Source organism: Eumetopias jubatus, unplaced genomic scaffold, assembly GCF_037043125.1.
Source record: "Eumetopias jubatus isolate StellerSeaLion01/CBP00866 unplaced genomic scaffold, mEumJub1_p1.0 scaffold_8, whole genome shotgun sequence".
Lineage (NCBI taxonomy): Eukaryota > Metazoa > Chordata > Mammalia > Carnivora > Otariidae > Eumetopias > Eumetopias jubatus.
Genome location: NW_028274814.1, coordinates 101487670 through 101631848, shown reverse-complemented (window position 1 = coordinate 101631848; position 144179 = coordinate 101487670). Strand labels below are relative to the sequence as shown.

Sequence of the window (144179 nt, the reverse complement as noted above, 5' to 3'; positions counted from 1 at the left end):
CAGACCAGTTAGAAAGCTGTAACAATTGCCTAAGAGAGATGGTGCCCTGGGCCATGATATTGACAGAGATGACCAAGAGCAATAGATATAGTTAAGGTATATTTTGGCAGACTTGGTCACTATTAGATATTGTAGGTGGGGAAGAAGCATGTTTGAAGAATGTCACTTCAGTTTCTGGCTTGAATAAGGGAAATGATGATGAAATGGGGAAACATGAAGGGAAGAGTGTCACAGTCTTTGTGATTAATTCCCCCAATTCATTCCTTCAAATTGATTAATCTAAGCCAGTTGTCCTAAATAGGTCATGCTCCTCCCCACTGTGGGCTCTCAGGAAATGTCAGGTGGGAAACTCTTGGGTTTTCCTAGTGACTGAAAGGTATTTTTCATTCAGGGTCTTATAATGGTGAACATCCTGAAGTGCACGGGACAGTCTCACAAAACAAAGGTTTGAAATGTCTTCCCTGAAGCACCAATAAAACCCTGTTGAGAAATCCTGGCCTAGGACTATTATGATAATCCCATTCTACTCACCAATGATTAGGTCATGAATAGATGTATGACTCTGCCCTGACAAGTAGGACAAATATTCTTCCCTAGTCATAAGACAGAGAAATGGAAAGAAACAGTCCTTTTTCCTCCAAACACTGTCTGGATGTGATGCCTGGAATGTCTGCAGCAGACACGATAGAGGCCAATCGGAGGACATCCAAGGAGGATGAAAGAACAAAATAAGGGGGAAAAGGAAACCTTACAATATCACTGAGCTGCTGAATCAAAAAAATCCTTGTTCCCCCTCATCCCCAAACTGGATATTAGATAATATATTCCCTTACAGTTTAAGTCAGCTTGAGATGAATTTTTTATTACTTGAATAAGAATGCATCCTAAATAACAGAAGAAGGAAACAGGTCTAGGAGACTAAAAAAATACAAGTCCCGGGGCGCCTGGGTGGCTCAGTTGGTTGGGCGACTGCCTTCGTCTCAGGTCATGATCCTGGAGTCCCGGGATCAAGTCCCGCATTGGGCTCCCTGCTCAGCAGGGAGCCTGCTTCTCCCTCTGACCCTCCCCCCTCTCATGTACTCTCTCTCTCTCTCTCTCATTCTTGCTCTCTCAAATAAATAAATAAATAAATAAATAAATAAATAAATAAATAAATCTTTAAAAAAAATACAAGTCCCATTTTGTGTAAGAGCTGGATTTTTGAATCTAGACCTCTCAATATGTGGCTTTCAAGTACATAAGCAAGACTGGATCTACTCTGGGAATCTATACTGGGAGACTGGAAGTAATGAGTATATATATTGTGGGAACTGCAGTGAACAAGACCTTCACAGTTTGCACCATGGAAGATAGTACACCTGAAATTACTGAGCACTTTGATGAATTATTCTGGCCTTTTCTGAGAGTGTAGGCAATACAACTCCTCATCTCAAAGTCATGAAGTGTATATACTTATTTATGATATCTTCTGGTTGTTTCATGGATACTTAGTCACTTCTCCCTAACTAAATTATAATCCCCTAGAATTATTTATTCCATATCTACCATAGCATCAAATAAAATGCAAAGCCCTCAAGAGGTACTAACAAGTGTTCACTGAATTATAATTATTCTAAAACACATTTCATTTTTACAATTCTTGGTTAAAAATCAATTTTGTGGACTACATTATATGTGTTAACCCAAAGGCTACAAAACAGAAACCCACAAATATGTATTTGGGTGACATAATGTTTCAAAAATTTTTGATTATGTAGTTGGCAATATTTGAAAATTAGGAGATTTCGCACTAAAACCTGAAATTCTAGCTTCACTTGAAGATGTTATAGCACGTTTTCCTACCTATCAACTACAAGCTGGAACTGAGAAGAGGGCACTGCCCTCCATCTTCCAGGCTCCAATAGCCAGCTTCACTGGCATTTTTTTTTTAAGATTTTTATTTATTTATTTGTCAGAGGGAGAGAGAGCAAGCACACAAGCAGAGGGAGTGGCAGGCAGAGGGAGAAGCTGGCTCCCCACTGAGCAAGGAGCCTGATGTGGGACTCAATCCCAGGACTTTGGGATCATGTCTTGAGCCGAAGGCAGATGCTTAACCAACTGAGCCACCCAGGCATCCCAAGCTTCACTGGCATTTTGAATGACTGCCCCTTAATCTCTTTGGGATCAGGGCTTACTTCTGTACAATCAGTGGGTGAGCCAAGTGACCTGGTGTTAACATTATGTGATCCTAAAGTCTATCATTTATAATGATACAGCAAATTTCTGAAACTTCAGTTTGTTTTTCCTTTCCTGTACACCCCTCCTCGGTATTTATATATCATACCGGCTGACCCACGTTTTACTCGATATGTACTGCCTGGTGAAAAAGGAATAGTCAAAGTTGTTTTATTCAGCCTCCCTGTGGTTTGGTTAAAGATAAACGTACAGAGAAAGCGACCACTTTCTGAAAGGTAGGACGTGCAGAGAAGGGAATCCCAGGCAATATTTGGGAAGATAGATGGCGGGGGAGGGGGCCTTCATCAGCCACTACTGGCAAGTGATAGAGCGGCGGAGCACAAAATTGGAACTTGTAGAAGTCAGCTCCACTGAGAGACGTCACTCCAGTGGCTAAGTGGGGGGTGGAACCCTCGCAGGACAGTGTGGTCTCAGGACCCTCGGGGTCACAGAAAGATCGGGGGTGACTGAGTGCAGCAGAGCTCCCAGGTATCAGAGTGGGGAAGCCGGCTGCAGAGACAGAGCGGAGGAGTGGGCTTTCAGCTCGGGGTTGCCATAAACCATGATCCGTGGCAGTCAGGCCACTGCTCTTCCAGCAGGGACACAACAAATGGCAGATCCAGGAAGACTCCCCTTCCTCCCCACCCCCCCCCCCGCCCGGGAGGAGTGGCACAGGAGCACACCACAGGGATCTGCTGGGTTTGGAGACTCCACACGGGGTTGTGAGCCAGAGATAGAAACGCTCGGTCAGGGCACCTGGGTGGCTCAGATGGTTAAGCGTCTGCCTTCGGCTCAGGTCATGATCCCAGGGTCCTGGGATCGAGTCCTGCATCGGGCTCCCTGCTCCTTGGGAGCCTGCTTCTCCCTCTGCTTCTCTCTCTCTCTCTCTCCCTCTCTCTCTCTCTCCTCCTCTGCCTCTCATGAATAAATAATAAAAATAAAATCTTTAAAAAAAAAAAAGAAACGCTCGGTCACAGGTGGGGTGAGCACAGAGTGCGGCTGGAGGCGGGGGAGACGGGAGTGACTGACTGCTTTTCTCTAGGGGCGCACTGAGGAGTGGTGCCCGGAGTTCTCGGCTCCTTCGGGGAGGAGATTGGGGGGGACGCCATTTTCACTCTCATCCTCCAAAGCTGAACGGACAGCTTGCAGGGAACAAAAGCTCTCCAGAGCAAACCCGAGCAGATTACTTAGCCCGGCCCCCGGCAAGGGCAGGGCAATTCTGCCTCCGCAAAGACATTTGGGAACCACAGCAACAGGCCCCTCCCTGAGAAGATCAGCAAGAACAGCAAGCCAAGACCAAGTTTACTGATCAATGAGAACAGCAGAACTCCAGCGCTAGGGGAATACAGCGCTAGGGGAATACAGAAGGACATAAAATTCATGGCTTTTTCCCCATGATTCTTTAGTCTTTCAAAGTTAATTTTTTTAATTTTCTTTTTTTTCTTTTTCTATTGTTTTTGAATTTTTCTTTTTCTATTTTTCAACCAACATCTTATCAATCCCTTTTTTAAAAATCTTTTTTATTTTTCATTTTTAGAGTCATACTCTATCCCTTCATAGTAGTTACCCATATTTTTGGTATATATATATAAGTTCTCTCTTTAAAATTTTGGGATACAGTTTCTTCTGACAGACCAAAATATAACCTAAATCTCTAGTGTATGGCTTTGTTCTAGTCTCCTGCCTGATCACATTCTCTCCCCATTTTTTTTTAAATCCTCTTCTTTCTTTTTCCAACCAACTTCTTATCAATTCCTTTTATAAAATCTTTTGTAATTTTCATCTTTACATTCATATTCCATCCCTTCATTGTATTTACCCTTACTTTTGTACACACATAAGTTTTTCTTTCTTGGAAATTTTGGGAGGCAGTTTCATCTAACAGACCAAAATTCGCCCCAAATCTAGTGTACGGCACTTATCTATTCACCAGCCTGATCATATTTGATCATATCCTTTTTTTCTTTTTCTTTTTCTTTTCTTATTTTCTTTCTTTCCTTTTCTTTCCCCCAGTTTCGGGTCTCTTCTGATTTTTTTAGTGTATAATTTTCTCGGGTCTTGTTACCCTGTTCTCTCATTCATCTATTCTCCACTGGACAACAGGACAAGACAGAAAAACTCACCTCAAAAAAAAAGAACAAGAGGCAGTACCGACTGCCAGGGGCCTAATCAATATGGACATAGTAAGATGTCGGAACTAGGGTTCAGATAGACGATTACAAAGATACTAGCTAGGCTTGAAAAAAGCATGGAAATACTAGAGAAACCCTTTCTGGAGAAATAAAAGAACTAAAATCTAACCAAGTTGAAATCAAAAAGGCTATTAATGAGGTGCAATAAACAATGGAGGCTCTAACTGCTAGGATAAATGAGGCAGAAGAGAGAATTAGTGATATAGAAGACCAAATGATGGAGGATAAAGAAGCTGAGAAAAAGAGATAAACAACTACTGGATCACGAGGGCAGAATTCGAGAGATAAGTGATACCATAAGATGAAACAATATTAGAATAATTGGGACCCCAGAAGAAGAAAAAACAGAGAGTGGGGCAGAAGGTATATTAGAGCAAGTTATAGCAGAGAACTTTGCTAATTTGGGGAAGGAAACAGGCATCAAAATCCAGGAGGCACAGAGAACCCCCCTCAAAATCAATAAAAATAGGTCAACACCCTGATATCTAATAGTAAAACTTACAAGTCTCAGAGACAAAGAGAAAATCCTGAAAGCAGCTCAGGACAAGAGGTCTGTAACCCACCATGGTAGAAACATTAGATTGGCAACAGACCTATCCACAGAGACCTGGCAGGCCAGAAAGGACTGGCATGATATACTCAGAGCACTAAAAGAGAAAAATATGCAGCCAAGAATACTATATCCAGCTAGGCTGTCATTGAAAATAGAAGGAGAGAGAAAAAAAAAAAAAAAAGCTTCCAGGACAAACAAAAACTAAAGGAATTTGCAAACACAAAACCAGCCCTACAAGAAATAGTGAAAGGGGCCCTCTAAGCAAAGAGAGAGCCTAAAAGTAACATAGACCAGAAAGGAACACAGACAATATACAGTAACAGTCACCTTACAGGCAATACGATGGCACTAAATTCATATCTTTCAATAGTCACCCTGAATGTAAATGGGCTAAATGCCCCAATCAAACAACAGAGGGTATCAGATGGGATAAAAAAAACAAGACCCATCAATATGCTGTCTGCAAGAGACTCATTTTAGATGCAAAGACACCTCCAGATTGAAAGTGAGGGGGTGGAAAACCATTTACCATGCTAATGGACATCAAAAGAAGCTGGGGTGGCAATCCTTATATCAGACAAATTAGACTTTAAACCAAAGACTATAATAAGAAATGAGGAAGGACATTATATCATACTTAAAGGGTCTATCCAACAAGAAGATCTAACAATTGTAAATATCTATGCCCCTAACATGGGAGAAGCCAATTATATAAGCCAATTAATAACAAAATAAAAAGAAACACATCGACAACAATACAGTAATAGTAGGGGACTTTAACAGCCCCCTCACTGAAACGGACAGATCATCTAAGCAAAAGATCAACAAGGAAATAAAGACTTTAAATGACACACTGGACCAGATGGACTTCACAGATATATTCAGAACATTCCATCCGAAAGCAACAGAATACACATTCTTCTCTAGTGCCCATGGAACATTCTCCAGAATAGATCACATCTTAGGTCACAAATCAGGTCTCAACTGGTACCAAAAGACTGGGATCATTCCCTGCATATTTTTGGACCACAGTGCTTTGAAACTAGAACTCAATCACAAGAGGAAAGTCGGAAAGAACTCAAATACATGAAGGCTAAAGAGCATCCTACTAAAGAATGAATGGGTCAACCAGGAAATTAAAGAAGAATTAAAAAAATTCATGGAAACCAAAGAAAATGAAAACACAACTGTTCAAAATCTTTGGGATGCAGCAAAGGCGATCCTAAGAGGAAAGCATATAGTAATACAAGCCTTTGTCAAGAAACAAGAAAGGTCTCAAATACACAACCTAACCCTACACCTAAAGGAGCTGGAGAAAGAACAGCAAATAAAGCCTAAACGGAGCAGGAGAAGAGAAAAAATAGAGATCAGAGCAGAAATCAATGAAATAGAAACCAAAAGAACAGTAGAACAGATCAATGAAACTAGGAGCTGGTTCTTTGAAAGAATTAATAAGACTGATAAACCCCTGGCCAGATTTATCAAAAAGAAAAGAGAAATGACCCAAATAAATAACATCATGACTGAAAGAGCAGAGATCACAACCAGCACCAAAGAAATACAAGCAATTATAAGAACATATTATAAGCAACTATATGCCAGCAATTTAGATAATCTGGAAGAAATGGATGCATTCCTAGAGATGTATAAACTACCAAAACTGAACCAGGAAGAAACAGAAAACCTGAACAGACCCATAACCACTAAGGAAATTGAAGCAGCAATCAAAAGTCTCCCAATAAACAAGAGCCCAGAGCCAGAGCCCTTCCCACAGTAATTCTACCAAACATTTAAAGAATTAATACCCATTCTTCTGAAACTGTTCCAAAAAATAGAAATGGAAGGAACACTTCCAAACCCATTTTATGAGGCCAGCATTACTTTGATCCCCAAACCAGACAAAGACCCCATCAAAAAGGAGAATTACAGACCAATATCCCTAATGACCATGGATGCAAAAATTCCCAACAAATACTAGCCAATGGGATCCAACAGTACATTAAAAGGATTATTCACCACGACAAAGTGGGATTTATCCCTGGGCTACAAGGTTGGTTCAACATCCGCAAATCAATCAATGTAATACAATACATTAATAAAAGAAAGAACAAGAACCATATGATCCTCTCGATAGATGCAGAAAAGGCATTTGACAAAGTACAACATCCTTTCTTGATTAAAACTCTTCAGAGTGCAGGGATAGAGGGTACAAACCTCAATATCATAAAAGCCATCCATGAAAAACCCACAGCGAATATCATTCTCAATGGGGAAAAACTGAGAGCTTTCCCCCTAAGGTCAGGAACACGGCAGGGATGTCCACTATCACCACTGCTATCCAACACAGTACTAGAAGTCCTAGCCACGGCAATCAGACAACAAAAAGAAATCAAAGGCATCCAAATCAGCAAAGAAGTCAAACCCTCACTCTTTGCAGATGATATGATACTTTATGTGGAAAACCCAAAAGACTCCACCCCAATATTGCTAGAACTCATATAGGAATTCAGCAAAGTGGCAGGATACAAAATCAATGCACAGAAATCAGTTGTATTTCTATACACTAATAATTAGACAGAAGAAAGAAAAATTAAGAAATCAATCCCATTTAAAATTGCACCCAAAACCATAATATACCTAGGAATAAATCCAACCAAAGAGGCAAAGAATCCATACTCAGAAAACTATAAAATACTCATGAAAGAAATTGAGGAAGACACAAAGAAATGGAAAAATGTTCCATGCTCATGGACTGGAAGAACAAATATTGTGAAGATGTCAATGCTACCTAGAGCAATCTACACATTTAATGCAATCCCTATCAAAATACCATCTACTTTTTTCAAAGAAATGGAACAAATAATCCTAAAATATTTATGGAACCAGAAAAGACCCCGAATAGCCAGAGGAATGTTGAAAAAGAAAACCAAAGCTGGCGGCATCATATTTCCAGACTTCAAGCTCTATTACAAAGCTGTAATCATCAAGACATATGGTACTGGCATAAAAACAGACACATAGATCAATGGAACAGAATAGAGAGCCCAGAAATGGACCCTCAACTCTATGGTCAACTAATCTTTGACAAAGCAGGAAAGCATATCCAATGGAAAAAAGATAGTCTCTTCAACAAATGGTGTTGGGAAAATTGGACAGCCACATGCAGAAGAATGAAACTGGACCATTTCCTTACACCACACACAAAAATAGACTCAAAATGGATGAAACACCTAAATGTGAGACAGGAGTCCATCAAAATCCTAGAGGAGAACACAAGCAGCAACCTCTTCAACCTCAGCGGCAGCAACTTCTTCCTAGAAACATCGCCAAAGGCAAGGGAAGCAAGGACAAAAATGAACTATTGGGACTTCATCAAGATAAAAAGCTTTTGCACAGCAAAGGAAACAGTCAACAAAACCAAAAGACAGCTGACAGAATGGGAGAAGATATTCGCAAATGACATAATCAGATAAAGGGCTAGTATCCAAAATCTACAAAGAACTTATCAAATTCAACACCCAAAGAACAAATAATCCAATCAAGAAATGGGCAGAAGACACAAACAGACATTTTTCCAAAGAAGACATCCAAATGGCCAACAGACACATGAAAAAGTGCTCAACGTCACTCGACATCAGGGAAATCCAAATCAAAACCTCAATGAGATACCACCTCACACCAGTCAGAATGGCTAAAATTAACAAGTCAGGAAACGACAGATGTTGGCGAGGATGTGGAGAAAGGGGTACCCCTCCTACACTGTTGGTGGGAATGCAAGCTGGTGCAGCCACTCTGGAAAACAATATGGAGGTTCCTCAAAAACTTGAAAATAGAGCTACCTTATGACCCAGCAATTACACTACTGGGTATTTACCCCAAAGATACAAATGTAGTGATCTGAAGGGGTACGTGCACCCCAATGTTTATAGCAGCAATGTCCACAGTAGCCAAACTATGGAAAGAGCCAAGATGTCCATCGACAGATGAATGGATAAAGAAGATGTGGTATATATATATCTATATATCTATATATATATAGATATATATAGGAATATTAAGCAGCCATCAAAAAAACTGAAATCTTGCCATTTGCAACAACGTGGATGGAACTAGAGGGTATTATGCTAAGCGAAATAAGTCAAACAGAGAAAGACATGTATCATATGACCTCACTGATATGAGGAATTCTTAATCTCAAGAAACAAACTGAAGGGCGCCTGGGTGGCTCAGTAGGTTAAGCGACTGCCTTCAGCTCAGGTCATGATCCTGGAGTCCCGGGATCAAGTCCCACATCGGGCTCCCTGCTCAGCACGGAGTCTGCTTCTCCCTCTGACCCTCTTCCATCTCGCGCTCTCTGTCTCTCATTCTCTCTCTCTCAAATAAATAAATAAAATCTTTAAAAAAAAAAGAAACAAACTGAAGGTTGCTGGAGTGGTGGGGGTGGGAGGGATGGGGTGGCTGGGTGATAAGACATTAGGGAGGGTATGTGCTATGGCGAGCACTGTGAATTTTGTAAGACTGATGAATCACAGACCTGTAACTCTGAAACAAATAATACATTATATGTTAAGAAAAAAAAGATAGCAGGAAGGGAAAAATGAAGGGGGGGAAATCGGAGGGGGAGACGAACCATGAGAGACTGTGGACTCAGAAACAAACTGAGGGTTCTACAGGGGAGGGGGTGGGGGGATGGGTTAGTCTGATGATGGGTATTAAAGAGGGCATGTATTGAATGGAGCACTGGGTGTTATATGCAAACAATGAATCATGGAACAAACATCAAAAATAAATAAACTAAAAAAAAAAGATAAACCTACAGTTTTCCCTATTTGCCAAAAGAGAGCACCTTCCATTAGTAAGGTGAGAAATCTAAGAAATTGGGCAAACGATGGTGCTGTCTAGTGAAATGACCTAACCAGCAAGAAGAACACTGACCCATCTTTCATCTTAATACTGAAGAAAAGGGTTATAGGTTTAAAAATTTTTTCACTTGTTTGGTGACCCTTTCAAAACAAACAATTATTTACATTTTAAGATAACAGAGGCGCCTGGGTGGCTCAGTGGTTTAAGCATCTGCTTTCAGCTCAGGTCATAATCCTAGGGTCCGGGGATTGAGCCCTGCATCACCACCACCATCACCACCACCACCACCACCACCACCTCCACCACCATCATCATCGTCAGGCTCCCTGCTCAGCAGGAAGCCTGCTTCTCGGCCTCCCGCTCCCCGCCCCCACTTGTCCTCTCTCTCTCTCTCTCTCTGTCAAATAAATAAATAAAATCTTTTTTTAAAAAATTTACTAGATAATAATAGATACTTCTAACTGGATAGCATGAATTTCATTTATGATCTCTTATTTTCTTTTTCAGTGAAAGAGTATTACCTGCCTTTGACCCCATCAAGAAGCTGTAAGAATGCATTTTTCAGCTCTTGTGGCATCCTGCTGTTCTACTGACTGTTGCACTAACCAACAGACCTCCCTCATTTAATCCATTTGAAAGACAAACAAAGAGGTTAGGCATCAGAATTTCAGCTCATCAAAGGTTTAATAAAATAAAATGGAGCCATGGTCAATAGCTTTTAAGCAACAAATGTAAATTTTATACAGGATTACATAGAGCTACCCTCTTCTAAACTCTAGAAACCATGTATCTGAAATACTCTTCTGCAAAACACTGTATTTAAAGGCTTTGTATTGATACCTACTTGATGATATTAATGTAAAAAAGCACGATTTGGTGTCTCCAACTGCGGAGAAAATAGGAAGCTGACTCTCCTGAGAGCACTGAATTTGGCAAATACCCTTTATGTTATTAAACCAAGGCAAGAGATGTAGTAAAGAAGAAATGTAAATTAGTTGCTCAGACGGTCATGGAAAAACCGTAACTGTTATGGTTAGCCTGTAAGGGTGAAAAACAAGATCACCACTCCATTTGTCTTCAAAAATTTTTGTCTCTTGAACATATAATATTCTGATACCTTTACTGCACAAATATAATGCATTCCTTTTTATCCTCACTCAACAATGTGTTTAAAGAGGGTATGCAATTAGAGATAGACAGGCAGCCATAAGTGGTAATGGGGAGAATGATCTTTTATTCATTCAAAGTGTCAAAGAAAAAACGACTTAAGTTTTAAGATTATGTTGATTGGGAAGTCTTTTTCAGCTATAAAGGACCATGTTTAAAATAGGAGAGTACATTTAAAAGTTTTCAAATGTGATTATACAAAGGAACAATTATACAAAACAAGTCTCTACTTCCATATATAGGGAAAGATATCTTTTGCTAAGATATTTGGAAAAGATGCTTTAGGTTCTGCATTGTCAAAGCAGTGCAGCTAGTATGTGGTGTGATTCATGAGAAAACAGTACCCTGAGTAAGGTTTCACTATTCTATATACCACTTATGCTCACCCTTGAAGAGACAACAGAATTTTAATAAAACCTGAATCAATATAATAAGAAATTAGCATTGGCCAAAAGTCTGCCTGTCATTTTTTCAGAAATAGATAGCTTCAGGATGCTTACTTTATGTACATTTTCATAAATTCTATTCATAATCATATTTTCTACTACTTTTGGCCAAAGTTCCAGTATTGTCTTTAATCTTCAAAAATAGAATTTGAATTCCATTATTCCAAATTGATAATTTTAATCTTTTCCACACTTACTAGAAGAATATAAGTATCCACCCAGAGTATAAATAAAGCATATACTATTATATATCACTGATGTAATCTAGAATCTAGGAATGGAGTCCATTATTATAATTTTATTCTGGAACAATTACCATATGGCAAGTATAAGCTATATGTGTTGAAACTGAAAACTTGTCCTATGAATTCTTTGGTTAAGAAATTTCCAAATGTGAAATTGGATGATTTAATAGTATCAAATGTAGATAAGAGATCCCTTAAAACTTCTTAGGGAGTAAGTTCAGAAGTAAGGTTATATAATTTTAAGAAGACAGCAAAGAAGCCCACAAGTGTTTGGTTCTTTGATTGGATAAAAAATTTAAGTCAAATATTTAACAGCTTTCAAACTTATTTTAAAAAACAAAATGGGGAGAAACATTGAAACTGAGAGAATTCCTTGTGTTGGCTTCTTAATACTTTTATTTCTTCACACATTCATTCATTCATTTATTCAATATTTATTGAACCCTTACTACAACTAGCACCAACAGAAGTTTCAAAAATACTACACAAATGGCATTCTCCAAAATTATTACATATATATAACTATATATAACTATATATCTATAAAACACTATTCTTATATTCCTCATATTCCTATGCCTATTCATAAAAAATATAAAACATATATTGATCTAATTAGCCAGCTGGGGAAGTAAGCATGAATAGAGTCTGGCCCAGTACTTCCCCTACCTAGGAGAAAAAGCTTTGGAGCTGCAATCTCCCTGGGGAAGACGCTGTCACATATGCCTTTCTGGGAGGGATTAAGAAAGCCAGAGCAGCTGGGACCCATTTTCAAATATAAAACTGACATGAAAGGCTCTACATGAATGACTAAAACTCTAAGTTGAGATAAGCTGGAAAAGCCTAAAAAAGGGATGCATTAGTCTTAAGTGTTAAACCAAAGAAAATTGATTAGATCACAAAATGGACAGGTTTAACTTATGATCCTATAAGCCCAGGCAAATGAAAAACAAAGATCTGCACCCTTATTTATCAGTCCTTTTGCATATCGTACTCAGAAGATGGTAATAATTAAAGGTTATATAAGAAAGGTCACAGGCTGAACTAAAATAATCAAGACTACAATTTGTGTTGACATCTTTCTCTTTTCAAAATTTTGGACAATTTTCTGTACATGCCATTCTTGAAATGTAAAAGATCAGTAGGTTTTTGCAAATACAAGGTAGTATTTGCCGTTTTGTGTTCCTTTGTCATCTCCTACTGGGAGTGCCCCTTCATTGGTTAAGTGGTACTTTTTCTTGAATATTTTCATAAACAAGAAGAGTTGAATATCAACTTACAACAGGATCTTATGTTATATTCTTAGATATCAAAGTGTATTCGTCCATAGTTTAAATTTGGGTTAAAGTCAGATGAGATTATAGGAGTCCTGGGAGTTTAGAGTGGGATCAAATTAAAGTGAAAATAAAGAGCTAATCCTATTTTATTTCCCATCTCTCTATAAAGAATATCAAATGATGATAGTGATGATTAAGTTTCTAGACATTAGGGAAACATAGCACCTATGCAACCGTGCTGTGATGTTTATGAAGTGTCAGTTTCTAAAATAAATACCGAAAACCTATCAGTTCACACTAGCACTTGCTACCATTACATTGCAGAAGTGTATAGAATTAGTAAAAGATAAAGAGAAACAGTATATTGCTTAATAGTTGACAGCCAGAAACGTTTGCTTCTTAAGATTTTGCTGATTCTCATCAAATACAGGCTTCTACTGAGCCTGGATCCAGATTTCACATGGCAGGAAGACCATAGAGCCATAGATATCATTTCAATATCACAACTTCAGGTTCTGAATTAAAGGCATTTCTAGATTCCACACATTTCATTTACTTAGAAAAATTAATATTACACTGTTGTTCTTTGATGGCAGTGACATACAATTCTCATATTCTCTAAATTTTTCTTTGCCTAAAAAAAACAAACATTCTCATTCATGAAGGAAGTAGAATTACTGGTGTTAGTGTTTCTAGAAAGCCTTCTCTCTTGCCCTTTCTCCTGTGGGTTCCAATAAATTTGAAAAACAGATAAAGCAGACTAAATGGGGATCAAAATAAACTGTGAAATGCATGTGGAACTCTCTGGTATTGGCTGCATTAGAGCAATAGTAAAGATCCCTGATAGTGGTCCCTCTCTTTCCCAAATTTAGACCTTGGGGCCTATCTTAGAGAAGGCCAAATCTATAAAACTCTCTTACCCAAACATTTGCATGGAACACCATGGACTATAACACCCTCTGTGGAATGCCAGAGAGAGGATGTGCACAGTTACTTCACCCACTGAATACCATGAGCCAATGAATGACTTCCTGACCCACTCAACATGTCATTTTCCTTCACATGGAAAGAAACCAGTAATGGGTACAGAGAAAATCAGTATATTTTCCTTTCAACACTGTCTTCCTTTCAGGGTTTAGGGTGCAGTCCCTCTCAAGAAAATAAAATAAGAGATGACTAAGTAGTCCCCCAGAAACTAATTTTATGGAAATGCATTACAATGTTTTCATATTACTCATGTTCTTTTAAAAAAAAAAGAAACCCTATTGTTTTACCATAATACTTTCCAAAATTAATAGATTACACAAGATCATTTGGCCAGTTTCTCTCTTCTCCAGTGAAAGTCACTAACAGTTAGGATGACAAAATCAGCCATCTGTTCTATTGACTTGATAGAAAGTCATCACAGGATGTACAAATTTTATCAATTATATCACCTCACATGTGCTTTTGAATATTTGTCTAATGAGAAACTTGGTTAATGGCAGCTGAGGTGATCCTGAGGGACACTGGTCCATGTCGTCATGTTGGAGGAAGCTCTCTTACAAGGTTATTTCATGCAAGCATTCCCCCACCACATGACAGGCAGTGTTCGAAACACTGGAGCAACAGACAAGGCTCTGTTCTCAGAGACTCTCACTCTGGAAGGTGCTTATAGTCAATAAGTAAAAGAAATTCATAAGTGAGATAGTTTTATGGAGTGATAGGTATAATGGAAGATACTGAAGCTCCTTGATGTGAGAGTTACTGGAGATCAACAACTAGAGATAGGATATGGGGAGGATGTGGATTTAGTGGTCAAGAAAAGCTCTCTGAGGAGAAACCATCTGGTCTGAGACCTAATTTAGAAGGAGCGATACAGACCTGAAAGTGAGTATGTAAAAAGTCATAAGACACAAAGTCTTGGGGTGCCTGTGTGGTTCAGTCTGTTAAGTGTCTGACTCTTGATCTCAAGGTCATGAGTTCAAGCCCCTCACTGAGCTCCACGATGGGCATGGAGCCTACTTAAAAAAAAAAAAAAAGATGCCATCAAAAAAAAATGAGAAGAATCCAACCTATTTCAGGCCAAGAAAATTACTCTATATGATGTTACCATACAGTTCAACAGCTTACTCCTTTGGTAAGCCAGTGGGAAATGGCATATGACTAATGATGAACCCCTGGTGCAGATCCATGATAAGGGATGAATGAATGAACGTATACCCAGTACCTCCTAAATGCAAGGCACTGGTAATGGTTCTTTAATATTCTGCTCACTTTGAACAAATACATCTTTCTTCATGTAGTGAATTTGTATCAAGTTCCTCTATATGCCAGGCACTGTACTCAGCATTCAATTAAAAAATGAACCTGACACAGTACTCCCTGCAGTGTGCTTATGCTCGATGGAGGGCAGTTGACAATTGAACAAGCAATTGTGATTTGGCTCAATCAATGCCATCAAATGAGTAAAACTGAGGTACTAGAGATGCACATGAAGTTGATTTTGGGCTACTGAGGAAGGGGGTCAAGAAAAGCTTCCTAAGACGAAGCGACAATTAAGCAAGATGTTACAGATGTGTAGGGAATAGCCACGCCACGTGGCTGAAAGTAGCCTAGAGAAGAAAAAGAATTACAAGTTCTTCTCCATGTCTGGAGCCACTGAAGGAAACTGTCAAGAGATAAGACTGCAGAATCAGCAATGGCAAATCACACAGAACCCTGTCTGCTGAGCTAAGAAATTTGGACTTTATGTGGCAGCAGCGGAAAATCACTAAAGAGCTTTAAGCGGGGGAATGACAGGATAGATTTGTGAGTTTTTAAAAAATCTCTCTAGCTTCAATGTGGAGATTCCAAGGTGGGGAGGGGAAAAAGCAAGTTGAACACAAAGTAAACATAATCCATTCAAGTAGTTTTGCTATGAAAACTTGAAAACCCCCAGTGAGCTGAATTTCCATCCAAATCTCATAGTGCACTGCTTTAAATGAGCTTAAACTTTACTTACCAACTTCACTCATATTTTTAATACTCAGGTGGTGAGTTTAATCACATAAGGTTGCATTGTATTACTTACTTCATGTATTTTGAAATGTGAGTTTTTCACTGAGTCAGCATGGCCATATCGCTTAGCTCAGGAAAACATGTCAATCTTTATGCCCCTCAAAACTGCCATTAACACGCATGACATCAAATTTTTCTAGGTGATGTGAAATTAAATCATGACTCTTTGCAATGTATTCTAATCAGCTCCTCCATTAACTGTTTTCAAATGCTAATCATCTCAGCTTCAAATGAACAGTTACATCCTCAGCTTGCTCTATGAATTCTATGAATGCATAAACCATAACAAGTTGTAATTATATTACTTTCAGAAGTCATTTACAGCAATTGAACAAACTAAGAAAAATTCCAAGATTCTTGTGTGACAGTGCAATTAAACAATATGAACTGCAAGACTCTACTTCATATTCTAAAATTTAGTTAAGATATATTTTTTGAGAAAAGATCTTTTTGGAATATAGACATTGTTCAGGTTAAGGCTTTATAACTTTAAGTTATGGACCACCAAGCAAAATTATCAGATGATACATTATGTTTTGTTACATACCATATTAAATAAATTTCTCTAGCAGAGAGAAATCTTCTCTTTTAATAGGGAGGTAGGTGTCAAAGTCTACAGCAAAAAGACTACTTGGGAAAAGATAATTCATGCTTTTACAGTACCTACTATGTGCCAGGTGCTAAGCTAGGGACTTTATGTATTTTGACCTATGTCATCTGTTTCATACTGAATACTTGATAGAAGAACCCGTCTTCCTCTGGTCAGAATCCCTCGATTTCAAGTAGTTAGGTGGTTATAAAATAGACTAGCATTATTTCAAGTACCCATTGCTGCATAACATACCACCCCAAAACTTTAGGAGTTGAAAATAACAATCACAATTTATCATCCTTCATGATTCTGTGGGTTGACCAGAAAGTTCTGCTCTGCGGTGATGGCTTGGGCACTAGATTAGCTGTAAGGTTTATTATAGTGGCCTCACTCCCATGGCAAGGAGTTGGTGGTGGCAGCTAGCTGGGAGCTCAGTTGGGAATGTTTGCCAGAGGCCTTGGTTCTTCCCTATGGAGACCTCTCTACATGGTTGCTTGGTTTTCCTTATAGCATAGGAACTGTGTTCCTAGAAGAAACATTCTAAGAGTGAGCATTCTAAGAGTATAAATCTGGCATGCAAACAGTTATTGTGGTAGGTAAAATAATGCCCCCACAAAGATAGCCATGCTCTAATCCCTGAAGCCTATGAATATGTTATTTTCATGGCAAGAGAGACTGCAGATGTAATTAAGGTGAGATGGAAAGATTAGCCTGGATTATCCAGGAGTGTTAATATAATCACAAGAGTCCTTGTAAGAGGGAGGCAGGAGTAAGACAGATTTGAAGATGTTATGCAGATGGCTTTGAAAATGAAGGAAGGGGCCACAAGCCAAGGAATACAGGCAACTCTAGAAGCTGGACAAGGCAAAGGAATAGATTCTTCTCCAGGGCCTCCAGAAGGAACGCAGTCCTGCTGACACTTTAATTTTAGCTCAGTGTGACTTCTGACCTACAGAACTGTAAGATAATAACTTTATTTTAAGCCAGAAAGTTGGTGCAATTTAAAATAGCAATAGGAAATGAATATATTTGTCAAGCTTCTGCTTTGAACCCATTTGTTAACACTCAATGGCTAAAGCCCAGAGTCACTGGATGAAATTCTTGGAGACACGGCTCATTGTAACAGTATACCACCACAGTGACAATCCAACCCAAGTACCAGTTCCTTCAAAATATTTCCTGTGATTTAGGTTTCTGTTGCTGCTATAACAAATTAACGCAAACTCAGTCACTTAAAACAACACAAATTTATGATCTCACAGCTTCTGTAGGGTATAAGCCTGACATGGGTATTAGCAAGGGAAAATCAAAATGTTGGCAGGGCTGCACTTCTTACCAGAAGCTCTGCAGAAGAATCTAATTCCAAGCTCATTCATGTTGTTGGCTGAATTAAGTTCTTTGGGGTTGTAAGACAAGCCTCCATTTCCTTGCAGGTTGTCAACCAGGGGCTGTCCTTCTCTAAAGGCTTCTGGCCAGGCCCAACATGTGACCCCTTAGATCTCAGAACCACAAACAGCACACTTGGAATTCTCTGACTTTTTCTTCTGCTACATGTTACTCCTCCAAAATTAGTCACAGTTGGGTATTTCATAACCAACTCTGCTCCATCATTAAAGGGCAAGGCTTCTGAAAAGCGCAGCAATGCTGTTTTTACAATAACCCTGCCTTCCTTAACAATGAAGAACGACCTGAAAATAAATTGATTCAAAATGACCTCGTGACATCATATAATGGACTGTGTACTCACAGTGGTGGATACCTCTCACATCCCTCTTTACTCTCCAAAGATTTTGCACTTTTTGTTTCTGTTCCAAATCTACTAGTGACCTTTTCATTGCCAAATGCAATGTAATTAGAGCCTCTACGGTGAATGGTGATTATCCTATGTTTTAAAACATGTGTCTCTTACTTATAGATGCATAGAGACTAAGATGAATAGGTAGGTAGAGACAACAACTATACTTTTTAAAAAATCCAAATGCCTTACTGATTCATCTCAAAATATTAATTTTTAAAATTTTGTATTGGACTTGGGGTACCTGGCTGGCTCAGTCTGTAGAGCATACAACTCTCGATCTCAGGGTTGTGAATTCAAGCCCCACATTGGACAAAGGGCCTATACTCAAAAAATAAAATAAAACAAAATGCTATTAAAAAATGTATTGTATTGGACAACCTTGACAAAACAAAGCCATAAGGAAAACAAAGCTTAAGCAGTAAGCTAAGGAATATTGAGATATCCAAACTGAGGAAAATTTTATCCCAATATCTTTGTTAATTGTCATTCAGGAAGGAGAAAAATATATAAATGAACTGGTGTAAGGAAAGAGCACTTTATACTCTCTGAAATCTTCTTATTCATGATGCAAGCTTAAATTCTGTTCCCTAAAGGAAAATTTCATAGTGCTGCCCCTACCACCACCAATGCTAGAGACAGCCTGGGGAGTATTAGAACCGCCTGGGAAGAATTACGTTTGGAAGCTTTTAGCCTAACTTTACACAGTGAGGTGGAAGGGAGCCTCCTTCTGGTCAATTACGTAGAGGAGACTTTTGGTTTTTACCGAGAAAGTTCTTTGCCTATTTTACAGCTGAAACTGCAACCAGCTTCTCTTATTAAAAAAAGATTCGGCAGTATTAATACAAGAAGAGCAAAGAAAATAATCACTCTGAAATACCTCGGGAGAAATATGCCCAAACACATGCACTTCAAAGTGAAGGAAGTTCCGCCCTGTTTCAACTACTAAATAATCATTTTACACAATAGGCAAATTCCAAAGAAAACACAGCCTACACATTAAATATGTTCTCAAATTATCAGTAGACTTAGGACAAAGCCTATAAGCTAAATAATTTGCAAGTGAATTTTTAAATGACCTTTTCTTCATTAAAATATTAATTTAATGTAGTCTAGATGTAGACTTCTAACGTATTTTTTTAAAAACAAGGAATGCTTCACAAATTTGTGTGTCATCCTTGTGCAAGGGCCATGTTCATCTTTAATGTATCGTTTCAATTTTAGTATATGTGCTGCTGAAGCAAGCACTAGACTTTAATATTTATTATAATAAATGTACTATAGGAGCATAAATCCTGATTCATATATTTTAATTTACAAATTCATCAGTTTGATTAATGGACTCATTTTTCTCTCCAATCATGTTAAATTACATCCATAGCCAAATCCCTGAAGTAAATTAGGAGCTCATTTGGGAAACATCCTGCCAAGAGAGTATTTGGTGCACAGTAGGCAGTCAATAAATATTGAAAATGATAAACATTTATTCTACCAAAGCATATATAGCAGTATAGATTTTGAACCACGTGTGAACTCTTCAATTGAAATGTTAACAACAATCCAGTTGGTCCCTCATCCAACACACCTGAGAGCTGCTCTCCCTTCCATTAATTGAAATGCATTCAGGAGAGAGACGTTAATTAATATTAATCAAGCCTACCAGGAAAGTAAGGCAGTGCTATTGCCAATGGGCCCTGAGACCACAGAATAATGATTTTAGAGTCACTGCATTCTTTGTTCCCTTGGCTTATGCTGACATTTAATTGCATGGGATTGGCTTATGCTGACATTTAATTGCATGGGATAATGTAGACATAATCACTGACCAAGAAAAATCAGGGTGGGTGGGGCTCAGGTGTGTCCTTTTCCATACTCTGGGAAGGCTTCCTCAATTCCCATTCACAGAATTGCGAACACTGAATGGGGGTTTGCCCTGCACCAGGTGCTGTACTAGGCACTTCATATACAGAAGTGAAAGGAGATGTGATTCCTGTCCTCAAGAAGCTCATAATCTAGTCCACATAAGTTGAAATTCCTAACTGCAACAAAATATTGTAAGTGCTGAGATAGAAGAAGGAGAACACAAAGGGGGAAGCTGTCAGTGTGGAGTCATGTCTAGGCAAGGAAAGCTAGAAGAAATTCTCCCATTGTACCCGAGCACACCAGTGCCCTGCTGTAAAAGGCATCCAAATGACTCCATCTCCCTGTGAGTGCTATAGGAACTGTTAAGGAAAATCAAATGTAGGAAAAGAAGGCCCTGGGACAACCTGGGAAGGACTCACAGAATCACAGCATAGTTTGCAATAGGCCAGTCCTCAACCAACAGGATTCGCCTAAGAGCAAATACTGGAAGGTACTTTCCTACTGGGTGCCACACGTGGACAAACCTATACATCCTGATATACTGCCTTACACCGTAGATACTTTTTCACCCTGGCTTTCAGTCACCAACCTTAGAAATAAGCCAGGGCTTGGAACCCCGACTCGCCAGGGCCAAAGCCCTCCCTTTTCCCTAGACAGTTCTCCAAAGAGATTTGCATGTCCTGAACAAATAGAATTCCTGGAGGTTTATTTAGAATTCCCAAATTAATCTGAGTTCAAGAGGCCAATGAGCTCCCTCTCTCACCTGAAGGCCATTCCCAGGCAGCTATCACCATTACCAGGTGGACATTTCATCTCCAGCAAGGACTATGTCTCCTACTTCTTCCTTGGCATCCTCCATAACTCCTGCCACAGTGCCTCACAGGTAGCTCATTGGATGATTGATAATAACGAGGATGATAAACAACAAACACAGAAACTCTCCAAAGATGACCAGAATGGTAAAATCCAAAGATTTTGCCATGTGTTAGCAGTTATGTATGGTTAGTGGGCAAGATAACCTATTAAATACATTCTATGGGTTTTATATTCCCATTCTTTCTTCCTCCACAGTATTGTATATAATAGAGGATATGCTATCATGTGTGTTCTTGATTTGTGCTGCGCACGAAGAAAAACAGAGGCTCCTGTTGATGCTAAATAAGGCATTTTATCGGCCTAACATAAGTCACCATATGGAGCAGGTTCTACCTGAGGCCGCCTGGGTGATGTGCAAATCATTGTGAGACCTTATGTCCAATTTATCCAGAGTTCTGATTTACCAAGTAATGTCCCCAAGGTGCTGCCTTATGTGTCCAGCCTGTGTTAGTAAAGCCAGGCATGAGAGCCCTAACCCATGTCCAGGAAGCAGAGGGAAGACTTTGATCTCACTGGGAGGCCACAGTTCTGTTGCTTGCACCCTCTTCTGGACCCATAAAGCTCCTATTTGTTGCAAGAGCATTTATTTGGAAAATTCAGGGACAAAGGGCTTGTTTGCTTTAAGAAAAGCAAAGAACAAGCTCAATAATTTATGGAAGTTTTATTTGATTACTGGGTCAGTGGTTTAATTTTGCGTGTGTTCTCATGAATGTAACCACTGTGTTTTATGTGAAGATCATCTTGTAAACTAAATGTGCTGGCAGAGGAAAATCAGTTTGCAGCACCCAAGACATCAGGGAAATTGGCAGCCGTGGAAAACACCCATAATGCTTTCCTCCCCAGCTTCCCAGCTAACCACCAGCAAAGGAATACCCTTGCTCAAACGCTCTCCTCTGCAGGGGTTAGCTCTTCTGTCGACCAGTTACCTTCTGGCTAAATTTCAGTGTGAAGTAGAACCTGGAAGTAATGAGAGCACTTACCCTAGTGTTATTTTGTTGAAGAAAATATTATCTAACTTAGTAATGTTTCTCATGTCTCATGTACTCCTAATCAATGGCAAGTTAATTAATAACAAAAAGAGAAATTCTGTAGTGTGTGTGTTTTCGCATGCGCGCTCACACGTGCAGAGTTTGACACGCTTTGTTACAAGGGGCCAAGAGCTACACACTAAAGTGTCCTTATAGGAACTTCAGAGCCTTGTATATTTACCTTAATCCTACTAGGGATGGGAGATCCAAGAGTGCAGACAATTCCCATCTGCAGTTGCCTTTATAATGCAAGTGGGTGTCATCATTAAACTCAAGACAGCCTGTTTAGGTTTTGCAAGCAATCCTGGACCCTGTGGTTCTCTAATATGGTTATCAAAGAGTTATGACAGCACTTCATGGCTGCAGCTACCATGTGTGATTAAAACCTACCAGATTCTCTCTCTGTCAAATAAATAAATAAAATATTAAAAAAAAAAAAGGTGGTGCCTGGGTGGCTCAGTCATTAAAACCTACCAGATGACATTGTAGTAGACATATTCCCTTTAATCCCTTTCCTGCATTGCTGAAACCTTGCAGGACATATATTTTTATCCCTATTTTATAGATCAGGAAACTGAACTTCAGGGAAGTTTAAAAGTGGAAAAGATGATATGTGAACCTAAATTAGCCTGACTCCAAGGTCAAGCTTTTTCCACTACATGCATAGCCACTGGCTTTATATACTTCAAGGATTATAGCCAGCCACACAACCTTATTTTCTAAGCCCTGTTTTTCTGAGTGGTTCATACTCTTGAGAGACAAATGCTATACATATGGCTTTCCAGCTAGAAGTAGTCACAGTCATTTACCTACTCTGCTGAGCTAAGGCCTAGAGAGCATCCCTCCAACCACCTGAGATATCAAGAGAATAGGAACAAGGGATGCCTGGGTGGCTCAGTAATTGGGCATCTGCCTTGGGCTCGGGTCATGATCCCGGGGTCCTGGGATCGAGCCCCGCATCAGGCTCCCTGCTCGGCGGGAAGCCTGCTTCTCCCTCTCCCACTCCTCCTGCTTGTGTTCCCTCTCTCGCTGTCTCTGTCAAATAAATAAATAAAATCTTTAAAAAAAGAGAGAGAGAGAGTAGGAAAAGGTTTATGAAACACCATACGAATAAAGCTTCTCTCAGCCACTCCTAAGAAAATCTGATGTGCATCACTCACTTCACAAATATTTACTGAGGGACCCTCTGGGCCAGGCACTGCATTATGTGCTGGACTTACAATGAGTAAGAGATAGTGCCCACTCTCAAAACCCTGGCAGTATCAGGGAGACAGACTAGCAAAAGAACGATTTCTATGTAGAGTGATTAAAAACTACTATTGAAACAAGCATGAGATTATTAGACACGGAACAAGGGCAATCACTTGTTGTGGAGTGTTTAGAACAACTTCCAAGAGACAAATGGCATCCCGGCAGAGTTCTAAAGAACAAATAATTGGTGAGCTTGGCCACTGAAGTGAGGCAGTTAGTTTACCAGGCAGAAAGAAGAGGATACACACAGACCTAAAAGTGAGAGGGAACCTGCATGTTCCAAATCCTGCAAGGTCTCCTGTGCTGCTGGAGGGGGTAAGAATAGAACACAATGACACTAGACAGTTAAAACAGAGCATGAAGTTTCTGGTGAGACATGTGAGGACTCCATCTTAGAGGGAATATATTCCCTGGACAAAAAGTTATGATTTAGATCTCAGCCATCCAAAGAGAGCCTCAGGGAGCTAGAATCGTTGTTCACCTAACCCATCTTAGGAACAAAACACTATTCTTGTAAGATTTTTCCCTTTGTGCTCCTCACTCAGCCCTAAAGAGTGATTACGGTGTTCTTCCCCTTGGCAGTGACATGACTCTCTAGCAGTCTCATGAACACTCATGAGAGAACTGAGGGGAACAAAGCAGGGGAGGACTGGTGCCAAAGAAGGTGTCATTCATTCATTCATTGGTCCATTCATTTGTTCGGTCATTCATTAAACCCAGGCAATACAGCAATAACAGTTTAAAGCAGGGGTTGCCAGTCTACCACCTGTTAAGTCAAATGTAGCCTATCACCTATTTTTGCAAATAAAGTTTTATTGGAACACAGCTATGTGTGTTTATTTATTATACATTGTCTGTGACTGCTTTCACACTAAAAGAGCAGAGCTGGTTTGTTGTAACAGACAGTATGGCCCACAAAGCTGAAAATATTTACTGTCTGGCCCTTTAAAACAAAAGTCTGTTAACCCCTACTTAGTTGATTTAAATACCAACTCTGCCATCTGGGCTCTGAACCTCAGTTTCCTCTTCTCTGAAGCAGAGATGATAATAATGGTGTTACCCAGGTTTTCTGTGAGGATTAGATCATTTTTATGTGCAAAGTACCCAGCACAAAGTAAGCACTGAATAGTTGAATTAGTTGTTGTTGGTATTTATTCCTTTACCAATATTGCAGGAATGGCTAGGAAATTGGACAAGGACTACAAATGGCTGCTGAGCTATTTGAAATGCCTATTATGTGGGCACATAGAGAGTAGGGTATCCAGGTGTGTATTATGCAGGAAAAGTTAAGGCTGGGTATACACATTTGGGAGGTAATCACATATGATATATTTAAAGCCACAGACCTGGATGGAATTATTGGAAAAAGCATATGTGGAAAGTAGAGGAGGGCCAGACACCAAATCCAGTTGAGGTTTGTGATCATAAATTTAAAGTTAGCCTAGTAAGCACTGTTACATTTTCTTCCAGCTACATTCAGTTGTACTGACGCAGTGATGGAATAGGAACAAAGTTGAATTTACTCAAGACTGGAATTCTCCCAGACAAAAACAGGAGTGAGGCAAAGGAGCTGAATATGTATACATGGAAATTATTTAACAACAGCCTGAGAAATTTTAACCAGGTAAAGATGGATGTTGGCCAGTGAGATAACAGTAAAGTCAGTGGACTGGGGTTCCCAATGGTGTCCAAGAATTACTGGAGTGGAGTACTCTCACTTACTTACACTAGAGTAAGTGAACTGGAGAGGTAAGAAGAGATGGTCAAAGAATAAACAGAAATAGCAATGGTGAGAAATTTAGTAAACTAATGGCTAAAATCCATAATGCATGTGGAGCATGATGAGGAGGAAAGTAGATTACTGTAAAAAGGGGGGGCACCCAAAGAACAAATAATCCAATCAAGAAATGGGCAGAAGACATGAACAGACATTTCGCAAAGACATCCAAATGGCCAAAAGACACATAAAAAAGTGCTCAACATCACTCGGCATCAGGGAAATCCAAATCAAAACCATGATGAGATACAACCTCATACCAGCCAGAATGGCTAAAATTAACAAGTCAGGAAACAACAGATGTCAGGGAGGATGCGGAGAAAGGGGAACCCTCCTATGCTGTTGGTGGGAATGCAAGCTGGTGCAGCCACTCTGGAAAACAGTACGGAGGTTCCCCAAAAAGTTGAAAATAGAGCTACCCTATGACCCAGCAATTGCACTACTGGGTATTTACCCCAAAGATACAAATGTAGTGATCCGAAGGAGCACATGCACCCCAATGTTTATAGAGCAATGTCCACAATAGCCGAACTATGGAAAGAGCCTAGATGTCCATCAACAGATGAATGGATAAAGTATATGTGGTATATATATACAGTGGAATATTATGCAGCCATCAAATCTTGCCATTTGCAGTGACATGGATGGAGCTGGAGGGTATTATGCTAAGCAAAATAAGTCAATCAGAGAAAGACAATTATCATATGATCTCACTGATATGGGGAATTTGAGAAACAAGGCAGAGGATCATAGGGGAAGAGAGGAAAAAAATGAAACAAGACAAAACCAGAGAGGGAGACAAACCATAAGAGACTCTTAATCTCAGGAAACAAACTGAGGGTTGCTGGAGTGGAGGGGGTGGGAGGGATGGGGTGGCTGGGTGATGGACATTGGGAAGGGTATGTGCTATGGTGAGCGCTATGAATTGTGTAAGACTGATGAATCACAGACCTGTGCCCCTGAAACAAATAACACATTATATGTTAATAAAAATAAATAAATTTTTAAAAATAAAAAATAGATTAAAAGGGGGGGCAAAGTATATAGACTAATTCCATGTGCTTCAAAATCCAGAGGGATTAAAGAGGAAATGGAAGTAATGGTATAGAAGCAGTCTTAAAGAAAAAGGTGGGCACCTACCCCAAATAACTTTAGTCACAGATAAGCAACTAAGAGAGAAATGCTTACATACTAGAGGCTACATATAAATAATGTAAAGAGAGTACATTACTAAGGTAACATTAGCTGCTATAAGAAATAGATAAAACCCAAATGCTCAGTGGCTTAACTTAATAGAAGTTTACTTCTTGCTCAGTAAACTCAATAGAAATGATCTCTTGGAAGAGGAAGGGCTCTTTCCCATGTAGTTATTCAAATACTCAAGTTGACAGAGATTCTCCCATCCTCAACATGTGGTTTCTCAGGCTGCCATGGGTATTGACATCAAGACAGTAAGAGAGAGGGAGATGAACATTGCATTATGGGCCAGGCCTGGAAGTGGCCAACATCATTTTCTACCATGTAATATGGCTAGGAATGGAGTGTGTATTTTGTGCACAAAAATAAAAGGAAATAAATTTGGTGACTTGCAGTGAAGTCTAGAGAACAGTTTAACCAGGATACTTTTGTGGAAGTTTATCAGAAAAAAAAATCATGGTATATTAAAAAATATCATGGACTCAGAAGATTTGATTTAAAAATTTAGCTTTATTGGGGTACCTGGGTGGCTCAGTCGGTTAAGTGTCTAACTCTTGGTATCTCAGGGTAATGAGATCGAGCCCCACATGGGACTCTGCACTCAGCACAGTCTGCTTGAGAGTTTCTCTTTCCCCCTCTGCCCATCCCCCTGCTCATTCTCTCTCTCTCTCAAAAAATTTAGCTTTATCATATATATGAACTTGAACAAGTTACGTAAACTTACTAATCCTTATTTATAAAATTGTGATAAACAGTAGTTCTCTCGCCTTAAAAGGTACTCAAAAATATCAAAATAGGACACAATGTATTAATAATGTCTTCTAAATTCTGAAGCACTGATTAATGTCAGCTATTATCATTACTAGTGAGAAATAAACTGATACCTGCTCCATTCTTGCTCCTTTAAGTTAACTACACATCCCTGTGCAAACTGGCATTATAATCCTGTAAAAAGTTGCTTCAAATACCTGCATTTTCTATCCAAAATCCTCATACATGCATCCACTTGTCCACCTAAGTTCTGACTTTTGGCAAACCCAACTTCCCACTTCTCCATTTTGGTATTTCATTTTCTGCCTATCTCATAATATTGAGACCCAAGTTCTGGGTTTCCATCTTGTTTTGCCCCTCTGACACATCTACAGGGCAAAATCCCTGCCTGTTAACTCCTATGCCTTCACAGAGGGTGACCCAGCAGCACTGCTCCATTTTCTGTTGACTACCATTGTGCTTCTGAAAGACTCTTACATAGAGCTGCACAGGCTGTGTGCTGCACAACCCTACAGGCCACTGTTCATGTAGTTGACCAAATTATTACAATGTTCTAACAGATAGCAGCAGATATCTGTCTAGACAATATTCCATCAGATAGAAGTTATGTGTCTTGAAGAAAAGGCCCTTTTCCTAATTCACACTAAGGTACCACATGGACTTGTAGTGGTCCCTTATGTGAGGTCTGGTCCTGTCCAAATGTGAAGGAGAATCATGTGACCCGTCCAGTAAGATTAAGCACAAAACTAAAGAAGACTGCACCTAAAAGCCTCAGAACTATGTCAGAGCCTTGTCTCTTGCAAACCATAAGTAAAAAAATATATTTACTGGTTCCTAATGATATAGAAATATTGATTAAAAGAGCAACACAACAGTAAAACAGGTGTTGAAATTTGTTATCCACGTGCCTGTGTTCATTATTACATAAACCTGTATGTAGATCTCCTAATTTAATGGGTTGGTTCTTTAAAAAACAAACAAACAAGAAACCTTTGTTTCAAAGCCAAATCCAAACACTCCATTTCATCACACTTAAAGTAAAAACAATGAACACAAGTGTCCATGCTTTGAAACCACAATCTTTTTATCTTCTGGACCACAATTTACATTGATGAGTCTATATGACTAATGTCCAAAGATCCTCCCTGAGTTGAAAACCACAGGTAAAGTCAGATATAAATATATATAGTGACTAGCAGCCAAAATATCCATAACCTAAGAGGAATGCCCCAAGGTAAATAAATAAGGAATATGCCTCAGCTTCTAGCTATCTCAGTATATGCTAAGGAAATATACCTTTCCACACTATACTAATCCATTTACCTTACATACCCCCTTTCATCTCTGCCTATTCAGTCACACCCATCTTTAAAGACATAGATTGAAATCTACATTCTTCTTAAAAAGACAAATACTGTACAACCCCACTTATATGAGGGATCTAAAGTAGTCAAATTCACAGATTCAGAAAGTAAAATGGTGGTTACTAGGAACTAGGAGGAAGGGAGAAATGGGGAGTTGTTTAACTGTATATTAACTAAATGGCATTTAAGAAAAAAACTTAAAAAAAGAAAAAGAAATAAATTTTTAAAATTCTACCTTCTTCTGAAATCCTTTGTTAGCCATCTCTGCCTGAAATGACCCTGTCCTTTTCCCCAAAATTATTGTCTGTCCTGTTACTTGTTGTCTAGTCATGTATCTACTTGTAATGACTACATTCATCTGAAACTGTATTTTTAATATAACAAGTTTTTATATGTTCAAGCCTTTATGAGACAATGACAATGAAATTATTTTAAAATCAGTGTCTGCATCTTATGTTATATCCTGGTCTGGGCCCAATAAGCACCTGCTGTTTTAACTCAACTGAGTCACAGCAGGACCCACAAGATTTGGAGAACCAAGGCTGAATCAGGATTCAACATAAAGGATAGTGTGAGAAACAGGTAAGAGTAAAAATCATCGGAGAAGGCATTACTAGCAATCAAGTACAATAAGTAGATGGTGGCCACTTTCATTTGGTCATCCTTTTATTCAATAAAAGATTATTGAGTTCCTATGTGGAAGACACCATACTTGCTCTGTAAGATACAGGCTGGTAAAATCTCTGCCCTTAGGAATTTATAATCCAAAGATACAGGCTGGTAAAATCTCTGCCCTTAGGAATTTATAATCCAGCAGTTTCTGATTCCTTCTCCCAAGAAAAGCTGGGGGAGGAATACAGCCATGTTGGCCCTGGATCTCAAGGCTGAAAGCCAGATGTAGCAGAAACCCAAGGAGCACAGAAACACATGCAAGGGAAACAAAGAGAAAAATGAGATGTACATTGGTCATCAGGTACAAGACTAGGGTACAAATGCCAATATATGAGACAAAGACAAAGGTAACGTAAACGTAGTAATGGGGTAAGAATTAAGGATCAAGGCGAGACTAGGATAAAAATTAGAAGGACTTTGGCCATTGTTAGAAACAGGATACCCAGATTTCTCTCTTAATGCATGCATTTCCAATTATAGTAGGTGGGTTCCCAAGGGTTAAAGGCCCAGGATCAGGCAAAGTAGACAAACAGTAAATCTACAAACAATCAAATTAAAAATATTAAGTACCATAGGCACATGCCAACTATTATAAGATGGTGCAAGAGGCCATATAACAACAGAGCAGTTAGCACAACTCTTGATGTCAGAGTACCTTGGTTCAAATCACCACTATGCCAGTTATTTACTATGTAATGTTGGGCAAGATAAGGGTATGCCTCAGTTTTCTCATCTGTAAAATAGGAACGGTAATTATACCTGCTTTACAGGTGGTGTTACAAGGATGAAAGGAGTTAATTCATGTAAAAGGTTGAAGGGAGTGCCTAGCACATAGTAAACTATCTAAAAGTGTTACCTATTATGAGTTAAAAGCATGAATGATCCCTTCCAGATTGTAAGGGCCAGAGAAGACTTTGTATAAGAACTGGCATTTGAGTTCACTCTTGAATGATAGGTACAACTGGAATGCATGGGAAGGGAGCTCAGGGGCAGGTCAAAGTGGCCCAAACCGTGTTTAGAGAAGAGAGAGAGGAAGAGAGAGAGAGAAAGGGAGGGAAGGAGAAAAAGAGAGAGAATGGTTGAAATACAGGGCATGCATCAGAGAATAACAGGAGATAGAACTGGAAAGGTGATTTTCAGCCAGGTAAGATGAATGCCAGGCAAAGCAGTCCAAAGCTTATTCAGAACACAATGCAGAATCACTGTGGTATTCTGAACAGGGGAGGGGTAGAGTAAGAGCAATGACATGAATTTGGAAGCCCTTGACTGCATAGGCTGTGAAGAGACTAAAAGCCACGTGCCCAGGCAAGAAGTGCAAGTGCCCAGGAAAGGTATGAAGGGTCAGAGAGGAGTTAGATACAAAAGGCATCATTCAAGCCCTGCAAAATGTACAGCTGCAGGAAAGTATCTAGAAAAGAGGAATAAATCCCATCTATAAAACACAATCTACTAACATACCAATCACATGTGGTATGCATGTTCCACAGTGACAACAGAGAAGAGGAATCCCTGTTCACAACATTTTTTTTATCTATATGGATTGTTCATTTCTTATTCCTTAAGAAAGAATTCAAATCTCTCCAAAATATTACCTCAACCTGGATCCTCAAGCTTATCTCTCTCCAGCCTCAAAAGCACACCACAGCCAAATTGCGTGATATTCCTAACCAGTAAACAAAACAAAACAAAACAAAACAACAACAAAAGAACCACAGTGTAAATCATAAAGCACCGTGAAAATTTTAGGATTTATTTGTTATTTTCATGTCTTTTGTTTTCTTCATTTTAGGCCTTTGCTCACCCAGTTTTCTCCCCTTGGAAGAGTCTTTTTATTTCCAACTACCAAATTCCTATCTAACTTTGAGGCCCAGCTGAAACACTGCTTTCCTCACGAAGCCATCCTCCATCTCTCCAGCAGGAAATGATCTCCCTCTTGTCTGTTCTCTCAGCACTTGATATATTACTCTTGTATCATTATGATTTCTTTTTTTTTTAAAGATTTTATTTATTTATTTGACAGAGAGAGACATAGTGAGAGAGGGAACACAAGCAGGGGGAGTGGGGGAGGGAGAAGCAGGCTTCCCGTGGAGCAGGGAGCCCGATGCAGGGCTTGATCCCAGGACCCTGGGATCATGACCTGAGCTGAAGGCAGACGCTTAACGACTGAGCCACCCAGGCGCCTGTATCACTATGATTTCATGCAAAATGCAATATACGCTATTTGTGAACATGTCATAACTATGTCATTACTAATCAATTTTTTTTTTTTTTAGAGAGAGGAAGTGTGTGTGAGAGCGGGGGCAGAATGGGGTAGAGGGAGCATGGAGCCCAACATGGGGCTCGATCTCACAACCCTGAGATCATGACCTGAGCCGAAATCAAGAGTCAGAGCCTTTACCCACTGAGCCACCCAGGCGCACCAATTACTAATCAATTTTTAAAAATTGTAATAGTGCTTGAGATTTTACAAACACGTTTCATCTATATATGTACAGAATAAACCAATCCTTTTAACCACTTGTTATAAAAAAAAAGGGAAAATTATTATTATTCTCATTCTTTCCTGGTGATGAAAGAATAAATGAATAACCAAAGGTCACACCACACCAAGGCTTGAGCCCAGACCCAGGGAATTTGCTACCACATGTTATCTCACCCACTAAGCTGCTCTTATACCCTCCCTACAGGAACCTTTGCCCCCCAGGCTGTGCTCATGATGTGCTAGCACCACACCAATGAGTAGATCTCCACTGTGGGCCATCCTCAAAGGCAGAGGCTCTGTCATCTTTACTTTTTTAGTTTCAGGTAATCATTACTCCACCTGCCATGGCATATAGTTCTGCTTTCCCAATATTCTCAGCCTCCAGCCCATTCATTACAGAGCTCCCAGCAGCCAGGACCATCTGATCAGAGCTACATTCAAAATGAAGCCCCCTATTTCCTGGATACAGGAAACATGAAGGAATCATGTTGTCCATCTCAGAAGAGCAGACTGGATCAGACTGCACCAACCACTACTGACGTTATACAGTTTTCTTAGTACAATGCTTAGCAATACAATAGATATTCTGCCCCGCGTCCATTCAGTGCAGGAAGGAGAGAGGTGTCCTCAGAATTTTACATGAATTTGTAATATTCTGAGACTTTCACTTAAGCATCTTGCTTTCCCCATCACTCAGTTAGAATAGATAGTTTTTCATTTTTCATTTGCTAGCTTCTGAGCTAGACCAAAAGGGACAATCTAGCAAAAGGGGGAAATGATTGAGTGGTACAAGGCGCTAATTCATGAAGTATAACGTTTCTCTCTGCCAAATCCTTTCCCTTGTCAAATTTTTGCCAGAATCAATAGGTTATTTTTGGAATTGTTAAACATAGTACTGAATCAAGCAAATTATGCTACAAATAATATCTCAAGTACATTTCAGAGAAAGAAAATAATAGATGATTAAATGCCTCTAAGCAGTCTTCCTAGGATAATGTTTGCTAATGAATTATATGACGTGTATATTTAGGAAACAATTTTTCCCTTCAGAGGAATGCTCCTTTATTGATTCAGGAAAAAAATACAAATGATGCCCCCACAAATAGTCAAGTTCTTGGTTTTCAAGTAAGTGTTTTCATTTAAATAACAAAGGTACAAGGAGAATAATATTCAATAATCTAATTTCATATTTTGAGGACTTTCCTCACTCTGATTTTCTTAGATCTTTACAGAAATCCAATGCTTTATTGCATCTTTACTTAAATCTTTATTGCTTTTTCTGGTTATAACAATAATGCATGTTAGCATAAAAATTCAAATATTTCAGAAAAGCATTACAGAGAAAGCGAAGAATCCTGCAATTACTCAGAATTGTTACACTTCTAAAGTCTCTAACTATAGTTTCAAATTTTCTCAATCTGTAACCCTCTCCTGACCTCTTGAGATCAGCCCAGTTCCTCCTTGCATGTTATATTTAGCCCTTCCCTCTCCAGTTCATGTGCAAACATCCCCCATAATTTAAAAAAAAAAAATCCTTTCACCCTTCAGTATCTTTTAGCCTTACAATTGTCTCTCACTTCTTTCTCATCTGAACATCACAAGAGTAAGTTTTATTCATTTCTCAGATCACTATGATCTGGTTTCTTTCCCTTCTAGTCAGCTAAAGCCATGAGGTTCTAATGTCCAGGTATAATAAACACATTTGTTATCTCAGAAATCCTCTCTCCAACTTCAACACTGCTAATCTCTCCCTCCTTAAAATACGTATCTCATTGGTTTGATTACATTTCTCTGTCCTGATCCTCTTTCTGCTTCTCTGGTAATGCTTAATTGACCTGCTTTATTTTTCCATCTTCCTCTGCTTGTCATTCTAATGGTGATGCTTTGTCTTTGGTCCGTTTTCCTTCTGGCTCTACATGAGTTGTCTCATCTGAGTTATCTAATTGATCTCAAGGTTTTCACAACTACCTATTACAGACCGCTAACTCCCAAATCTTATTCATCTCCAGCCCCTCATGTATGTACCTGTGTTTCCCAAAGGCACCTTTAAATTGACATTGTCCAGAGTGGATTCCTCATTGCCTGCCCCTTTTACCAATGCAAGAGACCCCCACCTGCTGTTATCCATGTGTCAGCTATTGACACCATCATCCACCTGCTCACCCAAGCAAGACCCTGGGCAGTCATTTCTCACTTTTTCTTCATTTTCCTTACAGACCTAACCATCCAAACATATTTTGAGTCTGTTCCCTTTTCTCTAATTTAGGCTCTATCTCTCTTTTATACCATTTCACAATACTAATCTTCTAGATCCCAGTCTTGGCCCCTCAGGTACGTTCCACACAGCTTTCAATATAAATTTTAGAAAATTAAAATCTGATCCTATTATTTCCTAGACTAAATGACCAACAATTCCCCTCAGCTTTCAGATAAAAATCCAAGCTCTTTAGTATGGCATTAAGGTCTTTTATAACATGGCTTCTATAATTTTTCTACTACCATCTCACAATTTATGATCCAACAACTCTAAACTACTTATGATTCCCTGCATACATTATGCCCTTGTCTTTATGTATGCTATTCCCTCTTGTTTTTCTGTTTATCCTCACTTGCCTTCTAATTCTTACTCATTCATTTCTTTCTTTAGGAGAACAAAAATAAAAGTTAGCATTTACTGTTTCTGAAGCTCAAAGGACATGCAGACTGGTTTTCTGTTCTGAGTAATAGTCAATTCGACTTCTGCAGAGCAACCTCCTGCTGGGACAGAGGAGAACTAAGAAAGGTAGACAAAATATTTTTAAAGATTTGTTTGAAGGCATATGAGAGATTCCGAAACAGTGAGTGTTTAAGGGACAAATATCCAAGAAAGAAGGGAAGTATGGAAAGGCGAGCTCAATTTTCCCCTCGAAGCATTTTCTGGCAGGAATATAAGTTAGTACAGCCACTTTAGAAAACCATTTGGGAGTATCTACTAAAGCTGAACTGCTCATACCCTATAGCCAAGCAATTCTACCCTTAGGTGCCGGCCTCACAGAAATGTGGAGCAAAAGCCATGTAGAAGAATGTGCATGGCAACATTATCCATGATAGCTCCAAACTGGAAACTGATATTTCCATCAAATATTAGAATGAATGATTTACATTATACTTATACAATGGAATGCTATACAGCACTGAAAATTAATGAACAATTTTTGTTATACACAGCAACATGAATGCATTTTCTAAAAAAACTTTGTATGAAAATGCCACAAACAAGAGGACATACTATAAAAGTTCATTTATCTGAAGTACAAAAATAGATAAAACAAATGCATGATGTTAGAAATCCAGATAGTGGTTTTCTTTGTGGAGAAAGATTGGATGCTGGTAATATTCTAATACTTGATCTGATTAGTACTTACCTGGAGGTATTCACTGTATAATCATTTCTCCAGGTGTACATTTGTAATTCATGCAAAGTTCGGTGTATATGTTATACTTCAATAAAACAAAATGCCTTTTAAAAAAAGGAAAACAGGCTTCTCAAAAGATGGTGGAGGAGTAGGGGACCCTATTTCAACTGGTCCCCGGAATTGAGCTGGATATCTACCAGACCACTCTGAGCACCCAGGAAACCAGCCTGAGATGTAAGAAGATCTGGATCTCTACAAACAGAATATCATAGGCGGTTGGTTTCGAGGTACAAAGCGGGGAGCCGTGATTCCACGGGCAGATATCAGAGGATAAACGGCAGCGGGAGGGTGCCTGGCCGTGGGGATCCTACACCGCTGGTGAGGGACAGCCTTGAGCACTGGGGACGGGGCACAGAGTAGCAGACCGGTAGTGGCAGGGAAAGGACTTTAGGGCAGATCCCCGGGGCCAAAACCCAGAGCGGCGAGGTTGCGCGTCTGATCTGGGGGCAGCTGGCAGTTTTAGAAGCACAAAGGGCAGAGGCGTGCTCTGACCTGGAAGCAGGACTGGTGGCGCTGCAGAGGGGTGCACAACCCAGGCTACTACAGTTCATAGCAGCACAGACAGAAATGGAGATAGTGTGGCCTGGAGAGCTCACTGAAGAACAGACGGCAATCTCTCTGCTCTGAGGCAGAGGGTTGGAAACGGTCTCTTCTGCTCTGACTCACGGAAGAGACGTGGAAAACCGCAAGGGAAAGTCACCAGAGAACAAAAGCCCCAAAAACTGATTCCCACTGAGACCATCCCCCACCACAGGGGGGCAAGGCAACTCCACCCAAACAGGGTTGCCTGAGTAACAGCGTGGCAGGCCCCTCCCCCAGAAGACAGGCTGGGAAAACAAGAGGCCAGCAACCCTAAGGTCCAAAGAAAACAGGTGCATCTTGCTTGGGTTCTGATCAATAATTTGGACTCTATATATTCCCTCAAACACCCATCAACAGAATGACTAGGAGGAGGAGCCCCCAAAATAGAAAAGACTCAGAGATTATGACTTATGCTGCAGATTTACAAATGAATGCAGATATAACCAAGATGTCGGAGATGGAATTCAGGCTAGCAATTGTGAAGACAACGGCTAGAATGGAGAAATCAATTAATGGCAACATAGAGTCTCTAAGGGCAGAAATGAAAGCTGAATTGGCAGACCTTAAAAATGCTATCAATGAGATCCAATCCAATCTAGATAATCTAACAGCTAGGGTAACTGAGGCAGAAGAACGAATAAGCGACCTGGAAGACAATATAATAGATAGAAAGGGAAAAGAGGAGGCCAGGGAAAAACAACTCAGAATCCATGAAAATAGAATCAGAGAAATAAGTGACACCATGAAGCGTTCCAATGTCAGTATAATTGGAATCCCGGAAGGAGTGGAGAGAGAGAGAGGACTAGAAGATGTATTTGAGCAAATCGTAGCTCAGAACTTCCCTAATCTGGGGAATGAAACAAACATTTGCATCCTAGAGGCAGAGAGGACCCCTCCCAAGATCAAGGAAAACAGGCCAACACCCCGGCATGTAATAGTAAAACGTGCAAATCTTAGAACCAAGGAAACCATCTTAAGGGCAGTTAGGGGGAAGAGATTCCTTATGTACAGAGGGAGGAACATCAGAATAACGTCAGACCTATCCACAGAGACCTGGCAAGACATATTCACGGTACTAAACGAGAAGAACATGCAGCCAAGAATACTTTATCCGGCAAGGCTTTCATTTAGAATGGATGGAGAGATGCAGAGCTTCCATGACCGGCAGAAACTGAAAGAATATGTGACCACTAAGCCAGTCCTGCAAGAAATATTAAGGGGGGTTCTATAAAAGAAGAAAGACCCCAAGAGTGATATACAACAGAAATTTACGGGGACAATCTATAAAAACAACGTCTTCACAGGCAACATGATGACAATTAATTCATATCTTTCAATAATTACTCTCAACGTGAATGGCCTAAATGCTCCCATAAAACAGCATAGGGTTGCAGACTGCATAAAAAGACAGGACTCATCCATGTGCTGCCTACAAGAGACTCATTTTGAATCTAAAGACACATCCAGACTGAAAGGGAAGGGATGGAGATCCATCTTCCATGCCTGCGGACTTCAAAAGAAAGCTGGGTAGCAATTCTTATATCAGACAAATTAGATTTTAAACTAAAGTCTGTAATTAGAGACACAGAAGGACACTATGTCATTCTTAAAGGGTCTATCCAACAAGAAGATCTAACAATTGTAAATATCTATGCCCCCAACATGGGAGCAGCCATCTACATAAGCCAACTGTTAACCAAAATAGTCATTATTGATAACAATACGTTAATTGTAGGAGACCTCAATACTCCACTCTTAGCAATGGACAGATCATCTAAGCAGAAAATCAACAAGGAAACAAGAGCTTTGAATGATACACTGGATCAGATGGACCTCGTAGATATTTACAGAACATTCCACCCTAAAACAACAGAATACTCATTCTTCTCGAGCACACATGGAACTTTCTTCAGAATAGACGACATACTGGGTCACAAATCAGGTCTCAACCAATACCAAAAGACTGAGATGATTCCCTGCATATTCTCAGACCACAATGCTTTAAAACTGGAACTCAATCACAAGAAAAAAATTTGGCAGAAATTCAAACATTTGGAAGCTAAAGACCACTCTGCTCAAGAATGTTTGGGTCAACCAGGACATCAAAGAAGAACTTAAACAATTCATGGAAATCAATGAGAAGGAAAACACATCAGTCCAAAACCTATGGGATACTGCAAAGGCGGTCCTAAGGAGGAAATACACAGCCATCCAAGCCTCATTCAAAAAAAAATAGAAAAATCCCGAATTCACCAACTAACTCTACACCTTAAAGAACTAGAGAAAAAGCAACAAACGATGCCTAAGCCATGCATTAGAAGAGAAATAATTAAAATTAAAGCAGAGACCAATGAATTAGAAACCAGAAACACAGTAGATCAGATCAACGAAACTAGAAGTTGGTTCTTTGAAAGGATTAATAAGATTGACAAACCACTGGCCAGACTTATCCAAAAGAAAAGAGAAAGGACCCAAATTAATAAAATTATGAATGAAAGGGGAGAGATCACGACTAACACCAAGGAAATAGAAACAATTATCAGAAATTATTATCAACAACTATATGCCAATAAAATGAGCAATCTGGATGAAATGGAGGCCTTTCTGGAAACCTATAAGCTGCCAAGACTGAAACAGCAAGAAATTGACAACCTGAATAGGCCAATAACCAGTAACGAGATTGAAGCAGTGATTAAAAACCTCTGGGCACCTGGGTGGCTCAGTTGGTTAAGCGACTGCCTTCGGCTCAGGTCATGATCCCGGAGTCCCAGGATCGAGTCCCGCATCCGGCTCCCTGCTCAGCAGGGAGTCTGCTTCTCCCTCTGACCTTCCCCCGTCTCATGCTCTCTCTCTCTATCTCATTCTCTCTCTCAAATAAATAAATAAAATCTTAAAAAAAATTAAAAAATAAAAATAAAAACCTCCCAAAAAACAAGAGTCCAGGGCCTGATGGATTCCCTGGGGAATTCTACCAAACATTCAAAGAAGAAATAATACCTATTCTACTGAAGCTGTTTCAAAAAATAGAAATAGAAGGAAAACTTCCAAACTCATTCTATGAGGCCAGCATTACCTTAATCCCCAAACCAGGCAAAGACCCCATCAAAAAGGAGAATTTCAGACCGATATCCCTGATGAATATGGATTCCAAAATCCTCAACAAAATCCTAGCTAATAGGATCCAACAATACATTAAAAGGATCATCCACCAAGACCAAGTGGGATTTATCCCCGGGAGGCAAGGGCGGTTCAACATTCGCAAATCAATCAATATGATAGAATACATTAATAAGAGGAGGGAGAAGAACCATATGGTCCTCTCAATTGATGCAGAAAAACATCTGACAAAATATAACATCCTTTCCTCATTAAAACTCTTCAGAGTACAGGGATAGAAGGAACATTCCTCAAGTTCATAAAATCCATCTACAAAAAACCCACAGCGAATATCATCCTCAATGGGGAAAAACTGAGAGTCTTTCCCTTAAGATCAGGCACACATCAAGGATACCCACTCTTGCCACTATTGTTCAACATAGTACTAGAAGTCCTAGCAACAGCAATCAAACAACAAAAAGAAATAAAAGGCATTCAAACTGGCAAAGAAGAAGTCAAACTCTCTCTTTTCATAGACGACATGATACTTTATGTGGAAAACCCAAAAGACTCCACCCCCAAATTACTAGAACTCATACAGCAATTCAGTAATGTGACAGGATACAAAATCAATGCACAGAAATCAGTTGCTTTCTTATACACTAGCAACACAACTGTGGAAAGAGAAATTAGAGAAATGATTCCATTTACAATAGCACCAAAAACCATAAGATACCTCGGAATAAACCTAATCAAAGAGGTAAAGGATCTATACTCTAGGAACTACAGAACACTCATGAAAGAAATTGAAGAAGACACAAAAAGATGGAAAAATATTCCATGTTCATGGATCGGAAGAATAAACATTGTTAAAATGTCTATGCTACCCAGAGCAATCTATACCTTCAATGCCATCCCGATCAAAATTCCAATGTCATTTTTCAAAGTGCTGGAACAAACAATCCTAAAATTTGTATGGAATCAGAAAAGACCCCAAATCGCCAAGGAAATGTTGAAAAATAAAAACAAAGCTGGGGGCATCATGTTGCCCGATTTCAAGCTATTTACAAAGCAGTGATCACCAAGACAGCATGGTACTGGCACAAAAACAGACATATAGACCAATAGAACAGAATAGAGAATCCAGATATGGACCCTCAACTCTATGGTCAAATAATCTTTGACAAAGCAGGAAAAAACATGCAATGGAAAAAAGAAAGTCTCTTCAATAAGTGGTGCTGGGAAAATTGGACAGGCACATGCAGAAGAATGAAACTCGACCATTCTCTAACACCATTCACAAAGATAAACTCAAAGTGGATGAAAGACCTCAATGTGAGACAGGAATCCATCATAATCCTAGAGGAGAACATAGGCAGTAACGTCTTTGACATCAGCCACAGCAACTTCTTTCAAAATACATCTCCAAAATCTAGTGAAACAAAAGCAAAAATGAACTTTTGGGACTTCATCAAGATAAAAAGCTTCTGCACAGCAAAGGAAACGGTCAACAAAACAAAGAGGCAACCCACAGAATGGGAGAAGATATTTGCAAATGACACTACAGATAAAGGGCTGGTATCCAAGATCTATAAATAACTTCTCAAACTCAACACCCAAAAAACAAATAATCAAGTCAAAAAGTGGGCAGAAGATATGAAAAGACACTTCTCTGAAGAAGACATACAAATGACTAACAGACACATGAAAAAATGTTCATCATCATTAGCCATCAGGGAAATTCAAATCAAAACCACATTGAGATACCACCTTACACCAGTTAGAATGGCAAAAATGGACAGGGAAAGAAACAACAAATGTTGGAGAGGTTGTGGAGAAAGGGGAACCCTCTTACACTGTTGGTGGGAATGCAAGTTGGTACAGCTACTTTGGAAAACAGTGTGGAGTTTCCTCAAAAACTTAAAAATAGAGCTACCCTATGACCCAGCAATTGCACTCCTGGGTATTTACGCCAAAGACACAGATGTAGTGAAAAGAAGGGCCATATGCACCCCAGTGTTCATAGCAGCAATGTCCGCAATAGCCAAACTGTGGAAAGAGCCAAGATGCCCTTCAACAGATGAATGGATAAAGAAGATGTGGTCCGTATATACAATGGAATATTACTCAGCCACCAGAAAGGATGAATACCCAACTTTTACATCAACATGGATGGAACTGGAGGAGATCATGCTAAGTGAAGTAAGTCAAGCAGAGAAAGTCAATTATCATATGGTTTCACTTATTTGTGGAACCTAAGGAATAGCATGGAGGACACTAGGAGAAGGAAGGGGAAAATGAGGGGGTGGGGAATTGGAAGGAGAGATGAACCATGAGAGATTATGGACTCCAAGAAACAAACAGGGTTTTAGAGGGGAGGGGGGAGGGGGGATTGGTTAGCCCGGTTATGGGCATTAGGGAGGGCACGTACTGCATGGAGCACTGGGTGTTATACGAAAACAATGGATCGTGGATCACCACATCAAAAACTAATGATGTATTGTATGGTGACTAACATAACATAATAAAATTTTTAAAAATAAATAAATAAATAAAAATAAAATAAATAAAAAAAGGAAAACAGGACATCTGTATCTAAATTGAAAATAGTATTATGTACAGTTGAAAAGGGGATAGAAATATAAAGCTAGGTTTTAGAGAAGCAATTTTGAGAAATTGTGTATCTCACCGTTAAAGCCTATTACCAATAAATTACTGGAGAACTATCAACCACAGGTAAGTATCCAAGACATACATATTATTTACTACCACAAAGAATTCATGCAGAAATTTTATTCAGACACAATAAGAAAGCTTCTCTTTCCATAAAATATGCTTTATTTTTCAAAGAAAGCCAAAATCAAAAATAGTTCTCAATTTTTTTCCAGCTGACATCACCTGGGAGTTGCAATTCAATTTCATTTGTTTTAGTGTCTGGTGAATGGTTTGGACTGAGGCTGCTAGAAGGCTTTTCCTGGATTTTGTAAGAGCTGTCTCTTTACAAAATGCTTCACTGTGTATGAGTCCTGAGAAGACATTCCAGGTTTTTCACCTTCGTGTTCTGATCCAGAGAGGGACTACATAGACAATTCTGTGCTTTTCAAAGTGCCAGAAAATATTTGTAAAGAGACAAAGTTAGCTCTTACAAAATCCAGAAAAAGCCTTCTAACAGCTTCCAAGTCTTGGAGGTCAGGAAAGAGTTATACTGAAAGACTTTTGTTTTTAAAAAATAGGAACCAGATCAATTATCAATGTTAGATCAGTGCATTTAGATGGTAAAAACTGGTGTGCAAATGAGCCACTTTCAGCTGGTGGTCCAGCAGGAATAGCAGAAGGGATAGGAGTTGAGAAGACGCAGAATTAGGCATCCACTTTCTGGCTACCTGTTGCCTCCACCCGGAGTTAGACAGTGCAGCTGTCAGTTGCTTTCATTTCTGACCACCATGCTTCCTCACACCCAGGTACCGCACAGGTTCCTTGGGCAGCCATGGCAGGGTGGCCTCAGCTAGTGGCAACAAGCAGAGAGCCCATAGGTGCTTCCCCTCCCAGAAAGGAGCAAGCTGCCCACTCTCTCACTTCCTACAATCAAAATCCAACATACTTATTGATAAATCCATAGGTATATTCTCCCTGACTTCACAGAAATTTTAGCCTAGGTGAGAACTTAGATATTTTTAAAGTCCTTTACTCTATAATTCTGGCAAATGGACCCTTGCTTTGTCCCCCAGACATAAGTCTCTACTTCAGTAAACTACTCATATCCATAGTTCCTATAAAATTGTGGTTTACTCTGGCTTACTCTTGTCAGTGTCCCTCCAGAAACTCTCAGAACCAACATCTAGACCTTATCTTTTTTCAGGTGTTACTGAAACATTTCCTTGAAATGAACTGTTTTTCTGGCTACCTATCTGCCTGACCACCTAGAATTCAAATGAATTGTACATTTTCCACTATTGTGTTTCATCTATCAGTTCAGAATTGTTTGTCATCCTGGATTGTACCCCCACTCCCACTTATATATCAAATGCTCTCTGTCACAGAGACTATGATCAGGAGGCGAAGACTTAGCCTAAGCTCTGGTAATTGCATCTAATGTTTCTATGATGGACAGACATTAAGATGGCTCCAAATTAGCCCTGTCTTCTGGTATTCATAACTTTGTGTAAGTCCCTCCCTTCCGTCTGAGTGGAAACTGTGACTTGCTTTCAAACAGCAGTATTCAACAAAGGGGATGCTCTGTCATGTCTATGATTTTATTACCTAAGATTGTAACTTCCATCTTGCTAGCAGACTCTCCCCATTGACTCTCTCCCTTGCTAGCTTTGGTGAAACAAGCTTCCCTAAGGAGAGACCCACATAGCTAGGAAAAAAGGGTAGCCTCCAGCAAATAGTCAACTAGAAATTGGAACTTTCAGTCCAACAGCCCACAAGGAACTTAATCCTGGCAACCAACAATCATGTGAACTTGGAAGAGGCTCCTTCCTCAGTCCAGCTTCAGATGAGACCCCATCCCTGACCAACAATCTTGATTGCAGTCTTATGAGAGAACCTGAACCAAAAAACCCAGCTAACCCATGCCTAGACTCCTGAGTCAAAGAAACCATGAGACAATAAATGTATGTTTTTTGAAGTCACTAAGTTTGTAGTAATCTGTTACATGGCAATAGAACATTAATACAGTTTCCAATATCTGCTTCACTCCCAAAAGGTCACTGAAATTAAGTGGGTTAGTCCCAAAGCAGTCCCAAATTATCATATTTTTAGTAATAAGCCCCAACTTGATAGGTTTTTAAATGTGAGAAAAGAGCAACATATTTATAGAGATCAATTTTAATGCTACTAAATTCTGCCATTTTTGAGTGTCTGAGGTGAACTGATGAACAGTTAGTGAACTTCTAAACATTTCTTTTATTCCAATTGGCAAAGACTTTGTACATTTTTCATATCCTGTGGCAGACAATATTTTCCAAAGATGGCTGCAACAATATCTTCCATCCTATGTGCTCTCATGCAATGTGACCTCACCACTCCTCCATCAAAGGCAGAGTCTAGTTCCCTCCTCTTGGGTCAGACTTTGTGGCATGTTTGTAATCAATAAAATGTGCAGAAGTGAGGCTTCAGGATTTTTGAGGCTAGGTCAGTAAAGACCATGCAGCTTCGGCCTGTTCTCTTTGCAGTTTTCCTTCACGGCACTTCCTTTCAGCTTGCTCCTTCCCAGAACCCAGCTACCATGTTGTGAGAAGCCAAAGACAAATGAAGAGGCCATGATGAGGAGCTCCAAATTACAGGGTCAGCTAAGCTTAGCCTTTAAGTCCAGCACCAGAACCATGAGTGAAGAATCTTCTCATGGTTCCCCAACATTTTGGACCACCCCAGCTATGTGAGTCTTCCCAGATGAATTCCCAGACATTGTGGAGCAGAGACAAACTGTGATGGTCAGTTTTATATGTCAAACTTGGCTAGGCGATAGTACCCAGTTATTCAGTCAAACACAAATTGAGGTGTTGCTACGAAGGTAATTTTGTAGTCGTGATTAACATCTACAATGAGTTGGCTTTATGTAAAAGACATTATCTGGGGTAATCTGGGTTAGCCTGATCCAATCAGTTGAAAGGCTTTAAGAACAGAACTGATTCCCTGAGGAAGAAGAAATCCCACCTGTGGACTGCAGTAGCAGCCCCTGTCCAAGATTTTCAAGCCTGCCCTTCTTGAGAGCCTGCCCTGCAGATTTCAGACTAGCCTAATTAGCCCCCACAATCATATAAGCCAATTCTTTGCAGTAAGTTTCTTAATACACATATATCCTGCTCGTGCTGTTTCTCTAGTGGAGTCCTGATACATAAACCATCTGGCTATGCCCTGTCTGAATTCTTTACCCATAGGAAACATAGCTTAATAAAATGGTTGCCTTTTTTATCACTAAGATTTAATTATTTTTTATGCAGCAATAGACAACCAGAACTCTTCCTGTTATTTAACCAACTTCCATAGAATTCCCTAAATCAGAAGAAAAGGCTGATTGTATGTACTTTGCAGCTCTCTCATACGTTAGGCAAAATATAGAGAAAGTAGGCTACTGTTCTTGAATCTGAACACATTGTTGTTCATTATATCATTGAGATTGAAATTTAAAAGATACCTTTCTATCTTTAGTCAAGACTATATTAAAAATATACAAGACAAAAACCATTCTTAGAGAAAGCAACTAAATTTGTAACCTGGATTTTGCCTTGTTATATCAATGTGCCAGTCACATAAATAATAATGATATAACATTGATAATGATAAACTAGCTCTACCTTGTTTTACAGAACTATTCTGTAAAACCTTCCCTTCCTTATCCCCAACTTTTCTGAGAATGCCTTAAAGCTTCAATCAAATGAGCATAAACATGTTTTTTTTTTCTACTTCCACCTGGTGCCCACGAGATTTCCCCACGCATTAGCACCCTTTTGAGGATGGTGCCCTAGCACACAGCCAGCACCTGCTGTCCATGGTGCTGATTTATGTGCCAGCAGCACTGTCTCCTAATGACACAAAGCACCGCCTCATGCCACTGATGAATTCATTGAGCCTAGATACAAAGCGAGAGACTCAGACTTGGATTTTGCCAGGTGCTGCCATGAAAGGCTGTGAGTGTTCCCATGGTGTTAGGAGCAGGGTGTGGCTGAAACTTCAAGTGTTACCAATGTATCAGTGCCCTAAATGTATTAAAGTTTTATATTCTCTGTACCCACCTTATTCATCCCTCCATTTTTTGTACCATGCTCTTTTTTAACGGGCACCAATGCAATGCTGCTTACTCTCTTGACATAGAAATCACCAAGTTTTTTTTGTGAAAATAGATTTTTCCATTTTTATCTTTGGCCCTCAGTTTCCTAGAGATAAATTGATAAGCATCACACTGAAAAGCAAATTTCAAAAGCAGAGAGCATGGTGTACTCAAAATTGGTCATTTCTGATTACCAAGCTTGCTTGTTAATTCTCTTTCCTCTTAGAATAAACTCATTCTAAAAAAAAAAAAAAATTTTAGAACTTCTTTCAAACAGACCCTGAGTGAACCCGCCCTAATGTGTTTAATTCTAAAGTAAATAGCACTCAGGTTTTAGCTGGAAATGCCTGTGATATCACATTCCTTTAAGAATTTAGTTTAGTTGAAGGAAAGTTACGTGAGTTCTTTTTTCATTTTGACAAGTGAAAAACCCAGAACACCAATTTTAATTAAAACATCTTATTTGGGCGTGTTGGCTTACTTGACTTTACTGATTCTAATCTTGCAAAGAGTATAGTAGTTAAGGGATGGACTTTGGAACAAGACTCTCTGAGTTCATCCCCACTCTGTCAATTACTGGCAGTGAGACCTTGGAAAAGTTACTTAATCACTGTCCGTGCCTCAGTGTTCCTAGCTATAAGATGAAGATATTGATAGTGCATACCCCACAGGATTTTAGTGGAAATTAGTTCACATTAATAACCAGCACTGGCAAAAATGGTGATTGGCATATAGTAAGCACTATATATAGATTTGTTAATATTATTTTTTATTTATTTAAATTCAATTTCATTAACATAGACTGTAGTGTTAGTTTCAGAGGTAGAATTTAGTGATTCATCAGTTGCATACAACACCCACTGCTCATTACTTCAAGTGTCCTCCTTAATGTCCACTGTCTAATTACTCCTGTTAATATTATTAAACAATTGCTTAGCTGCTGTAACTTTACCAATCACCCAGGCAAAGGGCTTCTCATTTAGTGACATTAGATGAGTAAGAATTGATGTGGTCTGGGAATGTGCCAAGGATTTTACTTATTTTAACACTTCTGTGCATTCTGCACAAAGGGAAGGGAGACACATAGAGGAAATTGTGCAAATGTTTGTACTTATTCATAGTAAGGCATTAAACTCTAGTACATGTCACAATTAAAAGAGTGTTTTGCTTGGGAGACAGTTTACAAGCAAATGTGTTTTACTGGCATATAAACATCTTTGTAAGTATAGACATGCATTTTCACCAGCAGCTGGCATAGTCATATGATGCTAATACATTAGATACATATGTAGCCAACATGTGAGTTCCTATGTGTCAAGCTATATTACTTAATTATAGTCCATTGACATAAATGTCAGAATGATCCCTATTTTGACCAAGAGGAATACCTCCAACAAAGACAATCTCTATTCACTGCTAATTTGTGTATTTTCCTTAACTATTAGTTAAAAATACTGAGTTAATGAATTTAATGAATTAACAAAACAAAAAAGGTATAAATGAAAACTTGGATTCTCGCATGCGCGCACACACACACACAAATATGTACACAAATATTCATAGAAGCTTTATTTCTAATAGCCAAAAACTGGAAACAACCAAATTCTCTTTCAGTGACTGAAAAGGTAAACATACTATGGTACATCTAAATCATTAAACACGACTCAGCAATAAAAAGGAATGAACTATTGATACACGCAACAACTTGGATGACTCTCAAGAGAATTGTGCTGAGTGAAAAAGTCAATCTCAAAAAAGATTATATATGATATGATTCCAATAATTATATAAATCTCTTGAAATGAGAAAATTCCAGAGATGGAGAATGGATTAGTAGTTTAGGAAGGAGTTTAAGTGGATGTAGCTATAAAATGGTAGCACAAGGAATCTCTGAGATGAAACTGCTTTGTCTCTTGGCTGTGCTGGTTTCAGACGAATCTACACATATGATAAAATTGCATAAAACTAAGTACACACATATACAAAGGAGTGCATGTAAAGATGACAGCAAAATATGAATAAGATTGATGTATATTATCAGTAGCAATCTCCCACTCGAGTTATTGCATTTTAGTTACATAAGATGTTACCATTAGGAGCAACAGGGTCAAAGGCATATAGGATCTCTATTACTTCTTTTTTTTTTTTTGGATCTCTATTAGTTCTTATAATTACACGTGAATCTATAATTATTTCAGAATAAAAGTTTTACAAAAAAAGAAGGAACACTTAAGAACTTTCATAAGGTATTATAAATACCAATTTTTTTAAAGATTTTATTCATTTATTCGTCAGAAAGAGAGAGAGAACAAGCAAGGGGAGTGGCAGGCAGAGGGAGAAGCCAGCTCCCCACCGAGCAAGGAGCCCGATGTGGAACTTGATCCCAGGACCCGGGGATCATGACCTGAGCCAAAGGCAGACATACATAACCGACTGAGCCACCCAGGTGTCCCTATCTATTTATTTTAGAGAGTGGGAGTGCGAGCATGCTCCCACATGAGTGGGGGGAGGGACAGAGAGAGGGGGAGACAAGCAGACTCCCCCTGAGTGAAAAGCCTGATGCAGGGCTTGATCCCAGGACCCTGAGATCATGACCTGAGCCAAAACCCAGAGTTGGACACTTAAACTACTGAGCCATGCAGGTGCCCTTAAAATACCAATTTAAAAATGAAAAATCTAAATCTAAAAGTAATATGATTTCATTACAAGAAACTTACAATATGTTATTTTTAAAGGAGCAATTACATGATTCCGCTTCAATAAATATTTATTGACAGCCTACTGAGTTCCAGGCACAATAGCAGGCATTTCAGAAAAGAAAATATTATTTGACCTCCAGGGATACTCTTGTGGTAGGTACTACAGTTCCTATTTTACAATGAAGAAACAGACGGAGTAATGTCAAGGAACTTGCCCAAAGCCCCACATTGAGTATATAGCAGGTCTGGCACTTGCACCCAGCCCAGTGCTTTTCCTAGCACTATACCAGATCAGTCTCTGTCATACAGGAATGTCCTAACACTACAAAACAACAGCTATTTAGAATGAATTTAGCAACTTTCATGGTACATTTTGTCTTTAGGTTTTTTTCACAAGAAAGAAGTAACTAACCTCTTGTTGCTACAATCCCTAAATTTTTTTAATTTACTTAAATTTAATTAATTAACATATAGTGTATTATTAGTTTCAAAGGTAGAGTTCGGTGATTCATCAGTCTTACATAACACCCAGTGCTCATTACATCACATCCTTCCTTAATGTCCATCACCCAGTTACCCCATCTCCCTTCCAGCAACCCTCAGTTTGTTTCCTATGCTAGTCCCTAAATTTTACTTTATTTTTCTTTTGTCCTCAGCCACATCTACAAAGAGCATCCTGGTTCTTTCCCTACACTCATTCCATAAAAATACCAAACCTGACTCAACCACTAAATCCTTTTTGCCCACCCCAACTAATGAGCTGCTGAAGAAAGAAGAAAGGAAAACAATAACATTTTTCTTCAAGGAAAGAGGAAGATGGTCCCTCAGGGAGCTTTATAGGCCAATCTATTTAGATCTCAAGTCTGGATCTGATTTCCTGGGTCTAAAATTGCAACTTATGTATCATATTCTTTCAATGTTTGCTACATACCACTTCAAGTTTTTTTCCTTAAATTTGCCATTTTTCTCACAATGCAGCAGCATGTATTGTTTAATATTCATATTTTCCCAAGATATTGCTTCCTAGTAAAAAAAGAAAGGAATCCATTATCTGAATTTTTTTCAAGGTTGCCCTTGAAATATATTTTATTTTGCTGAACCAGCATATAATTTCTATAAATAGCTTTTGTTTATATATCAGTCAACCCCAGGAAATACATAGACCTTTCCAGAGGCAGTTTCAAAGCAGCACAGAGGTACAAGCATTATCATTGTTCCCAGCCTTCCCCACCTCAATAAGGTTCCCTTGGTCTACCAGTTACTCAAACCAGAAACCTGGGAGTCATTCTGGATACTTCTTTTTCCTTCATCCCCACAGTCCATTTATTAATGACATTTGTCCATTCTGCCTGTAATACATGCTGGTTCTTTCCCCTCTGTCCACTTGCATCATCAAACCCAAAGGAAAGTCTAACGCCATCATTGTCAAGGGGACAAAGTATTAAGTGTCTTAACTGATCTTCTTCCTTCCTCTTATCTCCCTTCAGTCCATTCTCCACACGAGGCCTGAAAACTCATGTCACTCATCTAAAACTGCTCAAAGGCTTCCCTTACAATAAAATCCAATTCCCTGAACATGACTGAGGTTTGAGGCTGATCTCAGCTTCTCAAACTCAGCCCAATGTATGGCCAACCACTCTCCTCTTATTTTTTCAGCTACAACCACATCAGTTTCCTCTAGGTTCCTCAAACAAGCTGCGTTCTTCCTCATCAGGCTCTTACCAGCATTGTTTCCTTGTCCTGGCACAGCCTTTCCCCTTTCTTCTCTCAAAACTGGCCACCTCCTCATCAACCTTCAAGTCTCTGCTCAAATGTCACTTTCCCAGAGCATCTTTTGTCACCAGCAAACTTAAAAATGGTTCGCTATCAGCCCCTTGGTTCTCCCTCACAGCATCTTATTATTTTTCCTTAAAGACCTTTCACAATCTGAAACTATATTCTTATTTGTGTTTACTATTTTCTCTCCTATTATATACATTATAATAAGGCAAAGAATGTTTCTGATTTGATCACTTTATAACCATGCCTATCACACTGTAGGCCTTCATAAAAATTGTTGAATGAATGAAAGTACAAATGAAGAAATTGAGGCTCAAATATATACAATATTTGATCAAAGTAGGAGTTAATAATCTTCTAAGTCAGAAATAGAACCATAATTCTCTCTGTTTTCACCCAGCACTTGAGCCACTGTATTATACTTTTCTTTTTTTTTTTTTAGGGGGGGAGGGGCAGAAGGAGAAGGAGAGAGAGAATCTTAAGCGGGCCCCACGCCCAGCAGGAGTCCAACACGGGACTCGATCTCACGACCCTGAGATCATGACCAGAGCCGAAATCAAGAGCCTGACACAACTGACTGAGCCACCGAGGCACCTCTATCATACTTTTCTTAAAGAAGTATAAAGTATTGTGGTTTTTCATGGTATGAAAGTATAAAAACTAAAGACATTCAGAATTCAAAACCCAAACTCCAAAGCTGCTGCATTCCATAACTAATATGAACCATATACCATCACTACTACTGATTCAGCTCTTTTGAATGTAACTATTAATTCTTAATCAGCAATGCTCACAGTTATTTTCAAATTGCAAAAGACCCAGGGAATAGTTGCCGCTTCAATGTATTTTTCACTGACGTGTAACATCAGTACAATGCCTTATTTTACTGTTAAATTCAAAATAATGAATGTTCTAAATGATGAGTTAATATGAGCAACTTTTATCATAATATCATAAGTATTTTTTCTGATCATTCTGTGTACTGTTTCATTTGTACTTAGTAGGCTTCTAGTTATCTTTGTATTTAAATTTGAGCAACTCTGAAAAATAATGAATTTTATATGCTTCAAAAAAATGTCAAAGATTCTGTGCTAAATTGGTTTGAATTGAAGTTTTTCAATTTTATATCACCTATTAATCACAGACTATACAACTTGGAAAAACTAAAAGTCATAATGTTTGCAAGAAGTCATAAAAATGTCTAATGAGCATTTGAATACGACAGACTTCTTTGATTTACAATTTTATAAAATTTCTTGAAAAGTGTTCTCTCTATCATATTGTCTATGGAGAACACTTCCACTTCATTCTGGCTATTTTTACAGTCTCTAGACGTGTATCTATCATTGTCATAATCATTGTTTTATAGTGATGCATATGTGATCTCTAGTGATAGTTATATATATACTTTTGTTCTCTATTCTTATATATTTGATTCATCTTCTTCATTAGATCATAACCCTCTTGTGATGGAAATCACATCTACAGCTATTTCCTTTGACACTTTTCACAAAGCCTCACCAAACACTATGCCCACTGTAGCTACTTAGTAAACATTGGCTCATTGCCTGAAGGAAGCAATTGACAACTCAGTCATAAAGAATTCACAGCGGTGCATAAATTTATCAATTTAATTTTTATGTTCCTGTGAGAGGTGATGTACCAAAATATTTTCTAATCTTAGGTGAGATCCTCTTGGCAATCAGACAAGAAAAGGGAAAAAAATGTCACATTTGTGGCTGGCTAATTTCGTGATAACAGGCTTTTCAGTACGTAAAAATTAAGCTGCATGAATGGAAGTGGAAAAGGATGTGTCTGTTGGTATGGGTTTCTTTAATTTGCTCCTTAACTTATTACCCAGATTTGGAATATTTGATGTCAACTTGGGAGACATATATATTAACACTCCTACTCCATAAGAGGAGAAAAACATTTCCTCAAATAATACAAAAATGCAAAACAGCATTTGTCTGAAGATGAATGGGTTTTGAATCTGGATATTCCTGGGTTCAGATCTTGGATCTGCAACTTACTCATTAGGTGACCTTGCATAGGTCACTTACCCTCGGAGACCTGACTACCTCAACTGCAAAACAGGAATAAAAACGTCTACCCTGGAGCATTCTTATGAGGATTAAATGAATTAGAACCTGTACAATGTCAAGTGCCGCTAGCATGAGCAAATGCTTACCTCATGTTTTTCTTAAATGTTCTTCCATAAGATCTCCCCTTTTGTTACAGATAATGGTTGCTGGCAAGGCAGCTGGTGAGGGGAAGAAATAGGTAAATCTTTTAGATGATCAGATAGTCGCTGCAACAGGTAGCAATCCTCCCCACACCAATTTCTCCTCCTCTCCACTCCACCTCCTCACTACAAGCAAGGTTCAGTAGCAACAGCAGTTTCCTCAAAAAATCAAACTGTAGAGGGCCCTGCACAACATTTATCTGCCTCGTTTTCCTCTTTCCCCATAATACTTTCATTCTCAAATGGAAAATAAGGTTATGACATCTGAGAACTGCCCACCAAAATCTTCAATAACCATTAGAGACTTGTCAGTCACAGAGCTGGTCAACACAGCCCACCAGTCTCTCCCCAGTACAGTCCAGTCCTCACACAGGTCACCAGAACTCTTACCTTACAGTTTAGCTTTGGTGCTGTCTTTCCATGCTGAAAAACATTCTGGCATTCCCCATTTCCTAAAGTTGAACTACTAACTATGGTTCTCATGGCCTTCCATAACTAAAACCCACCTGCCTATCTACTCTTTTCTCTCAATGCATCTTGTCATGAGATCAAGTTGTTCGTAAGTCCCGAACACACCCTAAACCACATGCCTTAATTATTATTGTTCTTTCCACCTGATATGTCCACCTTCCACTTATAACTATTAAAATCTTATCCTTTCTGTAAAATATAATGAACATACCTTACCTTCTTTAGTTTAACCTATCTTAAACTCTCATCCCTTCTTCCTTACCTAAACACCTTCTCACCATTCAACTTCCAAATGTGGGAACTAGTCCCTCTTTGAAGCCCTCTACAACCTCCCCCCCTCCCTAACTTCAGGTAAAACTGATTACCTGACACATATTCTCCCCAGGGTCTCTCTCTCTATCACACTGCTGGTCTCACTGATTCATGTTTCCCCCCTTAGACTCCAGGTCCCTCTGAAATCCCTGATCAAAATAACATCAAGTTTGGAAACTGCTGCTCTACACAGGAAAACTGACTAAAATTACTCATGTTTGCTATATACCCTATGAAAATCCCACCTTCGGGTTACAACTATTAGTTTTTCAAAAGACTGCCCATCATAAATATTGAATAGAAAAAAATCTTAAATACCTTCATCGTTATAGGAGATTGAGGCCAGGAAGAATATAGACCAGCAGAGCAGAAGGCAAGAAAGAGGCCACACACATTTGGAAAAGATTAAAGCTAATACATACTGCACTCAGCAAACTTTTTTGAGTATAGACTATATTCAAAGCTCTGGGCAAAAAGTTATTTTAAGAGCCTAGAGATTATGATGATGTCAGATTTGAGAGACTTTTTTTTTTTTAAATAAAGGCAGACTGCCACATCCAGCACCTCATCTGGATGTGTCTGGAGTCTTGGAAGCTTCACTACCATATGTTCCCCTACAAATGGACGGTGAGAGCTTATTCAGAGGTTCCAGCAAGGAGGCACAGCTACTCCTATACCCTCCACTGGAGAGCAGTCCTCTTTTGGGGAAGGTTGTCCTCTTTGACTGATTGTGCAGCTTTGGGAAGGATGCACACAGAGCAGTGAGGGAGGAAGGGGACACCCACCTAGTCAGTCAGATGGGCCAAATCAACCCTGGTGGTTGATGGAGTGAAAGACATCACAGCCAGACTGCCCTCACACCGGAGAGACGATTTTTGTGGGTTTTTTTGTTTTGTTTTGTTTTTGTTGTTTTTGTTTTTTGGGGTTCTTTTTTTTTTGAGAGAGAGAGAGTGAGAGCGTGACAGGGGGTGGGAGGGGGGGCAGAGGGAGAGGGAGAGAGAGAATTTTAAGCAGGCTCCACATCCAGCATAGAGCCCAATGCAGGGCTCGATCTCACATCCCGAGATCATGACCTGAGCCAAAATCAAGAGTCTGGCGCTTAACTGACTGAGCCACCCAGGTGCCCCCTGAGAGATATTTTTAAACCTAGAATCAATAGGAATTGGCAACTGAATATGAAGTGGAGGGTATGTGAGAGGGAGTAGTCAGAGATGATGACTCAGAAAGCAGGAGGAGGAGAACAGTGGAGTCATTAACCAAGATAAAGGAACAGAGAGGAAAGAGAAAAACATGGCATGGAATGGAGTATGTTGACAGGAGAAGCGGTGTTCCAGACGCCACAGTGGATAGATGGGCAATCAGTAAGACAAGAGCCAGGCAGGGTGAGGTTGGCCTCGATAGGTGAGATGATATGGCGACGAGAGTCTGGGAGAGATGGCAGGCCAGGCATCCTTGCCTTCTGGCTAACAATCCTGACTCACAAGAGTCAGAAAGTTACCATGGCCTAGAGGGACATAGTAATGATGGAATAGGACAATGCAACGCCAGAGTCTGGTGGCAACGCTCCAAATGTTGTCACAATGCAGTAGCGTCCTCCTAAAAACACTTTCCTAGATGCCTTCTCCTGGATGAACTCTCACTGTGGTTCAACTTCATGGAATCACTGCTTGGAGCTTAGGGTATAATCAAAGGCCTTGGGTTTTCACCAAATTGTGCCCTGCAAAGCCCTAAGGACTTCTAGGAGGTGCTACAGGGTCCAAAGAACACTGAAGGGATTGAGTTCTGAGTCCCAGCCCTACTCCAATCAGTGAGATGCCCTCTGAATTTCTTTTACATGTTGGGCTTCTCAAAAACAGGGCCCTACTAAAAAGAATTCCACTGTTAAGAAAATTTTTTTTTAAAAGAGGAAAAATATTTAGAATTCACTTAAGTGTCTCAATCAATAATGAAGTGTAACTTAAGGAATTTGTTATGTATCATAAAGTAATGTGGTTTATAAATTTTCCATAAATTACAGTGGATTTTAAAGTATCCCATTAATAATGTCACTCTCACGAACACTTCCACCTACGTTCTTGAGCAAGAGGAAAAAATAATGATATTATTAGTGTGGTAGGAATTTCACAAAATCCAGCTACACTCATGGGAATGTGTTATTGATATGAAAGTTATCCTTCGTAAGCATTGATGGAAATAAATGTTGACAACTGGTGATCTCCATGATAGCCAAAGTCCTTAATACTTGTAGAAAGTTCAATTCACCCACTCTCAATCCAGAACAAGGGGAGAACAGATGGCTCACTGAAGGCTCAGAGAGCAGGGTCCTTTCTAAGGGCCACAAGTCAGACCTGTGGACACCCTTATACAAAGGAGGTTCATGTAAAGGTTTCATAGTGATAATGAGTCAAACAAGGCTAAAACCTATTCAGAAAAGCCAAACCAGAGCAAGAGCATCATATCTAGCAAGGAGAAAAGAGAGAAGCACATAAGTAGAAGAGAGGGTCAGGGCGGCGAAGAAGGAGATGGACTCAAAGCAAATTCAGGCCCTTAGATGTGTGGGGCGTGGGAATGCCGAGCTACCTTCAACAGCTGGGACAGGCAAATGGATGCTTGAGTCTACCTCAAAGAGCATTTACCTCTTTAAGCCTCAGCAACAATGGCTTTTTAAAACTATGCCTCAATGGGGGTGCCTCAGTGGCTCAGTCAGCTAAGTGTCTGCCCAAAGTCATGATCCCGGGGTCCTGGGATCGAGCCCTACATCAGAGTCCCTGCTCAGTGGGAGCCTGCTTCTCCCTCCCCCCTCTGCTGCTCCCCCTGCTTGTGCTCTCTCTCTGTCAAATAAATAAAATATTTAAGAAAAAAAAAAAACTATGCCTCAACTTACATAAGAATTCACGGAAAGCTTTGAATAAGCGTGAATAAGAGAGAAATACATTTTATAAGATTTGATTGACAGTCTGATTTCACTGTACCCTCAGCCACAACCATCTGTGAAAATATATATACTGGTTATGTTTTCACATGTACTGTCGCAGTCCATCTTCTAGGCATGATGAAATATGCAAAGTAAATAAAGACTTGAAGCAGAGAACAATCTGGGGGGGGGCGGGCGGGAAGGATGCCTGGCCACTGGGAGTTGAAACTGAACTTTGCTGATAAGACACAAATTTAAAAATCAGAAGCAGCATCTTTGGGGAGCAAGTCATTGCATACAATATAAAGAGAGTTCCCTGGCAGTGCAACTGTAAGAGGGCATAGGCAGTGATTAAGCAAAGATGGAGCGAGCAGACAGTTTCAAGCACAGGCAATAACCATAGGAGAGAAGTTCTCTAGAGTACTAAAGAGATAGAACTGGACACAACAGATAGACCAACACTTATTTAATTCCAGGTTTAGAGTAGAGGTTTATTAAGCCTGTTGGTAAGATTCAATGTAGAGACACCAGCACCTGCCTGTTACTTCAAGAAACTCTTGTTCCTCTCTGTCATACCTCCTTCATTCATATGCCTGACAATAAAAATATTATAATAACTTAATTTATTATATTATATATATTATATATAATATATATAATATATTATATTATAATATATAATAACAATTCATGTATAGAATATTTATTACTAGGCATTATGTTAAGCTTCTAAAAGAAATCATTTCATTTAACCCTCATAATAAATAAACCAACTAGTGTCATTAGGAATGACAGTGCCAACGGGTATCTTTATCTCATTCTCTCTCTCTCTCTCTCCATCAGTCAATCTCCATGTTTGATAGGAAAGTTCACTTTTTTGAAATGTACTAGGCAAACTCACTGTATATTCCCTTTCCAATCAGCTTGCCAGCACAAGCCACTTCTAAAAAGAAATTCTGAAACTATCTCTAATTATTACCCCCACAGATAAGAAATTAAGACTGAGAAGTTCAGCAATATGCCCAAGGTCACACAACCAGGGTTCAAATCCAGGTGCTCTGACCACAGAGCACACACTCCTGGTCTCTATATGCCTTACCGGCCTATATAATTGGGCCAGTAGGCCCATTTGTTAGGCTAAAAGCTTCACATGTATAACCCCTGCAGATTTTACCCTTTATATTAATTGCTTCTGCTAATTAAACCTTCTATTATGTGTATCTGCTAAGGCCCTTTAAAGCTACAATATATAAGCACTCTCAGTTGAACCTGGGAGTAGGAGTTGGTTGTAAAGACGCACAAGGAACTGAAAGACCCAGAAAGTTCTTTCAGTAGCCATTTGGTTTGCCCTCATGAGCCTGGTAACTCATTCATCCCCACTCAGACAACAGGCATCCCCTGAAATGCAGTCATAAGCTGTTACTCATTCTTGTGACTCAGCTCCCTTTGTTTCAGCACCTGTTCAGTTGTGTTCTCTCTCCACCAGTGCTACTGTTCTTGCTGTGTCTCATCTTAAAAATTCCCAAAAAAGGGAGGATCCAATTTGGTTGGTAGGTCATGATCCAAAATGGAACCCCCTTATGGTATGTTACAAAACATTTGAGGAAAGCCTCTGATGTGAAAGAGATAAAACAAACAGACGGAGGAAAGCAAATTGGAAAAAGTGTGCAGGGAGAAGGAAACCTCAAACGTATCACTATAGTCACAGAGATAAAGAAAAAAAAATACATCCATGAACCAATAGGGTAGATTTTTTAAAAAGGCTATTTGGAAATAAAAGAGGTCTTGAAAAAATTTTCAAGATGATAGTGGAGTTAGAGTGAATAAGCCAACAGTGGAAATAAAATGAAATACTAAAAAAACATTCAATTAATTTAAAAGAAGGCAGAAAAATATGAAAAATAACCAATGATTAAATGGGATAAATAGAAAGCAAGTGGTATAATGGTCAATTAAAACCCAACCAGAAAGACAAGTACATTAAATGAAAATGGTCTAAACACTCCAATTAAAAGGCAAAGATTATCAATCTGTATTGGGGAAAAAAAGACCCAAATATCTGCTATGTACAATAAGCCACTTTAAATGTAAAAACAGATTATAAGTGAAAGGATGAAAAAGATGGATGATGAAACCCTGCGAAGAACACAAGAAAATACTTTGGTATAATTTCATATATTGATTGGTTCATATATTGATTAAATATACATTGTCAAAATTGACTAAACTGTACACTTGAGTGGGTGTACTTTGTTGTCTATAAATTATATCACCATAAAGTTGATGTTTAAAAATTTAAAAATGATTGTAGAAACTAAAAATACAACAGAAATCCTGAAATAAATAATAAGGAAATCCCTCGGAAAGTAGAAAAATAACAGAAGTAGTCTACAGCAGAACAATGATAGGAAAATCAGAGAATCAATTCACGAGATCCAACTTTATTTTAATAGGTGTGTTCCAGAAGAAAATGCAGAAAGAGGAAATAAAAGTCAACTTCAAAAAATGTTAACCGAACTGAAGGATGTGAGTTTCCAGACTGAATGCCCAATGCAATGGATGAAAACAGACCCACATTAAAGTGCATTCTTGTAAAATTTCAGGCCACTAGGAAGAAGAACAAATATAAAAAATCTTTCAGAGACAACAGGTTTTACCCACAAACCATCAAAAATAATGATGGCATTTCGGCTTCTCAGTAACAACAGCAGAAGCTACTAAACAACAGAGCAATGTCTTTAAAATTGCACAGGAAAATGGCTTGCCTCCTAGAATTTTGCATCCAACAAACTAACACTCCAAACTATATAATTAAGTCTGAAGGTGGAATAAATACATTTTAGAATACGCAAGTCTCAAGAACTTTGCCACCCGTCCTTTCTTTCTCAGGAAGCTACTGAAGGATGTTATCTAATAAAATGGGGGAGCAGATGAAGAACACAACTCAGAACTGAAAAACCAGAGGCTCCCACACAGGAAGAGAGGGATGAAGGAAATCACAGGATAAGATCCGAGGACAGCCAGGCAGCAGGGCTTGAAAGCAAGTCTGGAAAGCCACTTCCTAATTTTAAGTGGGTTAGAAGTCCCTGGGGAAGTTACTCCAAAAGATGAAACTGACAGAATATCTGATGTGTTAATAGGAGATTTAGACAATTGGGTGAGAATTTGGGCTAAAATTTGTGATAAACACATTAAAAGACTGATCATCAACAAAGAAGATAACTATCAATTCCAAGAAAAACCCAATGCTGTCCAAGAAAAATAATTACAGTATACTACGTTTCTCAAGTGTAACCAGCATTTGCATAGAGTTATTTAAGTGCAGAATATAGATCCAATGAAATTTTTTAGTACTATAAAACTTTACTGAGAGGATGGGAGAACGGATGGATAGGAAGTGTGTGTGTGTGTGTGTGTGTGCGTGTGTGTGTGTGTGTGTGTGTGTGATTGGGGTGGGCAAGGAAGGGAGGGAAAGACAGCTAAATCTTCACCTTCCATAGTCGGAAAAGGGGTGGATAACATCTAAAACTGAAAAATTAAGAAATACCAATCCACTGAAGTTATTGGTGCTTTTCATAATGAGCCTTATAGAACTATTTGACTCTCCACACAATCGCAATGTAGTACTTCGATATAAGGAAATTTTTGTTTTAAAAAATATGGAAAAGCCTAAAAGTATTTTTTAACAAAGTTAAAGCAAATTGGGAGAGCGGTAGGTGAAAAGATTTACAGGAGTGGATATCACAGTGATTCTCCCTGAATCCTTCCTCATTCCTCTGGCTGAGTGGACGCATCACATAAAAATATGACTAGCGGTAGTAAAGTGAGGCCCTCACATAACTTGTTATATTATTTGTGAGATTGACATAGTCTTTTCTCTAAAGAGCTCTGCTGGTGTACTGAGAATATTAAGCATGGAACATTTTAACACTATGAAATTAAAAACAAGGGAATAGTATGGAAAGAGAAATAAGAATGAGAGATTACAAAGAGCAAATGAAATCAAATCTTCATTAGAAGATAATTAAGACCAAGCCCCTGAATATCTGTAGCTTCCCCAGGACATTAATGATAGAAATTGGTAGCGTTATTAGTTTTCTCATAGTAAACTAATACTATAGTATGGTATAGTATTAGTTTACTAATACTGGTATCTCTATATAGCTATAGAGAATAGTAACCTATTCTCCCACAATAGGTTACTATCCCCACTTCTATCTTTTGTTGTCCTGAAAACACTCAATATGCTTTGACCATCTGAAATTATCAAAAACTAATCTACACCACTTTATTTTACTAAGATTGCTTGAGCCTAGTTTGGGGAAATATATTACCAGAACTGCCTGTGGCTTAATCTCTCTGTTACTGGTGCTTTGCTCTGCCCTTTGGAAGGCCAAATAATAAATTAAAATAGTCTGTCCTGGCTCAGTCCTGCATTCCTGGAACTTTTCTTTCTGATTTGGCCTCTACTGGACATTCGATCATAAACTTGGGAAAAACTGGGAATACCTGGTTATAACATTAACTCTTTGGGCTCTAAGTTTGTCTACTACTGAACAGAACTGGCTAAAAATCATTAGCCAGAGTCAAGAACATGCCCTCCTTCTCATTATGAGCTGGTCTGTTGATCTCCTGCTTTAGGACTCCCTTTCAGAATTTAAAAAAAATAAAAAAAAATTAAAAGTAGGGCTTGAAAAAGAAAATAGTGTTAATTTTATCCTGACTTTAAAATACAAGAACAAAGAGTTTAATCAAAGAGAACCTGACAATAATTCCCTTTTATTGCCCACTTTATCCATGCTAACCACGTTAGACCCTTTATATATTATCTCTCATCATCAGTATAATTCTTTATAATAGTTATTATATCTGCAAATTACAGGTTGAGCACACCAAGGCTTTAAGCAACAGAGTCTTCCCTAGAGCACTTGACGGGCCACAGAAGCAGTGTGATCAGCTGGAATCCCATCTTCCCATATTTATGATCTTCCACTGTAAGGTGTGTCCTGGTCACAAAATTATACCTATCCCAAAGTTGTTGCAAGAATTAAATAAATAAAAAATAACAATGTGACTAAAGCTCTGAGGCCAGTGCCCTAACTAAACACAGTGTTTAATACATGTTAGCTCTTAATGCAATTATTACTGTCATTAAAGACTTAATAAGATAGGGCGCCTGGGTGGCTCAGTTGGTTAAGCAACTGCCTTCGGCTCAGGTCATGATCCTGGAGTCCCTGGATCGAGTCCCACATTGGGCTCCCTGCTCAGCAGGGAGTCTGCTTCTCTCTCTGACCCTCCCCCTTCTCGTGTTCTCTCTCTCATTCTCTCTCTCTCAAATAAATAAATAAATAAAATCTTTTAAAAAAAAGAGAATACAGGCTCCCTGCATTATGGAACTTGGGGTGGCCTTCACAGAAAAAGAGTCTGTTCAGGAGAAATGTGCCTTTCTCAATTCTGAATAAAAAATCTTTTTAAAAAAAAGATTTAATAAGATAGTAACCTTACCTTCCTTTTCTTTTTATTTCCTCTTGCCCCTTGGCCAAAAGGAAGTAAGAGATGCAATATGCCTTTAAGTAGAAAGGGGTAGGTGGCTCCATGACTTAAAGAGACTTAAGTCATTGCTCTTCCTCCAGGAGGTCTTCTCTGTTGATCTGTACACAGGTCCTGTAGGACACAGCCTGTTCTGAAAGTCATAATCTGGCTCTTTAACCAGAGTTAGTACCCAGTACAAAACCTATCGTCCTGTCTGGTTTAGTCCTTCGGTCAGACCACTATTGAAGGAGTCATACTGCTTCCTGTGAGTTCCAGGGCCACCGTCATAAATAAAGTGATGCTTATTGCTCATTCCCTTCTCTCACCCACGGAGAGTAGCGGTGAGCCCAAGATGAAGTTTGCGTGGATTTCTAACACTCTTCGATTAGCTAACTCATAGTACACTGTTCTACTTGGATAAAACAATGGCCCTACTTCTAGAAGCTGTAGCTTTCGGCTGCGTTAGTGCAATTACTCCCATCAAGAGCCTCTCCTAACGTTGCTTCAACCCTCAACCAATCACGCTTCATGCACTTACCTCACACTTTTCCTTAAGGGCTCCCTCCCACGTTGCTACATATTCGTAACATTCACTTAAATCTCTTCCCTTCATCCTCTCCCAACAAACACCAGCCAGTTACAGGTGAGTTGTCTTTGTTCTGCTCACATGAGCCTGGGTTTTTAATTAAATCTTGACTGCTTTTCTGAGTCAATCCCTTACCTCCCACCTCCAGGCTGTTGGTAGATTCACAGCAGCTGTAAGGCTGCTCATCTCCACCTCCTTCTCCTTCTCACCCCTTTAGACCTCTCTTGGAGTTTCTTCTAACAATAATGTGATAAGTGAGTTCTTCGGTCTCCTCCTCAAGTGTCTGCCCATAGAAAAGATTGAAAAAAAAAAAAAAAAAGGCTCAGAATCTGGGAAACAACATTTCATTAGTTACCACTCTACACAAATACTTGCCTTAATCCTGACAGCGCATAAATGAATATAGATATAATTCTTCTGTTATCAGAAAGGAGCATTACAATAGTGCCTCTCATAAGACCCACATGTGTGTACAATCGTTCGTCCATATATGAATCCATCTAATACAAATACCTTACTTGCCTGCCATGTGATAATCACTGTGGTAATGCCAGAGAGACAAAAGGGAATCAGATGGAAACTGGATCAGAGGAGGGAGGGCCAGACTAGGTAGGACCAAGGAAGCCCGTTAAGACAATAGCGCAATGGTGTAGGAGTTCAGGCAAATAATAAGTTCCCGAAAGAACCCAAACAGTGGCAGTGGAGTTAGGAAGCAGAACAGAGACACAAGATACAAGGAGGGTGTATCAGAAGGATTGCGGACACTTTTTTTCTTTTCTTTACTAACATATAATGTATTATTTGTTTCAGGGGTACAGGTCTGTGATTCATCAGTCTTACACAATTCGCAGCCTTCACCATAGCACATACCCTCCCCAGTGTCCATCACCCGGCCACCCCATCCCTCCCACCCCCCTCTACTCCAGCAACCCTCAGTTTGTTTCCTGAGAGGATGTGGGTATTGTGTGTGTGTGTGTGAAGAACGAGGCGGAAAAGAAACAAAAGTCTAGGATGCCTTCAAGATTTCTGGATGAGACTGGGTGCATGATGTTCTCATTCCCTGTGAGAGAGCTAGGAAAAATCCATTTGGAGGGAAATAATGGGTGCAGTTTTGGACACTAAGATACCTGTGGCATATCAAGGTGCAGATAACTAAGTATTTAGACTAAAGGTAGAAATATAAGTTTGTTGGATTAAATACTTGCCACAAAGTAGAGTTTCATGCTCAATGTCCTCAGTGGGTATCAAAAGCTGTTTTATAAGAATATTCAGGAAGAAAGGCTTGCAAGACAAAATTATCTTTTTCAAGATACACTAAAACATTTCCTTAGGAACATAAACCATATCATATTGGCCTGTCACCAAACTGCTTTCACTAAATTGAATCTTATTCTGATGCCATTGTCTAAATGGAAGGTGTTTATAAGACACAGACCTTGGGAACTCAGGAGTTTTTCTTCTGGAATGATGACATTGAGGATCTGATTCATGTCCTTTGCAGGCCTCCTCACTCACCTCTGAGACAAACTCTTGTTCCACAGTGTTTACCATGATATGCAGCAATGGCAGGATTTCTAAACAATTGGTACCTTCTAGGCATTTTGGACTGCATAACCATGACGAGATTTCAGCCTCTTCTCATTGGTTTCTCAAAAGCTTAAGACTAAATTTGGGACTTAAAGCATATTTCACCTCATTCCTCCTGGGTAATATTTTTTCTCCCTTATTTTTCTTTGTTCCTTCTGTCTTATACTGATTTTGTGCTACTCAGTTGGATTTTCTTCTATCTTTATTAGCAGTTTTAAATCATTCCTGAGACAAGATGTATTTTTTAGAAAGTATTTATTCATTCACTTCCCTTTAGAGTTCATGAATCCTCATAGATGGAAGCCACAGAAGAGAATGAGACGTCCAGAGAGCACACAAAAAGAAGAGAAAAAATGGATCAGTCACATTTTAGGGTGGAAACAAGAGGAGGAATTGGCAAAGGAGACTGGAAAGAAATCATGAGATGACTCTGAGAGAACTGTGCCAGAAAATCCAGAGAAGGAAAACCAACTGCAGAGAGTCAAATGCTGCAGAGAGGTGAACTATAATGAAGTCTGAAAACAGTCCAACGGATTGGATAATTAGATGATGGCCAGAAATGGCAATTTCACTGACTTGGTGGAATCAGTTGCCTGACTCCCAAAGAATGAGTCAAAGCAGAAAATAAGGACAATCCTCCAGTTATGGAATGAATCAGACACAGAAATAAAGGGCACAGCTATAAGGAATATAGATGATATTGTAACTGCATTGTGTAGTGACAGATGGTAGCTACACTTGCCGTGACCATAGCACAATGTATAGAGATGTTGAATCACTATGTTGTACACCTGAAACTGATGTGACACTGTGTGTCAACTATACATACTCAAATTTAAAAAAAAAATTTAAAGATAATTCTCATGAGGCATTTGACTCAGAAGGGAATAGGAGATATTAAGAGACAGCTAGAGGTTGACTTGTGACCAGGGATGAAGTTGTTTTCTATATAGAAAATATTTGGGCATATTAAGACTGCAAGGAAGAACTGAATTAAGGGAATAGGAAAGCATGGAAAAGAGCAATACAAAGCAGTGGGTCAGGTTTGGGTGACTGAAGTTTATGGGCAAAGATGATGTCAAAGATTTCAGGGTCTAGCAGGTAGCAATGAAGGTAATTGGAATATAGGACATTCAAGAAGATTTAAGACTAAGTATTGAATTTATCAACCATGTAGATGCTAAAATCACCCAGGATCACGGCATGACTTGAAAGACTGTGATCCAGCTGCCAAACCCTCAACAAATCTGGAATGAGCTCAACTGGATTATAGCCAGAACAAGCTAGATGGTAGCATGGACAGAAGGCAGTGTCCAAAATGGAAAGGGGTTTTGCTTAAGGGTAAAAAAAGAGATGGTGTGCCAGGGGTAAAGGCAATACTGGGAATAGTCGAATGCTGCCTTGGAACCCATGGGCTCTGGACAATGGGAGGCAGTTTTAAGCAGTCTCCTGTGAGACCTCTGTAGGCAAGGCATTGGAAGAGAGGTCCAGAGAAGGGACTTCTGGTAGGGCAAGAAGGTGGGAGATGAACTGCCACTCTGTTTATTGTTTGAGAAAGATTAAAGATGAGGGTTAGAAGAAAATCACATCCACCCCTTCCCCATTTCCTTGAAAAAGTTGAGATGACTACAACACACACATGTCTCCAAATGATTACCTACCTGCCTGTTTAAGGATGTCCAGTGTGGAAAGCATATCTGAAATGTTAAAGAAATGGAAGCTTCTCTTAACACAAAACAGTAGGTAGCAGCGGCCATAATGTTTACCATGATGTGACCCATTCTATGAAACTTCTATTTATGTGGAAGAGGAAGGAGGGAGAAGGGTAAATAAGATTACCACATCACCAGTGAGTGTCTAATTTGTTGGGGGGTGGGGGGCAGTGGGGAAAACAATGCTTTTAAGGCATTAATAAATTAACAGTTCTAATTAGAGACACAGGGCACCCAATCCTTTCCCTTTAGAACTCACAGGGAATGAATTGCTCTTGAGCTCTACTATCATCCTGGGGGAAGAAACCCTGAACTTGTTTGTATCCTTTCATAAATCAAAGGATATCATATATACTTGACTGTCTTGCTTATAACTTTTATTTTAAAAATTAGTTTCTTTCATGTGTACAGCTAAAGAAAATATCTATTAGTAGCTACAGTCACTTTGATGTTCTAATAATTCTCAGTGAGAATTTTTAAGTGAAATATAGAAGTCCATTAATGTTTCACATGCAGTTCAAACTCTTGGGCTTGGAAAGGGGGGATCCAAGTAATCAGATTTTTTTCTGTAAAGATCATTTTGTATTGCATGTTATCACACTTAAATCTTACAGAGTTTTGACTTAGAGCTTTGAATACTGCACAATCCGGGGAGCAGCCAGATTGACACACTAAATCTTAATGTTTCTAAATTAAAAAGTCAGTAGCTATTTGCCGACTAAAGTTTCAATCTGCTACATGAATTCTTGCATAAAAACTATACCCTCTGGACTTCTCCATTTTTATAGCTCTCTTCCTCATAATGAATAATGTATATTAGATACAGTATCAAGCTCTGCCCTTTTTGCTTCAATTTTTTATATTTATGTAATTTTCTAAGTATATAATTTTCTATAAAGCTAAGAAAGGACTGTTGCAGTGGTTATTTCCATCAGATTAAATGTGCATTATAAAAACAATTATAATATTAAAAATATTGCTGTCTTCCTTTCACCAAAACAACCCACATCCAATTTAGAATCTGGAGCAGCCAAATTGTTCTAATATTGCTATCTTACACATTTGATTTAAAATAGTTATGTTTCACCCATCATTATCATCTGGTTTTTGAAACTATAAGCATCTATTGAATACCCGGTTCAAAGTAGAAGCAACCATTTAAAATGAACTTGCTTCAGGTAGATATTCCTGAAAGTTAAAAAGTGAAAGCTGGGGCGCCTGGGTGGCTCAGTCGTTAAGTGTCTGCCTGCGGCTCAGGTCATGATCCCAGAGTCCTGGGATCTAGCCCCATGTCAGGCTTCCTGCTCCACACTCCCTCTCTCGCTCCCCCTGCTTGTGTTCCCTCTCTCGCTGTGTCCCTCTCTGTCAAATAAATAAATAAAATCTTTAAAAAAAATTTTTTTTAAAGTGAAAGCTATTATGTTCATTGACATTTTCTGCTACCAAAGTGCAGCACTTCAAAACAGAAAACCAAACCACAGAAATAGCACAGTCTACAGAAGAAATCGGACATAAAAGTTTTTATTGTATTTAAATAAGCTTTTTCAGATCCACGATCTCTCACCTGACCAGCCAGTGACTCATACCACCATCACCCCACCCAGCACCTTATCTCAACTTCCTTTTAGATTGGCAGTAAAATGGTTTATTGCATTGCTATGGTGCTAGAAATAAGAATCCACACTCCAAGAATGCTTTTACAATTCTTCCTCATTTTTCTAATACTTTCATGGGAATTTTTATAATTATTTAATCCATACCATTTAACTTAGAATGTGAACTAGAGTTCTAATTTCCTTCCTTCTTTCCCTCCTTACATCCTTTCCTTCTTTCCTTTCTTCTTTCTTTCCAAATATAAGCCAATTACTCTAACACTTTGTACTAAATAATACCTTCTCAGGGAGCCTGGGTGGCACAGCTGGTTAAGCAGCCAGCTCTTGGCTTCAGCTCAGGTCATGATCTCACAGTTGTGAGATTTTGAGCCCCCTCTGAGGCTCTGTGCTCAGCACGGAGTCTGCTTAAGTTTCTCTCTCCCTCGGCCCCTCCTCCCACCTCCCTAAAATAAATAAATAAATAAATAAATCTTTAAAAATAATAATACACTCTTTCCCCATTGATTTTAATGGCAACTTTACCATATACTAAATGCTGGCATTAATAATCGTTGACACTTTCATAGTGCTTATGACAGGCCAGGCATTATTCTAAGTACTTTACACATATTGCTCTTATAGCAACTCTATGTAGTATGGACTAGTTTATCCCTGTTTGGTGGATATGAAATATGAAATATGGAAGGTTTAAGAATTTGCCCAAGGTCACATGCTACAGTGCTCTCTTCGGCTGCATACACTTCGTCCTGAACTCTGTTCTGTCCCATTATCAATCCCTCAGCTGGTAACACACTTATATTTACTGTAGCTTTATAGTACATTGTGACATCTTCTAGGGAATATACCCTTCATTATTCCTTTTCTGTTTTCTTGCTGTTCTCAATCTTTAACATAAATTTCATCATTACCTTGAGAAGTTAAAAAATATACTTTGAACGGAACTGTAAGAAATTTACAAATTTGAGGGAGAACTGATAGCTTTAGAACTGTATCATTCCTTCCAGGAACATGCCAAGACTCCTCATTTACCTGGATCTTCTTTTTATGCCCTGCAATAAAATGTTATGGTTTTCTTCATATAAGTTTCATATACTTCTTGCTAAATTTATTCAGAGGCATTATATTTTTTCCATAGTTTTTCATGATATTCCCTGCCTCTTTCAAGTAAAACATCAGTCAGAAAGTTCCTGATTCATGCATGTTTCCCCCATCTTACTGAATTCTCTTATTCATTTCTAAAAGATTTTTCAGTTAACTCAGTTGGATTTTGAGACAGTTATCTTCTGAAGAGAAAAACAATTGTGCACATTTCTTTCCACTATCTACCTATACTTCTCTTGTTTTCCTGTCGCATTGCTTTGATTACGACCTCCAGAACAATATTAAATAAGGTGTACCATAAGGCGAAGAGTATTAGTTGCCCCAGTATCTATTCTCTCCTTCACCCACAGGAAACCCTAATTTTTACATAAACACATGACTACTCAGAATAAAGGCTACAGTTTCCGGCATTCCTTGCAACAGAGTGTGGCCATGGAACCAATTACGAGTCAATGTCAGCAGACTTATCATGGCGCAACATCCATGAGCATTCTTTAAAAACAGCAAATACCACATTTGTCTCCTTTCTTCTTTACTCACTGTCCTTTTCTCCATCCTCTGCCTTAGATACAGATATGCTGTCTGGAACTTGAGTTGTATTCTTAAAATATGAGAATGAAGACCACACCCTAGGAGTGATAGAATAAATCTGGGGACCCGAAGAGGCCATGGAGTAGACCCACTTTGCCATCCTTAACTGCCCCCTCCCCTGCTCGGACACACTCTCTCTCTCTCTTTCTGTCTCTTTCTCTCTCTCTCAAATAAATAAATAAAATCTTTTAAAAAACAATAGAAATACTACTTGTGTTTCACTACTTAGTATGGTACTTACCATTGGGTTCTTATGTATATTGTTTCTCAATTTAACAAAGTTTCCTTCTAACTCTAATTTATGAAGATTTTAAAATCAGAAATGACTATTACTTTTATCAAACGACTCTTCAGCATTTATTTGGATCAGTACTGTTCAACAGAGCTTTCCACAACGACGGAAATGTTCCCTTCTGTGCTAATTCCACAGCCCCTAGCTATATGTGGCTACTGAGTACTTAAAATGTGGCTAGTGGGAATGAGGAACCAAATATTTAAAATAATATAATTTCAGTTATTCAAATTTCAATTGGAATAGTTATATGTGGCTAATGCATACTATGTTGGACAGAGCAAAGCCAGATGATCATATAGATACTCTCTTTTAATTAATATAAGATACTGAAATAACAGGTATAGTAATACTAAACCATCCCTTATTTCTGGAACAAAATCTACTTGGTTATGCTAGATTTGACTTGCTAATATATTATTAATGTAATCATATGGAGAAAACTGCATTCACCAGGATTCCTAGGGAAAGCACTATATTCGTTCAGAAGAAATGCTTCATAAGTCTCTTGGGGTGGCATATAAGACCTTGAGGGAATGTGCAAATAACAAGGATAATAGAATTTTCTCTCCATAATGAAAGGGTATGCAATTTTGATTCCCAAACAGAAAAACTGAGAGGGACAGAGTGGAGCCTGAGAGGCTGAGTACTGCATGAAGGAAGAAGGAAAGAAAAATAAAACTAGTGACACTATAGAAAAGGAACTGGGAAGAAGAGAAATTTCAGGTAGAAATTTTTCTGTAAGATTCTATATACCAAGCAATATAATTCCTGCTTTGGTCTCCACAAATTTTCAGTAAAGTCCATAAAGATCATTAATGTTGTGAGGTGTGTGTGTGTTTTATTTATTGGATGACTTCACAGATATTCTATTTCTCTGCCCTTCCAGACATGTGGTAGGATTTAATTTCCTCGACCTCTTAAAATTACTTGTGACTTGCACTGACCAATAAATGTGAGTGGAAGTAACATGGGTCATTTCTAGACAGAAGCTTTAGTGCCTATACATGGTTTTCCACATTCCCTTTTCTCTGCCATAGTTGTTGGCCATGTTCCAGAAAATGGAATGTCTGGCATGTATGACCTTGAATGAGGACTATATTCAGCAGAGCTCACAGTCTACCTGTGGTAGACATGGTGTGAATGGGAAACAGATCTCTGTTGTCTTAGACCACTAAATTTTTTACATTGTTACTGCAACATAACCCAGTCTATCCAAACCAATGGAAACTGATAGTATGGAGTCGAGTGTTACTGTATTAAAAACAACAACAACAACTGGGGCACCTGGGTGGCTCAGTCGTTAAGCGTCTGCCTTCAGCTCAGGTCATGATCCCAGGGTCCTGGAATCGAGCCTCCCGTCAGGCTCCCTACTCAGCAGGAAGCCTGCTTCTCCCTCTCCCGCTTCCCCTGCTTGTGCTCCCTCTCTCGCTGTCTCTCTGTCAAATAAATAAATAAAATATTCTTAAAAACCCAACAACAACACTAAAATATTTGGCACTGGATTAAGGAATGGGAGGTAGATAGTGAAGAAAACACTGTTATAGCATGAAAACAGGAAAATCTATTTTGTACAGTGAGAAATCACTTGATGCAAAGTAAAGAAAACAAAGACATATAGCAAATATAAGAATTATGTCCAAAAAAGAATTGTGGTTATACTGGTACATGAAGCTGACTGAAATCAGACAGGTAAGAAGTCATCAATGTTTCTGAGGGATTTGTACTGCAAAAGTACCACCAACCTAGACTAAAAACAGTTTGACTGTTAAGACAACCATAGGTCTCAGTCTTCTATGGAATAGAAAGTGGGCCAATAAAACTGCTTGCCCCAATCAAGGACATAGTCCTTGATGCACACTTCAGATATAACGAAAGGGAAGAAGAGAAGAAGAATCTCTTAGAGGTGGAAGCTAGGAACAATGATGAAGAACGGATGGTCAAGCGAGCCAACACAGGGCTAGCTCAAGGAAAAATCCCTACATCCATAAAAGGGGCACTTTCCTGTTACCCAATCCCTGTATATATTGAATGTATGAGGGGCAGGTAACATTTTAGTTCAGAAGTCTCCGGAAGCTACATGCCTGGATGTAGGCATTATCTCTTCTTGATGAAGAGATTATCACACATTACCCAGAGATCCTGAACTTTGACACCGGTTTTGTTAGGCTATTGAAATTTTGAGTAGTCTCCCTTGGATAGGAAAAAAATGGACTTTGAATGTAGAAAGGAGAGTAAACCAAATAATTGGCAACCAGAAAGGAGTTCTCTAGTAATCATTAGGACTATTTGCAAATATTGCATCTCTTTCTACTTCCAAGATGAAGGTAGGATTGTTCTTACTCAGCTTGTAAAAGTTAGATGCAGACATGTGATTTGCCTTAGTCAATGATACCTAAGTAGAAATTATATATATAAAATCTCTATTATATATAAAATATATATATTTTAAAATAAAAATATATATAAAAAATCTCTCTTACAATGCATTAAGAGCCAGAATATGATTCCCCATGTTTCCTCCCTCTGCTAGCAGTCACTAAATAATTTCCAAATGGTCGACACTCTGAAAGCCTGTATCCTTGTGTGAAGAAGTCCCCAGCTGACCCTCAGTAGAGGAAGCAAGAAATAAGCTTTCATTTTATTTATTTATTTATTTATTTATTTATTTATTTATTTATTTTTAAAGATTTTATTTATTTGACAGAGAGATACAGAGTGAAAGAGGGAACACAAGCAGGGGGGAGTGGGAGAGGGAGAAGCAGGCTCCCCGCTGAGCAAGGAGCCCAATGCAGGGCTCGATCCCAGGACCCTGGGATCATGACCTGAGCTGAAGGCAGACACTTAACGACTGAGACACCCAGGTGCCCCAAGCTTTCATTTTTTTAAACCACTATGAATTTGAGTTATTTGTTACCACAGCAAAACCTGTGTATCCTGACAGATATAATGTGATTGGGTTTTCTGAGTAAACCAGAGTAGGGGGTGAGTTCTGTACTCAATGATGCAGGACCAAATGTAGTCATCCTGTGGAGACAAAGAGACAGATGTCTTCTGGATTTTATTCAGGATGTAGGCATCTATATTCTATATTCATGTATATTCATTGTTTTCTTTTTGTGCTATGATTTTTCAGTTTTTATATAAGTTATGCTGCCTTAAAAATGGGTAGACAAATTTTATGGGTTTTTTTCCCCCTATGATTTGGAATACTGACAGGAACAAAGGAATTATTTGTCCCTTAATTACTCTTTTAAGTTCACCTATGAAACCCTTATGATCAAAAGTATTTCACTTGTAGGTGAAAGATACCCAAATTAAACTAGCTTTAGCAAAGAAGGAGAAGAAAAAGAAAAAAAAAAGAAATTTATTACTTTACATGTAAGAAATACAGCAGTGGTAGCACCAGGGACTCAAGCAATGTTGGGATCTTTCTCTTTTCTTTCTTTTTTTTTTTCTTTTCTTTTCTTTCTTTCTCTCTCTCTTTCTTTCTTTCTTTTTCTTTCTTTCTTTCTTTCTTTTTTTCTTTGATTTCCCTATCTGTATCTGAGTTTTATATCTGTATGGGGGGCCCACCTGTCTTAGTCTCCATCTCTCAGTCAAAGAGTTTCTGACCATGTGTCTGTCCTTTGTCACCATGTCCCTGCCCACATCCTTTTCTCTTCCTCTCCCTCTCTCTCATCTCTCATTGTAGATGGGCTTAATTTGTGTGGGAAGGGGTAGTTGTGACTCTTCCCAGTTATAGATCCAGATGATCCCCGTTAGCAATCCAGAAGAGAACTTATTCCACAGATGCAAATACAAAATTATAGGAAAGAACTCCAATTAACTCTATTTGGGTCACATGTCCCACTTCGAATCAATATATACAAAGATATTTGCAAATATGGTTCAACATGATGGATTAGCTTCTGTGGCCGGAAATCAGTGTACTGTGATTTCCCACTATCATAGTATCATATAATGGAGGTGGGGGAGGATTCATCCCCAAAAGAAGGAGTCGTACTGACCAATATAGGAAAAAAAGAGAGAAAGATACAGGCAAAGACATAATTGTTTGGTAAATAAACTCTTAGATATCTGCTCCCAAAAATATGGGCTTAGCTCTGTAGGGGAATAAATCTTTGGCAATGTTTTTCAATTCCTTCCACAATCATCAGTCTGCCCAGGTTTTCTTAACTGTGCTTGAGTCAATTTTGATAATTTATATATTTTTTAAAAATGTAGATTTTCAATTTTATTGGCAAAAAGTTGAACAGGATTTTCCTTATAATGTCCATCAAAATGTAAGCCAATGGCATAATGCCAAGAGCAAATCTGTAAAAGCTATTCTCTGGAGGGCTAAAACAAAAGTATTTAAGGCTGCAGCTCTCTCTTGGTTTGGCTTAATCCAGGAATAAAATTGAGTGTCTAGAGAATGGATGCATATCCTTTAGGCAATTCTCCATATATATTACTTTTCACAAGTGAGCTTTTGATAGGTACTGGGCAGCAGAAATTTCTAGGTTATAACCTCTGACAAGAACTTGGAGCACAAATTATTTTACAATGCTCAATTTCATATGTTTCATTGGTCAGTCAAAATGGAGAGAATTGACAGTCTTGCATGAAAGTTGAGACATCTAAATAGGATATATGTCTGAAGAGAAAACACAGTGTTGGTCCACAGAATAACTACCTATGGATTGGGCCAAGCTTTCCTCGGAACAAAACCGCTGAACAAAACACAAGACAGAATGACAAATAACATTCTGTGAGGGCTGAGAGAAGCTACCATGCTGCCGTCAGAGGTACAGATAAAGCCGGTGGAAAAGTATCATTCGGGTTTCATCAAGAAAGTCATAGTGGAGATGGGCTTTGTGAGATGAGAAGGACTTCAGTGGGCAGAAGGGATGCAGATGAGCAAGAGAGAACTTCATGAACATGTCTGTGAAATATATTTCTTTATAGAGTTTAGGGAATAGCTGAAGGGACAAAACAAAGGTTGGATGAAAAGAGGAACCAAACTATTGTCCAGCCACTGTAGTGTAAGGAAGTCCAAGCCAAACACTGAATGATGTGGCAAGTGGCCTGAGGTACAACAGGCCCTAGAGGTCCCAGCCCCAGTGGAGCTGCCAGTGGGATTCCGCTACACGAATGACCCTAACTACAGTCCCATGAAGCAGAGGAAGTACAGCCAAGCCCTGACTGAATTCAAACCAACCCTGAGAAATATTATAATGCTGTCGTTTTAAGCCACTGCCTCTGGGTGTGGCCTGTCCCACTAGGGATATACTCAGGTCTGGAACTGCTTGCTTAGCCTCATGCTACCCTTATACTAATGGGAGCGAAGTAATGGGCCACATCCTGACTTTCAACCATCCTTCACAAAGGATATGAATGTTTTTCTTCTTTCAGAAGAAGGACCTCATAAGTGGAGGTATGGAAGAGAAGAAGTTAATCCAGTGCCAGTGTTGTTAACTATACTGTGCCTATTAACATTCACCTTGTATGCACTTTGTTCCGTTTCCCCCACATTATAAAATGCTTTCCTTCATTACGATTTCAATGATGCTTGGCATTACTAGACATTCTAAATCCAAGGTTCTACATTTTTCCCATTAAGATGTACATGATGGCTGACATCTACATGAGTGAACCCTTGCATGAGCTGATCTCATGGGCTCCAAAAGCCCACTGCACTAGCTATACAAGGCTCTTGCCTTCGTTCTTTAGTGCAGCCCAGTTTAGAGGTGTTGACTTTGTGAATATTTGTGAAAATCTAGAATGTAATTTAAGAATATCATGTAGGGCACCTGGGTGGCTCAGTCAGTTAAGCCTCCGACTCTTGATTTCAGCTCAGGTCATGATCTCAGGGTTCTGAGATGGAGCCCTGTGTCAGGCTCCACATTCAAAGGGGAGTCTGCTTGAGATTTTCTCTCTCCTTCTGCCCTTTCCCCCCACTCGCACTCTCTTTCTCTCTCTCAAATAAATAAATCTTTAAAATTAATAATAAAAAAATACCATGGGAAGTTTGTTGGAATAATTTGTTCCTTGATTCAACTTTACCAGACAATGGAAGAAAAAATACCCTAATTCTTTTATTTTATTTTTTTTGTTATATTAGTACATACATACATTACCTCATTAGTTTTTGATGTAGTGTTCCATGATTCATTGTTTGCATATAACACCCAGTGCTCCATTCAATACGTGCCCTCCTTAATACCCCTCACCAGGCTAAGCCATCCCCCCAACCCCCTCCCCTCTAAAACCCTGTTTGTTTCTCAGAGTCCATAGTCTCTCGTGGTTCATCTCTCCCTCTGAAAAATACCTTAATTCTTTAACTTAACTCCATTCCCCTCTGCGTAAACTGCCCTTCCTTCTTTCACCTCTAGATAATTTAGCTTTTGATAGCTACTTGCTCTCTCAAATTCTCTCTCAAAAGGCAGCATCAATTTTCTTTCAACTGATTTTGATAGCCTTTTAAATGTCCTTCTTGAATGAAGACTGCATTTTATCAAATTACTTCTTTCTATGTCTCTCTGGCTCTGAGGACAGGTCCAGTTACCATCTTTACTCTTCCAATTCCAGAATCAGTACACAGCAAATATCAGGCACTTTGTAATTCTTGGCAGAACTAAAATTAAATATGAAAACTAAAAATGTTACCTGTCTCAGAAACTGTAAGCAAGGGACGCCTGGGTGGCTCAGTCGGTTAAGCGTCTGCCTTCGGCTCAGATCATGATCTCAGGGTCCTGAGATCGAGTTCCGCATCGGGCTCCCTGCTCAGTAGGGAGCCTGCTTCTCCCTCTGCCTTCTGCTCCCCCTGCCTGTACTCTCTCTCTGACAAATAAATAAAATCTTAAAAAAAAAAAGATTTAAAAAAACAAACAAAAAAAGAAACTGTAAGCAAACTTAAGTGGAAGAAAATACTCTCATGATTAATTTTCACAGGACCTTTTTAGGAAAGGAATGAACTGTGAATATAATTAATTATAAATTAATTGTAAAAGCAATGGTGGAGAATAATAGAAAAATGAGAACAAGAAATAGCTCAAATAAAAACGTAAGAATCGTGCTTAATTCTCAAACATAATAATGAAGTGACCAATGGATTGCTTTTTTTAGCTTTCTAATATCCTCTGTTCTTTCTAGAACTTGAAATCTAGTTTGTAATTTGACCCTAGAAGCAAATATTATATTCCAGGTCAGTATATTATCCATTAGGGAATCCTTCAACACTAATTTCAAGGCAAGGTCTTAAGTGGCAGGAAAATGGAGAAAAGGAAAACAAAATAACTGACCAGTTAGGACTTTCCTCCTTTTATCTATCCTTACGGCCACAGAGGAAATAGAGATAAATCAGAGATTGGAGACAAACAATGATTATAAAATTCTAGTTAGTATCTCCAGCTAACTCGGGAGCTATCATAGTCACTGAAACAAAAATGGATGTTAATGAAAAGAATAATCAGTGGAATTTCTGAAAGGGAGTACCTCTACCAGTAATCCCAAAGCCTGCCTGACCATAGCACCCAAATTAGTAGCCATAATTCCAGGAAGACGCCCCACTGGTAGAGCAGAACTGCAGTGTTAGACTAAGCTGAGATCTGACATGGATTTTGTCATCCATCTTCTTAATGGCCCTTATTAAAGTATAATTTACATATGATAAACTACACTTATTTTAAGGAGACCATTAAAAGAGTTTTGACAATTGATAACTACCACAATTTGTAATCATCATCACTATCCAGATATAGAACATTTCCTCACCCACAAATGTTCAGTGGCTCTTTGCAGTCAATCCCACCTCATTCCTGGACCTAGGAAACCATTTACCTGCTCTCTCTCCCAGTAGGTTAGTTTTGTATTTTCTAGAATGTCAAGTAAATAGAATCACACAATACGTACTCTTCTTTGGCTTCTTTGCTGGACATATTTTTGAGAGTCTTCCGTGTTGTTGTGTGTTCTTTTCTCTTTATTATTGAGCAATACTCCACTATATGGCTATACCAGAGTTTGTTTATTCACTCACTTACTGATGGACTCTTGAGATGCTTTCAGTTTTGTGCTATTGTGAATAAATTTGCTATGAATTTCTTGAGCAAGGCTTTGTGTTGACATATATTTCTATTTATCTTAGGTAAATTCCTATGCATGGAATTATTAAATGATATGATAGTTGTATGCTTAAACTGCAAAACTGCTTTCCAAAGTGTGTGTACTATTTGACACTCCTTCCAGCAGTGTATGAGTTGCAGATGTTTCACATCTTTGTGGAGCATCTTCAACACTTGATATTGTTAATCTTCCTCATTTTTTTTTAGGCATTCTAGGGGGTATATCTAGTCGTATATCACTGTAGTTTTAGTTTGCATTTCCTGATGACTAATAATGCTGAGCATCTTCTTGTGTGTCTTATTGACCATTTGTATATCTTTTTTTTTTTGCCAATTATCTGTTCAAATCCTTTGCTCATTCTGTTATTGGACTGTTTGTCTTCCTGTTTTTGAGTTGTAAGAGTTTTTTATATATTCTGAATTCAGGTACCTCTTTCATAAATATTGAAAAAAATTTCTCCCAGTCTGTGGTATGCCTTTTATTTCTTCAGTGGTTTCTTTCAAACAATAAAAGGTTTTAATTTGGGTGAAGTCCAATTTATCTTTTTAAAAAGAATTTATGGTTTGTACTATCAAAGAAACGATTGCCTACCCCAAGGTCATACAGATTGTCTCCTATACTTTCTTCGAGTTTTATAGTTTTGGCTTTTACATTTAAGGCTGTGATCCATTTCAAGACAATCTTTTTTTTTAAGGTTTTATTTATTTGTCAGAGAGAGAGAGAGCACAAGCAGGGGGAGTGGCAGAGTGAGAGGGAGAAGCAGGGAGCCCGATGTGGGACTTGATCCCAGGACCCAAAGGTAGACGCTTAACCAACTGAACCACCCAGGCGTCCGCAAGATAATCTTTGTATATAATGTGAAGTACATGCTGAGATACATTTTATTCCTGCAGATATCCTGTTATTTCAACACCACTTGTTGAAAATATTAGCAACGGACTGACTGAATTACCTTGAAGTCAGAATCAAAAATCAGTTTATATTCAATTTGTGTGTATATTATAATTGTATATCTATATAATTACACAATTATATATGTCTGTATAATTATATATTACTATATAATTATATACTTCTATATAGTTATAATTAATTTGTGTACATATATCCAAACTATTCTATTCTATTGACTATTATTATGCTAATATTCATTACCTTAAGTTCTATAACTTTATGGCATCTTGAAATTAGATAGTGTAAGTTTTTAATGTAATTCTTATTTTTCACGTATTCAATATGCTAGATTTTCTGCATTCCATAGAAATTTGATAATAAATTTGCCAATATCTACAAAAGAAAGGCTACAGTAATTTTGATTGGGATTAAAATTGAACCAATAGAACAATTTGGGAAATTTTGAAATTTTAATAGCTCTGATTCCTCCAACCCATGAACCTGATATACATCCCCATTTGTTCAGATCTTCAATTTTCCTTACCAATAAATGGTAATGTTCTAGGTGCAAATATTAAATAAATTTTGTTAAATTTATTTTTACATACTTTATTTTTGTGCTATGTACATAGTATTTGTCTTTTTTTTCCCAGTTTTTCATTGCTCGTATAAAAAATTCAGTAGAGTTTTGTATATTGAATTTGTATCATGCCATCTGGCTAAATTCACTTATTCTAGTAGCTTTTTTGCAGATTCATTAGGATTTTTAAAATATACTATCATGGGGTGCCTGGGTGGCTCAGTCGTTAAGCATCTGCCTTCAGCTCAGGTCATGATCTCAGGGTCCTGATATTGAGCCCCGCATGGGGCTCCCTGCTCAGCGGGAGGCTTCTTCCTCTCCCACTCCCCCTGCTTGTGTTCCCTCTCTTGCTGTCTCTCTCTCTCTTTCAAACAAATAAATAAAATCTTTAAAAAATATATATATACTATCATATCTTCAGCAAATAGAAAGTTTTGCTTCTTTTTCTCCAATCTAATTACCTGTTATTTGTTTTTCTTGCCTGTTGCAACAGTGAAGATCTCCAGGAAAATGGTGAATAAGGTGGTAAAAGCTATTCCCTTGCCTACCCCCAATCTTAGAGGGAAGGCATCCAGTCTTTCACTGGTAAACATGATGTTAGTGGCGGGTTTTTCAGTCTCCCTTTATCAGGATGAAGAAGTGTTCTATTTCTAGTTTCCCCAGGATTTTTAAAAATAGGTAAGTGTTGAATTTTGTAAGTACTTCTACTGTACCTATGGCAATAATAATCTGATTTTCTATCCTTATTATTCTTTTAATATGGTGAATTACATTAATTGATTGTTGAAGGCTAAACCAATCCTGCATGTCTGGGATAAATCTACTTTGGTCATGAAGTGTTATATTATTTATATATTGCTGGGTTGGATTTGCTAATATTTTGTTACGAATTGTTGTCTGTGTTCCTGAGGGATCTGGGCCTTTAATTTCATTATCTTTTGATACCTTTGTTTTCAGGGGAATTCTGGCCTCATAAAATGACGTGGGAAGCCTCCCTTTCTCTTCTATTTTCTGGAAGCTTTTATGTATGACTGGTATTATTCTTTCTTAAATTTTTGGTAGAATTCACTAGGAAGTCCATCTGAGACTAGAGTTTTCTTTGTGGGAAGGCTTTTAATTAAAATTCAAATTGTTTAAAAAATACAATGCTACTCAGATTTTATCTTCCTTTTTTTATTATTTGTGACTTTCACTTGTCTATTTTTGTTTATTTCCATTTTAGCATTTCCATTTCTGTCACTTGTCTATTTTATCTGGTGCACCTGTGTCAGAACTTGTGTAAGATATATACTTAGGCATGAAACTTGAGGCTTTGTTTATCCTAGTGTATCTTTATTTTCTTTTACATTAATTTCTGCTTTTATTGTACTTTTATACTTTATTTTCTTTGGTTTCTTTGGTTTTATTCCATTTTTTTTCTAACTGTATTCTTTCCTTCTTGATTTTCAACCTTTCTTTTTCTTTAAAAAGCATTTATTACTATAAATTTCCCTCTAAATGCCTTTCTTACCCATCCCTCAAGTTTTATTCATTAGTATTTTCATTACCATTGAGTTCTAAGTCTATTTAATCACCATTATTTCTTTTTGACTTAGAGTTACTTAGAAATTCATATATTTAAATGTTTAAGTGCATTATGTTTGCTTTTTTTACATTGTTGTTATTGATTTTATACTAGATTGCATTGTTGACAGAAAATATGAGTTGTATGATACCTGCCCTTTGCAATTTGTTGAGGCTTGCTTTATGGCCTAGCCCATAATCAGGTTGGTTGGTTTGTTCCTTATGTTCTCAAGAAGAATATGCATTCTTTAATCATTGGTTCTAAAAACCAACAGTTCTCTCTGTATCTATTAATCAAGGCTGCTAAATGTATGATTCAAGTCTTCCATATATTCATTAAACTTTTGGTCTATAATTCAAATATTGCATGTGTCCACTTCTTGCGTTATTACATCAATTTGGCTCTCTATATTTTGAGTCTTTATAAATTTGATACTATATTTTACATATTTTAGTGAGTTCTGTAAAGTTAGAATTTCCCGTTGAAATAAGCCTTTTATCATTACTGTGTGACTCTATCTTTAACACTATTTTTTGTCTTATATTCTATGTTAATATTAACACAGACTCCAACATTTTTTGGCCAGTATACCTTTTTAAATTATTTTTATTCTTTTACTTTCAACCTTTCTTAGTCTTTACATTCCAGGTGCATCTCTTATAAACATACAAATGGGTTTTGCATGTTTATATCTAACAGTATCTGTCTTTCAGCTGATGAGTCCAGATTTTCTATAAATCTATAAAATCTATAAATCTATAAATTGTTACCTGGACTTGTTTCTATCATCCTGCTTGTGTTTTTTCCTTTGTTGTATTTTTGTATGTTTCTTTATTCTTTCTTCAGGCAAATTATTGGTTTACTTTCATTTTTAAGAAATATTAGGGTAAAAAATATATAACACAAATTTGACTCTTAAATCACTTTTAAGTGTACAATTCAGTGGCATTAATTACATTCACAGTGTTGTGCAACCACCACCACTATCTATTTCCAGAACTTTTTCATCACTTGAAACAGAAACTCTGTAACTGTTAAGCAATAACTCCCTCAGTCCTCCCTTGCTCTAGCCCCTGGTAACCTTAATCTATTTTCTGTGTCTATGAATTCGCCTATTCTTGACATTTCACATAAGTGGAATCATACCATCTTCGTCCTTCTGTGTCTGGTTCATTTCACTCAGCAAAAAGTCTTCCAGGTTCATCCATGCTACAGCATGAGCAGAACTACATTCTTTTTCATGCCTTAATAATATTCCAATGTATATATATACTGTATTTTATTTATCCATTCATTGGTTTATGAACATTTGGGTTGTTTCCACCATCTGGCTATTCTGAATAATGTTGCAATGAGCCTAGGTGTACAAATAACTGTTTGAGTCCCTGCTTTCAATTATTTGGTCCATATACCTAGGAACGGGATTACAGTTTGCTTTCTTATTTGGTTGTTTCCTTCTATTGATTAAAGATTACAGACCCCATATCTATTATTAACTTTTAAGCAATATTTTGCATTCATAATAACTAACCAAGTCTACAGTCAGTATTTTAACCCCTCCAAATAACACAAGGAATTTAGAAACGTAACTCATAGCCTCCTTCCTGACTTACATAGATTTATTGTCCATAACTAGTTTCTGTGTTCTTTTTAACCTCACAAAGTATTTATTATTATTATAATTATTATTACTGGTATGCTGATATGATACAAATTAAATAACAACCACTGAAAGCATATAAATAGAGTACATAACTTAAAAAACAGGAGATTAAAAAAGTGAAATCTTGATGTAAATCTTTCAATGTAAAAATATTCTGATTTTTTTTAAGTTAGCCACTACATAAAGATAAAGAAATAAAAATTTAAAATTCTTAAAAAAACCACACAAACTTTCAGTACTGTCCAGAGCAAACAAAGAACCAGGGTAACAAATTTCAGCTCAAGTTTAAAATCTATGATGTAAGTTGACATTGCCATAATGTCTAACTCTGGTTTGTTCATACCTGTGTACTAATAAAAAATGATATATCATTGACCTTGACTATACTAATCAGTTTCTGAACTATGCCATCTGAAGTACCCTAAATTCTTTCCTCGATGCTTTACTTGTGGCTCAGCAGACCAATATGGCTCAACTACTTCACTGGTCAGCACTGGTCCTCAAGTGCCTAACACATGCCAGCCTAGTTCCAGTCACTAGGGACACAGCATTGAACATACAGACAAAAATGAATGCTGTCATATTTGAACAGACATCTCCAAAGAAGACATACAAATAGCCAATAAGCACATGAAAAAATGTTCAATATCACTAATCATTAGGGAAATGCAAATCAAAACCACAAAATACCACCTCACACTCATCAAGATGGCTATAATTTAAAAAAAAAAAAAATAACAAGCGTTGATGAGAATGTAGAGAAATGGGAACCCCTGTGCACTGTAGGTAGGAACGTAAAATTGTGCAACCACTGTGGAATACAGTACGGTGGCTCCTCAAAAATTAAAAATAGAACTACCATAAAAAAAATAGAACTACCATATGATCCACCAACTCCACTTTTGGGTACATCCTCAAGAGAAATGAAATCAGAGTCTTGAAGAGATATGTGTGCACCCATGTTTATAGCAGCATTATTTAAATTAGCAACATGTAGCTAGATGAGTGGATAAGCAAAATGTGATATATACATACATTGGATTATTATTCAGGCTTCAAAAGGAATTTAATTCTGACACATGCTACAACACAGATAAAACTTTAGGACATTATGCTAAGTGAAATAAGCCAGTCACAAAAAGAAACAAAGACTACATGACTCTCCTTGTAGGAGGTCCTTAAAGTGGTCGAAATCATAGAGACAGAAAATCTGGTGGTTGCCAGGAACTGGGAGAAGGGGCAGAAGGGGGAGTTAGTGTTTAATGGGCATAGAGTTTCAGTTTTACAGGATGAAGAAGATGGAGATGGATGGTAGTGATGGTTGCACAACAATATGAATGTTCCTAATACCACTGAACAGTACACTTAAAAATGGTTAAGAAAATGATAGTTAAGATAATAAATTTTATGTGTATTTTTTACAATAAAAAAATTGAAAAAAAAAATTCCTTGAAGGAGTTTACACATGGTCAGAAAGAAAGGAAATGAACAAATAAAACATGTACTAGGCCAAATGGTGAAAGTGTTCTAGAGGAAAGCAAAACAGGGGAAGAAGACAGGGAATGCTAGAGAAAGGGGCTGGGGGTGGTTGCAGCAGTCAGGGAAGACTTTACCCAAGGAGGTGATGTTTGAGCAAAGACCTCCCCTAGCTCTGCACTCTACTTCTTAGAGAAGAATTGCTGCGAAGTGGGGGGCCTCTGAGCCAGGACTATATTTCCCAGCCCTCCCGCATCTTGACATAGCTGCATAAGTGATTCTCTCCAATGGAATTTGAGTAGACAGGCTTTCTCTTACCTCTAAGCCAGGGTATTTATGAATCTGCGATGCTCCTCCACTGGCTCGTCCCTTTTCTGCCAACTGAAGCAGGAGACTCTGAGGCTTCAAACAGTGCTGCCTAAGAGAAATATAATGTGAACTATATATGTTATTTTTAATTTTCCAATAGCCATAATAATACATGTTTTAAAAAATGGGTGAATTCATTTTAATGATGCATTTTGAACCCAATATTTCCAAAAATTATTTCAACATATATCCAAGATAAAAAATGAGATACTTTATATTCTCCCTTTTATTTTTTCAAAATCCAGTATATGTTTTACACTTACAGCGCTATTAGCCTTTTTTCAAGTCCTCAGTAGCCACATGTGGCACCACATTGGACAGCGGAAGTCTAGAATATGGTGGAGCCATAAGATGAAAGGAGGTGGGCCCCTGACTCTCCATATGGGGGACAGCCACCCATCAACCAGCAATACCCACATTGTATCATTACATGAGAGAAAAATAAACTTCCTTTGTGTTCACCTTCCAAAGGTTTGAGATTCATTTGTTACAGAAACAGATTCCTTGAGGTGGGATAGAAAATAAAAAACTAAAATATTAGAGCATTGGCTTAGCAATCAAGTAAGAGGTAGCACAAAAGAGACATTAGAAGCTGGAAATCAGAGACTCATGTCACATGGTTATAAAACTACCAACTGAGTGCTTATAAGACAGACCAGGAACACAGTGACCCTGTAGCTTTATAATAATTTAAAAGAACAAGAATGCCAACAGACGCTGTAGTAGTCTGCCTAGGCTGCCATAACAAAATACCACAGACAGGGTGGCTCGCACAACAGAGATTGATTTTCTCACAGTTCTGGAGGCTGGAAGTCCAAAATCAACACCAGCCGGGTTGGTTTCTAGTAAGAACTTGCTCCTTGGCTATAAGAGAGCTGCCTTCTTTGTGTCCTCACAAGGTCTTCTCTGTACACGTGTGTACTCCTGGTGTCTCTTCCTCTTCTTATAAGGACCCTAGTCCTACTGGAATGGGTTCCCACCATTATTATCTCATTTTACCTTAATTACCTCCTTACAGGCCCTCTCTCCAAATACTGTCACATTGAGGGTTAGGGCTTCCACATATGAATTTGGAGGGACACAATTCAGTTTATCAATGATGCTGCATGCTCCTCTCTGCACTGAACAGAGTGCAAGTAAGAAATGTGTTCAGGAAAGAATCAGCTGGTTTGCAAGCAAAAATGAAAGAGAATGAAGAGAATCTTGAAATAAAGGTGAGTTTGGAGCCTTGTGGGTTTGGAAAGCAGACTGCTTCTAGATACCAACCAGTAGGAGATAACATCTGAAATGAGCAAAAGTGCCCACTAGATTGTTCTAGTTAAGCAGAGGTTTGCGAGGCTAAAACACAAATCATGGTAACGTATTCTCTTCCCACCAAGCCTCTTGCTTCAAGGGGCCTCAAGTTAGCCCATTAAGTTAAGAGAGAAATACGTATAGGGGCAAAGAGGGGAAGAAATAGAGCAGGCTTAAGAATAATTTTTAAGAAAGAACTTTGGATGTAGTTACTGGCAGATGGAACTGCCTAGAAATCATGGGAATAATGTTTCCAAAGAAATCAAGGGAATAACGTTTCCAAAGCACAGTGATCTGAGCCTTAAAAAGCCTGTGACTAAAACGTCCTCCTAGGGACCTCAAATATCCAACAGCAGGATGCAGGCTGTGAAAGCTGTGCGCGCTCCAAGGAAGTCAGATTCCTTACTGCTGAACTCAGCGCCAGAAAGGATAATGGACAAGAAAGAACACCCCGGGGGCAGAGCCAAGGACCACAGCAAACAGTGGACAAGCAAGTTCCTCCCAGGAAGCAGAACCACAGTCTAATGAAGGAACTTTCTCCACCTCCCAGGCAGGGAGCCTTCATAATGCCCGCCCAGTCAGATTCCCCATTGCTATGGACCAGTTACTGCTATGGATCTCCCAGTCTGCCCTTTTCCAAATGAGTCTCTATTGTTATCCTGTTCTTGACAAACCTCAAGGTTTATCGCGGGGGAGGTGGGCAGACGATTTGCTTTTGAATTCCCAGGTCTCTGAGCCAAAGGAACACAGGACCCAGAGCACCTAGACTTGGGTGAAACGTTGGGTTGTCTCCTTTAGGAAGGAGGCCACACAGATACTTGGTGGCCAGGGGGCAGTCTGTGGCAGAAATAGCTAGCTGCCTCACAAGTTTGTACTCCTTTCCATAGTGTTCAGTTCTCACAGGGATGTGCTGCAGAACCAGTGATTACGATCACAGCTCCCCTTAAATCCAGTGTCTCCATGTAACTAGCTGTTCTTAAGAGAACGTGAGTAGAAGTGCTATATGCTTTGTCTACTGTCTGTTTCTCCTTCCAACAGCTAGAAACAGAGGTCTCAGGGGACTGTCTAAAGAGAGTGCACACAAATGGAAGGAGCCTGTTGCCACAGACAGGAAATCTACCTGGCATCCAGGAACACCATTATCAGACTGTTCCATGAATGAGAGATTGACTTGTTTTAATACATCACTGAAATTGTAAAGTTTCTTTGCTCTAGAAGCTCAAATTAGCTTAATTAGCGCGCCCCTAAAAGAGGTGAAGGAGAGTGGGATAGTTCTCTAGATGAAAAGCATTGCCGGCAGAGGGAAACAGGTCAGTAAATGCATGGCCCTTAGGCAGGAGAATACCACATGTTTTCAAGGATTAGCAAGGAGCTGAGTATGACTGAAGCAAAGCAAACAAGGGGAAAATTGAAGGTGATAAGATCAGAGTTGTAAAAAGAGGCCAGATCCTTAAAACCTTGTAGGCCACTGTGATGACTTTAGCTTTTACTCCAGATGGGTTGGAAAGCCACTGTAAGTATCAGGAGAGGAAGGAGGACGTGATCCGACATTTTCATTTGGATCACTATAGCTGGTGCTTAGGAACAAATCACAGGGCAACAACAAAGAAATCAGCTTTGAGACTATGAAAACAATCCAGGGGAGAGCTAGAGGTAGTTTGGAATTGGGAGGTGGTGGTGGTGGTGGTGGTGGTAATCAGTGTTTAGATTCGGGATATATCTTTAGGGTATATATCTGAAATTCAGGCATAAATAATATTTATGCTTCTGGGTGGCTCAGATTAGAGAACTACATGTGCATCAAGAGTAGAAATTGGTTCCCAGCAGCTCATAAAGCGCTTAGTATCCTCTGGAGTGAAAAGGAAACAGCACTATTGTCTTGGTACAGGTATTAATAACTAATGTGTAAAACGTAAATGAAACTAACTGAAGGCCTTATGAATGCCTTCTGAGTCCCCAGCCCACAAAGAACTCCTCACTGAGATTTAATGCTGTTGAAGTATATGCATCTTCGGTGCCACCTTTCATATTAACCATGAGATTGTCACTGGCCTCAGAGACAAGGTTGCTTTGGCTTCTTTCTAACAGCCAACTGTGATTGTTCTAAAGCAAACAAACAAAAATCAGCTACCTCTTTAAACAGGAAAACTACAAAGATGTCAGTTTTATAGCCATGAAATTCAGTGAAGCTTCCTCGCAGGCTGTACGGAGGTTTCTTTCTCTTACTTTCTCATTGCATGTTTAACCAGAGAATCATTAGAGAATAGTGAAAGCAAGATTATTCTTACCAGTGTGCAAATTTTAATTCATCTCTTTCTTTTACATGTTTAATTTTAGCCCTATAGTTGCAACATGTGGTATCCCCCACCAGCAATATCATCTGCTTTTCCTCTCTTCACATGTCCCCTTTAGGCTTCAGCTGAGCTTGTAATTGTTTTCCTCCTTTAGAGGAGTCACTGGAAAAAAAAAAGGTAAATCACTTATATAACTGTATTTTTCCTCAACTAGCAACTTTGCTTGGTTTATGTTGACAGTGACTAAGGTGAAATCTTTTTGAAAATTTTCATTATTAAAAAAAATCACAAGATTACAAAAAGTTGAGGGAAAGAGCAAACACTAATTACCCTAAGTGGATATTCCAGCATTATGTCCCTGTAATTGCAAACATCAATAAAATATTTAACAACCATGAGACAAGTAAAGAAATCATTAAAATGGAAAAACACATTTCCAGAGTAAATTTCAGCAAGCTAAAGAAAACAAGTGGTCACATGGGAACATAATTAAACAATAAGAAACCCAGTAAAACTGGGTGTGAAAATAGGAAGAAATCCTCCTTGAGTCAAAAGGATAGACGAAATATAATTTCATCAGCCAAAAAAATGTTGAATAACTGAAATAAAGAGGAATTACAGACACACATGTGCACACATACACACACACACACACACACACACACAGAGGATATTGGACCATTTTACTATGCTGGTGTAGGCCTAAGGGGGAAAAATAAATGCAACAAAATATTAGATATTATTTGCAAAAAAACAAAACACATAAGGATAGAAAAATATTGTCATGTTGCTTACTTAAACTTAAAAAAAGGAAATCATGTTCCCTTGTGGATAAGGACCTACAACTTTTAAAAATAACATTAAACAGAAGAAACATAATTTTTTTGGCATTCTTTTGGCCAAAACACCATCAGTTTTGATGGTACTTTTATAACAGACAACATCCGGAGAAGAGAGAAAGAACACTTAATTAAAGTATGTCTTTAAAATGTAGACCAAAAGAGTATGTCCTAATTCGTAGGGCCTTATAGGTTCCTGTGCCATATGGTATCATTCTTCACACATGTGTGCAGCTGAATATAAGAACAAGACAAAAGTCTCTGTTCTGCCATCTCAGAAGCTACAATTTATTTGATAGTCGTGCTCTAGATAACCAGTGAAGCTTTTATTCATATCTTTAAATCCTTGACAATAATAATAATCTAGGCATCCCAAGAAATTCTATTAAGTTGGTCAGGCAAGCTGCTGTTTTCTACACTATCTTCTGAATCCTTCTCCTTTTATGAGGAGACTCTCTCCTCCTACCTTGTTACTAACACAGGGTCACCTCCCACTCAAGCCTTCCGGGAAGAAGGACCAACTCCTGCCCCAGTCTTACCCGATTCCGCTCACATCTGCACCACTCAACTATGGCAGCCCTGAGCTCTTTCTTCTTGGGGCCGATGCCTTCAGGGTCCTATTCTCTACAGCCACACTGATACACTTATCTGAGAGCTGAGAGGCCATTAGTGAATATGCCCAAGAAGTGGCCATGTTAGTTTGTGACCAAAGGAGTAGAGAGGAGCATCTTGGGAAATCTTCATGGAAAGAGACCAAACATTGGTTGAATCACGATGTCTCTGCTATTGTGAGAGGGAAGGAATTATAAGAACATGGTGTCTACAAGGATAAGAAGGTAAAATAACAATAACCAACAGAGATTGTTCTCAGACTCCCTATTTCAGCCTGATGTGACTTTGCTGGGGGGCGGGAGGAGGGTGCGAGCGGGCCCCAAGGCCATCCCCCGTACTCCACAGCAGTAGCACCTCACAGAAGCAGCAAGGCCTGTCCTAAAAGCAGTGAAGACCCAGGGCTGGTTTCATGAGATGACAGCAGTGGCACCTGGCACCTGTGATGGGGCACAATGGCATCACAGAGTCTCCCTGACCTGAGCTCCAACAGCTTTGCTGGCCAGAGGTGGCCATGCTCCCTGAGGACACCTGTTGTCACGCATCACTTGTAGGGGCAGGAAGAAACCAACATATGGCCATGGAGGCCTTGGGTATCAGACAAGATGGGAAGGACCTGTTTGAGGGTATGTAGGACTGGGGACTCCCAGAATTCACTGGGGAGGCAGGGGTGAGTCTCTGAACAAGGCTAGAAAGTCCAGTGTATTATAGTAAATATTACAGAGAAATTACCCCCATTTTCATCCCCGGGGGTGGGCTGAGGAAAGATGTCTTAATGGGCTACGTGGGCGATATTGGTTAAATGATTACTCTTTCCAGGAACAGTTTACATTTTAACAGGGACTTCCTGTAGACAATACATTAACTCCTGTTCATGAACATTTCCCCCTGGTTGTTTAGAGGAGGCCTGGGCTAATACATCTCCATTTGGGCCCCACTTGGCTCTACTTCTCTAGTTTTTCCAGGGTGGAAGGCCCTGCATGTGGTAAGGTGGCTCTGGGTTAGGAAAGGTAGTATCTGTAGTATTTAAACATACGTTTCTAGCCCTGAGCTGCTAACCCCAAAGTCTTCTTTCCACCCACTTCAACCACAACCTCCTCTTTCTAGTGCACCATGGGAACATTTTCACATGGTCCTGCAAAGGATTACAATGAATAAATGCTATGAATATAATGCCATTAGGTAGGTATAAAAAGTACATCCAGCCATTTAATTTTAAGCTTAGAAGGATAAAGGTCACAAAGGTCAGTCTTTGGCCTGATATTTGTTAACATTCTCCTTATTAATGTATGTACATCACATAATGTAATAAGCAGAGATGTGTTCAGTTTCACCAAATATGGAAATAAAAAACGATTTCAGCAATATCCTTTTATACGCATACTAAGTGATAAGGACTTATTACCGAACGGTTTTAAGATGATAACCTAAGTGTCAAATAAGTATTTAGAATGAATTGGCAGGTTCATAGGACTTCCAAATCAGCCCTACCACTTTATTTTTTTTTTAAGATTTATTTATTTATTTGAGAGACGGGGGAGAGCGCATATGAGCAGAGGGAGGGGCAGAGGGAGAGAGAATCCTCAAGCAGACTCACCATTGAGCACAGAGCCTGACACAGGGCTCGATCCCAGGACTCTGAGGTCATACTCTGGGCCGAAATCAAGAGTTGAAATCAATAGCCCCAGCCCTACCACTTCAAAGAGAAAGCTGGGGCCTAAGTAAGCAAAATTTTTGTTCCAGGTTACCCAGCAAGTGCTGGTCAACCTTGGTCTAGAACCTGTCTCTCTACTCCTCAAAGAGAAGTCCTTCCCTTCTATAAGGCTCTGGAAATTAAGGTGAAGCTTGTCCCTCATTTTCTCCAGAATCTCAATTCCAGGGCAGCGGTCAATTCCCATTTTTATTCTCCCACCCACTGCGATCCCTCCAAACTACCACATCCAAGCCTGCAGCATAAATGGGGCACCATGTAAAGGGGCACCCCATTACATACTCTCCACCATCACATTCCCAGAAACACCTTACCCAGCTCAAAATCCATTCTATCTGTTGTGGTCTGGAATATTTGTTACAGCACAACTCCCCTCTCTACATCCTGGCCTTCAACATGCACACACAACGACACATGTACACACACACGCACACCAAGTAGCTTTCCATTTAGTGAGAGCACAAATTACATGATCACTAAGGAAAATGACCTTGCTCCACAGTGCTAAAGATGACAAAGAGTCTATAAAGATAAAGAATGAATTCCTCTGTTCCCTACGGGACATGTAATCGCAGCTTAGGCACCTCTCTTAGAACAGCTGGACATCTGGATGCAATTTCAGATGGGAGCCATATAACTGCCCTTTGGTATTAATATGATTTTTTTTATTATTGTTGCTAAGGCTATGAGCAGGAACCAGTCATGGACTTATTCTCCTGACATTGCTTATAGTCAGCCAAGAATAAATCTTCTGCCTTCTCTGAACTTTCTAGCAGTTAGAGAGACAAATGTATCATATTCCCAGGCCCCTGAATGGTTGAAGACAAAGGCCACTTTAAATGAGAGCCCTCCTTTTAAGAACTATTAAACTGAACCACTCCAAGAGACTTGAGAATTGCCAGGATGTGAAGCCAAGTTCCCTCTGTTGCCTGTGTGGAGAAAAATCGGGTTCTAACTAACTCTGTGACGGCACTTTGGGGAACAGATGCTCCACCCAGATGATGGTGCTTGCAGGAGTGGAAGAGAAAGACAACATCCGAGGAAGTTGAAATAGTAACGGGACAGCTCACACTGTCCGACAACGTGAATGAAGTGTAATAAATCTTGGGATATGGAAACCCAAAAGGTTAAGACTATTTGCGAGTTTGAGAGGCTATGCAGTAAGTCTTTTGCAGAGAAGAATGTCACCTATCATCTGTATATATTTTCTAGATCACAGCCCTTGCTGTCATTCTTCTGTTAAACCTCTATCTCACCCGTGGGTTCTCATTGACCACCTCAACCCTTTCCAAAAACCGGTGACATAGCCACAAACCAGCAAGAGCCAGCCCTCTGCAACTCTGCATCTACTCCAGAGGGTGACACACCTGCCCGAATCTTCACTGATGGCACCAGAGGATCTATTTCTGAAACCATGGATTCAGAAGCATTCAAAAGTACTGATGAATAAACATACAACCAGCATGATGGTAAGGAACAAGACAGTAGGCATTGGGAAAAAAATACCCAAGCCCAACTCCAGAGCAGGTAAACTAGAAGTCTCTGGGTGTGGGATTCAGGTACTGGTATTTTTAAAAATCTCCCCAAGGGATTCTAAAGCACAGACAGTGTTGAGAACCACAGGCCTAGCACAATATGGAGCCCTGAGGACTATGGCCATGTGGGTAGTACAATACTGTTCCAAAGTCAATGAACTTCCAGGCAGAGCTTATAAAGGTAGAATTGCAAAATCAGCATGAAACCTGGTGTTTTTTATTTTAAAATATGGCCCCAAAGTGTTTGACATTTCTTCCATCGAAAGGTAGGGTGCATCAAAAATAAATTCAAAATGGATGAAAGACCTAAATGTGAGACAGGAAACCATCAAAATCCTAGAGAACACAGGCAGCAACCTCTTTGATCTCACAATAGCAACTTCTTACCAGGCACACCTCACCACAGGCAAGGGAAACAAAAGCAAAAATAAACTATTGGGACTTCATCCAAGATAAAAAGCTTCTGCACAGCAAAGGAAACAATCAACAAAAGTAAAGGCAACTTATAGAATGGGAGAAGATATTTGCAAATGACATATCTGATAAAGGGTTAGTATCCAAAATCTATAAAGAGCTTATCAAACTCAATACCCAAAAATAGATAATCCAGTTAAGAAAGGGGCAGAAGACATGAATAGACATTTTTTCTAAAGAAGACATCCAGATGGCAACAGACACATGAAAAGATGCTCAACATCACCATCATCAGTGAAATATGAATCAAAACCACAATGAGATACCACCTTACACCTGTCAGAATGGCTAAAATTAAGAACACAGGAAACAACAGATGTTAGCAAGGATGCAGAGAAAGGGGAACCCTCTTAACTGTTGGTGGGAATGCAAACTGGTGCAGCCACTCTGGAACACAGTATGGGGGTCCCTCAAAAAGTTAAAAATAGAGCTACCCTATGACCCAGCAAATGCACTACTCGGTATTTACCCAAAGGATACAAAAATACAGATTCGAAAGGGTACATGCATCCCAATGTTTATAGCATTATCAACAATAGCCGAACTATGAAAATAGCCCAAATGTCCATCTGCTGATGAATGGATAAAGATGTGGTATATATATAGGATAGAATATTACTCACCCATCAAAAAGAATGATATCTCACCATTTACAACATTTTGGAGGAAGCTAGAGTGTGTTATGTTAAGCAAAATAAGACAGAAAAAGATAAATACCATGATTTCACTCATCTGGAATTTAAGAAACAAAACGGATGAACACAGAGGAAGGAAGAAAAAAAAAAGAGAGAGGGAGAACACCATCAGGGACCACTAACTACACAGAACAACCTGAGGTGGGCAGGTGATGGGCTAAATGGGTGATGGGGATTAAGAGGGCACTTGTGATGAGCTGGGTGTTATATGTAAGTGATGAATCACTAAATTCTGCCCCTGAAACCAGTATTACCATATATGTTAATTAACTAGAATTTAAATAAAAACTTGAAACCAAAAGAAAAAAAACAAAGGTAGGGTGTGTGTCCTTTTCTCTCGAATATGGGTGGATCTTTGACTGTTTCATCAAAAAAATATACCAGAATTGATGCTATCTTTGTTCTAAGGCTATATCATGAAAGGCAATACAATTTCCACCTTGTGGGCTTGGGTACTCATTTTGGAGCCCTGAGTCCCCAAAGAAGTCCAACCACCTTAGCCACCATGTCATAAGGATTATCAGGCTACACTGAGAAGCCACCTGCCGGGACTCTTTTTGATGCTCCACCCAACTTCCCAGTCACCATCAGTGTCAACTAAATAACTGAGAGATTGACAGATCGTCTACAAAATCTGGGACTCGAAAGCATCAAAGTAAATAAGTGTACTGGAGTAATGTCTCTGAATTTTCCCATCAAACACTCATTTTCCAGTCTTCCTCCAAATTTAAGATCACTCTTTAAGCAATCAATGAAATTACAAGGGTCTGAAGCTACATCACAAGCTTTTCTTGTTCTGAATAGTGGCTACCTTTGAAATGAAAGAGAAAAAATAATCTGAAAATGCAAGGAAGAGGTCTGTAACAAAACCACCTAACCTCAAAGAAACAACCACTATCACTTTGAAATATCAGAGAAATGAACGGGCTTTAATAATTTGACTGTGGGTCTAAAAAACTGAATGGTTGTCCCAAAAAGGAATATCCATGTCCTAATCCCTGGAACCCATGGATGTCACCTTTTTTGGAAAAAAGGTCTTTGCAGATGTAATTGAGCTAAGGATCTTAAGATGAAACCATCCAAAATTATACAAGTGGGAACTATATTCAGTAACAAGTGTCCTTGTAAGAGATACACAAGAGAGTTAACAGACAGAAGGGGAGCAGGCAATGTGACCACTGAGGCAGAGATCTGAGTGAGGCAGCCATACATCAGGGATTGCTTACAGCCACCAGAAGCTGGAAGAGGCAAAAACAGATTCTCCTCTAGAGCCCCCGAGGGAATGCGGCTCAGTCAACACCTTGATTTCGACAACTTCTGGCCTCCAGAACTGTGAGAGAGTAAATCTCTACTATTCTAAATCAAAGTTTGTGGTGATTTGTCACAGCAGCCACAGGAAATTAATACAGTTGGGGGAAAAAAAATTTCCTAATCAAAATGTTCTGCTTCTACAGGACAAAATTTAATAAATTGCAGTTTTATTCTTTATTACTTGTCTCCTCATGCTTCTACTTAGAAGATCGATTTCAGTTCAAAATATCATTTCTAATACAAAAATATCAAATTACTATTGTTATTTTTCTATATGTTTAATGTTTCCATGCTCGTCTTTTAAATATGATCTAAATGATTTTTTTAGGCTGTATTTATCAGCAACCTAAATAGAGTACAAAGTAAAGGGCTTGATTGAGCATTCTAAATTCTGCAGATGGTGCACTTAAATGCTGCGAGGTGAGGAGGAGAGAGCAGAGCACTATACAGAAAGGATAAGAAGAATGATAACCTTTCTGTAAAGTATGACTCAGAGGGCAATGTCTGTAGACATGCTTTAAAAAGGCTGTCTCAAATCCCAATAGCAGGACATCCTACAAAATGACTTACCAGTATTCCTCAAAACCATGGAGGCCAGCAAAAACGAGGAAAGTATGAGAAATTGTCACAGCCAAGAGGAGCCTAGGAAGACATGAACACTAAATGTAATGTGGTATCCTGGAACAGAAAAACATTAGGAAAAATGTAAGGAAATCTGAATAAAGACTTCAGTTCAAGAATAACATATCATTATTGGTTCATTAATTCTAACAAAAGTACCACACAAACATAAGGTATTAATAAAAAGGTAAAAATGCGTGCCGGACATAGGGGCACTCTGTGTCCTCCCATCTTCTCAATTTTCCTGTAAATGTAAAACTGTTCGAAGCAATAGTCTTCTAAAACACCGCAAGCGGCGCGCGTCTGCGCGCGCGCGCGCACACACACACACACACACACCTGTTTCTATCAATATTCATATTTCAAATAAGAAACTAAAGTTGAAGGAAGTGAAACTTTTAATACAAATCAGTAATGTTGCGGACGTTTTCTCGACTACTTCCCAGAATGCTGGTGCACTTTGCAAAGAATTATTTAATAAGGCTTTTTGCCCTTAATTATTGGCGATGTTCTTAAAAAGGAACACCAAAAAACTTTTCCGGAATTACAAAGATAAATAAATAAAAGGAAAGAAAGAAAAGGAAAAAACAGCTGGTTCTGCTTGCAGTCTAGTTTCCAGGACTAACTGGCGTGCCATCTGCTCGCAGCACAGAGTGGTAACCACGGTTCACGTGTCACACCAGCGTTCGGTGTTAGGAAGTTTGCCCCAACACGCCTGGACAACTTAGCTTCAGCGCAGGTTGCAAGGGGGAGGGGGTGGCGGCAGCGGCGTCCAGAGTCTGTATATCGTTTTTTCCAAACTCCATCTGCTTTCCCCTCCCCTGGCTGTGCCCGCGGTCTCCCAGCGCGGCAAGCTGAGGGGACCGGAGCGGGCCTTTTATGCATAACAAAAGAGCCCTCCTTCTCCTTCTCCCGCCGCCCCGCGCCGCCCCCACCTTGGCTTCCAGCGGCCGCCCGGGCCCGCGTCCCCGGCAGGAATTGGCTCCCGGGCTCGAGGTTTCCAGGTACCCGGAAGGGGGAGGGGGCTGAGGCGGCAACAATTGGGCGGGTGAGGGCCAAACGCGCGGCCGGGAGCGCCAAGACTCCGAGGGGCGGTGAGCCCGGGCCGTGCCGCCACGGGATTGGCCGGGACCGCCCCGCCGGCCGCCGCTGATTGGTGGATTCTCAAATTCGGTCTCAAGGCGCCAGAGGAGGTGTTTTAGCGGGGACTGCGATCTAGGGCTGTAGCGCTGGCGCTGCCCGGACGCCGCGGGGTCCCGGCCAGCTCAGGGCACTCGGAGCGGGGGTCTGCGCGCCTCACTTTCCCCGCCCGATGTCGCCGCCCGTCTGCTGATCGCCTCGCCCCGCTGGTCCCGCGCCGGTGTGGGGTCGTGGAGGTCCCCAGAGGCAGGAAACCTCCTTCTCAAAGTGGGAGTAAGTAGCGTGCGGCCCTAAGCTCTGCGAGGAGGCGGGAATTGGGGGGAAAGGGGACACCCCCGCCCAGGCTGCCAGCCTGCCACCCCTCTCCCCTGCTGGCGGGGATCGAGGCATTTCTGCGGCCGGACCAGGCGTGCGTGGGGTGTCCTGGTTCCATCTCTCCCGCCCGTAGAGCAGTAGAAGGGACTTGTCTTTCCTCGCGATCTGGGGGATTCTTTGGGAGAGTTTATCCTTGGGGTCCGCTTGGAGGCCTGCGCTAAAAGCTGAGTGGGTTTGGTCTGGCGATCAGGTTTCCTTCCCCCCTGATTCAAAACCCCCTCAAAGCCGAATTCCTCCCAGTTCTTTGCGCCAAAATTAACTGACCCAGGAGACCCTGTACTTTCTGACAGATTTGCCCTACACTCTCCTGACTTGGTAACTTTGGTGCTGTTGCTTTTCATAAAAAATTACCATTTTTGTCGATTTTTGTTTTCTTCCCAGGTTTTTAGTAATTTCCAAGCACACTTAAAGGGCTCGTATTCATTCATGTGCATTTTAAAGTTGGGGGATGGCTACACTCCTGGAAATTCCCAAGATGAGTTTAGGGAGGGGAAGTTCATGTTCACGAGCAAGTAATAAATAGATATTTTTGTTGGAGGAGGAAACATCCAACTGTAAAATCCCTTCTAATGTAATTGTGCATTACAGATGGAGGTAAATTGTTTAACACTAAAAGACCTGATCAACCCCAGGCAGTCCAGACTAGATTTTGCAGTTGAAGATGGGGAAAATGCACAAAAGGTAAGTGCACTTAAATACCTTAAAGTTCTAACATATTTAGGATGGTGATGTCTAATTAAATGAAGTGTTCCAACATGCCACTTGTACTTGTCTTATAAACGTAATAATTAATTTTGATGAACATTATAGAAATATACTTTCTTTACAATGAAGGCATTCAAACCATTATTGTTGAGTTTCCCACTCAACAATTGTGCGGTGGAAAGAGGCTAAGTTAGATGTAATGTTGGAACCAATTTACATGAATCGAAGATGTGCTGGACACTGCACTCAAAAGTTTATAATACTTATAGTTGTCAAGAGTGGAATTAGCTAATGCTGCACAGGAATGTGAAGCCTCAGTTCCCAAGAAATAAGGTCTATACCTTATACTGTAATGCTGGATTATTAAAGAGCTATGAAATGTTCTTCGTACCAATGACCCAGCACCTAGCGGCTGTTCCATTCACCCAAAATTATGACCTGTGTCTCCCATATATAAGGATATAAAATGACTTAGCCCACTAAGCACACTCTAAATATTTGACAGTGCTACTGCTGGTTTTGTACTAAGCCTTTCCCCCCCTTTTTCCGCCCCTTGTGATTTTTAAGACCTTGGTTGAGTCTTCAAGAAACGTAATGAAATAAAGTGGCCATAGTAATGTCTAAACTATCACCATACCCTCATCAGCACAACTGCACTTACCAGCCAGTGCCCTACTGAAAAGGTACAGTAGCTTGTTAGTGAATGTCTAAGCATTTTTAGGCGGAAGCCAAAAAGATATAACAAACCCAGATATAGAAGCTTTGCATACAAATCTGAGCAACTTTCTTGGGCTTTGAACTTCTCTAGGTTTCTAGTCTTATTTTTAGGCTTTGCATCAACAGTGAAACTGCCTGGTTGCAAAGCACCTGTTATGTGAACCTTTGAAGAATACTTAACAACTGTTCATTTTGGATAGGTGTGCAATTGTATGTTTTTTGTAGATTGTTGTTCCTAGCATTCAAAAATTTTTTGTTAGGAAAAGAAATATACCAAAACATTATTGGTTCCAAGAGGACTTTCTAAAAATTACCTAAGCCATATGAGGATGGACATGCCCAGACTTTAAAATGTATATTGAGGGTTTTGGCTTTGAGAGTTTCGGAGCAAAACTTTTTGTTTTCCTTTATAATTCAGATGGAGTAGCCTTGAAAGATTGTGTATACACTTATATAAAGCCTGAGTCAGGGTCCACTTCTTTCCTTCTGGGTCAGTGATTTTTTTATCAAGTGCCTTCCACAAGGGCACTCTACTCTAGTTAGCATCAGTGAGTGCTGTGTCCAGTTGATCTTTCCCATTTTAATGCACGCTGAGAAAAACTCAAATCACTCAAAAGAGACCGGAAAAGCAGTTAAAATGTTTGAAATGGAATGTATGAGCAGAGATGATTTTACCTCTCAAAGAGAAGGAAAGGAATGAGAACAGTGCTTCTGCCCAGATATTGGAGGGGTTTTGTCTTTTTCACCTTGCAATGTAGTAAAGGAAGGAGGGTTTCTAGGGATGGCGAGAACATGGGATTTGCAGTAACAGAGATATGGGTTTGATTTCCTGCTCTGCCATTTATTAGCTCCGTAACCTTGAACTAATATATTTATACAGTCACTCAATGAATATTATGTTCCAAGTGCTGGGACACAGCGGTTTAGGTTTCCTCACCTCTCTCAACCTGTTTTCTTCCTCCGTAAATTGGAGCTAATAAATAGCACCTCCCTCTTTAGGTGTTTGTAACCCAGTAACACATACTGTTTACACTGTCCTCAGTGGAACTGACAACCCAAAGCCAAACATGTTGGCCCTGCCCTCACTTACCTGAGAGACTCTCAGGGTCTCAGATACAAAACTAACCAACTGTAATGTGATTTGGTAAGTGCCATTATAGGAGCAGGGACAAAATGTTTGGCAAAATAAAGGAGGAAGAAATAAATTCACAGGAAATTCTGGGAGATTTGGGAAGCTTCACAGAGGAGGTAACATCTGGGCTAAGCCTCAATGGCTGAGGACATTCAACCTACAAAAAAACAAGAGTGAGCGAGAAGGACATCGTAGGCAGAGGAAGCAACATGAGGTGTAGGCATTCGAGTAATGTTCAAGATATTCACAGTGGCCAGAGCTAGTAGTGCTGAATTGTTGCTTGAAACCCTCTGAGGGATGCCTGGTACAGTGTTTTGTGGGTCAGCTAGAGTTGAGAGGATTTCTCTTTTTTGACTTTATGCACATTTGTCAACAGTTATAAGTCCTGTATTATGCACGCATCTTCTTGCTACTTACCGAGAAATTTTTTTAAATGTATGAGTTTTCAATTTCATTACCCAAGTTTACCGAGTCCAGTTATGAGATAATAAGCAAGAGTCTCCTCTTAAGTTGTTTACAGTGCATGTGGGGAAGACAAAAGAAAATGGATGGTTTGGCACACAGGGGTGAGCAGTAAGGACTGAGCTGTCAGGGTGCTTTGTGAAGGAGATAATGCCTCACAAGGGCTTGAAGGAATGAATGCTGACTTAAGCAAGTGGAGAGGAAGGGAACTGGTAAGGAGTAGAAATAAGCAGGTACATTTGGAGACAATGCCCAGACTTAGTGGGCACAGGTTTTCTTTAAATGTCACCCGTGACTTTTAGGAGTGATGAAGAAAAAAGGTAAGTTAGATTTGGACTAAATCTTTGTTCCTGTATGATTATAGGCAGATAAATATGTGCAGGAGGCACCAGTTGCATGATTTTGGAATTCATGAAAAGTCCTAGCCGGATACAAACTTGGGAACTGTCAGCATACAGGTTGTTTTAAAGCCATGGACATGAGATTGAGTGAACTATCCCAGAGAGAGGGAACAGAGTGGAGGTTTTAAGGTCAGAAAAAGAGGAACCAAGGAAGGAGCCTGAGAAGAAATAGTCTGAGAAGTAGGAAGAGAACCAAGAGAGAAAGTGTGCTATTTCAGAAGGACTGCATGTTTTGTAGAGCAAAGAACAAGTCAACAGTCTCAACCACGGCAGTAAGGTCACATGAGGTGTTTTGCTATTGATCTGGCAAAGGAGAGGTGACCTAGGTGAAAGCAGTGGAGCAGAACAGACTGGTGGTTTGAGGAACCCTTGGGAGATGGGGAGGGGAAAGCTGTTGGTGTGGATTACTCATTCTAGAAAGTGTGCTCTGAAGGGAAAGAGAGTTGTTTGTTGGTCGATTGCTAGGAGACACTTCCTAACGTGTCATCTTTGCAGTGAGCTAGGCCTAAAGTGTAGATAGGGTCTCAAAGGGCGAAGCTTCACTGATAGCATTAAAGACAAAGTCATGGTGTAGGGCAAGTTTGAAGAAAAGCAAGTGTACTGTTTGGGCGAAATGTGGAATAGGCATGAGATGAAACTGGAAAAGCAGTTGGCAAAATATTGCCAAGGGCCTGGACAAGGCTGATCATTGTATGTGTTATTTGAGGGAACACGATCAAAGCTGTATCTGAGACACAAGCAGGACTTGAACCAAGATCTTCTAACTATAAAGCCTCTCTCTGGCAGTATACAGCAGAGTCGAAGTGCTGGTGTAATTCATGATCATACACATCTGTATAGCACTCACAAGTTACAAACTGCCTTCACCTTCCTCAACTGATCCCACCTTCCCAGCGCTTCTGTGGCAAGTAAGCCAGGCAATGTGATCTCCATTTGCATATGAGAACTGGAGAGCCAGTTTCATGGGTTACATCTCCCCAGGCCCTCTCTGACCTCCTCTGACCACTGAGGAGGTGACTTCCTGGGCTTTGCAGCTTAGATTTCTTGGCAGGCAGATCCAACATGGAGTCAGTGCACAGGAGGTTTGTTAGGGGGCGCTCTGGGGATCCGGGCCTGTGGGTGGGAGGGGAAGGCAGCAAAACTGGACAGCGGTTGAAGCAGATCTGCAACACGGTCTCAGGGGAGGTCTGGACTTTACCCAATTGGAAGTTCTAGTATGACCCCTCAGAGCCATCCTGAATCATTCATTCCTGAAGAGATCTCAGTGCAGCCCTGTGGCTACCACACAGCTGGGAAGCCTTGCTGGAAAGCCTCAGAAGTAGTTAACTTTAGTTGGAACCCTTCTTTTATTGATAAGGAAATCTGAGCCCAGACGGAATAAGCAATTTGTCCAGGATCAAAAAGATACAGAGCTGAGACAAAAACCACATTTCCAAATTCTAACTCCCCTTCCACTTGCACGGTGTCAGGACTGCAGGCTAGACAGACAGATGAAGCAGGGTCTGGTTAGAGTACCGTTGACTTTCTGCCCATCTGAGATCTCAGAACGCAAATTTGCATGGCATTTTTTTTTTTCCTTTTCGTGGAGGTATGCTATAGTCATAACCTAGCAGGTAACCTAACTCCCCTCCTGCTTTAAGTTTTACTTAAACTGTAGTGAAAATATACCAAGGTGTTGGAGGAAATAACGCATCTAAATTGTTCCTCCATAGGGAAAAAGTAGGAGCTCATCATTCCTGTGAGAGTAGGTAGGTACCCTAGAGGCAGTACAGAAGGAGGGTGGATCTCTGGCCACCTCAGCGCGCCTGGGCCACACCCTCTGCCACAGGGATGCTTTTTGGAAAAGTAGATAATCTAGGCACAGTGTTCTTTCAGCATCTGTAAGGGGAAGGCATTGTGCCAAAAATTGTGAGGACTGAGACATGTGGAACTTGCTCCCTGACCTCCAGAAGTGCACACTCTCCTTAATGAGTCAAGATACGTACCTGAGAAGTTAGATAGCAATATGACGTGCTATATCATATTAGCTCTGAGTACCCAGAATGAACAGTAAGAAAGAATGGGACAGAGGGGAACAGGCAACAGCTAAGTTTTATTGAGAGGTTGCTATGTGCCAGGAACTATTCTAATAGTCCTTGCGGTTGGTATTTGTATGAACTTCATTTTCAGTGGAGAGAATTAAAATACGGTGAAGACAAGCAGCTTGCTCCCACTCAGGCTGCTGCAAAGTAGCCGAGGCAGGTAAGTGGCCCTACAGCCTGCCTGCACAGCTCCTTCCCCTTCCTGCCTCTCCACAGGCACCAGTGGGGATCAGTGGCCTGCTGGGTACCTTTTGTGGGAGCTGTGGTAAAGATAACTTCCTCCCAGTTCGCACCCAGGACAAGCTCATTTCTAGATGCAGGATTTCAGAAACGTCTGCTGTCCGCTGTTTCTTGCATACCAATGACTTTTATACTGACTGAAGGGCGTATGTGACCTCGGGCAAGTTATTTAACCTCTCTGTGCCTCAGTTTCTTCATCTGTAGACTGGAAAAATAACTAGCACCTAGGTCACAGGATTGGATGAGTTAACAGATGTAAAGTACATAAAATGGGGTGTGGTCCATAGTAAATACTCCATACTTTCCCTTCAGAGTTCCCTTGTAGAAGACATCATCAGAATTGCACACTAGTAGGGACGTGTCAAGAGATGTGCGTAGATGAAGTTTCCAGGCTGGCAGCTTATTGCCGCTGTGGTGGGAAATTGTCACCCTTGCCCCCACCTCCTGTCCTTCCAGTGACATTGGGGCAGAGCCTCACCACGGCCAGGGGGCAGCTTCTGCGGATCAAGGAACGAGAGTTGGCCCTGCTAACACAAACACCAGTTGCTCCCAATCTTTTTTGCCTCTCTTCATATGTTGCTCATTTATAGGAAAGCACCTTTTTTAAACCACTGCCCAGCCAAAATGTAAGCATGCAGTCGCTATAGAGTGATACGTGTATAGGAAGAGGAATGACAAATGTTTAATGCATCCGCCTTCATCATTATGTAAGATACGATTGCCTGGCGGTGAATTCTGCTACAGAAAGAGCAGAATCTTTCCGTTTTCAGACGGCAAATACTTATTTCCGGGGAAAGAAACTTGTTTTCATTACTTGGTAGTTCCAAATGTGGCTTTCATATACTTAGTCCCTCTTCATAGTGGACTAAGGAACTTAATGGATCCATCATTGATCTTTTCTTATAATTATCTGAGATGGTCTACTCAAAAGTGTGGTCGGGGGGCACGTGCTAGTCCACAAATTATTACTAACTGCAAAAAATTAAGAATAGAACTTGAGAGTCAAGCACTTGGAAAGCTCTGTAGCAATTTGATCTAAGCCTATGATCAGAGGTCTCTTCCTGTTGAACGGACTGTAGGTTGTTTGACTGACAAACGCAAATGGAGAGTCACAGGTGGTGGAAGTTGCATGTGAGTCCTATGAAGTAAAACCACGTATCAGTATCTGGGAGTTTGGAAATAAAAAACCCTGGCCTTTCACCACAGATAGTTTGAGAAGCACTGCTCTAGGGGAATTACAGCCCTCCAGGTTGGTTTGAAATGCGGCATTTTGTTGGATACTTTTCCATTGGTCCTACTACTAATTGCTATATTAGCACTGGTGAACACTGAACAACAAAAGCAAAATTGTACTGCACTAGTTAGTGCAAACCTGTAAATAAAGAAGCAATATGGACTCAACCCACAGTTGCCCTTGTCATCCCCAGCTATTACAAGCATCTACCAGTGACAGATACACTCATGACTTTGTTCACAGAGATGCATGAGATGTTTAAAATGGGTAAATGAGGGGCGCCGGGGTGGCTCATTTGGTTGAACAACTGCCTTTGGCTCAGGTCATGATCCTGGGGTCCTGGGATCGAGCCCCGGGTCGGGCTCCCTGCTCGGTGGGGAACCTGCTTCTCCCTCTCCCTCTGCCTGCCACTCCCCCTGCTTGTGCTCTCTCTCTCTGTCAGATAAATAAAATCTTAAAAAAAAAGTAAAATAAAATAAAATGGGTAAATGAGGGGCACCTGGGTGGCTCAGTCAGTTAAGCATCTGGCTCTTGATTTCGGCTCAGGTCATGATCTCGGGGTCCTGAAACCAAGCCCCACCTCAGGCTCCACACTTGGCAGGGAGTCTACTTGAGACTCTCTCTCTCCCCCTCTTCCTTTACCCCTCCCCCTGCTCGCTCGCTCTCTCTCACTCTCTCTCTCTCTCTCTCTCTCAAATAAATAAATTAAATCTTAAATAAAATAAAATTTTTAAAAAAGCAGTAGATGATGATCATTTTTTCGCTGAACCACTCTTGGATTCCACAAATCCTTCTGTCTGTTTTCATTAGTCCTAGCCTGATACTTTTCAGCCCTGAACATATGGTCTCTTTGTATCCTCATGTCTTGGTGAATCATGGGAACAAAATGCTCTTAGCTTATACCTGCGCTTTCTCTTTCTTGCTAAAAGGTCTCTTTTTTTAAAATAGGAAAATATATTTGTTGATCGCTCAAGGATGGCCCCGAAGACTCCAATAAAAAATGAACCAATTGATTTATCAAAGCAAAAAATCTTCACTCCAGAAAGAAATCCCATTACTCCAGTTAAGCTTGTTGACAGACAGCAGGCGGAACCATGGACACCCACAGCTAACCTGAAGATGCTCATTAGCGCCGCCAGCCCGGACATAAGAGACCGGGAGAAGAAAAAGGGACTGTTCAGGCCCATTGAAAATAAAGATGATGCCTTTACAGACTCTCTGCAGGTAAACAGGCTGCACTCCTCAGGCTTTATAGAACTTTTAAATTTTTACTTGATTATTTAAGTCATAGAATTCTCAATTCTTCAGTTACTACTGAGCCAAAAGCAGTATTAAACTTCATGTCTTTTTTTTTTTTTTTTTTGCTATTGGAGTGATTTAATGGCATGTCAAATGTCTGTAATGGTAAAATACCTTTAGGTAGGCAGTATCTTTCATCCACAAATCCTTGCTATTTATAGATATGAAAATATATCAAAACTTAATATCTTATTTATAGCTGAAATGGAATTCTTACTCATTTTTTTCATAATGAATGCTTTTTTCTCTTCTGTATGCTACTCCCTTGACTATTCCCAGTACACATTTTAAAAATGACAATTATTTAAGCAAAACTATTTAATAATTTTGATTTAATGAAGAAGATTGGACTTTTTTTATACTGCTGCAAATTGTAATTTTGCTCCAATTTTGAGGGCAATAGTTTATTTTAGACCTGGGAAATTTCATTATTTTTATAGATGTTCGTTTCTTTGGTTTGGGGCCTTAAAGTTAAATCATCTTTAAATTATCTGCCCTCTGGGGAACCAGAGCTATTGAATAAACAGCATATCTATACTTTAAAAAAAAAATCAGTGGCCAATAATTTTCACTCTCCCATCAAACTTCTTCCCAGATTTGCTAAGAAAAGTCAGTTATTTCTCCATTTTTCCTCCTCTCGGGGATTTTTTATGCTATAAAAATTACCAAAATGAAGAAATTGGGACAGGAGAAGAGAAAAAGATGTCCTGAATCTGGTTTTGGGTACTAAAAATATTATGTACATAAGTATATTTTATATGATCAGATATTCATTCTATCCAAAGGTAGTAAAGACTCAATTTAAGGAAGATACTTCTCGGTAATTTTTAACAATATAAAGGGATTCTATGACCCAAAAGTTTGAGGACTACTGTTCTAGGGTACATATCTAGTAGTGAAATTATTAAGTCATTGGATATGCAAATATTCACAAAGTAATTGCTTTCCCAAGTGCTATTTTCACCCACCAATAATGTATGAACATTTATTGATCTACATCTTCTCTGACAGTTGATGCTGTCAAATTTATTAATTTCTGCCAATCTAATGGGTATACAGTTGTGTATTTTTGTGATATTCATTTGTTTCTCCGTGGTTACTAATGAGGCTAAGCCTCTTTCACATGTTTATTGGCCACCACATTTTTTTTTTCCTCTTCTGTGAAGTGTCTCTTCATGTTCTCTGCTGATTTTTATTGGGTTCTTTTTCTCCATGCTGATATGTAAGAGTTTATTGTATAGTCTTGAAAATAAACCTTTATCGGTTCAGTGTGTTACATTTCAGTCTGGTGCTTATCTTTTTTCGTGTTGCTTGTTGTAATCAGTTGTCCCTGGGCTATTTATTCAGTCCTTCTTTTTTTCCCAAGTTGGCAGGGCTATCTCTGTCATCTCTTTCTGGGCTCTCTTTTGTTCCATTGGCCAATCTGTGCATCCCTACATCAATACCAGATTGTAATAAGCCTTGATTTCAGGTAAAGCAAGACTCAACTTATTTTGCTTCAGAGTATGTGGGCTATTCTTTGCCTTTTGTTTTTCCTTATATACTTCAGATTGGATTTTAATTGGAATTGCATTACATGTAGATTCATTTGAGAAGAATAAACCTGTTTATGGTACTGAGCTCTCCTATCCATGAAGACAGTATATTTCTCTAAGTTTTAAGTGCATTTCTCTAAGATCTGTTTTAATATTTTATGCAAATAGATTTTTGCTAGATTTGTTCCTAAAAACATTTCTTATATTCTTATTGCTATTGTAAATAATGTCTTTTCATTTCATTTTTCTGTTACTATATCCACAAATAGAGTTTATTACTATAATCAAACAGAACCAAGAAAGTAAACTGACATTTGGTTAGAAATGAAATAAAAAAAAAAAAAGGGTCCAGGCCGTGCATGCGCTGAGCCTTCCTGTCGCTCTTCCCACCTCCCCCCGCCCCTCTCTGTCCTCTCTGCACTGGGAGCCGCTCTCCCGCCACAACCCCTCATCACCTGAAAATGTACGCCTGTGCAAAGTTCGTCTCCACCCCCTTCTTGGTCAGGAGCACCGCTCAGCTGTTGAGCCGATCACTGTCTGCAGTGGTGCTAAAACCACCGGAGACACTGACAGATGAGAGCCTCAGCAGCTTGGCAGCCCCACGTCCCCTGACCTCACGTATTCCTAGCCGCAGCTTCCAAACCAGCGCCATTTCAAGGGACATCGACCCAGCAGCCAAGTTCACTGGGGCTGGGGCTGCCACGGTAGGGGTGGCTGGCTCTGGGGCTGGAATTGGGACTGTGTTTGGGAGCCTCATCATTGGTTATGCCAGGAATCCCTCTCTGAAGCAGCAACTCTTCTCCTACGCCATTTTGGGCTTTGCCCTCTCGGAGGCCATGGGGCTCTTTTGCCTGATGGTGGCCTTTCTCATCCTCTTCACCACGTGAAGGAGCCGTCTCCACCTCCCATATGTCTTTCTCCCGTGTCTTGTCTGCCCTGTATGTTCCTTTTCCTATACCTCCCCAGGCAGCGTGGGGAAAGTGGTTGGCTCAGGGTTTGACAGAGGGAAGACAAATAAATACTGTATTATTAAGGAAAAAAAAATGGCAATGCAAGTGATTTTTGAGATACATTGTTTTGCCTTTACAGCTACCTTGCTAAATTCGCTTATTATTTTTAATAATTTGAGACACTTTTGAGTTTTATATATAAACAATCGTGTCTTCTGCAGAAAGGTTTGCTTATTCTTTTCTAATCCCTTGCCTCACTTTCTTTTTCTTGTCCTCATGCACTGGCTAGGATCTTCAATATGGTGTTGAAGAGGAACAGTGATAATGGGCATCTTTATCATTTTCCAGATTTTAAGGGAATGCTTCCAAGATTTTCCCATTAAGACATGTGTTTGCTGTTGGGTGTTTATAGATACACTTTATATTAAAGAAGTTCTCCATTTCTAGTTTTCTGAGGGCATTTTTGAAAATCATGAATGGGTGTTAAATTTAGCAGATGCTTTTTCTGAAAGCCATTGAGATTATCATATCACCTTTCTCCTTGAATCTGTTCATTGAAAAGCCTTTTACTTTCTTGGGCTTGAATTGAGCCTTTTTCAAATATGGGTTGTTGAGACAAGGATACTACTTTAGCGTACTTGCAATAAGAAAGAATAAGGAGGAAGACTTAACTGCCCTTGTTCAGTTCCATCTACCCTTGGTCAGTTGTAAAAAATAAAACACTGGTGACACAATGCAGGCCAGTGGATCTCAGACTTCTATGTCAGTAGGAATCACCCAAGATCTAGATTCTGATACATCAGGTCTGATACAGCCTGAGACTCTGTGTCTCTAACAAGCTCCTGGTGATGCTGATCTAGTGAACACATTAGTAGCAAGGGTGTAACAAGCCATTCACTTCATTTTTCACTTTTGAAGCTTTTAACCAAAAGACTCACCCTCAAGTTTCAAAGGAGAAAAAATTCAGTCCAAAGAAAACAATCAGTAAAACGTTAAGAAAATTGGATTAGGAAATGTATTTTAACCAGAATCTAGCATGATACGGACAAGATGTCCCCCTCACTTTGCCAATAACTCTCATTTCCCTATGCATTTCTCTTACATTTTTCATGCAATTTCTCTATTGATGTTAACTATGACATCTCTCCCCTCCCTTTTGTCTGCCCTTTGTAGCTTGATGTGGTTGGGGACAGTGCTGTGGACGAATTTGAAAAGCAAAGGCCAAGCAGAAAACAGAAGAGTCTAGGACTCCTGTGCCAGAAGTTTCTAGCTCGCTATCCAAGTTACCCTTTGTCAACTGAGAAAACAACCATCTCCCTAGATGAAGTTGCTGTCAGTCTTGGTATGTAACATCAGATTACCTGCAGGCCTATCTCTAGTCACAGTGGGAAACCGGTTTCCTCTGGCAGGCCAAAGTCTTCAGATAGCTTCTCATTAAGTAAAGGGTGGGCTCTGAATGGTAAGAACAGAGGAGCAAGCGAGCTTCCTCCTGTCATGAAATTTCTCATCCTTATGCATAGGATTCCAGGGAATCTTCCGAGCCGGAGGGTCAAACAGAAATTTTTTTTTTGACCTCATAAAATATTTGTATAAAAAGACTCATTAAGAATTAATATCTCGTTTTTAATTTCAGACAGACAAATAACATTTAAAAATGCCTTGCTGTTTATTTTTAATAATGCTTCTAGGAGTTCAGACCCGGTGTTATTTCTGTTATCAAACAGGATTTGAGAGCAAGAGCATTATGTTTGAAGCCGTATACTGTGATATTCACAGCAAGCCTGCCAAACGAGGAGAAGCACATCTGGACATAACTCAAACAGCTAAACCTTATAACAAAGAGGAGTGCGTGTGTTCACATGGCTTGGGTGTGTGTAATCTGCAGTGGTGTATGGCCTGTAAATAAGGCACAGTGGCCTCAGAATAGAGACCCCTAGTGGACATGGATTGCAGTTCATCTCAGGGTAAACATACTGTTGACAATCTTTAATAAGCAGAAATCACAGGGATTTGAAGATAGAGGGTGTCCCCTTAAAAAATAAGGAGGTTGTACATACAGAAAAAAAGAAAAAATCAACTAAACAGGCTGTATGATAGATTATATTTTTAATTTATTTTTTGGGTTCTCTTTCTTCCCATAGCCCTGAGAGATGTGCCCCAGTAGATGATTGTCAATCTGAATTATTCAAACTGATGGCTAAAAATATTTTTACCAGAAATGGAGATAATGAGGAAGCAATGAGTTATGATAGAAAGACCATGGGCTGGGCTTTGGGTCAGATGGGGTTGGATTTGAAGTCCAGCTCTCCAATTTACAGACCGTGAGAGTTTTAAAAATTAATTAACCTTTTCCTGTCTAAAACACAAGGATCACAGCACCTACCTTGCAGAAATATAGCAAAGTTGGGGATAATCTCAGCACCATGCCTAACTCAGGGCCTAGCATGGGTAACTGTTACTGTTACGTGGAATGGTTTCTGCTCAGCTCTTACTAGATCACTCTCCGCCCTCCCCAAATTGTCCTCTCCACCTTTAGGAAGAGGAAGTATGGTGCCTTGGTTGGGGAACCCAGAAGTAGAATACAGTATTTGGCATCGGTGTCAATGAAACAAGAAGGGGAAGGTGACCCAGTTGTATAGAGGCTTAGGATACACCCATTCGAGGCACAGGGTCCTAGAAACTAGTCTTACAGAGGATGAGGGTAAAACAATAGCACACAGTGTCCTTCTCACTGGGGTTCATGAAGCCAGCTTTCTCCATGTACCAACTTCCATCCAGGGACCTTGCACTGATGTCAGTGTGAAGACAAAAGATTAGATGTCAGAAGGCTATGTTAGAGATCTGGGGGTTGGGGGTTCAGACAGGAAACTGGACTCCTATTCTCATGTGAGCTACAGATGCCCATGTTATGGCTGGTTGGAGCAGAATTCCAGAAATTTTTGCAAACAGCTTCATAATGCCTCATGATCACCCAGACCTGACAAATGAACTTACCATCTCTCTTCCTGTGAGGTCCAAAAACAGGGTCCCTTCTTGGAAGCTATTTCAGGGGTAACCATTTCTTGGGGTTGAGTCTAAACTCCCTACTGTATCCCAGGTCACAAGCTATAAGAACATATGTTAACCTAGAATGTTCAGAGCATTTCAGTCGCATTATTTCCCAGATTGTGGTCCCATGTAGATTTGACCATGGGTATTACAGGTAAGAAGTTAAAGAACTAGGGGTGCCTAGGTGGCTCAGTCAGTTAAGCATCCAACTCTTGATTTCAGCTCAGGTCATAATCTCAGGGTTGTGGGATTGAGACCTGAGTTGGGCTCAGCGCTCAGCAGGGAGTTGGCTTGGGATTCTCTCCCTCTGCCCCTCTACCCCCTGCTCGAGCACACTCTCTCTTAATAAATAAATAAATAATAAATAAAATCTTTTTTTAAAAGAAGTTAAAGAACCAGGAGTGACTTTAGTAAATGGACAATAGCACAGCCTTAGAAATGAGTTTATTGGGCTGAGAGATGTTCTCGATAAGCTCCATCGAGGAATAAGGAAAGCATGGTAATGACTGCTAAATCCTTGGGGGGACATAACTAATGCCATGACTAGGATTAATAAGATTGTGTTGATCCAAAAGGAAAAGAAGGCTGGGTGCCAGGAAAAACCTTCCCAACAGAGCAAGCCCCAGAGTAACCCGAAGATCTGGAGACCTGTGAAATAGAACTTTTCAGCGCACCAGCCAGTAGACAGTTAAACACAGTCCAGCTTGAAAAGATGATTATCTAGGCAGGCAGCTGCCACATTGGCTTTTATCAGCACCACCTATTAAACACCCATTGTGCATATTAAACATTCATCTTACCTCCAAGTGGTCAGAATATTCCTTTATTTTCCCTTCTTAGGATTTCTCTCCACTAGATGGAGATTTAACAGTTTGTATCTAATACAAAATAACAAAACAGCCAGCATATGGCTGGCCCTGGGGTGTCTTAGTTGCATTCACATGACATTTCTAATGGGAAGGTTTATAGAATGTTACACTCTAAACGAGATATGTTAATATATGAAAACAGACTGGAATAAAAAGCCAGGCAGATTTGGACAAGGGGCTGTACCTTCCAGCAGGCATCTGGCGCTGAAGCCTGAGCTGAGGGTGAAGAACCTTTCAGGGTCAGGAGCCGAAATGTTTTGATTGACTGTGAAATGCGTCTTCATGCATAGGAAAGAACTTTACTTCACCTCCAAAGTTTTCATCATAATTTGGTCAGTTTTTTCTGTTAAATCTTGGAAGGGCCAGAAGCTACGCTCACTGTCTGCTCTGATTATATAACAGCTCCTGGCAAGTGAGCAAAAAGAGGGCATCTTTGTAGCTTGACCAGTTTTCTGGGAGCTGCCTGGAGGCTTTTGCTATGGGGACTTAGATGAGAGCAAAGGAGCCAGTGGGTTCCAAAAGCCTAAGGGCCTGTTGCACAACAGGATGAGTCAGAGGAAAGTTTTAAAATCTGTTTCTACTGTGACCTCTCATGCTAGCAGGGATTTTGGGTATTTCCAATGCTGTGCAGGAAGTATTTAAAAATAATATACAAACAGTAGATAAAAGTGACACCCTATTGTAGACCCTTTATGTTTATGGCCACGTTTAATCCTCATCACCTTATGAGATAAATACTAAGGCACAGAAAGATGAAGTAACTTCCGAGGATCACACAACTAGGGATAGAGCAGGGTTGATTCAAATCCAGGCAGTCTGACCTCCCAAGCCTCCAGGCTTAACTGCTGTACATATTTTTGGTAAATGTGATAGACCGCTCATGATCCTGGCTATTTTGAGAGTGTTGGGAAAGTGGGTAGACAATTGATGAACTCCGTGGTCAGCCCGTATTGGACATGAAGAGTCTCTGTGCTTTACCGCTGGGCTGTTTGGGCCAAATGCCTGTGAATGGGAACAGAGGGACAGTTATCGGTGGCCAAGAGGAGCAAAAGGAAACTCATATGTTGTTCAGCTGTGGCTGTAGCTTCCTCCAGCAACTTGAGAAGGGTGCCCAAGCTCTTGACGCCTGAGTTTCCAATGCAAAATAGGAAACAAAATATTTGCCATCTGTTTTCCTAACTGGGCCATTAAGAGAGTTAACAAGATAATTATTTCACATCATTCAAACTCCGGGAAAGGATAGAATTGTCCAAATGAGGTATCATACATTGGACAGAGTTTATTTTATAGTCTGCATAATTAGGAATACAAGTCCAAATCAACCAAACAGTGTTCATCAGGGATCCGTTAGACACACTAGTACATGTGATGCTCAATCCCACCTGTTTTAACATGCTGAAATGTTTGCGTGGCTTATCTAACAGGTCCAAAGAAAAGACATACTATTGTTTACGTAAGAGAGATGGAACTATCATCCATGTCTGGGTGGATGTTTTATCCTAGCTCTTGTTAAGGGTTGGATCCCAAGAATAAGAAAGAAAAATAATTTCTATTGCTTGCATCCTTATAGGTTGAACTTTTAGAGCATCTGCACTTGCTGGCCATTATAATGGGCATCATGTAAAGTAGTTTACAGACACGGTCCAGGCCCTCAAGGAATTTTTACTCAAAAATGTTTGCCTGGATGACGGTCAACTTCTATTTTCCAAACAGGCGTTGAAAGGAGACGTATCTATGACATTGTAAATGTGCTGGAATCGCTGCATCTGGTCAGCCGGGTGGCCAAGAATCAATATGGCTGGCATGGCCGGCACAGCCTGCCAAAAACCCTGAGGAGCCTCCAGAGACTGGGAGAGGAGCAGAAATATGAAGAGCAGATGGCACATCTCCAACAGAAGGAGCTAGATCTGATGGATTATAAACTTGGAGAACGTAAAAAAGACAGCTATCCAGATTCTCAAGATCCACAGTTACTGGATTTCTCGGAACCCGACTATCCCTCTTGTGAGTGCACAGTAACCACGCAAGTAATGGCAGAGAGGGAGGGATGGTCTCTTCCGTAGAAATTCACTGCTAAGGTGGGAAGCGCAGATTGACAGCCCTGGAGGGAGATGCCCTCCTATTGGATCTACTGAAGAAAGGGAGACAGATGGCTCCCCGACTGGGCTTCCCCCTCAGCCTCACCTCAAGCCTGTCTAGTGGCAGTTCACTTGGTATTTGGTATGTTTGGACCATAGATCGCGGACAGTGCTCTCGTTTCAGACTGACGGCCCCAGGCTGATGTCTATTTGTGAATCTTTAAGGAAATTTTACTCTGAAAGAAGTTATCCTTTCAGAGAATTCAATGGTTTTTTTTTTTAAAGATCTTATTTATTTGACAGAGGGAGACACAGCGAGAGAGGGAACACAAGCAGGGGGAGTGGGAGAGGGAGAAGCAGGCTTCCTGCTGAGCAGGGAGCCCGACGTGGGGCTCCGTCCCAGGACCCTGGGATCATGATCTGAGCCGAAGGCAGATGCCCAACGAATGAGCCACCCAGGCCCCCTGGGGAATTCAATTTTTTAAAATTACATTAGAGTAGATTACTTAAAAAAGAACCCCGTTCAGAGAACATGTTGATAAGAAAGATAGATAACCCCTCCTGTCATTTGATGCAGCATTTTTTAAATATATATCTATATTGTTCTTCCCCACCCAGCTCCTATGTATCACACTCTTTCTGTTTTAACCATTGATCTCCATCATTCTCACCCTATTCCCCATTGCTAAGACGATAAAGTACAAGTATCACTCACATTTCACTTGCAAATATAATAAGAATGGAAATGTGGGCCTGGTTTTCATTAGATTTACTGCCTCATGCCTTTTAGCGCCACCCCATGAGCCAGTTCTTATCCTAATAACCAGAGGAGACAGCCATCTGTCGGGGATGGTTCACTTGCCATCTACAGCAGCACACATCTGATCAGTGTCTCCTATTCATTTCTAGCTTATTTCTTCACTTCCTTCTGAAAAGCAATGGAAGGGGCAAGCGCCTACTATGTTTCACATATTCTAGATATTGTGGGCACAGAAAAATAAAAACAAGAGTTCTTGCCCTTTGGGAAGAGTTGATGTTCTGAAAACAATCCCTGAAGTCTACCCTCTCCTTTTTTTTCTTCTACATTGATCTTTTCAAAAAGTTGCTTCAGGAAAACTACCTCATGGATTGTATCCTATGAAGTAGGAGTATAAAGCATTACGAGTGGTTTCAAATATGCCTATTGGAGAGGAGTTGTACAAGCCATAAGAAAATCCATCTCATTTCTTGGGGCACCTGGCTGGCTCAGTCAGTAGAGCTTGCAACTCTTGATCTCCGGGTCATGAGTTGGAGCCCCACATTGGACATAGAGATTACTTGAAAAAAGAAAGAAAAGGAAATCCATCTCATTTCTTTATGAGCCGTCCTTGGTGATGTGTGTCTAGTAGGCTTCTGCCTGTAACCAAGGTGATCTTTGCATCTGCTGTTAGAGTTCGTAGTTCTGGCAAACCCCAAGTACTGTCTTTCATGTAGTAAATTACATGTTTTGATGCTTTCGTCTCATTCCCTTTGTAGCATCTGCAAACAGTAGAAAAGACAAGTCTTTGAGAATTATGAGCCAGAAGTTTGTCATGCTGTTCCTTGTCTCCAAAACCAAGATTGTTACTCTTGATGTGGCTGCCAAAGTACTGATAGAAGAAAGCCAGGATGCCCCAGACCATAGTAAATTTAAAAGTAAGTATCTTCACCTGAACCCACTTATCAGTACAAAAAGGACGGGATTTCATGTGTTGATGTTTTCTGCCTCTGACATTGAAAAAAAAAATTGTTTTTTTTTCTTAAGAGGTGCAGTCTTTCCTGCACTCATAAAGGTTCTTGGTGCCGTGAGAGTTAAGTTAGTAAATACTAGAATTCCCATGAACGTTCTGTCAGATGCCTTTTCCTCAGCAGTTAGAGGGGTTGGTAGAAGAGGAATGCCATCCCACAAACGCAGGTCAGGGAGGCTGGAAGATACTTTGCATTTCTCTTTAGTAGTGCTGCATCCAAGGCAGAATGTCTGAGTTTTCTTTCCCCTTCTTTCCTCACTCCCTGCCTACTGTCCTGATGGGTGGAGATGAAAGGTGTCTGCAGGTAAGAACCAGAGGAATGGCCAGGGCAGGGTAGGGGTGGTGGGACAGAGCTGCTGGGCAGGGAGAGAGGTTCCAAGTTGCACACCCAGGGCCTCTTCTTTTTCTGTCAAGCCTGGGTGAAGCCAAATACCCTCAGCTGCCAGTAGCCCTTTCAAGCCCCGGGAAGCCACGAGCCAAACTTTCTCTGCTTTTTCTGTTTCCATTGGAATTATAGCCACCCTGTGGGAGAAGTGACTAGATGACATTCAGCTCTATCAGGATTGGGAAGAAGATTGCATCTGGGGTGAATGTTTGATGGTTCTGAACCATAATCATAGCTCCTTTGCTTGATCGTAGCCCCAAGGCCAAGTGGGTTTCCTACCTATAAATCGATTTCTTGAATAGAAATTACTTTGTGGGTATTGTCCTGCCTATTGAATGCCTTACCACCCCTTCAGAATTTCTCCTCTAGTACCTGCATTTTCAAATGTCTCTCCCCAAACCTCGTAAGATTCAGGGAATGCCCATCCCACCCCTCCCCCACTAGGCGGCCAAACACCAGGATTCAGGTGAGGAGCTGCCTGTCTTGTCAGCAGAGCTGAACCTCATAACCTTGAGCCCCAAACCCTCTTGTGTGCCCAGGGGCGCAGCCTCACAGGAAGCTCTGGGGGATCCCTGTCATTTTCACAGGCCAGCTGCCTGCTCGAGCTGGTACCCACCACCTCCTGCTGAGAGAAACCCAGAACAAGCTTTTGACATGCCACATAAGCAGAATTACATTCACTAAGCCTTTAATTACAGCCCCTTTCCCTCCCTTGGTGTTTTTGCCATCTCAGCACTCCCCGCTTATCACCAGGTGCCTCTTACAAGGGGTGTGAAGTTGTGGAAGAGGAAAGACACACTGACCTTCCCTTAGAAAGTGTCTTCAGACACATCAGATACATAAATCCCAGGTGATTGCATGACAGAGCCGTCAGCCTCTGCTGCACCCCTTGGCTTTCTGCTGGTGGTTTATGTGGTGGCCAAGAAAAGTGACCTGTCACATCAACTAAAATGTAATGGTGTCACAGACGGCGTGACCATAATTGTGTTTTATATCTTTAAGCAAAGGTACGACGCCTCTATGACATAGCCAACGTTCTGACCAGCTTGGCTCTAATAAAGAAAGTGCACGTAACAGAAGAGAGAGGCCGTAAACCAGCCTTCAAATGGATCGGGCCTGTGGACTTCAGTTCCAGTGGTAAGGTCTCATGGTTTTGCTAGGCATCTATTTTATTTACGATCCCCAATTCCTGTTCCAATTCATGTATCTTCTACACAGTGGATTGATCTTCATTTCCCATAATCCATGTCACATTCAAAATTAGACTAGTGGTATCCCTCGGAACAATGAACGTTAGTCTGTAAGTGGTGTGTGCAGCGGCTCACCGCAGGAAGGGAAATCCTGAGAGCTTATAACGTGGGAGTTTCTGTAACTATTAAATTATAGCTCATTAGCTTTTTTCATTTTATTCCAAAGTTCCTGGAAGTTTGGGCTTGAGGATTAAAAATGACCATTCTTATGAACTCTGGTGGTTTCTGCATTAGCAGAATAAAGCATTGTTTTTCTTTGAAATTCCAGGCAATGTAAAAATTATATCAATTACTATCACAAAACTAATATGTGGTAAAGAGGGCTTCTGCATATGGTATGGATGTAATGAACACCTTTTTGGTAATTTATTTAACAGGTTACAAATGTCATAGTTTTACTAAACTAGAGCAAAAAGGGTATTATATTCTTAATTGACAGGGAATATCTGAGCAATTGAGGACAGGATCCTACTGTACCAGCACTTTACATATAGCTATGCTGCCTGGGAAAAAAAGCCATTAAAGTTATTTTTAAATTGCCCTTCCAATTTTGGTATTAGTGGCATAAATTCCTGCCACTTAACCCAGGCTTATAAAAGATATAGCTCTCTACCTCACTTAGAACACATTATTCACTTAGGATCTAGATGAAAGCACTTAAAATCAAGTAAAACTAATTCAACCCAGCACGTACTTACTGCACGTGGACCATGCACAGTTACTATACTAAATGCCATGAGAGGTTTAGAGATGTGTCTGGCACCGTCCCCACCTGCATGAATTCTGCACCTTTGTCATTTTCCACTGCTCTGCCTTTGGCTTCTAGCCTTTTCACCTGTGAAGCCCTCTTCTTTTTCGACATGCAAATATTCTACTCAACTTTCAAGATCTGACTCAAATGTCAACTCCTTCATGCAGTTTTCCCTGGTCACCCAGAGCAAAGACTGTCTCTTCGGAGCTATTACAATTTAATATTGTCCTGAGGTTTAATATTGACATAAGGTTGATACGTCATGCCATCATTGCCCCAGCTCTATGCATTTGAAGCCAGACTCAGTCTTTTTTTTTTAATTTTTAACAACTGTATGAAGATATAATTCACATAAGATATAATTCACATAATTCATCAATTTGAATTTAGGACAGAGTTGTGCAACCATCACTGCAACTACTTGGAAAACGAAGTCACCATCCCCAAAAGGAGCCTTGTACACATTAGCACTTACTTCCCACTTCTCCCTGACCTCTCCCTTCCATCACCAGGAAAAAAAATTAATATATTTCCATCTCTATAGATTTACCTATTTTAGAGATTCCCTGTAAATGAAATCATACAATATATGGTCATTTGTGACTGACTTCTTTCACTGAGCACAATTTTGTTAAGGTCCTTTAACCTTAAGGTGTGTATCAGTACCTCCTTGCTTTCCATTGGGAAATACCACGCCGTTGGGGTGCCTGGGTGGCTCAGTCATTAAACGTCTGCCTTCAGCTCAGGTCGTGATCCCAGGGTCCTGGGATCGAGCCCCACGTCGGGCTCCCTGCTCAGCGGGGAGAAGCCTGCTTCTCCCTCTCCCACTCCCCCTTCTTGTGTTCCCTCTCGCTGTGTCTCTCTCTGTCAAATAAATAAATACAATCTTAAAAAAAAAAAAGAAAAGAAAGAAATACCACACCGGCATATGGATACGCCACCTTTTAGTTCTTCGTTCGGCAGTTGATGGACATTTGGGTTTTTTCTACTTTTTGGCTATTATGAATAATGCTGCTTTGAACATTGAGGTAGATGCTTTGATATGGACATCTGTTTGCATTTGTCATGGGCATATCTGGGAGTGGAATCGATGGTTCATATGGTAGCACTATGTTTAACATTTAAGGAATGGTCCAGCTGTTTTCTGAAGAGGTGGATTCCTAGTGAGTTAAAAGCAGACTCGGTCTTTATTCATCCATGATTACCAGATAGTACCCACATCAGTGCTTTTACTCACTTTGGCTGGTTAGTGAGCTTCTATTGAAGGTATAATTAGCATACATTTGAAAATTAGAGAACAATTAAGCAGGATACACGGTGGTCCTGGCTCTTTGGGAACTCAGGATATGGGTTACGTTCTGAGGGACAAGACAGGTTTTGGAGGGAAGGAGACTTACTTTTTAGTTCAAGGAACAGATACCTAAAAACAAATCTGGTGTGCGTTTAGAGAACAATCACCTGATTAAAGTGGAGGGCATGCTTTAGGGAATAATGAGACATAAAATGTGACCGGTTGGGACCACATTTTCGAAGCCTTCAAAATAAACCCAGAAATCTGTCCTAAATGTTATAGGCAGAAGTGACATGGGATCTTTAGATAGATTGAAAGAGAAGAGGGACTCAAAGGGGGTAGTGTCATTGAAGCATGAACTCACTTTCTCTACCCAATAGAAACCTGATCTTTCTGTATATCTAATTTCATTACTGACAATATTATTGTCATCCTCAACCCAGCCATCAAATCTGGAACTTCAAGTTAACCTTTGATTTCCTTAATTCACTCTCCTTCACTCCTCCAGTAGCGATTTTTCACAGGTAAACTTAATAAATGTGTCTTTTCCTCTTCTCCTTCCCACCATCATGGCCTTTTCATCCTTTCACAGCTTTTTTGCCATCTTATGACATAGAATAAATGGCACATCATTAAAATTACAATTTGGTAAGTTTTGCATTGTGTGCACCTGTGAAGTAATGACCACGGTCGAGATAATGAACCCATCACCTCCAGAGTCTCCTGTCCCTTTGTAATTCCTCCCTCCTTGTCCCCCAACCCATCCGCAGGGCAACCACTGATCTGCTTTCTTTCACTCTAGATTTGTACATATTTTCTAAAAAATTTCATAATTTTTTATATGCTCATTATTCAAAGTGCATATTTGCAAATTTACATACTAAAATTATTTGATAATTCCAGAATCAATACTCACAGGATTTTCTTAGTCATTCACAGACATGCAAAATGGCAAAAAAATTTGATTGACAACGCACCCGTGTTCCCAGCTGAGGTTGAACAAGGCAACACTCTGCCCTCTTATTTCTCATACTTGTTTCTACATGGCTCTCATACTGTAAACAAGTGTCCTTTTTGTGGTCTTTTTAGTGCCATGTTTTCACATTTTTGTGCTTTGTGTTGAGGATTTTGCTGTTAAAATGGTTCCCAAGCGTCGTACTGAAGTGCTAAGGATTCCGAGTGCAAGAAGGCTGTGATGTGCCTTACAGAGGAAATAATGTATGTTAGAGGAGCTCCATTCAGGCATGCGTTACAGTGCTGTTGGCTAAGAGTTCAGTGCTAATGGATCAACTATATATATTAAATAAGGCATCTTTAAACAGAAACACATATAAAACAGGGTTATGTGTTGATCAGTTGACAAAAATGTGACCAGAGACTGGCAGGAACCTAACCCTATATTCCTCTAAGAGCAATGGTTCAGTATGTACTAATTCAGTGTTCATGGTAACTTCATAGAACATAACTGCCATGAATAACAAGAACTGACTGGTAGTGTGTATACTCTTTTTATCAAATTTCCTTTGCTTGGCATATTTTCAGATTAATAATATTGTAGCATGTATCAATAGTTTATTCCTTTATATTGCTGAGTATCCCATTGTATGGATATATCATTCTTTATTCATTTACTTGTCGGTGGACAAGTGGATTATTTCCAGTTTTTGGCTGTTAGAAATAAAGCTAAATGAATATTCACGTACATGCCTTTATATGGTAGAATTCACCAGTGAAGCCATGTGGGCACCTTCAAATGATATTATACTATTTATATTGTATAAGAACCTTACAATAGCATACTTTCATTTCTCCCTGCCTGGCCTTTGTACTGTTGTTGCCAAACATTTTACTGCTATGTATGTTAAAAACTCCACGATGCATTGTTATCATTTTTGCTTTAAACAGTCTGTTGTCTTTTAAAGAGATTAAATAAGGGGAAACAATTGATATCTACCCATGTAGGCACCATTTCTGGTGCTTGTCATTCCTTTCTGTGGATGTCAGTTTCTTTCCATCTGGTATCATTTTTCTTGGCTAAGTGGACTTTCTTTAACATTTCTTATAGTGCAGATCTGCCAGTGATGAATTCTTCCAGCTCTTCTATGTCTAAAAGCATCTTTATTTTGCCTTTTTTCCAGCTTTATTGAGGTATACTTGACATATATCATGTATAAGTTTAAGGTGTACAGCATAATGATTTGACATATATTGTTAATTGATTACTGCAATAAGTTTAGTTAGCACCTATTATCTCATATTAATACAATGAAAAGAGAAGAAAATTTTTTTCCTTGTGATGAGAACTCTTAGGATTTACTCTCTTTACAACATTCATATATAACAAACAGCAGCGTTAGGTATACCCACCGTGCTGGCCACTACATCCCTAGTACTTATCATGTAACTGGAAATGTGCACCCTTCTCCTTTGTTTTTGAAAGATATTTTCACTGGGTAAAGGATTCTAGGTTGAAGGTTTTTTCTTTCAGTATTTTAAAGAAGTCACTCCACTGTCTTCTAACTTTGATTGTTTTTGGTTAGAAATCTATCATCATCTTGTTCTTCCATATGTAATATGTCTTTTTCTCTGGTTGCTTTTAAGATTTTCCTTCTGACTGGTTTTAAACAATTTGATATGTGTGCTTTGATGTACTTTTCTTATACTTGGGTTTGTTGGGCTTCTTGGATCTATGGGTTGAAAGTGTTTATCAACTTTGGCAAATTTTCAGCCCTTATTTTTTCAAATATTTTTTTCTGTCCCCTCTTCTGTTCTTTGGAGACTCCAGGTGTGCTAATATTTGGCTGCTTGAAATTGTCCCACAGTTCACTGATGTTTAGTTTCTTTCATTCTCTTTTCTGTGTTTCATTTTGGATGGTTTCTATTGCTGTGTCTTCAAGTTCACTTTTTTTTTTCCTGCAGTGTCTAATCTGCCATTAATCCACTGTATTTTCTTCACCGGCATTACAGTTTTTACCCCTAGAAGTTTGACTTGACTTGAGTTTTAATATTTTCATTGTCTCTACTTAATATGCTTAGTCTTTCCTCTGGTTTCCTGAATTCACGGAGTACAATTATATTACCTGTTTTAATGTGCCTGTCCACTAATTCTATCATCTGTGTCACTTTTGAATCCATTTCAGTTGATTTATGTCCTCACTGTGGGTTATACTTCCCTGCTTCTTTGTATACCTGATAATTTTTAATTGTATGCCAGACACTGAGATTTACATACTGTTGGGTGCTAGATATTTCAGTATTTCTAAAAATGTTCTTCAGCTTTGTTCTGTGATGCAGTGAAGTTACTTGGAAACAGTGAACCTTTCAGGTCTTGTTTTTAAGCTTTGGTAGACAGGATCATCAGCATTTAGTCTTTAATGCATTATCCCCACTACTGAGGCAATAATACCCTTTTTAATATTCTAACCAGTAATCCATGAATTAGGAGATTTTTCCATCCTGGCTATTGGCAATAGGCACTATTCCCAGCCCTGGATGAGCTGCAGACACTATTCCTTTTGCTCCTCTTAAGTGGTTCCTTTCCTGACCTTGGGTAGTCTCCTCACATGCATGAGTACTCCACTGAATACTTAAGGGGTGGGGATGGGGGGGAACCTTCTGCAGATCTCCAGCATTCTTTTTATATGGCTCTCCTCTCTGGAGTTTTGCCCTGCAAACTCTAGCTGCCCTGGCTTGCCTTGGCTTCCAGCTCCACCCTCAACTTGGGGAGACTTCCAGTCTCTGTCCAGGTTCCCTTCCCTGTACTCCAACCTGGAAATATTCTCTGGGCAATAAGTGAGGGCAATCATAGGTCTCACCTCATTTGATTCCTGTCTCTAAGGATCACTGCCCTTTGTCTCCTGCTGTCCAGTATCTTGAAAGCCATTGTTTTATAATGTTTTGTATGATACTGTGTTTAAGGAAGGAGGGTAAATTTGTTCCCTGTTACTGTCTTGACCCATTTTCTTTTTGATTTTCTAAAAAGACCATTTTGGGGGGGGTTTTGTTATGAGAAAAAGAAAACTGTAAAGGTGATTTTTTTTTAAATGTTTGTGTGTTTTAGAAAATGTAAGTCTAGCTTTCCATTTATTAAATTAGTCTTATAATTAAAACGTGCAAGCTTTGAACTTAGAAAAATCACACAGAGGAACAGGGTAGGAATGACTGAGCAACAGGGACTATTTCTCTGTAGAAATACAGGCCTGGTTCTATCTAAAAAATTCTGTCCTGATTTTACACAGGCTCCTTTAAGCATAAAATGGGCCTCCAAGGTGCTTCTATTCTCACTGTTCTGCAACATTTCAACCATGAGGTTTTTGCTGACCTTATTCCCTTGGTCACTTAGTAACTGAGCCTCCTACTGCATAAGAAAGACATAATAAAGCATAATAGATTCTTATACTCATTGCCATAGAGCTGTGGCCTAAGAGGCCGATCTCCATCAATGTTAAAATCTCTGAATATGCATGTTGGGCTGAGCATGGTTGTGTTTTCCTTTGATATCTCTGCCCAAAGAAAGCATCTGAAATGTCAGGTCCATTCTAATTTGGGTTGGAGAACATCTTGCTCTACTTTTGTTGCAGTTTAGATAATTTTAGAATATATATGGATTCAGTTTCACTTTACAGTCTTTTACTGACTCTTAAAAAAATTAGTACATCAGAAGAAATTGGGGTTTGAGATAAGGCTCCTAAAATTCCTTTGTCTTAGTTTTTGATTTATAGGGTAGCTCCATTACAATTACAGGCTCTCAAAGCTCTATCTTTAAAAGGCTAAAATTATCCTGAATTATAGCTATGTAACAACACTACCAATTCTCTCATTTATTTAGATGAAGAACTAGTGGATGTTTCTGCATCTGTCTTACCAGAATTGAAAAGAGAAACATATGGCCAGATTCAAGTCTGTGCAAAACAGAGGCTGGCTCGACATGGTTCTTTCAGCACAGTTCAGGCTTCTGAGAGGATCCAGAGGAAAGTGAACTCAGAACCCAGCAGCCCTTATAAAGAACAAGGTATCTGCCTTTCCATAATCTGGGGAATCCGTCAGCCGCCCTATAACAGTCACCCTACTCAGGCATTTTAAAATAAGCTGACTCTAGGCCCTGCCTGTTTTTTCCATTGACCTGAAGTGAAATGATGGTTGGGGGTAAAAGAGTTGCAGGCTTCCCAGGGAACGAACATGGCCCCATGCCTGAAATTCATCCTAGTCCACCAGCGAAGATCACCTGGTTTCCCAAGGCTGGTCTGTTTGATGCATGTCAGACACTCATCAGATTTACAAAGCAACACTTGTTTTGTTTTCTAATTATTGATGAGACCTGAATTCCTCATTAACAGCTAGCTTCTGGAAATTTCTCTCTTTGAATCAAAACCAGAATGGATTTGAAATAATCTTATAATCTTGAGCAGTGAATAATGAATCCAGCTGTATATAATTGGTGTGTATAAGTCCCCTGCCATATTTTGTTAGAGTTTTATTTTCCTTTATAGGATCAAGTGGCTACTCCTTAGAAATTGGAAGTCTGGCAGCTGTTTACCGACAGAAGATAGAAGACAGTTCACAGTAAGTAGTCTTCAAAAACTCTGAATGTATTCTTTTTTTTTTTTTTAAGATTTTGTTTATTTGAGAGAGAGTGAGAGAGAGAGCCAGAGCACGAGCAAGGGGAGGGACAGAGGCAGAGGGAGAAGCAGGCTTCCCGCCGAGCAGGGAGCCCGACGCGGGACTTGATCCCAGGGCCCTGGGACCATGATCTGAGCCAAAGGCAGACCCTTAACCAACTGAGCCACACAGGGACCTGAGTGTATTCTTTTCTATTTTCTAGTGTTAACTTTGACTCCATTGAAATGCCCCCCATCAAAAGGTAAATTTTAGCAGTCTTGCTCCTAAATTAGCCATTTGTTTATTAAGAATTTTCTAAGTTTCCCCTTTGTGCCCATCATTGTGCTGGATGTAGCATCACGGACACAAAAGTATGAAAAATGTATCCCCTAAGGGTGCCTGGGTGGCTCAGATGGTTAAGCGTCTGCCTTCGGCTCAGGTCATGATCCCAGTGTCCTGGGATCGAGTCCCGCATCGGGCTCCCTGCTCCTTGGGAGCCTGCTTCTCCCTCTGCCTCTCTCTCTCTCTCTCTCTCTCTCTCTGTCTCTCATGAATAAATAAATAAAATATTTAAAAAAAAAAAAAAGAAAAATGTATCCCCTAAGCTAATGAAAGCTTATGGGGGGAAAAGTAAAAACAAATACATTGAAAAAAGACATTTCACTACTAACATGGCCCTGAGAACTGATGATTGTAGTTCCTGGAATCACTTATGATCACTGTAGCTAATTTTGTTTATGAGCCACCAGGTCCCGTTCTGAAAGTTTTATGTGTATTAACTCATCTAATCACAACAACAGTCATTTGAGGTTGGTACTCTTATCTTCATTTTACAGAAAGGAAACAGAAACCCGAAGAGGTAAAATAACTTGCCCAAGGTCACAGGGCTAAGAAGTGACAGAGCCAGGATTCAAACCCAGGCCATCAGACTCAAATTTTGGGTCTGATTTTGAAGGAAACCAAATATTATGGGAAGAAGCAGAGGAAATGCTAATGTGGGAACAAGAGAGGGTTTTTTTGTTTTTTTTTTTTGTTTGGTTGGTTGGTTGGGGTTTCTTTTTTAGATTTTATTTATTTATTTGACCGAGAGAGACACAGCGAGAGGGGGAACACAAGCAGGGGGAGTGGGAGAGGGAGAAGCAGGCTTCCCTCAGAGCAGGGAGCCTGATGCGGGGCTCGATCCCAGGACCCTGGGATCATGACCTGAGCCGAAGGCAGACGCTTAACAACTGAGCCACCAGGCTCCCCACAAGAGAGCTTTTTAATGACAGATTTGGGAAGAAACAGACTGTGAGGCAGGGTGAAGGGAGTACGGGGACCATACACTGATTAGTTTAGCCATAACGATTTGTACAAATAGGATAGCAAATGGAAACCTCATTCGTAAAAAGAACTCGGGGTGTTAGAGGTGAATAGGTCAAACTGGGGGAAAAAAAGAACCCTTTGGAAGCCAGGTAGAAGAAGAGTTTGGGTTTATGAGACAGACAATAAAGACCTACATCAGACTTACTGGAGAAGAACACTCTTGCTGCTTGAAGCAGGTGGGAAGGCGCATCTGCAGCCATTCTAGTGTGAGGTGGTGCAGGTCTGAGTCCTGTCAGCTGCAGATGGAAAGGAGTGGAAATCAGTGTAAGATAGAAAGAGACCTCACAAAGGACACCTGGGTGTCAGATGATGGTGCTACTGTTGGTGGAGATGGGGAGGTTGAAGGTGGATGACTGGAGATAGGACGGTGGGGGATATACTCAGTGTGGGTATTTTGAGCTTCACAGAGCTGAGCAGTAGTGATTTCTCATTCAGAGGGACTGTGGTTAGAGAGATTTACTCATCTCTGCAGCCCAGGGCCTTCCATTTGATTCCCAGCAGCACGTGGACAAAGAGACGGGGCAAAATAGGTCTTACTGATTCCATCAAAAAGGTTCAAAGAAATCCCTGTCCTCTGTTTACTAGTTCTTAAAGGAGTCTTAAACAGGTTTTCCTCATGTTTCCAAAAATACACTGAAAACATAAATGTTTTTTAATATTTAGAAGTCTTTCTGTATAAAAGGCCCAGACATTGTTTATAATCTCATATATTAAATAGGGCTTAATTTTGAACATGTGCCTAAAAATTGGAATACTGAGCAGAATGGGACAAGAATGACAGAAAATAATTTAGTAGGTAACTTTATTTCCTCACTCACTGCCCACTCCATTTATCTCACAGTGGATTTGAGACACACCAGATGGGTCCTTTAAATGAAACTCTGGTCCAGTCTCGGCTACCTACCCAGGACATCACCCAGTGCCTGAGTGTGAGGCCCAGCTTCCTCACATGCAAGCGGTGCGGCTAACCTTCAGTAGGCTGATTAGTCTCTGAGCCTCACTTTTCCTCCCTCGTCAACTGGCAGGGGGTAACTATCATAATTATGTAAAGTTAGGATTATGTTAGTCATAGGGCATCTGCGGGCCTGTTATGGTAGCGGTCACCATCAGTATGTGACTGATAGCTATTAGACGTAGAGGAGGCAGGGGAGAGCCCGCATGAGCTCTAACCTGAGATCCCCCCAAGCGCTCACCCACCCCCTCCCTAAGCATCCGTCCAGGTTATATGGTTATCTGCCTCTGGAGTTAGCTAATAGGTGCTCAGGGGGCACACTTTAGTATCAGCTCGGGCAGCATTATCTCATTTCTGCTTTGATACATCTCTCTGTAGGAAGGCAGAGAATCAGGAGCTGGTGGAATGTGATAACTTGATGGGACCCATTACGTTCCTTTTTACTGCAGGAGGAAAGCCTTTGCCAGTAAGAGAGTGATGCCTCCATCAAGCAGCCTGGACCCTGCTGCTCCTTTCCCTGGCCTGTCTGTTGACTCAGAATATTGTGCTAATCCTTTAGCACACCAAGTCTTTTCTGTGGCCCAAATGGACCTGCAGGCCTTCCCTGTGCAGAACAGTCTGACTGGACAAATGGGTGTCTCACCAGCTTCTGCAGCCTCGGACGTGGAGAGCCTGAAACCAGCCCTGCTGGCCAGCCAGCCTATGGTGTACGTGCCCTCCACCTCACTTTTCATGCTGTATGGGAGCCTGCAGGAGGGACCGTCCCTGGTTTCCGAGAGGGACAGCAGAAGCGCAGAAGTCTCAGCAGCAAAGCAGCCATCCACACCCTCAGTTCAGAAGCGCCTCGGGGAGGAGAGGAAGCCTCAGGAGGAGGAGCCAGCCACTAAAAGACAGAGCAGGGACTACAAAGACAGCCCTCTAGCTCTTGTCATGCCCAAGGTAAGGGAGTTCAGATGGGCATGCTTCATGACATCCCGTTAACCCAGAGTTCCTTCCCAGTAGAGATGCATAGATGCTAATAAGCTGTTGAGTCTGGAATGTGACGTATTTCAGGTATCACTTGTATAATTAAGCCCGGGACTGGCTCTGCCATAAAATCTTGCCATAAAGTAGTACTGTAAGGAAAGAGACTTTTCTAAAACTCCTACTTTGTGTAAAATGCTAAAAGGTGTAAAAAAAGAGACGCATAATCCCACCACATAGAGTCAATGACTGTTAACATGTTTGTATATTTCCTCCCTGTCTTTTGGCTCTCCTTTTTTTTCTTAAACCAGTTGAGATCACTAACATAACCATCTGAATCCAGGATGCACCTGAGCTCCAGAGTCGGCAGTGTGGGTGCTGCTGGTCTTTCGGTGTCTGTGTCCGTTATCACGGCTCAGAGATCCTGTTTCCCCAGCTACAAAACGAAAGCAACAAAAATATGAGCTGTTCACATCTCCCACTTAGTAGCCTTTCAGAGGTGAATGAGATCTGACCAAACTCTCAGGAAGCAGAAGCACCATCATGATAGCAGTCTGTGCTGGATTCGCTCAGCACACTCAGGGATATCAGTATATTATTGAGGACCCTTTCTCTTCTGTTCCTTTCTCTTGCCAGAGCGAATCTTTGTAATTTTGTGTATAGCCTGGGGTTGCAGAACAGCAGTGAAGGACTGACTGGTATATATAGGTCTTAGATAACCAAGGCTGGCTTTGGGCCAGTTCCGCAGTCCTTACTGGGCCAAAGACTGGCATCCACACCCTTTATGTGTTAGCAGCTCCGAAATTTACCTCATTGTCCAAACACCACAGCCAGTCTGTCATTGTTAAAACTCCATCATTTCTGGGGTGCCTGGGTGGCTCAGTCGTTAAGCGTCTGCCTTCAACTCAGATCATGATCTCGGGTTCCTGGGACCGAGCCCTGCATCGGGCTCCCTACTCCACAGGAAGCCTGCTTCTCCCTCTCCCACTCCCCCTGCTGGTGTTCGCTCTCTCCCTGTGTCTCTCTCTGTCAAATAAATAAAATCTTAAAGAAAAAAAACCTCCATCATTTCTATGCTTAAGAATCCTAAGCTTATGGAAGCACATGACGGGACACTGATTTTCAGACATATACAATTCTGTGTGGCACGCAGTGGTCTTTGACCTATTTGTTTATGTATTAGCTATGTCGAGAAAGCTGCTATCAAGATTTACCGCTGGGATTTTTACTTGCTTTTCTGGTTCTGGTTGGCTCTGCTTAGAAACCCTCAGAGTCCACAGACGTTGCCTCCCCCAAGACCCCGGGTAACAGAGGCTCAGTGACCCTCGAAGACATTCACATGGAGGCCCAAGTCTCGGCTGCAGAGGAGGGTTCAGGAAAGGCCACGGTCAACTGCTTCATTTCTTCTGAGTGGGGAAATCCTTCGAGAGACACAGAGATAGAAAAGTCTTCAAAAGAAAATGAAAGCACCAAAGAGCCCTCTTTGCTGCAGTACCTTTATGTGCAGTCGCCAGCTGGTAAGGGGTGTCATCATGTCTTAGGGCCCCTTGGGGTAGTCAGATCATAAATTAGATTTTTACATTTCTGTCCATGTCACCCGACCAAAGTGGTTCTTCAGTGAGCTGCTGTCTGCACAGCCTCTGAACCATTTTACTCTCAGCCCTTTTCTTTTCTCCCATCTATGAAATGAAGGTAGAGGCTGCTTTCACTTCAGCCACCTCGAAGGACACTATGAAAATAATTAGGGCAAGTGATTTTTTTTTAACACATTAAACTTTATTTGCTAAAAAAGCACAATTCAAAAGATCATTCTGTTATTATAATTCAGCAGAATCTGGCACTGGTTCAGTTTACTGAACAGTATGAACCTATTGGCCACCATGTACAGCTAGTGTGATGTTTTGAATATCCAGAGGTACTGAGCTTGCCACTGTGGTCGAGGGCCAGGTCTGGAGAGGGCTGGACATTAGGGCCCCTTATTATCTGCATGAACTTTAAGTATTCAGCCATCTTCACTGGTAAAGCAGCACTAACAATGGCACCTGTGTAGCGGGGGTGCTTTCAAAATTGAACTAAATTTTATAAGGTAATACATCTAAAGCACTTCGGATAATAGTGCCTGACAGTAAGACTCAAACGCTGTCAGTTTTTGAAATAAAGCTGAAATACAATAGATCCCTAATTTCTAAGACACACATTGTGTACATAAAGCTGCTATCGATGCAGAAAGACTAAAATTGATTTTCCCGATTTTCCATTCACTTATAGATTAGGTAGGTGTTATTATTCAGTTATCTACAAAACATTCTTTATTCCATTAGCAAATACTTTTTGCAGGTTTAATGTAAGCATGATAGTCATGCAGATACACTGATAAACAAGAAACAGGTTCAGTCCCTACTGAATGAAAATGACAGCCCAGCACAGGGAGTATTAGCTTTTTCTGGGCCAAAGACCTATTGACATTATGGTAAAACCCGTGGATTCCTCCTCAGAATGTTTTTAAAAAATGCATAGAATTAAATACATAGGATAATAAGGGAAGCCAATTATACTGAAATATTGTTAGAAAAAAAATTTTTTAATTATAGTAATAAAAAGATCTGACAGTAGTTCCAGTGTTCTCATGATTTCAAAGTCATAATAAGCTTCACAATCTAATAAGAATCTGCTGTAGCTATAATGTTATATGAATATATATGTGCTTTTTACTAGTGACAAAGTCAAGGTACTATTAATACTGTTGGATTTGTTGCCTGTGATCCAAGTTGAGGGAAATATAAATTTGTTAGAAGTTTATAAAAATAAAAGATAAAATCTTTCCAATCCAAGTTCACTTTCCTCCTCAATTTGCATTCAGTGGAACACACATTAATTGACCCTCTCAGGAGACACAGGCATCCACCACTTTATCACACAAGAGGATGTGGGACTTCACTGGTGGCCACTGCTTGGGAGAAGCAGTGAGGGTGGGGAGAGCATGGGAAGGGGGTTGGCCTGGTCAGGTAGAATCCATTCATTGTGGGTTCCCACTTGGAAGGGCGGCGGGAGAATGTGAAACTGTTATGGTACCTACTGTTGTGTTGACTTTCATCTTGGTCTGCTTCTGTTTCAGGATTAAATGGTTTCAATGTGCTCTTATCTGGCAGTCAGAACCCCCATGCCATGGGACCCCCTTCAGGTCAGCTGCCATCCCTCAGCATTCCTTGCATGGTCTTACCATCTCCGACGCTGGGCCCTTTCCCCGTTCTCTATTCTCCCACTATGCCCAGGCCACTTTCCTCTGCCCCTGGTGCTCTCCCAAATGTGGGACCTGTGAATTTTGGCTTGCCTGGCCTTGGATCAACAGCTCATCTTCTCATCGGCCCTGCAAACATGGTTAATCCAAAATCATCAGCACTCCCCTCCGCAGACCCTCAGCTTCAGGGTCCCTGCTCACTCAATCTGAGTCCGGAGATGCCAAGATCACACAACATCATCCAGCCTGAATCCCCTGCGTATGCGGGGCAACCTGTCTCCGTAGTAAAATTACAACAGGTGAGCCCTACTGTGAGCCCAGGAAGATCATCATTCTGTGATGGGGTCAGTATGCATTTCATGAGCTTTGCTTTTAGTCCCATGACTGCAGGGCAGAGGCTCCAGGTCAGGGTCTACCCAGCTTCTGTCGTAGACCCAGAAGTTATCTGCTTACTTTATAAGGCATGGAGGCTGGAGGCAGGAGATGCTATGCTTTAAAGATAAAAATATTTTTTAGTTGTCAATCTGTTCCTTAAAATTAGAGGGACTTATTTTAAGGATAGTTCAAGGGGCTGCTGATGAATGCTGAATATTCAGATGATTTCTTCAGGTTTTCATTTCATTAGATGAATAAAAGGAGAGCACCATGAATTTTCATTGTACAGCTATAGAAACAATTCAGGGAAACAGAAGTCTGGATACTAATGCAAAGATTCCTAGCATCTGTCATTTCTCAAAATGCAATGTTTAGGAGGCTATACACACACACACACACACACATACTCAAACACACAAATGTACATATATGAATTTTATAATCAATATTAATTAATCAGCACTATATTTCCCCCAAACTCCCATTTGTACTTCAGTCAGTAAGCATGTGTTGATTTCCTCTTATGCCTCAGGCATTGTTCAGAGTGGTTACTTTCTCTCATGGATAAAGAGTTATACTTTGTGGCCAAAAATATTTTAGACAAGTTAGAGGCTCACAAGTTTGCTAGATGATGAAATTAAACATGTTAGTTTTTAAACAAGGTGATGATAATGTGACATGCTTTCTGATTACCAGTTATGTGCCAGGCACTCATGCAGGCAGTGAAGATAGGACAGTAAACAGAATAATGGTCCCTGCTCTTTTAGGGCACATTAAGGAGATCAATATGCAACATTTAACACAAGAAGATACAAAGTTGCAAGTAAACAAAAGAGCCAAGACACACATACTTACTGTATGCTTTGCTTTGCGTAGTCCAAAGTGCTTTATAAATATTACCTTTTCTAATTCGTGCAGCCCTGTGAAAGTCATCACTTTGTCACCCCCATTGTATGGATGAAAACACTGAGGGACAGCGTGGTTAAGTAGCTTGCCCAAGGTCACCCAGCTAGTTGTGCCAGTGCCACGCTCCCAACCTCTTCACTAGGCTACCTTTCTGCACACAAAACAAAGAAGTGAATTTCCAGTTGTGAGAATTGTTGGGGAGGAGATAAAGCAGACGAGTGGGACAGAAAAGCGAAAAGAAGGAGAACGCCTGCATCAAGATCGTACTGACACAGGTCAAGAAAGGGCTTAGTTCGGAGGCCGAGAACGTTTGACTTCACTTCTGTTTTTACTTGCTCTTTTAGTCCCCCATTCCTGTGACCCCCAAGAGCATCCGATGCACACATCGTGAGACATTTTTCAAGACACCTGGCAGCCTCGGAGACCCCGTCCTTAGGAGAAGAGAAAGGAATCTGACACGAAACACCAGCTCAGCGCAGAGGAGACTGGAAATCCCCAGCAGCGAGGCTGACTAACCTGCCGCCGTGCCAGGCCGGGGTGGGCACTAACCTGCCACCCCGTTCCAGGTGATGCCCTGACGCTGAATGCAAAGCGGGATGCAGACCATCATCTGCACACATCGTCCTCTCTTTCACCTACCAGTTCTAATGTTAACTTCCCATCACCATGAATCATCTATTTTCCTGAAAGCAATTGTTATTTGTGCATTTAATATCAGTTAGAGTCCAGACTCTGTGCGTGGTGTCACAGTGAAAGCACCGACTGACTTTTATGGTTTTGATGCAAGAATCCTCTTATTGCTGGAAGTCGATCTGAACAGGCTACTGGAGCCTTGTGGTTTTACTGGGGGAGCTGTCTAGCACTTAACTAGGGTGAGCATTCTTGGTTTTTCCCCCTCGCCCTGAGTCTAGATCTGTGGTGAGAGAAACTTCTTTTCTGCAGTTTAAAAAAGCTACTGCTTCCTTAGGCTTCATCAGGAAGCCGACTCCAGTTGTGAATCCTATGGTATTTATTTTGTTCCTGAAATGGGATTTAGTGCAAAAAGTTTACAACTACAGCAAAATACATGTTTTTCAGGGTATGACGACTTGAATGTTTGTGCTTTTTTCCTCTAATTTGCCCTGCACTTACTTTACAACCTACTAATAATGTGGATAAATGTGTATGCATGACGGAATGTTACGACCAAAATAACTGTGAATGGCCCACTTGCTATAATGAACTGTGCTGAGCCTGTCTGGGCATGAGAAGCAAGATGCATGCTAGCTGCCTAAGAGCTGACCTGTGTGAACAATAAGGTTTTACTGTTCATTTGTAAAAATACTACCCTGTGCAGTTTCCTTCACTATGTGCCCCGTGGGTTTTTTTACTTAAATGTTAACTGTAGAGTAACAGGTATGGATGCCTTCGAAGAATTGCTGTCTATTGAATAAATCAGGATGGTAGCAAGTGATTATAATTGGAACCTGGATGGGACCCTTTGGTAGAATTCTGAAGAGTAATGATGTAGAAATTGATATAGTTCCGATAGGTGATCATTTTATTTTTTCCTTTGGCTTTTTTTCTTTATTTGTGGAAGGTAAGAGGGAAAACGAACACATTATGTTCAGTATCCAAGAGTATTCAAACCAGTTATTTTTCAGAGCATTTCTGAAAAATAAGAACGGTGAGTGCAGGGATTCATTGTTCTAGCATGAGTACAATTCTGGAAACTATTATGCAATACCCCTTTGTTAAACCATATTGCTTTAGGATTTCAGTAAGTAGCCAAACTAGCTCTTTGTATTCCTAGGTTTATTGATGTACCTCATTCTTGTCTCTTCCAGCAAATGCCTTCCTCTCTCCCTTCTTTTCCTTCCCTCCTTCCTTTCTTCATTCCTTTCTTTTTTAAGCTTCTGTCTTAGATTTGGAATCTTGGTGTAGGATTCTATTTTTATTTTTGGACCCAATAAAATGTTATATGAAATAAAAATATTAATTTAAGAGACTCTGGGAGTCTGAGTAAAGTAGCTTTATATTAACTACAGGATACTATTAGCCTTATTACCCCCACAAGATTTTTGAAAACTTGAGGTAGGTAGCCAGATTAAATAAATTTGTTATTATATAAAATTTTTATCAACACTAAACTTTTAAAGTTTACAAGATGGCATTTTTTATCTTTTTTTTTTTACAATCTTTTCTAGTGTTAAACAGATAAAATTATGGTTCTAATCATCAACAACCTCCCAGTAATGGTTACCCAGAGTTAATATGAGGAGTTCACCTTGAAACAAAAATATGCCTTTTTCAGTGAAAGTACAGGACACACAGCATCCTTATCTGCACAGGGTACGTGCGTGTTTAAATCCACCATGCCTAAAAACTTCCACAAAATATTTTCACTTGAGAGGTCTACATTTAGATGAAATCACAATCTGATTTTCCCCACACTGTTTTTGGATGCTCGCCACTTACTACTTTAACTTCTTTGCTATCCTTTTTTTTTTTTATTCTGTTCATGATATGACCATATAAACCTCAGAGAATCCACGGTTCTTGAGGGGTGTTAAGAAGCAACCCCATAAATCAGAATTTTATGACTCTGTGACCATACTCAGCAACAGAAAACAGAGAACCAATTCCTTTTGTATTCAGTACCCACTTTTTAATGTGGCTTTGTGATGTGTAAAAAGATAAAAATAAAATAATGCAGGGGTTGTTTCTGTCGGGAAAACCGTATGCTTCTGATAGAGCAACTGATGGGAGTGAAGCTGCTAAGCTAGACGTGGGTGTTCGGGGTAGTGAAGAAGCAATGGCAATCTTGAGTCTATCATTGTATAACTTAGTAACAGACAAAAATAACTGTTGGGGATCCTGCTAAGGAAATTCAGCTTTGCGTTGGCACTGAGGGAGGTGTGTGTGCCCTACACTGTCCAGGGTTTGTGAAACCCTTTCATTCTGGTACAAGAGTTGGGAGTATAACTTTTATACTTGAATCTACCTACCAAGTTTACATATTTCTCAATTCTTTTTTGTAAGGTGCTATTTCTGTATTTAAATAACTTTTTTTTTTCAATGTAAAGCTGCTTTCAGCTAATCTTATTGCACTGCTAGTTTTTTGTAGGTGTTAATTTTATTGCTGCTTACCGCTTTTGTCTTCATACTATTTAGGTTTGCCCTTTTTTCTCGTGGCTATATTATCTATAGCTACCTACTTGTAACTTTACTACATGTAAACTGATTCTTTTTTCTTTTAGAAAGATATTAAGCTTTATAAAATAGCAATAAAAATTCATTTCACAAGAGAGGTTGGTTGTATTTGTTGGTAGGCCGTGTGTACCAATTTCAGCAAAACCTTTAACAGTTGCAGCACAGCAAACCAGGCCCTCATAAACCCAAACCAGATCTTTTTATTGAGACCTCCCGGTAGTTCCCAAACATCAAAACTTAATGTGTCAGAATTACACAGGAGCTTGAAAGGGTAGGAGGACGATGCTCTGGAGCTTCTGATTTCTACCGAGTCAGCATCTCAGGTTCGGAGCTTCCAGATGATTCTGAGGCTTATCCACTTCTAAGAATCACAGGTAAATGTAGACCACTTCCCCAACTTTTCATGACATCTGCAAGGTTAAATGCTTCTCATTCTAGCAAATGCCTACCCTTAGTTCAGAGCCAACCGAACAGACCTCATCTGATTTTCCCTACTTTGTTATACTTGCAGAGTCATTTAGGTCTTTGGTGTTGGTTCCTCCTGCTAAATTGTGAGGTACTAGGGAAAACACTAGCTTTGAAATCCAGTATCAAACCCAGTCTGGGAACTCAGCAGCCCCCAAAATCGTGAACAGAGGAACCACAGGACCCCGTACAACAGGGCTTGCCCTTTCACTAGGGCTGTTCAATTCAGCTCTCACCAATCATTTTACCGTGACCTCTTCCGACACATCACTTCCTGTCCCAGTCCATAACCTCCCTTCTCACAAGGCGTATACAGTTGACCTTTGAACACCACGGGGCTTAAGGGGCGCCGACCCCTGTGCAGGAAAAGTCCAGCTTAACTGACTCCCCAAAAACATAACTTCTAATAGCCTACTGTTGACCAGAAGCTCTACCAATAACAATGCATTTTATATAAGTACTGTATATTGTATTTTTACAATAATGTTAAAATCATAAGAGAAAATACATTTACAGTACTGTATATACCGAAAAAAGTCCATGTAAGTGGACCTGCACCGTCCAAACCCATGTCATTCAAGGGCCAGCTGTATGAGATAACTCAGGATAAATCTGCTTCTACACAAACACCAGTATTAGGATCTCCCTAGCATACCTTTAGTGGTATATTATAATACGGGGTTGTGCTATTATTACAGGCATCTACCAATATCTTCTCCCATCTGCCCCTCCTTGTTGGTCTTTAATGGTGTAAGTACACTGAACAAGCAGGACTCATGAGGTAATCATGAAAGCAATTTTGTCTCCTGGTGTTCCTTTTAAGCCTAGTCAACAGGGGTAACCCATTCACCCCTGTATGAACTTTAGGTCAGGTGCTGTGACCTCTCTAGTTACTGTCAATAACAGAAATTGTACATTTTAGGTTACAAGGACAGCCTCAATTTATTATGCAAACGAGCATTTAAAACTTCTGCACCTGGGGCTCAAGATGAGCAAGGCGGGCATGGATCTTTGTTTCTACCTAGCATTTCTCCTTCCTCGGCGTGCTTGCCTAGATTTCTAACCCCAGCAAGGTCAAAGCGTGGGGACATTTGCCTGAACTTCCTGTGATGCAGGCAATACATTTTCCTCCAGCTACTATTCTCCTTCAGTCTCTAGCTTTCCTGCAGTTCATTCCACACAGGCTCTTGGGCGGGATTTACAACAGTCCCAGGTTGTCTCTGTCCGCCATTAGCCCACCTGCTGTGTCCTTTGCCCTGATTCTTGGAGAGAAGCCCCCGCCAAACTCAGCAGCATCTCCTTCCTTTTGCTGCCAGAACTGCTGGCTCACCCACATCCCGTACATCAGCCAGAGTCAGACCCCAGAGTCAGACCCCAGAAAAGAGAGAGGCAAGCAACAACCCTCCCCACCTTCCTTTCGTGGTTCTAGGGAGGCAGAGGTGTGGAGCCACAGCATAATTCTCCAAAGAAATCACAAAATCCATTTTTATTTCTATTTGCTCCACCCTTTCGAGGCTTCTGGTGAAGGGATTCAATAGTTGTATAACTTATTTGCAAAACCTGCTCTATCGATTCTTTGGAATTTGATGCTACAGCCAAGCTATTTAACATCCTGTCACAATAGTTATAAACTTCCATTGTCTAAGATTTGCATTTTCCTAGATGATTGTTAAGGACTATCTCATAAAAGTAATTTCTGACAGCTATTAATTGTGTTTAGATCAGTTTGATTAGGTCAATGTACTTTCGGACCTGAAAATGCTGAAGAAATTAATAAATAGTAAAGCTAAAATAGTTTTCTTCTTTCCATCCCATTTTGTAAACAGCCTGCTGGTAGTCTTCCATTGAAATGGCTCTTCTATACAAGCATCCAGTCTTTCCCCAACTATGCCCTGAAGAACTCAACTGTTAATAGATATTAAGAGGCAAATAAAAGTGGGTAGTCCCAATTAAGCAAAATTAAACAGTTAATTTATTTTTACTGCAGGATTTATTAGACTTAAATTTGCAAGAAGAAATAGAGTATATAGGGGTGCCTCGGTGGCTCAGTCATTAAGTGTCTGCCTTCGGCTCAGGTTATGATCCCGGGGTCCTGGCATCGAGCCCTGCATCGGGCTCCCTGCTCAGCGGGAAGCCTGCTTCTCCCTCTCCCACTCCCCCTGCTTGTGTCCCCTCTCACGCTGTGTCTCTCTCTGTCAAATAAATAAAGTCTTTAAAAAAAAAAGAGTATATATACAAAACTTTTAAACTGGTTTGATAGTGGGACCGTTTTTTGTTTTTCGTTTTTTTCTTAGAGTAATATACAAAACTATAGTTTGGCAAAAGTTACTTTGAGAAGCAATAAATTAATCTGCCAAACTCTCTAAAACTTTCTTAGTCTTCACTGAAAAGAGAAGGAATCAACATTAGCTTCTTAAAGTCAGAGACCATAGATTATTTATATCTGTATTCAGTGTCTTCCAAAAAATGTGCAACCAATAAAAAATGGGAAAGAGCATTGGAGGATGTTACCACAAATTATTAAAAAGAAAAAAAAAACACCTTTGAAGGCTTTTTCATTGCATGGTTCTAGGTACCAAAGAGTTGTTGAGTAAATAATTGTAGTATAGCTTATTGTGTTTTTTTTTTTTAGTTTAGTTTTGTTTTTTTTTTTAGATTTTATTTGAGAGAAAGCACACGCAGGGGGAATGACAGAGGGGGCGGTTAAAGGGGGAGGGGGAGAATCCCAAGCAGACTCTGAGCCAAGCACAGGGCCCAATGTGGGGCTCAATCCCACAGCCCTAAGACCATGACCTGAGCTGAAATCAGTAGTCAGATGCTCAACTGAGCCAACCAGGGGCCCCCCCTTTTTTTTTTTAGTTTAAAAGAATGGCTTCTACCATGCCACCAATGCTTATAAAAAAAATTGAATTGTTGTAACTCTGCTTCTGAGCTTTCAAGAGCATCCCATGCAGCATTTTCCTGACCCTTTTAGGGTGGCTTTCTAGTCCCTTCACAGTCTGGCCCCAGCTTGCCCACACAGCTATGCTAGAAATGGTCTATTGACCCTCATGTTCATTTCTACTCCTCTTCCAGGTTCTTTATCACAGGTTCTGAAAGACTGGGAACTACATTTCTCAGATCCGCTTGCTACCAGGTTCCAGCTATGATTCTGTCAGTTATAAATATTCTCATGCAGGACTTAGTAGAGAGCAGAGCAGCTGGGATTGTTCTTCCTCAAGCACAGATTCTGCAGCAACCATACTTGATGCTAGTATTGGTCTAGTCCAAGACCATGCACCAGCTGTGATACTGGCCACGGTTTCCTGTTCCCAACCATGAGGGGAATCAGCATCCCCCCAACCTCTGGGTAGCAGCCATGGTGACATAATCTGAACACTTCTGTTTTCCCAGCCTTCCAGTGATTTTATAAGCACCAAATTCCCTGCATTAAAACTTTCTGCTGGAAATACTTAGAATATTTCCTAATTTCTACACAAAGTCCAGCAGTCTTGTTTCCACCATTCCTCCCTCCTTCTCTTCCATCCACCTCTAGCCATCATGTCACTCTCTGTGCCCACTTTCCTCATATTCCTTTTTGCATCCATGCCTTTGCCCCAGCCATCCTCTGTCCCTAAAAGACCCAACTCCCATTCTCACTTCTCTTTCTCTTTTGAGCTGTTGCACATGCGTCTTCCAAAATCCAGTTCAAATGTCCCTCAGGAAGAATGAGTTGGTTTCCCCCACTGCACTGTGAGACACTCCAAAGCAGAAATTAAGTTTTTCTTATCTATAGCCTAGCATCACGTTCAATGAGCAGGTGAATCAAGCTGAAGGGCACATAATAGGACACCCTGTGATCGGGGTAGCTTCAAGTGCAACCGCAACATGAAAATGGTAAGTACAAGAAACAAAAAAAAAAATTTTTAAAGATTTTATTTGCTTATTTGAGAGAGAGAAAGAGTGCACACAAGCAGGGGGAGTGGCAGGCAGAGGGAGAAGCAGACTCCCCACCGAGCAGGGAGCCCAATGTGGGGCTCGATCCCAGGTCCCTGGGATCATGACCAGAACTGAAGGCAGACACCCAACCGACTGAGCCACCCAAGTTCCCCCTTTGTACTTTTAATTCCATAAAATATCTCCAAGGGTTCATTTAATGTAAAGTTTTTGCAGGCAGCACTTTATCTGGAGCATCTTCATCCTTTTCACCATAATCATCACTTATGCTGATGAGCTCACCTTCATTAAGTGCCTCTAACTGCATATCCAGCGTCTCTCAAGTGGTGACAGTGTCAACATCAACACTGTCCACTATTTCTTCCTATGTGGACATCCGATTCAAATTTCAATTCAAGCATTATCACTTTTTGTTTCTTTGCCTCACTTTCATCTTTGCTGACAAACTCTGTTTTGAGTATTCATTTTATTAAAATGTCATGTGTTCCTATAATTGGGAAAAAGACGCAATATGACTACGCTTTCCTGTCTGTGTGAACAGACTGTGTGAACAACAAATTTTGAAAGGAATGACACTAGACATTGGTCCTGATGGGCATCTGGTTTTTATGTAGTGATTTGTGGGCTAAAGCGGCCAAGTTTGTACTTTATGCAATTACTCAAGGTTAATATATATTATAGTAACTGAAATTTGAGCTGTGCTATTGGGCAGGGGGACTGGTGTTATTTAACTAAACCATGGTAACTGACATGTGTGCATATCAGAACTGGGCAAAGCAAGGACTGCTTGTATAAATTCTGTGACTGAAATTAATTTCTATTTTAAGCCTTCATTCTACTTTGTGGCACAAATTAATTTCAGTGAATTTCAGAATAATATCAGTCAATTCAATCCCCTTCCCCCACCACACACTTCCTGCCACTCTCTAGAAGCAGTACTTTTAGTGGCAAGTATTTAAAAACATATTTCAGGGCGCCTGGGTGGCTCAGTCAGTTAAGCATCTGCCTTCACCCCAGGTCATGATCTCAGGGTCCTGGGACTGAGTCCCGCATCAGGCTCCCTGCCCAGCGGGGAGCCTGCTTCTCCTTCTGCCTCTCCCCCTACTGTGCTCTGACAAATAAATAAATAAAATGTTTAAAAAAAAAAAAACACATACTTCAGACTGGCTTCAACAAGGAGCCCTGGTGCTTACATCCATGGAAGTATAGAGGCAGGACAACTCCAGCTCATTTTCACTCTGATCCCTTTTGTTCTTTATTCCATATGCCAGTTTTATCAGCCTATAGCAATTACAGTTCCACACAAACCAAGTTCAGAGGAAGAAAAGAAACAAATCTTTGAAATGCCTTCCAGAGGAATAAGAAAGAAATTTTGCAGAGCTCCTACAGAAAATCCCTCCTCATTATTGGCCCAAATTGCCTAACATGTCCATTTCTAGACCAATTATTAGCATGGGGTGCAGGATTACCTTTATTCCTTTTAGACCTATCCCTGCAACTGAAGCACATGGGCTCGGCAGGGGCGGGGTTGACGCTCCAACAAAACCGGGCGTCTGTTAGAATGTAACAAGCAGGAAGTAGATGCGGTCTGCAAGAGCAATTTCACCATGGTCCTCCCTGCCTCCCTGCAGCCACACAGCATCACAGCTTGAGGAAGAACAAACTGCTTCTCAGTCCTCATCTGTTCAAACTGACATCAGCGGAGATGCTGCTAGTTTTCTAGGGCAATTGTCTTCTGCTGCTTTGTGCATGTCTCAGAGGCCCAGAAAAGTCCTGTCAGACTGTCTCTCTCTGTCCAGATGGTTTCAGGTAACACTGGGCCTCATGTCATGTTAAGTCTGTCCTTCGGAGCTGCCATCTATAAAGCTTCAACTTAGTATGCAAAAGCAATTAGCTCTTTCAACCCTGCAAGGTCACTCTAGTGAAGTGTTTCAATCATTTCGAGGACATAAATCATAGAGAAACTTTTCTCTTATACAAAAAACACACAAAGGTGTTTATCATTCCATTTTTGTAACAGCAAAAAACTATAAGCAAAGTTCCAACAACGTGGATAGTGATCTATTCCTATCACATACTACTGCTGGATACTTTCAATGAAATAACTAGATCTGCATGCATCAACCGGGATACATCTAAAATATATAATACTGAGTGGAAAAAGTAAAATGTAAAAGACATGTACATTTTACATTATGTGTATATATATATATATATTTTTAAAGATTTTATTTATTTTATTTGACAGAGAGAGCAAGGGCAGGAACACAAGCAGGAGGAGTGGGAGAGGGAGAAGCAGGCTTCCCGCCAAGCAGGGAGCCCGACGCGGGGCTCGATCCCAGGACACCAGGATCATGACCTGAGCCGAAGGCAGATGCTTCATGACTGAGCCACCCAGGCGCCCCTCATTATGTATATTTTTAAAGCACTTTTGTAATAAATATATAAAAGAATAGATGCAAAGAATACACTCTCGCATCAGGATAGTCACTTCTTAGAAGGTAGGGGCTGAAAAGGGGAATGATATGGGGTTGGTGGTGTGCTTCAACTTCATCTACAATGTTTTGTTTCTTCTTTTAAAAAAGATTCTAGGGGCGCCTGGGTGGCTTAGTCAGTTAAGCGTCTGCCTTCAGCTCAGGTCATGATCCCAGGGTCGTGGGATCGAGTCTGGCATGGGGTTCCTTGCTCAGCAGGGAGCCTGCTTCTCCCTCTCCCTGTAGCTCCCCCTGCTTGTGCTCTCTGTCAAATAAATACGTAGAATCTTTTTAAAAGATAGAGACAGAGCAAGAGAGCATGCATGCGAGGCGGGGAGTGGCAGAGGGAGAGGGAGAGAATCTCAAGCCGAATCCATACCAAGAGCTGGGCCCAACGCAGGGCTCCATCTCACGACACTGAGATTATGACCTGAGTCTAAACCAAAAGTCAGCACTTAACCAAGCCACCAGGCGCCCCTATGTCTTTTTTAACAAGGGGATCTGAAGTCAATATGGCAAATGTTAACAGTTGGTAATTTTAGGATATAAGTACTCCTGTTTTTATTATGTTAATCTCTACTTTTCTGTATGTTGGAAATATTTTGTAATTTTAAAACTAAAATAAGTATTTTAATATTTTATGTATTTATATTTTAATATAATAATTTTAGAAAATGATCACCATCTCTTTACTATAAGTCAGTGGTTCTTGGATTTGGGGTTTTCACGGGTGCATGCAGGAGGTGATAACATCAGTCAGGATATCTGCTGTCCCTTCCTGGAGGAAGTTTGTATATCCTTACCATGTTGGACTCAGCAGAGGCTATACACTTACTTTTCCAAAGAAATATAGAAGGAAGTGATGAGGGTCCCTTTGGAGCAGAAGTTTTAAGAGACTGCTCATGGTTTTCAGGTTTTTCCCTCTGCCAAGAAACCACATGTCCCAAGGAGGAGTTGCGCTGTCACAGTCTTAAGCAAGGAGCAGGGCTATAGCCAACTTGCAATGACCATGCTGCATGAGCACAAATAAAACTTGTTCCCAAATCGCTGAGATTTGAGGTTAATTAGCTTAATTAACGTTATCCTCTCACAATTTAAAAAAACATAATAAATGAGGAATCGCCATAGCATGGGCTTTCAAAATCACTATTAACATCTCACAACACCATCTCTCTCTCTTTTTTTAAGATTTTATTTATTTTTTGACAGAAAGAGACACAGCGAGAGAGGGAACACAAGCAGGGGGAGTGGGAGAGGGAGACGCAGGCTTCCCACGGAGTAGGGAACCCGAATGCGGGGCTTGATCTCAGGACCCCGGGACCATGACCTGAGCTGAAGGCAGATGCTTAACGACTGAGCCACCCAGGCACCCCTCTCTCTCTCTTTTTAATGCAGAAGACTAAAAAAAAATAAGAGTTATTTAAACTCTATTAATTTAGCACTTTGAAAACTTAACTATGCCCACCTCAGTCCCTACTGCCACAGCCCAATTTGGTATCAGACTTCAGGCAAGCATCATCACGGAGCGGATTTTGGGATAAACCAGTGATTTCAAACTGGGATGTGTAATGAGTTTTCAAGGGATAGTAATATATGCAAATAATTTTTCAGGGAATGAACTTCCACCTTCAAATTCCATTTGGATTCATTTTTAAATCATAACTGATAATCTTGGTAATTTCTAAAACTGATAAACTTGATAGCCTCGGTAATCTCTGGCCAACTGTTACTCTGGTATGAAGTGTTGTGTTGTGCTTTCATAATACTCTGTCTCCACCTCCTCTTTCTAAGCCCTTTCTCCCATTAAAGAAGAAGAGTTTACGTTCCACCTAAAGATTATAAAGGTGCACTGGTTGAAGTATAAAATCTATAGGAAGTCCATCACAGAGATTATTTTAAATATTGGTATCTGTGCTGAGAAAGTAAGTAATTCTAATGACTGGGTACCAAATCCTTTTTCAGGTCAGGG

At 40.0% G+C, this 144179-nt stretch overlaps 1 protein-coding gene, 1 long non-coding RNA gene, 1 other non-coding gene and 1 pseudogene across 3 annotated transcripts; 2 read left to right on the top strand and 2 right to left on the bottom strand.

Moving 5' to 3' along the window:
• Positions 1 to 19524: 19524 nt before the first annotated feature.
• Positions 19525 to 19631, bottom strand: LOC114211076 (U6 spliceosomal RNA). Its single transcript, XR_003609647.1, has one exon. It is a non-coding gene; the product is annotated as a U6 spliceosomal RNA (small nuclear RNA).
• A 56159-nt stretch (positions 19632 to 75790) lies between these two features.
• On the bottom strand, positions 75791 to 96042 carry LOC114210958 (uncharacterized). Its single transcript, XR_003609625.2, has 4 exons — positions 95973 to 96042; positions 94987 to 95094; positions 83605 to 83704; positions 75791 to 75846 (listed from the first exon to the last, which is right to left on the bottom strand). It is a non-coding gene; the product is annotated as an uncharacterized LOC114210958 (long non-coding RNA).
• Positions 96043 to 97140: 1098 nt separating this feature from the next.
• Positions 97141 to 135214, top strand: E2F7 (E2F transcription factor 7). The gene is made up of 12 exons (XM_028105524.2): positions 97141 to 97233; positions 104473 to 104748; positions 108482 to 108650; positions 112939 to 113229; positions 114819 to 114977; positions 116457 to 116591; positions 123575 to 123757; positions 124236 to 124308; positions 127111 to 127600; positions 128886 to 129141; positions 130740 to 131161; positions 132488 to 135214. The coding sequence occupies exons 1-12, from the start codon at positions 97141 to 97143 to the stop codon at positions 132656 to 132658; spliced, it is 2718 nt and encodes a 905-aa protein (XP_027961325.1). The 3' UTR covers positions 132659 to 135214.
• LOC114210967 (ATP synthase F(0) complex subunit C2, mitochondrial pseudogene) lies at positions 106805 to 107245 on the top strand (annotated as a pseudogene).
• Positions 135215 to 144179: the final 8965 nt, after the last annotated feature.

Coding starts and splice junctions, on each gene's coding strand:
- E2F7 (XM_028105524.2), top strand. CDS start 97,141: ATGGAGGTAAATTGTTTAACACTAAAAGACCTGATCAACCCCAGGCAG. Junction 108,651..112,938: donor TGAAGTTGCTGTCAGTCTTG/GTATGTAACATC, acceptor TTTTCCAAACAG/GCGTTGAAAGGAGACGTATC. Junction 116,592..123,574: donor TGTGGACTTCAGTTCCAGTG/GTAAGGTCTCAT, acceptor TCATTTATTTAG/ATGAAGAACTAGTGGATGTT.